This window comes from Lepidochelys kempii, chromosome 9 (assembly GCF_965140285.1).
Source record: "Lepidochelys kempii isolate rLepKem1 chromosome 9, rLepKem1.hap1, whole genome shotgun sequence".
In the NCBI taxonomy this organism is placed as follows: domain Eukaryota; kingdom Metazoa; phylum Chordata; order Testudines; family Cheloniidae; genus Lepidochelys; species Lepidochelys kempii.
Genome location: NC_136388.1, coordinates 8221310 through 8346760, shown reverse-complemented (window position 1 = coordinate 8346760; position 125451 = coordinate 8221310). Strand labels below are relative to the sequence as shown.

The window sequence follows — 125451 nt, the reverse complement described above, 5'->3', positions numbered from 1 at the left end:
TCCGCCACTCAGGAATGAGCACCGTAACTTTGTCCCCTACTCTATAGCACCGGGCACCACTCAGCGTGGCTATGCCAGACTTGCCTTCTCTCCTGGGCAAGCCCATGAACTCCACCGCCACTGAGGCCTTACCCTGCCCACTCAGCCCCCATTAGACCCCAGGGTCCCCGCACTTTCCTCCATGGATCAGGTTGAAATGGGCAAACCCTGGGGCTTCTTGGGGAACTCCCCTCCGGCCAAAGAGCAGGGAAGGTCCACACTTAGCCCAGTAGCTGGGCATTGCTCTGCCAGGGTTTTCAGAATCCTTTTCAGTGTCCCTTTAACCCTCTCCCCCGTGCCACTGGTCGATGAGCGACACGCAGCGGCCCAGAAGCAGCCGATCCCGCCTTTCTCCCACCAGCCCTGGGGAAGGGCGGACAGAAATATGGCTCGCTGGCCGACAAGGACCTTGGTAGGGTCGGCCCCCGTGCTCAAAATTGGCAAAAGGGCACCAGCCGCCGTGTCTGCCTCTGTGGAGGATGGAGCTACCTACCACCTCGGGGTAGCATAGGCCATCACCCCCAGGGTGTCGTTCGCTCCTCTCTGGGTTACCGACGATCCACGGCCACCTCTGAGACGGTCCCTCTATTATAGTATAGGCAGGGAAGCATGGCTGCAGTACCCTGATCTCAGGCGTTCCCCATCCTCTGGCCAGAATCACACGTTTTGCAGTGATTTGTAATTGGCTCCAAAGCGGTTCAAAACAGCTGAACGGGGTACTTCTGGGGCCTCCCCAGTGGCTCCTCCTGCTATCCCAAGTCTCACTCGCCCCTGTGGGAGCCTCATCCCCGCAAAGGAGTCCTGGCCCCACTATCTCCCTGCATCCCTGCTCTGCAAGCCCTCTCAGCGAGGAACCAGCCTCGAAGGAGAGATCCGGCCGGTGGCCCCATTTGGAACTCAGGGGCCGGGGCAGGAGATAGAGCCTGCTCTTCCCCACAGCCCCAGACCCTTTTCCCAACCACCTCTGGGGGGACAAATGCCTCGTGGTCACCCCCCCCGGGGCTGTAGTCACCCCATTAATCTGCTGCACAGGTGGGGCAGCATCCTGCCCCCTCCTCCATCTGGCCTGCCAGTGTTAGCATGCTCTGGCACAGCACTGTGGGGAGAGTGGGGGGGTAAATGAACAAGTAAAATACCTCAGAGCCCACAGGTAGCTCTTGGGGAGCTTGGCTTGGGGGCCCTGCTCCTCCCATTTCTGGGGAGCACCCCCATGAACCCCCCTTCTAGGACCCAGACATGGGCCATTCTTCCTTGGACATTTACTGAGAATTGGACCTACTGTCTCCACACTCATCAGCCGGCCTGAGGGCTCTTGGCTTCTTAGCCACTAACCCCATTTTCAGGTCAGCACGGCCCAAACCCCGACCGGCCCAACCCAACGACGTCCTGCCCTTCCTCGAGGGTGGGGACGCCTGGCCGCCAGCCAGCGCAGAGCTCCGTGGTCTGCACCGAAGCAGGCAGCAGCTGCCAGCCTGTTATCAGCACCAGTGACATTGTGCTGGTTCCTGGGCCACCTTTGTGCTGACGCCCAGAACGGGGAAGGCTGGGCCAGGCCATGGTGGGGGGTGATTGCTTCGGCCTGGGGCTAGTGCTCAGGAGCTCCTTTGGGTCAACGGTGAGCCACATGTGCGGAGAAACCCTGAATGCACAAGGGGGGCATAGGAACACCAGGCACACAGGATGCAGCTCCCAGCCCAGCTCAGCAGACAGCTGCTCTGGCAGTCCATTGGGGGAGGGAAGCTGGCAGAGGATGGGCAGGGTTTGAACTCAAGCCTGGAGCCTACCAGGAACTGGGGCAGTTGGCATGAAGTACCCTTGCAAGGGAGAGGTATGGGGGGCTGCGGGGAAAGTTCCATCCTTAATTTTTTGGGGGAGGGAGAGGGACAAAACCACCCCATTTGAAAAGATGACAGAGCTGTTCCCCCTTTCTATGAAACGCAAGGGGGCGGGGGGCTGGCTCACAGCCCCCACCGCTAAGAGAGACTGAAGGAGGTTTGCAGACACCATGTCCGCTATACCCTCGCCCAGGAGCCAAGGGGGCTCAGGTCACGTGACAGCCCAGCAGCCATGGCTCGTTAACACCCTGATTTCACACCCCCATAGTGGGATCTACAGCGGGAGGCATGCGGGGTTCCAGGGGGCTGGGCCAGCCGTTTAGACAATCGAAGGCGACAGCCCCAGCTTGCACGCTCCAGCCCTGGCTTTCCGGGCAGAGTCCTTCCACAACGCCTCACACCCCTTTCCCAGGCAGGGCACCGGCGTGGGCACTCCATGAGTCACGGACAGAGGAGGAAGCGGGAGCAGAGACGCTGCTGCCAGGGGTGACTTGTTCCCCTTACACCGCAGTGGCAGCACCCGGTTCTTGCAGATGCTCACTGGTTCGGGATTAAGACCAAGAGCCAGGATGGAGGCAAGTGGGGTCTGACTGGTTCCAAGGCTGAAGGGGGACAGAGACAGGTCAAGGACTGGGCCTGCCATGCTGCAGAGATGTTGAGGGCGGGTCTCACAAACCGGGACTAGGGGAGAGCAGACCCCGACAGCACGGGGGAGCAGGGCCAAGGAAGCCACTCTACTGCAGCTAGTCTGAGCAAGGCCTAAGGCTCCTGAGCCCACGCTTAGATCCTGCTCCGGCCACCGAAAGTCTGTGCCCTGGCTGCCTGGCATTGGCTCTGGGGCAGGCTTCCTGCCCACCTGGGGCTCATCAAAGCAGAGGTTGATGTGGACAAGGAGTCATTGCTTCTCCTCCCCACCAGGGCCCACTTGCAGCCAGACACCCCGTACTGGCAGGCCAGACTGCTTACCAGACACTGCCCGCATTCACCCTGCCCCAAGCTTGTCCCACCCGCCAGCCCTACACAGCTGCCCTGCTTTACCCCCACAAAAGGGAACGCTTCCTTCTCTCCCCACAACCCAGCATGGGGCTCACAGCCAGGTATCCCACAGCCCTGCCAGACTAGAGACAAAAGCCTTGAATCTAGGACAGGCAGATCCCTGAGCCCCCGCTGGGCCCAACTCACCAGGCTAAAGGCCGGCTGGAGGGTTGTGTGGTGTCCAAGAGGGGTTCAGAGCAGGCAGCTGGCGTGTGAGAGGCCTGCCCCCCCCCCACACACACACACATGCACTCCGGGCCATCACGCTGGAGGCCCAGCACATCGAGCAGCAAACTCTCACTGAGCCGAGTGACGGTGGGTGGGCAGGGCTGTGACAAGCAGCAAGTCACCCCACACTTGCCCCATACATGCCCATGTAACATGGATGTTCCAGGCCACAGTTAACCAGGGAGAGTTCCCTACCCCTGATAGGCACTGCGCACACAGCGGGACTTCCCTCAGGACCAGCCCCTGCCCGTCTCAGTCCCCCCGCTTCCCTTCAGACCAGCCCCTGCCCGTCCTCATTCCCTCCACCCTGCAGCCTGATAACAGTGAGGCCCGCCCAGGGCAGGCGCTGGGTGAAGGTCATAGGGACAGAGAGAGCTGCTCCAAGCCCCAGACTGCTGTGCCCACCAGCTGAGTTCAGACGGGTGTCAGGGGGCTACGTCCCCACTGGACGAGCAGGCGGGGGTACAGCCAGGGGAACATAACACCAGCACCACCCCAATGCACTAGCCTAGATGCACCCCACTGCACTAGGTCTGGCCCCGTCCCCAGGGGGCTGGAGGCCTCAACTGTGTGCCCAGCCCTGCTCTCTAGGCCTGGCACTGCTGCCTACCCTTGCTGGGAAGTGGGCCTGGGGAGAGCATCTCTGATCGCATTTCCCTGAAGGCACCAGACCATTACACCCAGGTGCCCCTCTTACCGCTCAAAATCCCCACCCCTCTGCAGACCAAGCCCATCACAGCCCAGGAGCACTGTCCTAGTACAGCGAGCAGCCCCCTGGGCCTGCTCCGACCCGCTCCAATACAGCCCTCAGGCACTCGCCAGCAGAACGAACCAGCTCTTCAAGGGTTGATACAAATCAATCCCAATTCAACAGCAGCATCTCAAAAAGCTGCCCCCCACAGGGTTGGGGAGATGGGGCAAGGCTCCGGCCCCTGCCCCACATGGTTCCCCTGGAAGCTGCAGGGCAGGCTCCGTAAGTGCCCCCTGCCTCCATGTCTCTCCCCTACCCCAGAGTGGGCAGTTGAGTCTCCACAGCCAACACAATGGGCAGACGTGCCATCAAACACCCGCCAGCCAGGGACCAGCCTCCAGCCAACAAAACCAAGTGACTTGTTCTCTCCCCAGCAGAGCCAGCTCGTGCTTCCAACCAGTCAATCTTCCCAGCCTGGGCCTGGCGTGGAGCTCGGTCCCAGCCCCCCCTGACCAGGGGGGAGGCCCCAGCTCATATTCCCTGCTCCCTGAGCCAGCCAGGGCTCCTGCCTGGGCCCACATGAGCACTGGTACCCCCTACAGGGAAACATCCCCCAGCCTGGATGTTCCCCCACACACACCCAGCAAGCCCCACTGGGGCAAGGCCCCATGTCTCACTCCCTAACCCCCACCCCAGGGCAATTCGCCTAGCGAGGGTAACAGCAGGAGAGGCTGGAAGAAGCTGCCCAGGGCAACTCTGCATGGCTCCCTGGGGCTGCCACAAAAGCCAGAGGAGGGGCCTTTGCTCAGCTAGCCCCTGGTTCAGCCTCCAGGCTCAGCCCCCCCCATACAATACACCACAGCAGCCTCTGCCCTCCCGCACCCAGGGCCCACAGGCCCAGTCTCACGCCCAGGGCTGCAAAGCCAGCCGTAGAGACAGAACCAGACCAGCGGCTGGAAGCCAGCCCCATTCAGATGAGGAATAAGGCTGACAGCGAGGGTGGTGAACAGCCAGAACCAGGCACCTCGAGCAGCAGGGGATTCTCCATCTGTTGCTGTCGCCCTGGGGGGCAGGTTAGCCAGCCAAGTCACTGGGCTCAATACAGAGGTTACAGGGTGACATTTAATGGTCTGTGTTACACCAGGTCAGACTAGATGCGCTAATGATCCCTTCAGGCTGTACACTATGAATCATCTATCATCAATCCATCCACCACCACCACCCCTGTGTTGGCTCTGCCCAGCCCTCAGACATTGGGGCCCCTGCAGCCTGGGGCAGGAGCTCAGAGGGTGTAGCCCCCTTCCCAGGGCTGGTGCAGGCAATGCTCCAAAACACCCTGGCCTTCTGGACTGTACTCACGCCCCTTCGTTCCTGCCACCTCCCCTTGCCCACAGTAAGAATGGGCACAGTCCTTAGGGGACCCAGGCTGCCCCCAGTTGGCACCTGCCCCACAGCTCCTGGTCTTCGCTGGACTTCTGGGCTGCGTTCAAGTTCCCGGATCTCCCTCCAGACCAGACCTGCGAGCGCTTCTCTTCGGACTCCCGCGTTGGTAATCCTTAGGCTGGAAGAGTGATGGCTACAGTGCCACATAGGAGCCTTCACCCCATCCAGGGCATCCCGCCAGCACCAGCTCCAGACGGGCTGTAACTGCTTAGCACCCATTTGCTAGCTGGCCCCGAGTCCCTGAGTCTGGAGCCGCTCTCTGCGCTGCGGGGGCGGCAGGTGAGCCCTTGCAGACACAGGCCCGGATCCGACAGCGGCACACGCGGCGGGATTTAGCAATGTTCTTTTATTTCCAGTTTAAGGTGAAAAGATGCCTTTAAATCTTCAATTAAATACTCCATAAAGAAAAGCAAAAAAAAAAAAAAAAAATATTTACAAATTCATGTGACCGGTAATTGAATCCTTGTTTTAATAATTACGCGTGCGGCTCGTTAACATCCGGCGCTCTATAAATACAGGGGATGCAGATGAAGCCACCGCTTGCTAGCTCGCACAATTGTGGCCTTAAACGTGTTGGGGGGGTGGGGTGGGGGAGAAGGAGACAGGAGTTGCCGAGCTGGCCCTGTGGGAGGCTCACCCAGCGCAGAGGGGGCTGGAAGTCCCACTCCCGCCCGGAACGGCCCCAGCAGCTCCCAAGCCGATCTCAGAGGTGGGAGATTGGGGGAAGGGGGCTGAAATGATTTTTTTGAAAATAAAAAACCATCCGGCGGGTTTGTGGTGCAGGCTGTGATCCGGGAACGGGGGAGCGGGAGAGCAAAGTCCTGTCCCCAAACCAAATTTAATAAGTTTATATATATATAATCTCTCTATATTTCAGCAATAAATGGGGGGAGGAGACGGCCCCCAACAGACACGAGTTTCTGGTGCTTTGCACCCTGCAGAGTTTGGCCCCGCTCACTGCGATCCATCCGGGTTTCTGCGCTGGGGCTGAGCAGAGCCCCACAGCGTGCCTGCCTCCTTCAGCATGAATTTATTATCATCAGACACAAACCAATACAGGCCTCGAAAACAAAACAAAAGGAAAGGAGGGAGTTCAGGGGGCAGGGCGGCTCCCCGCGGCCTCTGCGCAAGAAGAGTCCGGGCCTCGGGGCAGGCCGGTAGGGCCCTGGCCCCGCTCCTCAGTTGTTGTCTGATTCGTCCTCAGCTTCCCGCAGCCAGGTGAAGAAGGCCGTCACTGACTTGAGGGCCACCCCCTTGCCCTGCTGCTCGGCCGGGTCCTTGCTCGACTCCCACTTGTAGAAGGCTTCCTCCTTGATGACGTCCTCGTCGTACAAGGCATCGAAGAACATTCGGAGCAGGTCTGTGGGGAGGGCGAGGGGGTGTGTGTGTCAGGGGGACACGGGAATAGCCCCTGCTGAATACCCCCACCCCACCCCGAGCAGCCGGCACAGAAGCCATGTCCACCAACAGGTGTGGGCTGGGATTGAGTGACTGCAGCCCTCCCAACACCTCCTTTCCTCTCCCTGGACTCCCCAGCCCGCCATCCCCTGGCCCTCCCAGAACCAGCCGCCATCCCCCAGCCGGCTGGAGGCACTCACTCGGAGGCTGATCCAGCTTCACCACGAGGGCCTGTAAGGCATAGAGCGCCTGCAGCTCCTTCTGCTCCTCGCTCACGTACTTCTGCAGCAGCTTGGCCCGGCTTTTGATCACCACTGTGTCCACCCGGTAAGGGTTCTCGACTGCAGGGGGAGGGGAGCAAGTGAGAGAGGCAGGGAGCAGCCCTGGACCAGCTCCTCCCACCCTGCCCCAAGGGCCGGAACTCCTGCCCCACTCCCAGCAGATGGAAAACGCAGCACCGGGAAGGGTGGAGGAACGGGGTCCGCACTGCACTTGGCACCAGCCAGCTTCCCCTTCCCATCCCAGCTGCCAGGGCTCTGGCTAGTTCAGGCCACCCTCGTGGGCAGGTCTGGGCCCCAGCTGAGCCCACAGAGGCAGGGCAGCCTCCTCCCTACTTACAGACAATGGCCGAATGGCACACGGACGTCATCAGGGCCCTGACGAAGATGCTGGATGAGACCTGCTGCTCGCTCAGGTTGGCCTGGTCGGGGGGAGAACACTTCAGAGGGGCAGCCAGGCACAGCACTGGAGGAGGGAGACCCACCCCCACCCCAGGCCTGGCCTCCCCAGGGAAACTGCAGCGCAGCAGCAGTGACCCTGAGAGACAGCAAACGCCCCTACCCTGCTCCCCCGAGTGCCCACTGCTGGGAGAGACTGGGACTGGAGTAGCCAGGTGCACCCCCAGTCAGCACTGCTGCCCCGCTCCCTCCTGGAGTACCTGGGGGCTCCCCCCTGCCCAATCAGCACTGCTGCCCCGCTCCCTCCTGGAGTACCTGGGGGCTCCCCCCTGCCCAGTCAGCACTGCTGCCCCGCTCCCCCCTGGAGTACCTGGGGGCTTCCCCCATAGCCAGCGCCCCTTGCTGGGGAGGCCCTAGGGGCAGTGCACTCACCTCGATCCAGTCGTATATTCTTTGGTTGTTAGAGTTCTCTTTCAGCAGCTTCTCCATCTGCTTGCACAGCTCCTCGGCAGTCAGCTCCTTGCGGCTGGGCGTGTCCGAGCTGTCCCCCATGGTATACTCCACTTTCTGGGGACAGGAGAAGCCAGTGAGGGGAAGCCACGGCGCTGCAACAGGAGGGAGACGCGCCCCAAGAGATGGCACTGGGGGATCCTGCCTGCAGCGCTGGGCACCGGACTGCTCATCGTCAAGCTGCTCCCTGCTGGATCCTCCAGCACCCAAAGCTCCAAAGCCAGCCAGGGCCTCTCCTGCCAGCAGCTCCCCTCCCTCAGGCCTGGAGAGGGTCCAACCCCGCTCACCTGCTCCGTGACAAACTTGTTCACATCCTGGTCCTCGGGCAGGAACTCCTTCCAGCTCAGGCCACCCTCTCTCCACAGCGTCCCTGCCTTCTTGTGGCTCTGCAAAGGGGGACAGGGTGAGGAGAGCTCTCCTGTCGTCAGGCTTCCCAGGCAAGTTTAAACGACCCCTTTCCGAGGCCCGGGAAGGCAGAGTGAGCTGTGCCCAGCTGGAGGAAGGGGCTGGCTGGGGTGGGGGCAGACACTCAGCTCCTTCTGCAACTGCAGCAGGAAGTGTCTCCACGTGGCCCAGATCAGGGCTCCAGGGCGGGGTCAGAGCTGCAGGGCAAAGCTTGGAGCCTGCGTTCATTCATAGAACTGGAAGGGACCTCAAGAGGTCATCTAGTCCAATCCCCTGCACTAAAGGCAGGGCTGAGTATTATCTAGACCATCCCTGACAGGTGTTTATCTAACCTGCTCTTAAAAATCTCCAATAATGCAGATTCCACAACCCGCCCTACACAATTTATTCCAGCGCTTAACTACCCTGACAGTTAGGAAGTTTTTCCTAACCTCCAACCAAAATCGCCCTGGCTGCAATTTAAGCCCATTGCTTCTTGTCCTGTCCTCAGAGCTTAAGAAGAATTTTTCTCCCTCCTCCTTGTAACAACCTTTTATGTCCTTGAAAACTTATCACATCCTCTCAGTCTTCTTTTCTCCAGACTAAACAAACCCAATGTTTTCAATCTTCCCTCACAGGCCACGTTTTCTGGACCTTTAATCATTTTTGTTGCTCTTCTCTAGACTTTTTCCAACTTGTCCACATTTTTCCTTTCCAGAACTGGACACAACACTCCAGTTGAGGCCTAATCAGTGCGGAGTAGAGTGGAAAAATGACTTCTTGTGTCTTGCTTACAACACTCCTGCTAATACATCCCAGAATGATGTTTGACGTTTTTGCAAAAGCGTTACACTGCTGACTCATATTTAGCTTGTGATCCACTATGACCCCAGATCCCTTTCTGCAGCTTCCTTTCATCTAGCGGTGCTTCCTCCAACTCAAACATCCCTTTGGCAGCGGGGTCACAGGGAGCAGGGCCGAGCCAGATGGGAGGGATGAGGACTGCAGGGGGTCAGGGCCATGCCCCAGAGCCAGACAGGAGGGATGAGGACTGCAGGGCGTGGAGTGGGTGAGGGCCATGCCCCAGAAACAGACAGGAGAGGCGGGGTCCGAGGGCCCGGACCACGGCTCAGGTGTTACATGCAGACACCAGCCCTCCCTGCCACGGATGTGGCTCTCACTCCCCACTAGCAGGCTGAGGCGAGCAGATGGGCACGGGGGCATCACTTACCATCCCCTTGCACAGCAAACCCAGGATCTCCAGCAGAAGGGTGCTGGCCTTGCCAATGGGCACCAGGGGCTTGGCAATCTCTCTGCAGGGCATAAAGACACAGATCAGCTCCTCATTACGCAGCCAGCCATGCGCCTGGTTACGCTCCCCCCAGCCCCAGGAGCAGGGCCTGGAAGGGCAGCCATGCGGGGAGCTGCTCACCTGAAGAGCTCCTCCATGGGGATGCCCCCCTCCCGCAGGATGGGGGTGATCAGCTCGGCCAGGTAGAGCCAGATGTGCGGGATGTCGATCTCCATGTCCTCGGCGATCTCCAGGATGTCGTGCACCCTGCGAGGGAAGCAGAGGAGGGCCGGGTGGGTCAGCGGGGAGGGGCAGCTTCCAGGAGCCCACAGCTCAGGGCCGGCAGCATGGGTGCCGTGTTTCCCTGCCAGCCCAGGGGCATCTGCAGAGTGAGCCAGAGGGGCAGAGGACAGGTTGGAGCAGGAGAGCGAATCCCACCCCTGCCCATGGGACCGGCCAGGCCCCCAGCCCTGATTCAGCAGCCCTAGGAGGGATGGTGCTCCAAGCCCTTGACTAGACCCTTCCCTAGCAAGGTCACAGGGCATGGGGGTTCTCTTACCCTTTATAGTACTGCTCCTTAGTGAGGTTTCCAGCTTTCACTAGCTGGTACAGCAGCAGCCCCATGTGCTCGCGGGCGATCATGCTCCTCTCCAGCGTGGACTCAATGCCATTCCGCACAAAGACATAGAGCTGTGAGGGACAGGCCAGCTCCTGCACGCACTGCAGTGCCTCCTACAGGGGGAAAGACGACTCAGCATGGCCCACATCTAACCCCCACTGCAGCGCCTCCTGCAGGGGGAGAGAGGGCTCAGCACCGCCCTGGTCCCACCATCACACACACTGTAGCACCTGCTGCGGGGTAGACTGGCATGGCTCAGAATGGCCCTGTGCTTGCTCCTGGTCCCCAGCCAAGGGCTGGCAGCTCCCAGCCCTGCCCCCCAGCTGCCACCGGCCAGCCCAGACCCCTGCCCTGCCCCATCCACCCCTATTGTTAAAGGAAAGATCATTATCACTTGTAATTCTGCTGCCAGTTCCAGGGCTGCAGGCGTCTCAGGGCCCTGAGCGCAGATCCCAGCATGCAATGCTCCTCCCCAGGGGCTGCCCCTGCCTTCCAGTTCTCACCTTCATGTCGTTGATATGCAGGTACTCTTCAATGATGGCCTTGGATTTCTTCTCCAGCTCCTCCTCCGACAGCGCTGGCTTAGGGGGGGCCGCAGGGGGCGCAGGCTCTCGCTTAACTGTGGAGAGGGAGAGATCCCATCAGCACGACTGGGCTGTCAGGTGGATGCCCCAGCCCAGCGCAGGCAGCCAGGCCCTTGACAGGACTTGGGCGCAGGGCGGGTTAACATGGCACCGTGTCCCCCTCCCAGCATCATGCCAGCCCCACTCTTCACCTGGCTCCCTGCTCCTGTCCCGCTCCTCTGTCATGCTGGAAACCTTCCGGACAGCCTCCTGGGCTCCCTGCCTCTCGCGTTCCCGGCTCCTGTCCTCCATCTCCTTGCTGTAGCTCCGCTTGGTGATGGGGGGCCGGTTCCTGTCTGCCCGCTCCCCCCTGTCGGGGCGCTCCAAGCGGTCACCCCTCTCCAATCGCTCGCGCTCAAACCGCTCTCCTCGCTCTCCAGCCTTCTCTGACCGATCCCGGCTGGAGCTGCTCCTGGGGGGCGGGGAAGAGTAGGTGAAGCACCCCAGGACATAGCAACCCCCCCCCCCCCCAAGCAACATTCCGCTCTCCTGACTGCACATGCTGCTTCCCCACCTTCTTGAACCCAGGGCGAGACGACTCCGGCCCCCGGCCCCCGACCCCCCCCCTGGGGTTTTAAAGCCTTGCCTGGCTCCCTGTTGCATTTCTCCCTGTCCCCATCCCCTTCTCTGCAGGTGAGAGAGCCTCCTCCTCAGCAGCTCCTGCATCTCTAGCTCCTATGGGGTCTCAGCCGGAAGTGCCCCAGGCTTTGCAGTCTGATTTTTGTGGCACTGCCTAGCTGGGACTTGGTATCCCACACGGGCCTGGGGGGCTCTCCCACCTGCCCCACCCATGGCTGAATGAGCAGCAGCTGCAGGGGGCTGAGAGGAGCTCCTGTGTCCCAGAGGTGCAGCAGGGTCAGGGGACGTGCCAGCCAGCAGCGCCCCACTGGCTCTAGACCCCTCCAAAGCTTGGCTCCAGCAGCGTCTCCACACATGCCTGGGACTGCCAGGCACTCAGGAAACCTCCTTCCCCTTGCTGCGTGCTAGGGACTCTGTCCCCGGTCCGTGTGCAGCCCTGTGCTTGGGAATAATCACCCAGAACGCACTCACCACGCCCTGGCAGCAGCACAGCCAACAGCCAAACGGGCTGATGCGACTCATAGAATCATAGAATATCAGGGTTGGAAGGGACCCCAGAAGGTCATCTAGTCCAACCCCCTGCTCGAAGCAGGACCAATTCCCAGTTAAATCATCCCAGCCAGGGCTTTGTCAAGCCTGACCTTAAAAACCTCTAAGGAAGGAGATTCTACCACCTCCCTAGGTAACGCATTCCAGTGTTTCACCACCCTCTTAGTGAAAAAGTTTTTCCTAATATCCAATCTAAACCTCCCCCACTGCAACTTGAGACCATTACTCCTCGTTCTGTCATCTGCTACCATTGAGAACAGTCTAGAGCCATCCTCTTTGGAACCCCCTTTCAGGTAGTTGAAAGCAGCTATCAAATCCCCCCTCATTCTTCTCTTCTGCAGGCTAAACAATCCCAGCTCCCTCAGCCTCTCCTCATAAGTCATGTGTTCTAGACCCCTAATCATTTTTGTTGCCCTTCGCTGGACTCTCTCCAATTTACCCACATCCTTCTTGTAGTGTGGGGCCCAAAACTGGACACAGTACTGCAGATGAGGCCTCACCAATGTCGAATAGAGGGGAACGATCACGTCCCTCGATCTGCTCGCTATGCCCCTACTTATACATCCCAAAATGCCATTGGCCTTCTTGGCAACAAGGGCACACTGCTGACTCATATCCAGCTTCTCGTCCACTGTCACCCCTAGGTCCTTTTCCGCAGAACTGCTGCCTAGCCATTCGGTCCCTAGTCTGTAGCGGTGCATTGGGTTCTTCCGTCCTAAGTGCAGGACCCTGCACTTATCCTTATTGAACCTCATCAGATTTCTTTTGGCCCAATCCTCCAATTTGTCTAGGTCCTTCTGTATCCTATCCCTCCCCTCCAGCGTATCTACCACTCCTCCCAGTTTAGTATCATCCGCAAATTTGCTGAGAGTGCAATCCACACCATCCTCCAGATCATTTATGAAGATATTGAACAAAACCGGCCCCAGGACCGACCCTTGGGGAACTCCACTTGATACCGGCTGCCAACTAGACATGGAGCCATTGATCACTACCCGTTGAGCCCGACAATCTAGCCAGCTTTCTACCCACCTTATAGTGCATTCATCCAGCCCATACTTCCTTAACTTGCTGACAAGAATACTGTGGGAGACCGTGTCAAAAGCTTTGCTAAAGTCAAGAAACAATACATCCACTGCTTTCCCTTCATCCACAGAACCAGTAATCTCATCATAAAAGGCGATTAGATTAGTCAGGCATGACCTTCCCTTGGTGAATCCATGCTGGCTGTTCCTGATCACTTTCCTCTCATGCAAGTGCTTCAGGATTGATTCTTTGAGGACCTGCTCCATGATTTTTCCAGGGACTCACCTCTGTACCACGCGCCGGGAATCCAGGCTCTCCGCGGGGGTCGACTGCTGCAGGGCTGAGAAGCGATTCAAGGTGCTAGTGGCTGGCCGGTTGGCATCAGAAGCTGGGAACAGAGAACAGAGGAGTCAGAACCGGGTGCGAGCACAGCACCCCCCCCTTCCACTGCCCATCTGAGATAGACCACCCAGGCACCAGGCTCCCCCCGCCACAGAGCCGGCGAGCACTGCTCATGTACCTGAGTCAGCAGGCTTGGCACCAGATCCCCCGCTGCTGCCCTTCCCCCAGCTCAGACGCCCACCAGGTGCAAACAGCTGATTATTGGAGTCGATCGATCCAGGCTGCATAGAGAGAAACCAACACGGAGCTGGCTCGAGTCGTTCCTTGTCTAGCACTGCGCTCCCCCCCCCCCCGTCAAAAGGAGCTGGCAGACGCTGGGGGTGGCACGTGTCAGCATCCAGGACATCCAGGGCTCAAAGCCCAGCAGGGAAAGGCCATGACAGACACACAGCATCCACCCAGAGCTGGGCTCCCAGGCTCTTCGGGACCATGCTGCTTGCCCAGGAGCCCCCGCTGCCCCGAATCAGGCTTGCCCTAGATCCTGCAGCAAAGCCTCTGGATCTGGCACTGCTCTGGTCATTCCAGAGCAGCTTCACTTAGTGAGGTTGCTAGGAGGTGGAATAGCCCAGCCAATGCAGCAGCTGTTCAATATTTGTTATCAGTGGCACTACATGGGGAAGCAGCCTGGACCGAAGGGTAAGTAGGAACTGGACTTTTCTGTTGAGATGATCCCCAGCAAAACCATTAATGTTGGCATGCACTGTGCCATCTTTAGGTTTCAGAGTTAACACCCAATTGGGCTGAATAGGGCTGTTCATCCATCTCACAGCTGTTGATTCAGGCTATCTGCAGACATCTGCATTGGTTACATGTATGCACGTTTTCAAAGCTTTACAACCATAAGGACTAGGACCATGTAAAGGAAAAAACTGAGACTGTAGCCCAGTTCTGTCCTCCATCTGCAGAGAGCTCCCTTCCCGCAGACACCACCAATGCCCTCCCGCCCTGGCTCACCTTTGTGATCTTGGTTATCCGGCTGGTATCAATAGGCCGGTTGCCCTTGCTGATGGGGACGGTGTTCCAGCCATCATCTGCAACCTGGCTCCCTCGCCCACCTGCACGGCACAGGGACAGACCAGGCCAAGGTCACCAGCCACCCCCAGCACCACAGAGAGATACAGACCCTCCCCACATCACGCTCAAAGAGCAGAGCCAGGGCCCGAGGAGCAGGCAGCCCCAGGCCCAGCTTCACAGTTCTTCTGCCCACAGGAACATGGGACCCTGCCCAGCGGGTGTTCTGGATCTGCTGGGGCGAGGGCTATCAGGCATTCCCAAGAGTCCCAGGTGGGCATGTGGAGAGGAGGAACCATTCCAACTGGTCTGTAAATGTCACAGGCCTGAAATCCTGGGAGCAGCAGGGTCGAGAACCCCCAAATCCCAGCACTCAGCATGGTTTGCCTGTCCCCCCTGGCCAGGGCTGTGGGGACTCAGCAAGGTGCTCCACGAAGCTCACAGGCCTCTCACCTCCAGATGAGGAGCCAGGAGGCCCTCTCCTCTTGTCCTGCTTCGACATGAGCTGCTGCACTTTGATGTGCTCCCGATGCTCCTCCATCTCCGCCTCCTTGTGGATCTGGTCAATGGTTTTAGGGCCCTGGTCTCCTCGCCGTGGCACCCAGCTATTCTGCAAAGGGGGTGGGGGGAGCGGGGGTTACAGCAGCTGCGGGAGGAGGAAAGGATCCACCGGGCTGTCTACGCACTGCCTCACCCATCTGTGCAGGATTGGAATGGCCCGATGGGACATGCTGACTTGGGATTCTCCAGCATCCTGTGCCCCACCAGGAGCTCACTCCACACAGACATGGTCCACCCACACGCTTCCTCAGCTACCTGCCTTCGAATCCAGAGCCCATTGCCATCGCAGACAAGCACTGATTTCCCGGCCCCCTCTTGCAGGGGGGCTGCCTTCATTGACTCTCTCCAGCTCCACTCACCGGCCCAGGTAGCCTCCTGCTGTTTTTCCAGCCCAGTACCATGGGGTGTGTCACCCGCACATCTCCTGAGGAGTGGGGGCCAGATGGTCTGGCCTCAGGGAGGCCAGCCACTGCCGACCCGGGGGGAGAAGGGGGAAAATCTGTGGGCTTGATCGCCACAGCGCCGCTCTATGTCAGACCCCGCTGCACCCCCCTCTGCCTGGCTCTCGGGGTTTGCAGCAACCTTTGGTGCAGAGAGGTTCAGACTTTGGAGTCTCCCTGCATCAAACAGCTGCTGGTGGGATTCGACCCAGCTGCCTATGTTTGCCATGTGGGACCTCAGTAACAGTGGTCACTAGCTGGGAGCAGAGGTCACAGTACGGGTGTGGATCCCAAAATCTTTGAGCTGAAGCCCTCCTGCCAGGAAGCGGGTGGATCACGCACCTTACCCGCCACCGTCATGTCTGTCTATCCAAGAGGCAAGGCTGGCCCCATGGATCCAGGCATACGGGATGGGTGTGGGGTTGACACCCATCTGTCCCGAGGCTGAAGGAGGGATGTGTACTTTACCCAACCCAGCAGGATAATGCCCCATCTATCCTGAGGACGCGGGGGTGGGGCTGGCACCCATCTACCTGTGCGTACACGTCCCTTACCCAGGAGGGTCATGCCCACCTACCCAGGGGCAAGGCTGCCACCTTACCCGCCTGAGGTCAATCACATCCTGCAGCATGAAGCGAATTCGAGAGGACGTTTTCTTCTCCTTAATGATCTTATCCATCTGGTTGAAATACTGATCCATTCTGGGCTGCACGAGGGGAGACAGTGTTACCCCAGTCACCACCATGCCCTCCCCACACCTGGCATTGCAGTGTGCCAGGGGCCCATGTCTCCCTGCGCGAGGGCTGCGAGCGCAGCATCCCAGGGCGCCAATCGCCTGGGGGAGTCACTGACCCCTCCTGGGGAGCAGGAATGGAGGGAGTGAAAAGCGGATGGGAAGTAGGGAGCCATTCAGGCTGGGTAGGCCCCACCGCTCCTCCCTCCAGCCCCCCCCCCACTCTCCAGACCCCCCCATAGGCAGCATCAGCACCCCTCCCTGCAATGGGGTGCTGAGGCCAGCATGACACTGAAGGGCAACTCCTGGTGCCCTATAGTCCTAGGCCACGAGCAAGATGGAGCAGCCCTGTAGGGACAGCTGCTGCCCCTGCTTTCAGGGGCTCCCTGGTTCTCCAGGGTGCCCTGACTTACAGGCCCGGGGCAGGGAAGCTGAGGGGAGAGGGCAGCAGCTACCTTGGCTTTCTCAAAGTCCAGGTCCTTGCCAATGGTGGTGAGCAGACGGCACAGGCACTCGAGCGACTCCTCGTCGTGGTTCTTGAGCAGCTTGACCACACAGTCGTGCATGATGGCCTCCGTCAGCATCTTCAGCTTGAAGAGCTCCCCGATGAACTTGATGTTCCCCAGAGAGCGCCTCCTGGCCTTGTCCCGAGCATCGTCCAGCTCCTCCTTCAGGCGAGCCTTCTCCTCCGGCTGTGGGGAGGGGAGGGGAGTGGGGTTTACCCAGAAGAACCGCAGCCCACTGCTCCTGATCACACCTCACAATGGGGCAGTGCCCACGCCACGCCTCCCCTGCCCTCTGGGAACAGCCCCACTCACGGCAGCAGCATCATCCATTTCCTTCTGCTTCTTCTCAAAGATCTCGTCGTCGTCCTTGTCCTTCTCAAACTCTTTCTGGCAGCGGTTCAGCAGCAACTTGCGGAAGTTCACAGTCACCGCCGGCTTGTCAGTCGTGGGGACTTTCAACTGCAGGGAGGGACGGGACCAGAGGTGAGGTGGGGTAATACCGCCAGGCTGGACAACCAGCCCTGTACCCTCACCCCCCACAGCCAGTCCTGCTCCAGCCCAACACAGGGACAGCTGCCAGCTCCACCCCACGCAAGGTGCAGTGTCTGAGCCATTAGAGCTGGGAGCCAGGACTCATGGCTTCCATCCATCTCCAGCTCTGCCACCTCATATAAATCCCTCTGTTGCCCCCACGGTGCCTCAGTTTCCCCACCTGTAAGATGGGGGTCTTGGCTCCACAAAGTCTCTAGGAGTCTCTGATTTCTGTGGCAGGGCACACAGAGCTCGGAGGAGCTGAGCCCTCAGGGCACTCACCCCCATAAGGCAACGGCACATGTTGGCATAGGCAACGGAGAAGTTTGGCTCGGAGATGGCCTTCTCAAAGATGAGGTCAATGACGCCCTTGAGCCGCTCCTCAGTGTCGATGGACAGCTCCGTGACCTGCTTCATCAGCTGCTGGAACATCTGCGGCGTCAGCTTGTTCAGGATGCTGCGCACACGCCGGAACAGGTCCTGCAGGGACACCCCAGACACCGTCAGTGAGAGCCGGCATATCCCCCCAAGCCCCCTTGCTCCTCATAGCTCCTCCCTACCGACCTGCGTCTTGATGTTGTCAGGATCCTCCTCCTCGGCAGCCCGCTTGCTGCTGGGCTTCCAGGCCTTCTCAGCCTTGTTGAGCTTGATGTCCTCGTTCAGGGAGACCGTGGCAATGATTTTCCGGGGCTCTTTCCTCTGGCTCTGCTGCGAGCGGCGCGGGCCCAACCCTGCAGGCTGAGGAAGAGGAGACATCAGCACTTCCCTTCTCATCTCCCCACACGCCACTGTCAGGCAGACCTGAGGCCTTGCACCCCATGCAATGGGTCTGTATCCAGCCCCCATGCTGGGGAGCCCCCACTGTAAGATACAAGCCAAATGGGCCAATGGCACCAGCACAGGCTCCTGGGCCTGCTCAGATCCTCGGTTCCATCACGGAGCATCAGTGGCCCAGACACGATGGCACAAACAGGAGATCATCATGCAGGCGAGCAGGAGGCTGAGGCTGGTGACCCTTTGAAGCACTTACCGGTCCCCGGTTGCCCATGGATGGACGGCCCAGGTTGGCAAAGGAAGGGGTGAAGTCAGGGCCGCAGTTCATCCCGCTCAGGCGAATGGGGTCCAGCGGTCGCATCGGCGTTTTATTCACCTGCAAATGAGAAGGGGGGGAGGGAGGAGGCATGAAAACCACTGAGGATTCCCAACCTGCTGGGCTGAATGCACAGCCAGACTCCACTGGCAAGCTACATCCTCAGGATGCCCAGTGAAGAAAGGTCACTGCAGCAGAGCAGGCAATGCCAGGAAGGGAGCAGGGCACCCAGAAGGCACAGGCCAGACAGCTCTACCAGGACTCAGGGGGAGCCCAACAAGGGAAATGGCTGAATGACACTCAGGAACGGCCAGGCTGGGTCAGACCAAAGGTCCATCTAGCACAGTAGCCCACCTTCTGACAGTGGTCAGTGCCAGGTGCCCCAGAGGGAACGAACGGAACAGGTAATCATCAAGTGATCCATCCCCCATTGCCCAATCCCAGCTTCTGGCAAACAGAGGCTAGGGACACCATGCCTGCCCATCCTGACTAATAGCCATTGATGGACCTAGCCACAATGAATTTATCTAGTTTTTTTAACCCTGTTAGTGTCTTGGCCTTCAACATCCTCTGGCAAAGAGTTCCATAGGTTGACTGTGCACTGTGTGAAGAAACACTTCCTTTTGTTTGTTTAAACCTACTGCCTATTAATTCTATTTGGTGATCCCTAGTTCTTGTGTTATGAGTAGTAAATAACACTTCTCTATTCACTGTCTCCACACCAGTCATGATTTTATAGACCTCTATCATATCCCCTTAGTCCTCTCTTTTCCAAGCTGAAGAGTCCCAGCCTTGTTAATCTCTCCTCATACGGAAGCCGTTCCGTGCCCCTAATAATTTTTGTTGCCCTTTTCTGAACCTTTTCCAATTCCAATATATCTTTTTGGAGATGGGGCAACCACATCTGCATGCAGTATTCAAGATGTGGGCATACCACAGATACACGGGCAATATGATACTGTCTGTCTTATTATCCATCCCTTTCTTAATGATTCCCAACATTCTGTTCGCTTTTTTGACTGCCACTGCACACTGAGGGGATGTTTTCAGAGAACTATCCCACAATGACTCCAAGATCTCTCTCTTGAGTGGTAACAGCTAATTTAAACCCCATCATTTTGTATATACAGTTGGGACTATGTTTTCCAATCTACATTACATTGCATTGACCAACATCCTCTTCTCCCACAGCAAAGGGAGAGGACACGGATGGGACAACTCCTAGGGAAGGCACCTCGGGCATGGCTCAGCCAAGGAGCTGCTGTGGTTTGTACAGTGCCCCAGGCAAGGTCAGAAGCAGCAAGGGAGGCTCTGCCCATTCCAGACTAGGCACTTTTCTCAGCTGCCCAGCACCATGTGCCCAAGTGCAAGAAGTGCACCGGATAACTTCTGAACAGTTACTTGGCCAATGCTGGCTTGGTGGGTATCACCTCTATATTTCCACTGGGATCTGATCTGTGCCATGGCAATGCCCAACCCCCGTCCCCCCTGCCCCTGAACTACTTGGGTCTCCTGTTCTGGCCACAGAAGAGTCCACAGAGAGACCAAGCACGGAACTAAGAGTGGTTAGCAGCGTTTCCCCCATCTGATAACAAGCTTGCGCTGGTAGATCCAGGGTCCTCACCAGTCTGGTGGTGGCACTGACCTTGTCCAGCACCACATCGCTGATCTGGGGCAGCCCCTCAGGTTTCTGCATGCTGGCGAAGATGAACTGGAAGCCCAGCAGGAACTCCCGATCGTATCTCTTCTTCTCCTCTGGGTTCAGGGGCTTCCATTGTTCTGTGGCAGACGAAAGGCGACCACCCTGAAAAACCACATCCCTCCCAGCCACAGCCCACACCCGGGGGACGTCGCAAGGCAGGAAGAAGGGGCAGAGAAGCTGCAGGCAGGGCCAAGTGGTATAGCGGGGCAGGGAGAGAGGAGCACCCCACACAGCGGGCACTGAGCGGTACCAGCCCAAGCCCAGCCCCTGGAACTCCCCTGCAGTGGGAGGAAGGTCATGCCTGGCTCAGTGATGACACTGCCAGTCTCTGCCCACCACCCTGATGTAAGGGGATGTGGGGGGGATCAAGCCCACATCAACCCAACAGGGCAGATGCAGAACCTTGGGCCATGACGGCCTATCAGGAGGCTCCACAACAGGGCAGCCTCACATACAACAGAGGGACAGCCAGCGGGCAAAGCCTGCAGGCCACGGGGCATGCTGGGACCTGCAGCTCTTCCGATTCCTGGCAAGCTGCTCAAACAGCTCCCCGACATGCAGGGCTGGCATCACCCCTCGGGTTCCGGCATCTGCAGGACCCAACCTGCAGCCTAAGCCTGAAGCTACTGCCCTGCCCAAAGAACTGCTGTCCTCCAGTGCCCACTGGACAAGCAGGTTGTGAATGGATCTGCCCTCCCCCCAACAGTTCCAGTTTGCGCTAGGTGCTAGTGGGCCCTGCTGGGGTCGAGTCTCTGCAGAAGCCGGCGAGCCAGGACAGTGACCAAGGGGAAGTGAAAGTCAGGAGTGGTGAAACTCAGCGGGACGACCGGCACGTGCTCCCAGCACCCCACCAGTGCAACCCCCGCCTGCTCAGATCCTCAGTTCCATCACAGAGCGTCAGTGGCCCAGACACGATGGCTCATAGCGGATGTCATCACAGGAGGCCGGGCCAGTCCGAGCGCAAGAAGGAAGCAATGAGCAGGACACCTACTTTGGCTGAAGGAAGGCTCACCTTCCTTGTACTGGTACTTCTGATCTGCGGCCTTGACCTTCTCCGGATCCAGCTTGTCCTCTTTCTCTTCCCAGGTCTCCTCAGTCTCTTCCTGAGGGCAGGCTGGGGCGGCCTCCTTGGGCTCCGGGGCTGGGACAGAGGCTGGGGGCTTGTTCTCTGCCTCAGAGGCACCATCGCTGATCTGAGACTTCCAATGAAAGGAGCCAGCGAGACAAGAAATGAGCGAGGAACCCAGCCAGGCCCTCCCAAAACCCTGGAAACGCACTCAGGGCCCCAGGATACCCGGACCCATAGCAGCCCCCAGTGCAGAGAGCTCCCAGTTAGAGGGAGCGCTAGGCACACAACTACTCCATGCCCTCAAGCCCTGGCCCTGCTGGGGGGAACCCCGACTTCCTGCTGCAACTCAGATCCTCAGTTCCATCACGGTGCATCAGTGGCCCAGACACGATGGCACTAACAGGAGCTCATCACGAGAGGCAGCAGCTCTGGGAGGTGAGGGGGTGGGAACGTGGCACCCATACTGGCTCACAAGACCACACACCCACCTCTTTAAAGGCATCCAGCAGGTCGCCCACTGCTTCCTTCTTGTTGAGCTCCTTCATTTTCCGCTTTTTCTTTGGCACCGACACGGCGACTGGAGGGGAGAGGTAGGAAAGTGAGACCCCGGCCCCAAAAGGGGGAGAGACAGACATGCTGCGGCCACCCCTCCAATGGAAAAAAAAAAAAATCTTGAGCCCCTCCCCCTGCAGTGCAGGGGGAGATTCCCCTGCTACTCCGCAGCCCTTTCCCCACGCAGTGCCCACCCCATGCTGGCTGGCTCCCCAAGGCACAATAGGGCAGCATGTGGCCCAGCAGCCCCAGCGAGGGACCCCAGGCAATGCCAAGGCACAGCTTGACCACCAGCACAACCTGATCAGAAAGCTGCAAGACAGCCCTACACAAGACCTTGCTTCCTGCTCCAGGAGCCCCCATCCTTAGCACAGGGGTGCCCCCCTCCCAGCTCCCACACCTTGCGTGATCTCCTCGGAGCTCTGGGAAAGAGGTGCTTCCAACGGGGAATTCTGCTCTTGTGCTTCCAGGGGCTCCTCGCACTCCTCTTCTTCCTCCTGTTCCTCCTCCTCCTCCTCTGCAGGGGGGGAGGCTGGGATGGCCGGCTCCTCTCCCTTAACCTCCTCGGGTTCCGAGATGGGGCTGACATCTGACTCCGGCTGCTCCTCTGGCTCGTCGGCCTCCTGCTTGCCAGGTACCCCCAGCCCGTTGGGCAGCACCAGCTCCTCTGGCTGGGCAACAGGAGACTCCACAACCGGCTCTGGCTGGCACACAGGCGGCTCGGCCACTGGCTCAGGCGTTTCCTCCAAGACTCCGTTGGATTCAACAACAGCTTCGCTGGAGGCCTCTTCCTCAGGGGGCGAGGGGCTGGGGGGAGTGGCAGGCTTAGCTGGCAGCTCCTCCTCCAGGGGTGGCACCTCCGGGGGCAGCACCTCCGGGGGCAGCACCTCCTCTTGTGTTTCTACCAGCACTGGTTGGGCTGGGGGTTCCAGGGCTGGGGGTTCCAGGACAGGGGTGGCAGCTGCCTCCTCCTGGGGCTCTGTGTCCAAGGCAGAGGCTTCCTCGGGCTGCTCCATGCCCCCTGGCACTGTAGTGGTGGCTTTAAGAGGTTCGTGTGTCTCTGCAGGAGCCTCAGCCAGCTCCGCTTTAGTGTCCACGTCCACTGGGCTCTCCATCGGCACCAGCGTCACCGAGGCCAGCGGCACGGGCTCCACCTCAGCAATCAGGGGAGGCGGGGGAGACGGGGACGCTGATTTACTTGGCTCTAGGGAGACGGGTTTACTTACAACCGGGACAGGCTTTGGGCGGTCATCTGCAAAGAAGGGAGACAGGGCGTTAGCAGTGCCCAGGGAAAGCCTGCCTCCCCGGGCCAATTTGCGGAGCTGGGGGCACAGGTGGGCTTTTGGGTGCCAGCTGGCTGCCACAGAGGAAGGACAGGCTCAGGGTCAAGGGGGAAGCCAAGGAAGCAGGGTTGGGTGAAGCACCCGACAAAGGCCGAAGAACAAAGGAGCCAGTGAGAGGAGCAGGAAGAGACAGAAGTAAACGGCAGCCAGGAGGAGGGGTTGCAAGAACAGAGGGCAAATGTCTATGGAGCGAAGGAGGGTCCTGCCCCACAGGAGCAAGGAGTTTGCAGCAGACAGGGGAGATCAGGCATCAAGGGGCTGAGCTGCAGTCGGCTACTGTGCTGGAGCACAGCACGCACGAGACCGGGCTCGGAAGAGGCACCGGAGCGAAGTTGGGAATCACAAACAAGGCTGGCAGTGCCACGTCGGAACACAAGAGCTGCCACACTGGGTCAGACCGTGGGCATTTACACCGTGTCTCTGACAGTCGCCTGCACCACAGCTTCAGGGGAGTGTGTAGAACAGAGCAATTACAAAGTGATCCGCTCATCTTCCTCTCCTGCTTCTGATACTCCGAGGTTTCGGGTCACCCAGAGCATGGGGCTGCATCTCTGACTATCTTGGCTAATAGCCACTGATAGACCTTTCCTCCAGTTCTTTTTTTAACCCAGTTATACTTTTGGCCATAATATTCAGTGGCAATGAGTTCCACGGGTTAACTGCACATAGTGTGAAGGAGTCCCCCCTCTTGTTTGTATTAAACCCACTGCCTATCAATTGCATCGAGTGACCCCTCGTTTTTGTAGGGTATGAAATGGTAAATAACACTTCCCTAGTCACTTTCTCCGCTCCATTCATGATTTTAGAGCCTTCTGTCTTATCCCCCCTTGATCATCTTTTTTCTATGCTGCCTAATCCTTTTAGTCCCTCCTCATTCGGAAGTTGGTCCATACCTCTAATCACTGTTTGCTTCCCCTCCACTATATCCTCTGGACACAGTATTCAAGGGTTGAACACTCCATGGATTTACATAGAGGCATTTTGATATTTTCTGTCTTATTTTCTATGCCTTTCCTAATAGTTCCTAACTGTTCACCTTTCTGACCACTGCTGTGCATTGTGGAGTAGTTTTCAAAGAACTATCTACGGTGACTCCAAGATCAATTTGAGTGGTAACAAGAAAAGAACAGTGTAGTTCCCCTTCTTAAAGTGAAATGTTACTGTAGTGGGTGTATGTTTAGCGGGGATTATTTTTTTCAACGTGCATTACTTTGCACTTATCAATATTGAATTTCATCTGCCATTTTGTTGCCCGGTCACCCAGTTTTGTGAGAGCCTCTAACTCCTTGCAGGCAGCTTTGGACTCAAATGATTCTGTATCATCTGCAAACTTTGCCTCTTCACTGTTTTCTCCTTCTTCCAGATTGTTTATGAAAATTATGAACAGCACTGATCCCAGTGCAGATCTCTGGGGGACCCTGCTCTTTTCACTGTGAAAACCGACCGTTTATTTCTACCCTTTGTTTCCTATCTTTCAACCAGTTACTGACCCATGAGAGGATCAGCCCTCTTATCCCACAGCTACTTAGTTTCCTTAAGAGCCTTGGTGTGTGACCTTGTTAAAGGGTTTCTGAAAATCCATATACACTGTCAATTGTATCACCCTTATCCACATGCTTGGTGACTCCCACAAACAATTCTAATAGATGAGCAAGGCACAGCTTGTCCCTGCAGACTCTGGGCTGATTGTCCACATCATCACAGGATCCTATAAGTGTCTTATCCTTCTTTTATCTTTTCACCCCACTACTGTATCTCCAATAGTAACATTTAACTTTAAAAAGGGGAACAACACAGGAATGAGGATGGTAGTTAGAGGGAAATTAAAAAGAGAACAAGGGTAAAACGCCTGCAAGCAGCATGGAGACTACTTTCAAAACACCTTAATAGAGGCTCAGACTATTAAATGTATACCCCAAATAAAAAAAATCAAATCCCAATGAGAAAAACAGGAAGCAGCACAAACTCTGGAAAGTAAAATGTAAAAGTATAAGAAGTCTGGCCAGGAAAGAATTTGAGAAGCAACTTACTAAAGATGCAAAAACAAGTGCGTGAGAAGCAGGAAGCCTGCCAACCAGTCAGACACCAGATATGTTAAAGCAGCACTCAAGGAAGACAAGGTCATTGCAGAGATGCTAACTGAATTCTTTGCATCAGTCTTCACTACAGAGGATCTGGCGGAAGATCCCCACAACAGAGCTATCCTTTTGGTGCAACAAATCTAAAGCACTGTCCCAAATTGATGTGCCAGTAGGAGAGGTTTAAGAACAGATTACTGTTTAGTTTACCAATGAATCACCAGGACCAGATGGGATTCACCCAAGAGATCTGAAGGAACTCAAAGATGAAACTGCAGAACTACTGTCTGTAACATGCAACCTATCACTGAAATCAGCCTCTGTATCAGATGACGAAGTTAGCTAATATAGCGCAGATTTTTAAAACCAGGCTCCAGAGGAGAACCCAGCCGTTACAGAGCGGTGAGCCTAACTTCAGCACTGGACAAATTCCAGACTCTGCAGGGAAGTCCCACAAGTCTGACACCCCACCAGTCAGACCTCTAGTGAAGCACCACAACAGTCACTTAGACCAGTGGTTCACAACCCTTCTTGGCTCAGGACCCACTTGTAAATGCCTACGGCTTGTCACAATCCAGTAAATAGTCTGGGGGTGGAGGCCCTGGGCAGAGCCGTAACTAGGCATTTTAGCACCCAGGGCCAGCAAGCATATTTGTGCCCCCTACCAGAGGCAATGCCCCATTTTTTGGTTGCGCCACCCCAACTGAGACAGACTGGGTGACCCGCTGAGGCGAGTCATGGGCGGAGGTCCCCCCCCCCAAGCTCTGCCGCACGGGGCTGGCCCAAGCCACCTGGCGTCAGCCAGAGGTAGCTGACCTGCTTGCTCAACCCTGGTTACAGCCCCGCCCTGGGGTGGTTTTGGTCAGATCCTGCACCCGGGTGGAGTTGGGTCCTGCCCAGCACTCACACCACAGGGACGGCTCCTGTGCCGTGAGGCTGGCTGGGTTGGGCTGGGCTCTCCACTTCGGGCATTGCAACCTCCGGGTTTGCAGCAACTCTTGGGTTTGGCCCTGCCCCCTGACTGGACCAAATGTGTGCGAGTGGAGTTGTGACCTGGCTCATGCAGTTGCAGTGCCACTCACTCAAATTTGGCCTACCTAGGCTCCCGTCATCATGACGGCTGGGCTAAACCCGCGTGTCACTGGAACCTGAGAGATTCCAGTGCCTGGAGCAGGGAGGCGAGCCCAGTCAGCCCGATGGGACAGGGGCCACAAGAGCTGCCACACAACCCTTTGAAACACTCTGGTGACCCAATTTTGGGTCCCAACCCCCAGGCTGAGAAACCCTGACAGACAAATCACTAAGTATTCCTGGAGGTGGGCCAGGACAAGGGGCCCAACAGCAGGATGGGGGAGTGGAAACGAGGGAGAATTGTCTGGGGTGGATTTGGATCACGCAGTGAAATCAAGGCTTATTGGCTTCTCAGTACTGGAAGAGGCACCCTGAGCATGGAATGGTTCTAGCATCTAGGTATGAATGTCAGACTAATGGCAGCAGGAGCTACAAGCAGCCACAGGGTTCGTACAGACCTAGGCAGGCCCAGCCAGACAAGTGCTGGCTGTAGACCGACAAAGCAGGCTGCGAGCTGGGAACCCAGCAGAGGAATACCTGGGCTTTAGGGGAGCATTCAACACCATCTCAGCCAGTACGACTTGCAGAATTAGAGTTGCTTGGCTTGCACATTGCCTTGGGGATGGGACTGCCCCAAGACATTGGTCACGGTGACCCTGAACTAGGAGGCCCTGCCGTGATCACAAAGGGTCCAGAGTGATCAGAAACAGGCAGAAAGTGACAGAAAACCACAGCTGATCTCTTAGGGGGAATAACCTGAAATCCAGACCCACGGCGAGGGTGAAGGAGAAGCTGAGACACACCTGGTTTCCAACCAGACCAGTTTGCCATGGGACATGGGCACAAAGAAGACAGGTTGATGCCAGTTTGAACTGCTTACATTGAGCCCACTGTCCCGGAGCTGGGAGGGCCTGGTCCTCTCCACATCACTCGAGGGATACCCTGCCCTAGGGAAGGAGTTCGGAGAAGAGCTACCGAGCTGGAGAGGCTGAGCCTGGAGCAGAGATGGAGAGCGCTGGGTGTGCTGAGCTTGGATGAATCTAACCACCCAACAGGTAGAAACCCCAAGGAGGAGGGCTCTGGGCAAATGGAGTGACACTAAGAAAGGGGGGGATTCTAGGCTGAGTCTTAGGGAGAACAGCCTCCCAGGTAAGTCACGTAGGGCTGGAGCATCGACTGCCCAGAGAAGGGGCGGAAGCCACATTGCTTGGGACACTGACCTAGCCCGAGTGCAATGCTGCAGGGACCAATCCTGCCACGAGCTCGGGATGGGGGCCCCCAGATTCCACGAGAGGAAACCCCCCACCAGCCTCCAAGGACTTAAGGAGCTTCTCCCACCCTCACCCCAACAGCTCCATCTGCAGGGGGTCACAGCAGGAGAGAGCAACAGGCCGCAAGCTGGGGACAGTCACCCCAGCCCTTCAGCCGCTTGGCTGCTCTCCTGCTCCTACCCCAGGTCCCACACTGGCCGCAGGCAGCTGATTCTCTATAACTACTCCATGGGGGATGCCCCTACCCCACCCCAGACACCCACCTGGCCGGACAATAACCGCTACGTGGGGCGTCTCGCCATTGGCCTGTGGCTCCAAACCGCTTCCAGCCTGTGGAACAGAAGCACATGAAGGGTTAATGAGTGCCCTTCCCCCACACTAAGAACTTAAGTATAACGACCTCACGCACTGGTGTGGATTTTCCACGCCCCTGAGCAGGACAACTACCACCTATCGGGAAGGTGGGAGCGCCCACACCGAAGGGAGACGCTCTCCTGTCGGCCTAGGTAGCGTCTTCATTAAGTGCTACAGCAGCGCGGCTACAACCATGCAGTCCTGTAAGTGTAGACAAGCCCTTAAACTCACAGCCACATACCACCCCTCCCTAGAGAAGGAACATGCAGGGCCCATCACTTGTGTGTGTGTTGGGGGGGGGGCACCCAGTCAGTGGGGCAGCTAGGGAGGGGCCCCTTACCTGAGGAGGGGTGGGGGTGGAAGAGGTCCTTGCTCCAGACATGATTTCTTCGGTGATGTCTTTGCCGCCCTGGTTTGGATCTCGTATCCGGATCTGCCCATATAAGAGAGAGGCAGAGCATCCGTTAGCGGAGGGGGCCCACACTCCCCCTTCTCCCCCCCCCCACCACCACGTTGGCAGGGTGAAGGGAGGGGCACACACGTCCCAAAGCTAGGGACAAGCTGGCAGCAGAGCACAGCTAACCAGCTCATGCCACCCCAGGGCTGAGATCAACCCAGCCCCAACACCCCCTGCATGTACAGTGCAGCCAGACAGAGGCCTCTTGTCGATCTGCTCCAGGACAGAACTGCCTCCCAGGCAGCAAGCCCCCCGCACACCCCAGGGCCGGGACAGCCCCGTACCTGATCCCCGAGCAGCCGGGCGGGGAGCGGGTCAGGCCAGGCAGGAAGGGGAGGTTTGTTTAGCTTCCGGTGGGCTGCTGTAGCCACGTGGAGCGCAGCATTCACCCCGCTCCAACACGCGCTCGGCTGGGACCTCACACAGCCCATGGCAGGGGGCCAGCGACGCCGCAGCCAGCTGCCATTTCACTCCCGCTTGCTCGGCACATTCCCCAGCTCCCCCCTCCCACAGAGGCCAGGCCAGGAGGAAACGGCTCCTCCTGCCCCAGAGCAGCCAGGATGGGACTTTGGCTGCTGGAGGGGGAGTAGCCAGGCCAAGGGCAGGGGGAGGAAGGCACTTAGCAGCAGCCTGTGAGGTCACAGAGGCTCTGTCTGGCAGCCAATGGCAGAGCAGCCCTCTTGCTGTGCTGGGTACATCAGCACCAGTTGGGCCAGGCAGAAGCCACCCCACACCCCCGGGGAAGGAGAGACCAGCAGCCCCAGCCAAGACAGCAACCACCTACCCAATACAGCCTGGTATTGGGCAGTGGGACAGTCCAAGCATCTCCCCCCTCCACACCCTACCCCAGCAGGGCACTGAGAGAGTCCCATATTCCCCTCCCCAAACTGGGCAGTGGGACAGTCCTGTCATTCTGATTGTATGAGAAAAGGGGGTGTCACAATGCTCAGGGAATTGAGCGTCCCCATTGGCTGAACACTCCACTGCATCTGTCCTGGCGTCTCATGCCCCTGCCCTGGACAGGCTGTAACCCAGGGTGAGACCCCCTCGGGCAGCAGTGGGACCCCAGGCCCCCAGCCTGTAAGGAACAACCCTGCCCTGGAACTGGCAGGGGGGCGGGTGTGACAAAGTGGGACTGTTCTTAATGGTTCCTCTGAATAGTGTGGGGGTGCCTCAGTTTCTCCTATACAGTTCTTAAGTATCTAGGTGGTGGGGTAAGGGTGTATGATCATTGCAGAGCCCTAGAAGGCAGGTGTGTGCAGGGGCCTGGACACACAGAATGGCTAACACCCTGTTTCCTGGCAACTGATGGCCTGGGCCCGTCCCCCCTACAAGGTGAGAGCTAAAGGGTTGGAGAACAAAGGAATCCCGTGACCTCCTGGCCCAGGAAAGGGGAAAGCCCAGAGGAGGAGGGGTGGGAGGGAGTTTCAGTTTGGGGCTGGCTGGGACATGGAGTGCAGTGCAGACATGTTTGTCTGGCTCACTGGCCCCCAAAATGGACCCAGCTGAGGGGTCCTGTTCTCCGCACCTGCAAACTCTGTTTTAGACCATGTTCCTGTCGTCTAATAAACCTTCTGTTTTACTGGCTGGCTGAGAGTCACGTCTGACTGCGGAGTTGGGGTGCAGGACCCTCTGGCTTCCCCAAGACCCCGCCTGGGCGGACTCGCTATGGGAAGCGCACGGAGGGGCAGAGGATGCTGAATGCTCTGAGGTCAGACCCAGGAAGGTGGAAGCTGTGTGTGCTGAAGACAGGCTGCTCACAGAAAGGAGACTTCCCCAGAGTCCTGACTGGCTTCATGGGGAGCAGTTCCAGAGCATCGCCCAGGGACTCCGTGACAGCGGGCAAGACAAGCCGGGTTCTAGGAGTCTCCACCCTGCCTGCACATGGTGCAGCGACGCCCTGAGAACACCCCACCCCCAGCATAGCAGACATCCCCACTGCTGCCAGGGCAGTCACACTCCAAGCCACATGGCAGCTACCTACCGCAAGGGCCCCTCGACCCTTCCTGAGGATAGTGCTAGTCTCCTCCTCCTGGTCCTGCAATAGCCTCCCCCATCCCCCCGGCCAGTGCAGCCTGCACCACACTCTGAGCCGCCCCCTGCCTATCAGGCTCAGCCTTGCTGCAGAGGGGTGCCTGTGTGGAGAATGTAGGTGAACAAGTGGGGCACAGTAGGCTGGGATCCATTGTCTCTGCTGTGCCCCTCGGGGCAGGGCAGAATGTGGGTCACCTCTGCCCCAGCTGCATGGAGACCCCAACACTGCACCATGGTCCCTGGGAATGGCCCAGGCCCCACAACAGACCGGACATCCGCATACCACAGAGCCCCTGGCCTGCACCCCAACCCCCAGCATTGCAGTGGGAATTCTGCCTCCGATAACAGGCAGAGCAGACGGAGGGGCCCAAGCTGTCTGCTGCCCAGCTTGGCATGGAGGAGGCAACAGGCTGCCCCGGGCACAGACAGCTCTTCCCCGTCCAACGTGGGCTGACTCAGAGACAGCTCCAAGAGGCGCAGGTGCCTCTTCCCTGCCAGGTTGCCGAGGTGGCCTGCTGCTGCCACAGCATCAAGATGCATAGCCTGGGCAGATGGGCTCCCAGCAAAGCAGGGTCCCCGCATATCTCCGACTCAACAGCAGTGCAGGTGCTCAGCTGCCCAGGCAGCAAGGGCCAGGGGAAACGAGGTGGCAGAGGGTTTGAATTACAAGCCACGGAGAAACATGTCCCTACATGAGCCAGGGTGGAGCCCGGGGAGGATCTGCGCCCCCCCCCTCCCCCGGGGAAGGGGTCCTAGCAGACCCAAGCTGCAGCGCTCACCGAGGGCGGCTTAATGCTATAAACAGATCCTGTGCCAAGCCTCTGAGCAACAGCATTACTGCAGCTCCGGCAGGCACCGGCTGGCAACTGCAGCACCCACCCCCAGTCGCAGCAGCCGTGACTCAGCACATTCTCCCCACCAGGGAGGACAGGGAAGGTCGGGCCTGACTGTGCAGACACAACCGAGACCCAGCCACGGGCTCCCTCTCCTAACCACCACCGCCCCCTTCCCCTGCACAGCGCCACACACGGCCCCCCTCGCCCCCACCCACAGAGGGGACGACGCAGTCCCGCCCGCTCCCTGCTTAGTGCGCGTCAAGATGGGTGAGAGGGGCCTGGCCAGGCGGCCTCCCACGGAGCTGGGCTCTGGCCCCTCACTCCCCACAGGGGCAGCACTTTCAGCTTGGGGGGGGGGGCAGCGGCGGCCAACAAGCCGTGAGCCATTCTCAGGCACCCCACAAAAAGCTCCACCCCTTGGTGGGGAGTCACCAGCACAGGGCTCCCATGGGAGGCAGCAGAGAAACCCCCCCACCCCCCCTTACCGTCTTGCGCTCTCGCTTTGTCGGGATGGGCGGCTGCTGGTTCATCATGACCTGGGCAGCGGGGACCCCAGCTGGGAACTGCTGCACCCCCTGAGCAGGGTAATAGGCACCAGCTGGGACAGGAGAGAGAGAGAGAGAGAGAGAGAGAGAGTCAGGGCACCGGGCAGCAGCCGGGACTAACAGCCTTGAGACACCAGACACCATGCCAGAGGCAAATACCTGTGGGCCCTTGAGCAAGTGCAGTTCCCCCCAAGGAACCCCCACTGCTCGCGGGCCGGGAGTTTTGCCAGGCAGGCCCAGCAGAGCAGCTCCTCCCTCACAGCCCAGGCAGCTCTTGCTTGGCCTTCCCTGCCCAGAGCCACTCGGGGTTGCGGGGGGTCAGAGCCCTCTAGAGCACCAGAGCACTACCCAATGAGCTGCTGCGCCCATAAACACGGGAGGCCCATGGGCTGCTCAGTGGGGCGGGATCCTCTCCCGGCAGTCTCAGGAATGTCCCAAACCTGAACAACAGGACCAACCAGCACTTCCGAGCATTCCTTCCCCATGATGCAGAGCGTACCCGAGCTGCCCCCACGTCCAGCTGCCTGCTGCGGAGGGCTAGCCAGCCCCAAGCCCAGCCCTACCCAGTGGCAAGGCACAGGGAAGCCATCCCCCTGGCAGGTAGGAGTTAAACTTGCCACCAAGGTTGCCTCAGCTGGCAGAAGGCAGCTGGAAAGAAATCCCTACTCCAGGCCCAGCTACACTTCCCAGAATGCTACAGGACAGCTCAAGCTCCCACCCAGCCCCCTTCCAAGCCTATCAGCTGGGCAGAGAAGGAAGCCTGTGTGTGTGTGTGTGGAGTCCATGTCCCATCCCGAGAGACAGGAAGTCCCAGGCAAGCGCCGGGGTTCAGGTGTCAGCTCCCGCGGCTGCTTTCCTGGTGCCCCAGCTCTGCAGCAGCAGCTCCCCGGCCTTATCTTCCTCACACCAGGCTGCATCCGCCCCAGCTCCGAGGAGAAGTGAGTAAGAAACAGAGCAGTCAGTTCACTCTGCTCACACCCTAGAGCCCTTCACCCCGATGGCTGGAGAGCTGGGGCTCAGGACCTTCACCAGACCCATGGCTGTTAGGCCAGCCAGCATCCCCACACAGTTGGACTACAGCACCAGGTAGTAGCCTGACCCCTCCAGCATGAGCCAGGGTCACAACAAGGGCAACATGCCTGGGCTCCCCCAACTCCATGGCTGCTGCAAGGTCCCATGACTCCCAGCTGAAGATGCTGATCAGTCTCAGCCAAACCAGGACAGAACAGGGCAACCAAGAGCCCCAGGAACAGTGATGCGGGGCAAGGAGCAGCAGCACGGGCTGGCTGCTCAGATCCAGGGTGACTGATAGATGGACACAAGCAGTCAAGACAGCGCAAGTCAGAGCTGGTCTGTCTCAGAACCAGGATTGGGAATCAGCTCTCTGCAGAGACCCTGTCTCTGCCCAGATCACCAATGGAGAACCAGGCCCATAGGTAAGGTGTCCGGGGAACACAAGAGCATGACCCGGGCACAGGAGGGCGTCCAAGGAAGAAGAGTGTCAGCCCCTGGCCTGAGCTTTACAGCAGCCAGCCTTCCCTGAACGACGGGCCAGACAGATGCCCCCCACACTCCCTCAGCAGGGCAGCCGACCGTGAGATGGATGCCAGCACGGGGAGGGAGAGACAGTAACAGGTGGGAGCCTGGCCTCTTCCCAAATCCAGCACTTTCCTGGGCCCCTAACACCCTTAAATCATCAGCAGCAGCATTAGCGGGGACTAATGGAGGCTCCAAATCTCCACACCAGGGCTTGGGTCTGTCCCACACCACTGGCCACCTACACACCCCAGCAGCGCACTCGCTGCTCAGGCCAGGAAGCAGCCACAAGGCAAACCAAGCGTGGGGGAGTTCAGACAGGCTGGCCAGCAATGGTCCTGCTAGCTGGCGGGGGGTGGAGATGGTGAGGGAAGAGAGAATAACCCAGAAAAGTTACTCCATCCATAAGAACACGTGGTCCCCGAGGGCTCGAGGGCCTGTGTACAGAGGGGAAGTGACTTGCCCAAGGTCACCCGGTGAGTCAGTGGCAGTGCTGGGAACAGAGCCCAGATCTCCTGACTCTTGGTCCTGTGATGAGCCACCATCCCCAGGTACAGACAGAGCCCTCAGCAAGTGATTGCAGGGGCTCAGCAAAGGAACAAGAGCCCCTCCCATCTGAAGCACCCGACGCCAGCTCAAAGCTGCAGGTTCAAGCCAGCCCTGTTTCTTACAGGCCCCTTGGAGCTTTCCCCCAGCCTCACTGTCTGGGAGCCAGACTGCCCAGGAACCACACCTGACTACCCTTATCTTTGCCAGGGTTGGCTGCTGGTGGAGCCCAGGTATGCAACACCAGGAGGCTCAGAACAAGATGGAGGAAGAGGTACAATTGCCAACTAGAGAGGATGCTGGGAAGTGTAGTTTCCACACAGAGTTTAGCCAGCCACCCTCCCTCAGCTCAGCCTCCCACAGCATTTGTGGCCAGGCTCCTAGAAGCCAGGTCCTTAGAAGACCCTTCTGATGGCCGGTGACCACCAAGAGGAATACCTGCCGAGAGCGCCGAATGACGATGCTTTGACAGGGAGCTGGAAGCAGCAAGGGGCTGGGAAGCCGGCGTGTCAGGTCCCTCCTCTGACCCATGCAGCCAGCAGCATCCCAGGACAGACATTTACTAGTGATTTTGGAGGCCTTGTGCACTGGTGAGAAGCAGCCACGGGGCAGAGCAATGCAGCTCCCTACCACACAAGTCTGCCAATACCTGCAGCCCAACGCCCACAGCCCAGACCCCTTCCCTCCACAGCCCTGTTCACACCCCTCAACCCTGACCCACAACATCCTTTTGCACGTCATTCCCGGGCCTCCAGCAGGAAGCTGCCACTCCCACTGGCCTGCTGCTTTAGGGAGATGAGGCACGGATGAGTCACCTGCCCTGTATCTCCTTCGAGGGGCTCTGGCCAGCCGCAGCAGCCCAGCCAGCCTGCCATGACTCACACACAAGGCTGCAGATACCACTGCTGACTAGCTGCTGTTACACAAGAACATGTGGTCAAGAGATGCTGGGGCCTATCAGCTACCCCACCCCCAAGCTGAGGATGAGACACAGACAGGCCTAACCTGGAGGTTAGAGGAGCCCAGCCCAGCAAGCCTCAGCGTCCGGCTCTCTCCAAGATGCTGAATCCCAGCTGGGGAGCAGGGGCTGCACCTACCTGTCTCAGGGCCAGCCCATTTTGGTACCGTGTCCAGAGGCGGCCGCTGCTGGGGATGGGATGGGACGCAGGCCCCGGCAGCTCACATTGCTGTGTCTGCAGAGACGCCCGCCCGGGATGGATCCAGACTAAATATAGTCACAGCCCTGCTGGCCATGTGAGCGCAGCGTGGGGGAGGGGCGGGGCGGCTGGCTGCACAAACACACCGCTCCACTCCAAGGAAGGGCAACCTGGGGAAGGGGGGGGACTGAGAAGCCATGGCAAGTAGGGGGGGCACATGGGAGCCCCCTTCCATACTCCCCCTTGAGCCCTTGGCTTGGCCCCGTGTTTATTTAGGGAACAGCTGACTCTGGGGCTGCTGCCTGTTTCCTTCCACAGCGACCAAAGGGCAGGCTGGGGCTAAAGTCTGCCCGGCCTCTCTGCCAGGACAGTTAAACATTAAGCTGCCCTCACTGGGGGTAGGCGGGCAGGGGGCCCTAATGGGGTGGGCCAGCCTCAGTGTTCTGCCCACTCATTTCAGCCCCACGCTCACATCTCTCCTACCCTCTGGCAGTGCCCTCCTCCCGCAGAACAACACTCCCCACCCCTCTCCTTTGGCAGGGACCAGTTCGGGAATGAGGAAAGGGACGTTCCTAGGGAAAACTCTCACCCCCCAACTCCGGGGCGCTAAGGGAGGAGTGCAGGGGGTGAAATTCACACCCCCTTCCGATGGGACACGCATCCCACAAAACGAACATGGCAGGATCCACAGCCTTTATATAGGGAATAGCAAGGGGCTGCATGGAGGCCAGAGCTGGGGAGCAGGGCTAGCCGGGATTCAGGGGCATCAGGAGAGCTGAAAGTGTGGGAAGCCCAGGGCATCGGCAGAGCTGTGTGGGGCACAGTGGGGCCCAGGGCTGGAGTAGCAAGCAGCAAAGGGGGCTGCAGGTCAGGATTGAGGAGCATCAGCAGAGTTGCACAGGGCACAGTGGAGCCTCGATGGGAGTAATCGCACGCTGTCTGGTTGTCACCAGTGGCATCAGCCTCGTGGTTTCAGGCGCCCCAAACTCCCACACCAGACTGAATGGAAGAGAAACAGCGACTCCGGGGGCCCTTACCGTAGGTGCCGAATTCCGGGGGGTTGGCTCCAGGGTAAAAGCTGGGGGCGCCCGGCTGGACTGGGTACTGCTGAGTTGGAACAACATACGTGGAGCGACCCTGGGTGGGCAGAGAACACACTGATTACTGCCTGCCAGACCCTGGAGCACACATCTTCACGCCAGAGATCGGAGGAGACTCTCCCAGCAACGGTCACAGAGGGCAGGACCTAGGGAATGGGCGAGGCTGCAGAGCAGGAGGGCTCTGGCACCAGGCTGCCAGCCCCATGGGACATGGCTCAGCGGAGCAGGCAGTCAGTCCCTGCCAGTCCAGCAGCGAGCAGGGCCCGATACCACACTTGGCCCTCGAGGCTTCCTGGGGCAGAGGTGACACATGGTGTCACTCAGCACCAGCCTTTCCACCCCAACAGCAGCACGACGGGCTTGCAGAGGGCATGGGGCTGGGCCCCGTGCATGGGGCAGCAGAGAAAGAGGGTCAGGGTCCAAAGGACTTCACATGGGGGAGCCCCAGAGCCTTCCCTCCCACTCCGAATAAGATGATCTGGTGGCCAATTCTGTCCTGATGATACCACACCCCCATTTCAAAGCCAGTTTGAGCCTCATGCTGCAGGGAGCAGAAGCCCAAGGAACCCAGTGTCCGGATGCAGCCCTCACCTGTCCTGGGATGTAATAGGCTCCTTGCGACGCAGGGTAGGAAATCTGGGAGGGGATCATCATCACCTGGGAAGCAGCTGGATAGACATGAGCAGGTGGGCCGGGCCGGGCCGACGTGTTACTCTGCACCCGGGAAGCACTTGTCGGAGGCTGGGCCCTGCTCTGGTAGAAATGCTTTGGGAGAGAAGGACAGTGGCATTCAGTTAGTCCCAGCAGGGTGCCAGGACTCCCTAGCTCCACGCCCCACAAAGGCAGCTGCTTCCCATCTCTGCATCCCTTATCCAGAGGGCTGGACAGCAGCTATCACTACCCCCGGAGCTGGGACCACAAGCAGACAGCTAATGTTCCGCCCCCCAGCTGGGATAGGAAAGTCAGTCTAGGGCAGGAGGTGTGAGGAACCAACAGCAAGGCATGGCATGGCATGGCATGCCCACACAGCTTGTGGTGTATCTCTGGGACCCTTCTGACACATGGTGCCCAGACGCTAAGAGATGGTCACCTGGCAGCACACATGACCAGCTTCATGCAGTGGCAGGACCATTTCATAGCTGTCATTTGTGCCCATCACAAGATGGCTGCAATCCCCAGCTGGCTCCTCCCACCCCTGGGGCCATGGGTGTCTCACTGCAGGACCCAAGGTGTGCAGTGCCCCAGGTTGGCTCAGCTCCATTGACACTAGTGGGGATGGACTGGGCCCTACTCTCTTCCCCTAGCAAAAATTCCCATCATTCCTCGAACAGCCATGGAAAACTACAACTCACAGAAGGCACCTGTAGGGAACCACAGGAAGTGGGACAATCTATCTCCCCCTATTCCCCTTAAGCACAATGCTCAAACTCCATCCAGCCAAAGGCCGCAAGCCTAACAGAGCTGATCACAGCCACTCGCAGCACCCTCAATACAGATGCTGTGGCCTGTGGAGACTACAGGCCCGAGCCAGCCAGGCAGCTGGGACTGCAAGAGCACTGAATTCTGGGACATGTCATCTCCATGGGCTGCCCTACAGATGCAGCTGAGCAACCAGCTGGAGCTGGGTGGAATCGCTCTGCATACATAGGGAGCACAAGGAGGGACCATCTCATTAACCAGCTGCTGTGGGGGGTGCTGGGGTACACCAGGCAAGTCCAGTCCTGCATCTTTCTCCTTGGGGGTCTCCTTTTAAGTGGGAGCAGCCCTGAGCCTTTCCAGACCCCAGTGTAACATCAGAGGCCCCCTGGGCTTGGGAGGGAAATTACTGCATCCCAATCCTGAGCCCCAGAGCAGCAGTCCACCAACAGTCCCAGCGGAGTGAAGCATGGCAGATAGTAGCACCGTGTTCACACACACATACACACGCACCACGTGCCCTGTCTCCCACTCCCCAGCCGAGAGCACCACCTGAGCAGGGGTAATGAAAAAGCGTTACCTGAAGAGACCTGAATCCTCCCTGTTAGCGAGCACACACACAAGGGGAGAAGGAAGAGAAAAGAGACAGGAGTTACCCCACAGCCTCACAAGGTCCCAGGCCCCAGGACAGGCGAGCGCTGCTAGGCCAGAGGCGAACACTGCTGTCGGGGGAGCCGGAGCTCAAGCGGGCTTTTGGTACAAGAGCCGCCCGGCTGTAAGGGAAGGTCAGAGGGGAGGGCCAGGCGGGAGAGCAGTAAAGCAAGCGTGTCTCATGGGCACAGATGCTGCACCCCTAATGCACGAGAAGGCAGCCCTGGCACCAGGCGATACCTTCAGGGCCACGGCCCGCTGGGCTGGCAGGAGGCTCAGGGACCTAACCCCTCTCCACATGCAAGAGCTGGGCAAAAAGACCACAGCAGCCCCTCAACTTCCCTCCCCCAGGATGCCGTGAGCCAGGGCACTTTCTGCCATTCAGCCCCAGAACGTGCCTCCAGACACTGCGCGTGAGGGTGAGGGACTCATTTCACAGCCTGGACTGCCCATTTTCAGGGCCCACATCCTGAGTACAAAGGGGAGCTGCTGACACCTGCTGATCTGGGATGGGCCTCAGCTTCAGGACCCCAGCAGCACCAGGGCCCACCACCATGAGCTACAACTCCCCTCTCCTCCTCCCATCAGACCCTATGTCTTTCTCCATCTCCACGAGCCACCCTGGTCTTCAGCCAGACTCCGGGCAGCAAGGCCCCAAAGGGCAGGACAAGCAGAGACGATCTGCAGATTGCGGAGTGCCCCTCTGGCAAACTCCACTCACGCACCAAGAGGCAGGACTATGCAGGTGGTGAATGGGCCTCTCTGCCCTGCTAGGCCAGCCAGAGCCCAAGCCGGGTCTTAACAACAGACCTCGACCTGACCTAAGACAAAGCAGCAGCTACAGTGCTGGAATCCCCTCTCCGGCCCGCGTCTGATCAGTACAGACAGCCCAGAGCTGCCACCTCCAGGGCACAGCTGGTGTGAAGGAAATGCCAATGCGCAGCCCAGCCTCGGGAGCCAGTGCACCTCTTCCAGCAACCAACTCCAACCAACCGTCCAGAGGTGAATCGGACGCGTGTCCCCCACCAGCCACCGCAGCTCCTCCCCTCCACAGAAATGCTCGGCCCCACTGCAGGGTGTTTCCCAGCCCGTGAACCGCCATGTGACCCCACTGTGCCAGACAAGGTGTGGAGCCAACTTCACAGCTGGGGGGTGCAGAGGGAGGTGAAAAGTCAGGGGAGGGACCATAGTTACCAACAAGCTGCCCACCCCAGCTGCCCCCTCTGCTTTGGCAGCAGAGTAGGGACGGGGTCCACCTCGCCCTGCAGCCACTGCGTGAGATTGGAGCCATTTTAGTAAGGGACAGGCTGACTGCCATCTTGGGGTGCTGCCCTGGGCGCTGCCAGGGGACTAGTCCATCTGAGGAGCAAGGGCGAGACCACCCGTGGGTCAGTCAGAGGCAGAAGCAGCTTTGTGGGGCAGAGTGGGTTGTGGGGCTGGTAGCAGAGAAGCAGCCACATGCTCCAAGCTTCATGCAGGAATCACGTCAAGGTACAGACGCTGCAGTGAAACTCCTATGGCCTCCTACCCAAGGACACCTCTTTCCCCCTTCCCCCCCACCCCGAGACACCCACACGGCCAGCAGAGATCCCAGCGCACTGAGCTGTTTGTGTCAGCAGCCCACTGGGCCAGTCAAACCCCCCAGCTCCCCATTCCAGTTGTCTGTCCGGCCCTGCAGAGCCCCAGAGTCTGGCTCCTGGCTCATGTGCACTCGGAGTTTGGTGCAATTCAACCAGCGCTCGGGACCCACTGTCTTTGCGCATCCAGTCACCCGCTCTCCCCACGGTGGGACCACCACTGGCCTGAGAATGTGGCAGGGGTCCTGGGCCACAAGGAACCACGTGAGACTTTGCCAAGCCTTCCTGCTCCTTGCGTTAACCCAGACCAGTCATCCCTGGTGCCCAGTGCAGCAGCCCACACCCTCCCACTCCTCCAGCCCCGCCGTTTCCTTGCAGCATCCAGACAAACACCATGTGGCTGCACCCCCGGGGGTCCGTACGGCATGCGGGGAGCAGGGGCTGGTTAGTACCTGCTGGTGTAAAGTACGAGGCCCTGCTGGAAACTAAGACAGGAAAGAGCGAGGGGAGAGGAAAGAAGAAGCAAGGTCACTTCAGGTTCAGACAAGACTGTGAGGCCTGGGAGGGGGTGGGGGCAAACACCAGCAGCTCTGCGCTGTGGACGCAGGAAGGGGACGCAGGCCAGGAGGGAGGGCGGGCAGACAGACAGACCGACCGACATCCATCCCCTCACAGCTCCCCTGCAGTCACCCCTTCTCCCACTCCCGAGTGAATAGCACACGTTCATTCAGGCCCACCTCCTCCACACACACGGCTGCGCGCACCACAGGGCCAGAGCCCCGCTCAGGGGAGAGTCCGGGTAGCTCTGCCCTCCCTCTGCCTGGCACGCTGGAGCCCTCCAGCCTGACTTAGAGCTGGGGCCAGCTCAGCACCACAAAACCTGCTCGCCAGCGGATCAAAGGCCCCGAGGCGCAGCCACCCAGAGAACCACACAACTGGGAGGCAGCAACCACCCCTGGCCGTCAGAGAACCTGACAGCCATAAGGCAGCAGGAGTCCCAGTGGCCCCCAGGAAGCCGGCAGCGGCCCCGCCCCAGTGCCCCCTTACCTGTCGAGGCTGGGAAGGCGTATTCATTTGTGTAGCTTGCGACGGGTTAAAAACCACGGGTGCCGTCTGACCAGGTGGAAACGCCGACTGCAGGGAGACAAGGAAGGAGCAGGTTGGCACAGCAGCTACCAGGGCTCCCCAAAGCCACATCCCTGGGACCCTGTACACAGCGCCCCCTGCTGGGCAGCGCCCAGCACCCCTTGGGCTCCAGGCTCTGAGCACGCCTCCCTCACCTGGCGAGCCCAATCCTGACCCCAGGACTGGTCAGCAGGGAGCCGAATGCTAGACCAGGAGTCTCACCTCGTATCTCAGCGGAGGACAGTATGGCTGGGATCAGGCACACGCAGGGCTCTGAGGGGAGATGCTCCATCAGCCTCAGAAAAGGGCTGGGAGGGGGTGCAGAGGGGCCCTACCTGTGGAAGTCCAGGAGAAGGGGCAGGGTGTGGGGCTGTCGGGGCTCCTCCTGTGGGCTGTGGAGCTTTGTTCATTTCATGTGGTGCTGCATAAGGATCCCCTCGCTATCTGCGGACAGAGAAACAAAGGACACGCTCAGCGGAGGCGGCAAGGAGCCTGGGGTGAGCGGGGCAGAGAGAGGAGCTGGGCCGAGGGCAGGGAGTTCCCCAAAGGCTAAAACGAGGTCTCAGCCCAGGCGGCTCCGGCAAGGGCTGGCTGATGACTTTGCTGCCTGGGTCCGCGCAAGTCCGCAGCACAAGCAGGCTGGCCCCTGGGGCCCGAAGGTCTGCGTGCCAGGACAAACGAGCCTCAGACTGCAGCTAGCCAGTACAGTCCAACGCGGCAGCGGGGTTTCAGGCAGAGATTGGCCACCACAGTCCCAGGAGCAGCTCGAATAGCCAGAGCCAGGCACGGGCAGACACTGCACGAGCTCCTGCTACTGATCCCCGCAGAAGTGCTCAGTGGACGCCACTCAGCAGGGGCGCTGGTGGTCTAGAATCCAGGGGCCCCACCCCAATGATCATCCCTGGTCCCATTTATCTTCTCCCTCAAACATTCCTCGTTTCCTTGATGTTCTACTGTCTCCCCTTCCCCATGGCCACACCCCACCACCAACAGTAAGTCCTGGGTGCCCTCAATATCTGGAAAGGGCTCCTCACCCCTGTGCACTACTGAGGTAACACCAACAGTGGATGGGGGGATTATCTCAGAGCAGCCTGTACCCCCAGGTACGGGCTCACCTGCCACCCCCTCCCCAATACAAACAGACAAACATTTCAGGAGGTCGGAAGTGCCATAAAGTCAAGAGACCAAACAGGGCACAAGGCAGCAGGAACCCGGCCGTGCCCCGCACAGCCAAGAATGGACCCAGCCACAATCACTGATTAGAGGGAGGGGAAGCCGAGAACTCTCCCAGCTTTGAGATCGTTAGGAGCTGGGGGAGACATCTCTCCCACAGACCTGGAACCTCAGTGAATCCCCCCCTTATTAGTTCTCAGGAAATTACAGGGGGCAGTCCAAACACTGCAGGGGCCCCTCCATATCACACCCCAAGAGTAAGCCCGGGTCGGTTCCCCGCAGACATGCAGAGGGCGTGGGGGTGGCAGCTTCTCTTGGGAATGCAGCCTGCCAACCCCATCCCTCCCAGAGACCACTAGCCACAGACAGTCGGGAGCCCCATGGACCCAGGCCTCCCCAGCTCAGCAAGAGTGAAGAATCCACTGACCTAGGCTTGAACCCTGCTACAGGGACCTGCCTGGGCCCATCTACACAATAGGGGCAGGCCAGGCCCCCTGGCTCAGCTCCCCACTAGCTCATGACCCGCCCCATCGGCCTGCAGCTCCCACAGGCCAGACAAACGTGTTTCTAGAGAAAGGAGGCCACACTGGGAACTGGATCCCCACGGCACGGCAGCCTCACAGTCCCACAGGGATTCCTGCTGGGAACTGCCCCACAGCCACTGTTCCTGCCCTGCTCCCTGCTGTGCCAGGCTGGGACTGGCACCACGAGCAAGGGCTGTGCTCACCCACAGCCAGAGAGAGGACTGCTGGGGGGGATTCCCTGCCCCGTTCTCACTGGGTGCCGGATCCGGAGAGCAGCAGGGAGAGCCCAGACCCATCTCCGATGCTGACAGGCCTTGCCCCAGAGAGGACTCCCTGGCTGCTGCTGCTTCCCCTCCCCCTTGGTAACAGTGCAAAAGCCACAGTGACAGAGCATGGGGAGCCTGAGACCAAGCCGAGCCGCCTTCCCCGGGGGGTAGAGAGAAGACCATTGAACCCACTGAACCTCGCTGGAGCACAGAACCGCCGTATGGAAGCGCTAGCCAGAGGCAGCCCAGGCCAGGCCTGCCAGGGAACCCTCCCCAGCCATCCAAGCCAAACAAACAGAGCCCGGCTCCCACTGTAACCTGATGCTCAGAGTCAGCATTCCAGGCATGGGGAAGGCACAGCCAGTGCAGATCAGGGGGCGGCCATCTCGGTGCAGGGGAGCTTCACCACCGCCAGACCCTCTCTCCTAGCACCCCCGGGAATCACGGCCAGTCCCCCCAGAGGTTGCTGCCAGGGGCAGGATCCCACAGCAGTCTGGGTCACATAAGGGGGGAAAAGGAGCTGCGGGCCCAGTCCATGGGCCCTGCGTTTCCTGCATCCTCCCCACTGCCCTCAGCTCTGACCCCTGGGGTCCCACCGCATTTCAGGAGCCTTTCACCTGCTGCAGTCCAGGGGCTTTTAAAAGCAACCAGGTCCTTGCTGCCTGTGTCTGAGCAGAGGGGCTAGGAAGAGCCCAGCCTCCCCCAGGAGTCCGCACCAAAGCCCTGCAAAGCAGGGCCTGCACGGCCGGAAGCAGGCTGGTGAGCAGGCCCAAGCACCGTGCATGCCCATTGCCGTGCAGCATGGTAAACACTGGGCACCCCATATGACAGAACCCGCTGGAGATGTGCGTCTGCAGAGCGGGCTGGGGGTCGCCCCGGGGGGCCTGGGGTTGGGGATCTGCGAGGGGCAGAGGTGCCCACTGAGGTCACTGCCGTTCTCAGCCCCATAGTACGCAGCGCTGGGTCCAACGCCCCCAGTGCAGGCAGCACCCCTGCCCCCACCAAAGGCTGGCATTTCAGAGACTGCCTCCCGGCCATTGGAATACACCCTGACCCAGCACCCCACAGCGCTGACCAGCCCACTCCAGCCCAGGAGTGGCTTGGCTGCAGCCTTGGATGTGCCCAGAGCCCAGAACTCAGCAGCTGCCAACCCCAGCCTGGACAAAGCCCTGGAGAACATGACACAGCAACAATCCTACCCAAGACCTCAGGAAAGAGGGTGCTGGATGGGACTGACCAGCACTCACTAACTCCCCTCCTCCACCTATCCAGGGCAGAAGCCAAGGGCCCAGGGTGTGGCTCTCTGCCCTAGGCCCCTCCCCTGCAGCCTGGCAGGGTGCCTGGAGTGCATACCCAGGCTCTCAGCCCTTCCCGGGGGAACACCGAGCTTGGGGGAATTGTAATATTCTTTTGGGATAACACCAGCAAGTTACTCAAAAAAGTGGGGGAGGGAGGGGGAGACTTTGGAGTGCTGAGAAGTTCCTGACTGTGCAGTGACACCCCCAGGAATGGGGGAGCCCAGGTCTCGCAGGCCTCTCCCCAGCACAGCTCTGATCCACACTGCAGCCAGACCAAGCACCGAGCACTCCCCATGGAGAGTCGGAACACCCGGTCAGCCTGGCATACACACAGCAATCATTACAGTGCCATGTAGGGAACCCGCCTCACCCCCCGACACACACAGACAGGAGAGAGAAGGATACTCACCCCTGCCCCGGGAAAAAGCTAGGCAAGCTGAGCGGGTCTGTAGAGATCTTTCATCCAACTGACTTCAAGAGAGGAAAATCAGCCTGCAAACCTGCCCGCGTGCGGTGGGGAGGGCCAGGCGAGCCAAACATGGGCAAGGCAGGGGAGAGCCCCCCGCCCCCACCCCAGGGAGGACGGGAACATGCCTGCCAGGGTCAGATCGCAGAGTCTGCTGCAGTGCAGAGACACCGAGAGGGAGAGCCAGCCTGAGGAGCCAGGGAGCATCCGAAACCCCACCCACAGGCAGAGCCATGCGGCCTCAGCACTGCCCAAACCAGTCAGAGAAACCCGTCTCCATGCATGAGTCACTCGTGCTGCACACGCTCCACGGCAGGCAGGAGAGGAGCTGAGCCCCACGCCAGGCGCTCCCTGCCCTGCCTCTCCCCTCGCCATGCAAAGCAACCAGACACCCACCTGTGCCAATGGCACTCACGCAGGCTGGAGGCAGACAGACGCTGTGCGATTCCACCAGAGCTCCACCCAGGCTCCCCCCCACCAGCAGTCTGCTCTGGCAAACCAAGGACCCCCCACACACACACCTCTGCCCTCCGAGAAGAGGGAGGGGCAGCAGGGGGCAGCGCAGCAGCATCACCCTCCTCCCTTGGGAGCTGGAAGGCAGCCTGGTAATGAAATGTGCAGGTGCCACTAAATGGGGGAGCTGCAAACCGCAGCCAGGAGGGAGGATGGTGCAGAGGGGCAGGAAACTGCACCAGTGCCACCTGGGAGACAGGCAGCTGGGGAGCCGGAGTGGGGGGAAGGGCACAGCACACCAGGGAGGAGTTTGCCATGGGACACGGTTGCAAAAAGCCCACTGCAATTTAGGGGCTGTGTATGCCATGGCCTCCCGGTGGGCACCATCCCATTCCATATGGTTCCAGGGAGATTCCCACCCTCCCCCCCTCAGGCCCCTCCCCACAGATGCAGGGTCACTTAACCCTTCAGTAGCAAAGGCCTTGACATGCCTCTGGCCCTGCTCCCATTTCACAGGTGGGGAAACAGGACTAGACAGAGCCTGGACACCCCCTGCGACCACACACAGGCCTCTAGACCACACCCACCTCCCCTACAGACCAGGGTGCAAATTCCTTGGCCTTGCTAAACCCCAGCTTGGGTATTTACGGAACATGGGGCACTGTCACCTCACCTTCCCCGCAGCAGAGAGGCTCCTGGGACCCTGAAAGCCCATATTCAGTGGAGGACCATGTCCCTGAGGCCAGAAGCCACCTTGCAATCCTCAGCCACCCTCCTTCCCCAAGTGCAGCTCACTGCACCAGCCAGTGGCTGTTCCTGGCAGCTGGTGATGCTAGATTGTGTAATGCTGCTGCCCTGCTAATCCAGCCTGGCGGGCCCACTCCCAATGCCAAGTTGGAGCACTGGGAGGAGGATGCCCACTGCTCTGCACTTGGGGACCCCACCCGGTGCAGAACTGTGAGAGCTCCAAGCTGCGGGCCATAGCAGGCAGGCTCACGGAGCAGGGTAGGGGTCTCTAGGCAGCAGGCCCTGCCATATGCTAGGGAGACACCAGAATTGCGCTCAGGGGACTGGCATCCTGATCACTCGGGGGGGGGGGTGCTCCCCCCTCCTCCCTGTCAGGTGCTCATGCACACACGAAAGCTTTAGTCACTCAAGGTCTCTGTCAGCCCAACAGTGATTAGACCAGCCATCCACGTTAAACAAACACCTCAAAGGTTATGTCCAGATACCAGCCCACAAGAGCCAGGAGCCCAAGCCCTAACACTGCCAGCTTGTCCTCGCCTACCCCAAGATGGGCCAAGGGCCCAGAGCCATGAACCCCTGGGTCTAGCAGGTTAAAAGCCCATCCACAGGGGCAGATAAAGGGCACTGCAGAGACTGAACCAAGGTGGCATAGGGAATAGGCTGGCTCATTGGTCAGCTCAAGCAGCCAGGCCCCCTGGCTCCTCCATTGAGGAGCACAACCACCACCCTCTCATCAACATGGAGGTTCAAAATCTGCCCCAGGGTAAGCAGCAGCCTGGGGAACTGGTGTCCACCCGTGGAGCTCTCCTCCTCCATCCTGGGGTGTGGGACTGTTTGTCAGCCCTTGATTTTATTACAAGGCAAGCTTCTCTGGGCAAGGACAGCGTCCTCTTTGCCTGTGAAGTGCCGTGCACAATGGGCCACGCCAGCTTCAGGCTGACACAGCCCCAAGGACATGTTCCCTTTGACCCTGCCTGATCAGCATCCCAGCAACAGCTCATTAACAGCTGGACCTGGGTAGAACTTGCCCAAGCAGCAGGGCAGCATTAGGGTTCATTGTACTCTAGTGCCCCCCATGTTTCCAGCAGGATCGGGGCCCCATTGGGCAGAGCACTGGACAGTAGGGACGTAAATATCAGTTTAAAAAATTAACCCGTTAACCAAGTAAAATTATATTGTTTAACTGGTTAACCGAGGTCGCTCCGGCTGGCCTGGCCTGGCACGGCGGGGGCTGGGGTTGCGGCCCGGCCAGCACGTGGCCGCCAGGGTTAACGGTTAAGGTCGGTTGACAGCAAGTCTAGCGCTTACCGGTTAACCACTAAACCTTTTACATCCCTATTGGACAGACAGCAAAATATTTACAAACTAGCTAGATCCCAGGGCGTCCACATCTTCAGAGTCCTCCCAAATCTTTGCTGGTTAGGGGGCTCCCGGGTTCCGACTCACCCACTCAGGCAGAGCCGGGAGAAGTTCTCCCTTACTCAGGACCTTCCTGCCCTTTTGCAGGTTTGAGATTTAAGCCAGGTGCTAAAATACCTTTAAACCACCCCAGTGACTCTGCCTCAGATTGCAGAGAGGCAAGAGGAGAGCCAGGGTCATGAGGAATTACAAAGGGTTTCTATCTCATCCACAGACACCCCACACCGAAGTGTCACGGCATTCCCCTGCTTGCTCTGGAGTCACTAGGGGCGAGGAGCGAGGCATTCCTCCTCCTGGACCAGGGAATGCCTAGCACTAGCAGGTGCTCAGACCCACCCCACCGCTAGCTCCAACCTTGAGATGGCAGCACCCTCTGCTCCCCACTACATCAGGGCCACAGGGCGTACTCGGTCTCATTTAGCCTGGGAACTCCTGGAGGCCAGGCCTGAATTCCCTGCTTCGTACAGTGCCAAAGACACCAGCAGCTCTTACTAAGCCAGTCCCCTGCCCTAACCTGAGCCAGGTCAGCCAGACATTTCAGAAAGCAACCTCTTGTGTGGAATCAATAGCTGGAGCTCACTTAGCTTGACGTTCGCTTCCTAATGGGAGGCAGAAAAACATCCGGCTCCTTAGGTAGCTATTTTAATTGCCTGCTAGGTTCACCTGAAAATAGCCCTGCTGCAGCTTGGATGAGAGGGAAGGCGTTAACCTCCTTTGTAACAACCACCCAATATGCAATTAGTATGGAGGCAAACAGCTTGCTCTCCAGTTTACAGCCCAGCTATTTGAAGTGGCTAATATATGACCCCAGTGCCTGAAATATAAGGGAAGAGAGGCAGAGTATTAACCTAGTCAACAGGGGCTGGGGTTGCATCAGATCCCAAAGCAAGCGGAGTCAGGCCTGGCTGGAGACCTCCAAGGAAAAGCTGGGGCTGAGGAGGGCCGCACATTAGCATGGCACTGGGGCTGCTGGAGGTGCTGACTTTGAGCAGAAATAACTGAGGCCCACAGCACTTTTGTGGAGAGGCTGATCACACATTACCCACCACGAGCCCCCCCAGAGCTTTTGGGAATAATCCTTCCTGTGCTTATTCCGGGGGGGGGGGGGGAGAGAGGAGGATGGCAGCATCTGGGCCCCTCCAATTCCTAGAGCAGCAGAGCTAAACTAGCATGAACTCAGTGTCTCTCTGCTCCTCCACAAGCAGGATCCAGGCAGCAGAGCTGCTGTTGGTACTGGGGTGGGGAGGGAGGAGGAAGCAGTGTGCGTCTCCTCTCTCTGTTCCTGGCACAGAGGATGGTGCCTGGGCTGCTCCCGCAGGTAGCACATCCCTGGCATTGCTGTGCCCATTGGACCAGAGCGAAACGGAGGAGGAAGGGCACAGCCACCATCTTAGAGAAGAGGTTAAACAGGGATGGGGGGAGGTGTTCTGGATGAGAAGGGGTGTAGGCACCATTCACCCTGGTTCTTCCCTGCAGCCCCAAGCCAAGCAGAGCAAGTCAGGAATAGGCCTATGGAACAATGATCCTCCCTACTCTACAGCGCCATCCCCTGGGTGTAGCAGAGTCAGAGACGACCGCTTTAGGGGCCAATTTTATTCTGGTACTTTTGTCTCCTGTAAGCCCTGTAGGGCCAGTCCAGCTGCAGGAGAGGGAACTGGATTCCAGAACTGTTACTGAAATGCAAGAAGTGGCATGGGGCTCCACAAATGCTAATGGGGGGCAGAGCTCAGCCCGCAGGCGGTACACGCCAACCTTGTGCCCCAGTCCGAAGGATCTAGTTCCCTTCTCAGATGCCAGGAAGAAGCTGCAGGGCAGTGACTTTACTTGTAAACTGAGCCCTTTTGACCTGGAGTCACGGAGAGGGTAAACAAGGAGCCCTCAATGCCAGTTTCACATTAAGTCCCCTTCAAGGATGTTTGTAGCAGCCCCAAGACTGCTCTCACGAGAGGTCACAGAATAAGTGAGCTCCCGCTACCCCACAGACATAGCTGCGGAGATCAGATCAGAGGACACCCCCCACTCACAACTTCAGACACTGCCCCCTCCCTGGAAAACATGCACACCCCACCCTGCCAGAACCAACGGTTTGGAAAGCAAGGCAGCAAGAATCCCTGTTTTTTTCTCTCTGCTTTGATACAGGAGAGTGCGCGTGCCCAGGAAAACGTCTCAGACACAACCGGGTTTATGGAGCAAAACACAGACAGGAGAAGGGTAAACAGCCCCCTGGGTAGCCCGGCTTTGAACTCCCCCTGGCCACAGTCCAGAGGCTTACAGGGAGCAGCGCGCAGCAAATGGATCCCGAGCGCTCAGTGGGCGCGACATGCGGCACCCCGCAAAGAGGCAGCACAAGCACGTACGCCCCAGGGATATGAGCTGTGAGGCACCTCACCAGCCCCCACCACCACCAGGGCAGGGAGGCCCCAGAACCTGCATCGCCATATGTACCAGGCAGGTGGGGGACCCCCCCCCGGACAGGCTCCCCGGGGGGGCCCCCAGAGCCCGCTCCCCGGGGGGGCCCCCAGAGCCCGCTCCCCGGGGGGGCCCCCAGAGCCCGCTCCCCGGGGGGGCCCCCAGAGCCCGCTCCCCGGGGGGGCCCCCAGAGCCCGCTCCCCGGGGGGGCCCCCAGAGCCCGCTCCCCGGGGGGGCCCCCAGAGCCCGCTCCCCGGGGGGGCCCCCAGAGCCCGCTCCCCGGGGGGGCCCCCAGAGCCCGCTCCCCGGGGGGGCCCCCAGAGCCCGCTCCCCGGGGGGGCCCCCAGAGCCCGCTCCCCGGGGACCATCCAACAGGCGCCCCCTCCCACTGGCCCGCCCTTCCCGGCCGGGGCTGGTGCCGGCGGCGCACGGAGCCGAGGGAAGGGCCCGGCGGCGGCCTCTGCCAAGGACACGTGTCACTCCCGGCGGCGGCCATGGCTTCCCGGGAGAGGCCCGAGCGGGAGCCGGCGCCTCCGCGCCACGGCCGCCGGGGGGAGGCAGCCAGAGCCGGCGCCGCAGGCCGTGCCCGGGCCCGACGGAAGGAAGCCGGGCGGCAGCGGCGACACGTGGGGGCCGGGCCTAGACACCGGCTTGGGAGAGGCCGGGGCTGGGCCTACGGACGGGGGGGAGCCGAGAGCACGTGGGGGCTGCCGCTCGGTACTGGATAAAGGCCTTGGGGGGAGGGGCCAGGCATGGGGGAGGGGGCTAGAGAGGCCCATTCAGGCCCCTATAGACGCCGGATATTTAAGGGGAGGGGTCAGGTGGGGGGCGGAGGTGCGCTCAGGCCCCTATAGCATAGAGACGCCGGGCATTGTGTGTGTGGGAGGGGGCGCCGGGGGCTCAGGCCATTATACGCACCAGGCATTGGGGGGGTGGGGGGGCACAGACGTGGCAAACCATAAGGGCATATACGTACCAGAGGGAGGCAGGAGCTACCCTCGGGGCCTATAGACGGCAGGAATTCGGGAAGGAAATGGATGCGCTCAAGCCCTATAGGCAGCGGGGGTGGGAGGGGGAAACGCGGGCGAGGGGCGTTAAGACCCTATAGACACCATGGGGGGGGCGGTTCAGGCCCTATAGACAACGGGCCCTTGAAAAGGGCCGCTGGGATCAGGCGCTATAGACAGCGGGAGATCAGTCAGGCCGTGCAGAAACTTGGGGGGGGGCCCACTGGGGAATTTCGCCCCCCCCAGACGGCGGAGATGTGGGCTTGGCAGGCGAACCAGGGCCGAGGAATGTGTGTGTGGACGGTGGGGCGGGGGCCCGCAGGCCCCACGGAAACAGGGCGGGGGGAAGAGGTCAGGCCCCCCCCCATGTGGCGTACGGGGGGGGGGCGGAGGACATCCGGGCGGCGGGAGGGCGGATCAGGCCCTGCAGAGCCGGAGACAGCGGGCCCCGGGGGGCCGGGGCGGAAGGAGCGAGATCCCGGTCTCTGCCCACCTAGGCCGAGCCCGAGGCCCGCGCAGGGCCGCTCCCCCCGCCCGCCAGCCGCGCGCGGGCGCCGGGGGCTCCATGCGGCCGGGCCGGGCCGCGACCCCCCACCCCACGTGGTGGCCGGGCGGGCGCGGGGCCGGGGCGGGCGGCGCGGGGCCCGGGGCGGCGGGGCCAGGCTCCCCCGGGGGCGGATGGCGGCGGATTGCTCGGGCCCCGCTCCCGCCCCGGCATGGCCGAGGGAGGCGGCGCCGCCCGGCCAGCCCGCCCCGGCCCCCGTTACCTTCAGTCTCCTTCAGTCCGAGCGGCCCGACGCAGCCGCAGCGCAGCCCAGCACGACCATTTCCGGAGCCGCTCCGCGGGGAGGGGCGGGGCCAGGCCGGTCACGGGGCGGAGGAGGGGGCGGGGCCGGCTGAGGCCGAGCTGCGCCCCGCCCCGCCCGCGGCGGCGCCCGTGTCACGTGACCGACCGACCGCCCCCTTCCGGGGCGCCCAGCAGTGCGGTCAGGTGACTCGGACCGCGACGGAACCTTTATCATGTGACCTGCCGCCAGCCAGTGCGCTTGGTCATGAGCGGCGCTCACGTCATACGGCGCGCAGCCGGTTCCCACCTTCCCGCTCACATGTGACAAGCACGTGTCAGGTGTGGGGGGCGGGGTGCTCCAGGCAGGCTGCCCCGACCTGTCGGCCTCCCCCACAGGCGCCTCTCCGGGGTTTAGGATCCCCCCGCCTGGCACTTTACCACCCCCCCCACACCCCTCGTCCTAGGGCCCCCCCCACACACATACCCCTGCTAGGCTTGCCAGGGGTCCGGTTTTCTACCGTATGCCCGGTCAAAGAAGGACCCTGGCGGCTCCACTCAGCACCACTGACCAGGCCATTAAAGGTCGGGTCAGGGGGGCCAAGGCAGGCTCTGTGCCTGCCACGGCTCCACACAGCTCCCGGAAGCAGCGGCATGTGTAGGGGCAGCCAGGGGGGGCCACACGCTCCCCCGCCCCGACTGCCGGCTCTGCAGCTCTGATTGGCTGAAAACTGCAGCCAATGGGAGTTGTGGGGGCAGCGCCTGCCGCCAGGGCAGTGCGCAGAGTGGCCTGGCCGCGCCTCCGCGTAGGAGCCAGAGAGGGGACATGCTGCTGCTTCCAGGAGATGCTTGAGGTAAGCGTCGCCCGGAGCCTGCACCCCTGATGTGCCCGCCCCTGTGCGTGCTCCAACCCCCTGACCCAGCCTGGAGTCCTCTCCCATACTTCAAACCCCTCAGCTCCACCCCCAGCCTGGAGCCCCCTCCTGTACCCCAAATCTCTCATCCCTGGCCCAACCCCAGCCAGAGCCCTCATCCCATCCCGCACCCCAACCCCCTGAGCCAGCCCTCTGAGCAAGTGAGTGAGGGTGGGGAGAGCAAGCAACGGAGGGAGGGGAGATGGAGTGAGTGGGGGCAGTGGGTAAGAAGCGGGGCCTCAGAGGAGGGGTGGGGCAAGGGTGTTCAGTTTTGCGTGGCAACCCTAACACCTCCCCCTAGGCTTTGCACACACCCTCCCACACACACACACCTCCCCCTAGGTTTAACAGTTGCCCTCCCACACCTTCCCCCTAGGTTTAGCACCCCCCCCAGGCCTTGCACCTATTCCCTCCCACAGAAACACACACACCTCCCCCCACACTTTCCCCTAGGTTTAGCACTCCCCCCCAGGCCCTCCTAGGTTTTGCACACACCCCCCGGCCTTGCACCTATTCCCCCCCAGACACACACTCCCCCCTAGGCTTAGCATTCCCCAACCAGACCTGGCTCTCTGCCCCACACACACCCCAAGGCTTGGTACCTTGCCCACACTCTTGAGTCTGATGCCCTCTCCCCCACACATGCACATCCTAGGCCTGGCACTCTGATCTGCCCATGACCTGGCATCCTAGACACGACCACACACACATTCCCCAGCATGATGCTGCCTACCACCAACCCCCACAACACATACACCCATCCGTCCAAGTCTGGCACCCTGCCCTTTTACCACTCATACATCTATCTCACCCCCCCTTCTCCCTCTAAGCTGTGCGCTTGTGCGCACGCACACAGATCCTAAACCCCGTGCACATGGCGAAACACCGCGTGCGCATTTGTCCGCATCCCAACGGCACTTCAGTCGGGACGCCCTTTGTCCCGATATCGGGGACCGCTCACCGTCACCGCCCCCAACCTGACCCTAGGAGCCAGGCGGACCTGCTGGCTCTTAGGGTCTCTGCACGCTGCCAACGCCTGCAAGCCCTGCTCCGCAGCTCCCATTGGTGCTTTTCCCAGCCAATAGGAGTCGCGGAGCTCGCGCTTGTGGTGGGCGCAGCATGTGGAGAGTCTGGAGACCCCCCCTCCCTCGCCACTCTGATCCTAGGAGCCAGAGACCTCCCAGCAGGCCAGGGAAGGGGGCAGGACATGATGGAGTGAGTGTCTGGGAGGTCTGTGGTGGGGTGCTAGGCTGTGAGGGTGTGGAGGGCACTGGGCGAGGTTTGTGTGTTTTGGGGTGCTAGGCAGTGGGGGCCTGTTGGGGGGTGCTGGGCAGTGGGGGAGATCTGTGTGTGTCAGGGCAGTGGGGGTCTGTGTGGGGCATTGTTTAGTTGTGGTGGTGGGGCTGTGGGGAAAGGCACTGGGTAGGAGGGAGGAGAAATCTGTGTGTATTGGGAAACTAGCGAGTGGGGGGTTCTGTGTGGGGTGCTGGGCAGCTGTGGTGGGGCTGTGGGCGGCGGGCAGGGGTGGTGGTGTGCACAGCGCTGTGCATTTGTGGTGGAAATGTGGGGGGGTTGTGGGGAGGCTCTGGGCATAGTGGGTTCAGGGGGTGCAGGGCAGGGAAGCTGTGTGGCTCTCTTCCCCACCCCCCAACCCCCGATTCGCCCAATGTGTCCTGATATTTCACTCTTGCGATCTGGTCACCCTATTTATGGGCGACTTTTGACATTGTTCGCCCGCCATCTATCAACACAGCCAGATTCTACTAGCTGGCAAGGGGGGGCAAGGGAAAGGAGGGCAATGACTTGTACCCCTCCCCGCCAGCATTTTGAACGTGGAACGTTGATCACGTTGGAATGGTCAGGACTCACACATCTCCTTGTAGTCTGTTCATTTGGCTGTGTACAAACTCAAGTATGAGCAAATAAGTCAAAATGCCTGGCCGTAGTTGCTAAGGAACTGCAAAGATTTCCCAGAAATGAATAAAGGTAAATGTTGCTTTCGTGATTGAAATCTTTCAAAGGCATTGGACTTCATACATTTACTCATGATGTTTTACCATTTTCCCATGTTTTTTTGCCACAGATGCATGGACATGATCGGAGCTGTGCACAAACTTCCGGTATCCTGATCTGAATGATCTCCCATTTGCCCTTTTGTTGAGTCATGCTGTTAAGCGCATTGAAATAGTAGCCATATAATAAAAGTATTAATTTTAAATAAACCAATCTGGTAAAAAATCAATCCCAAAATGTCACTGTCTAGAGGTCTAAAGTGTAAAAGAACAACGACTTCATTTAACTCTGGATGGCTGGATGAGACTATAGAGACAGTTACACCAAAGTCACACAGCGTAATGCTTGTTAAACTTCGTGAAATATTCACATATCATGAGGACAACGGAGTGGTTTGTGTATATTGTCGAGATGCAAAAGCTTCGGGAGAATTTTCAACAGGAAGAATGTGGAATGGTGTATGGAAGTTGGATTTCTTAAAGCATCATGTGTCAAATCCCTATGCTCAAAATACAAAGAATTTCTTGCTGAAGAGATTGTTATAGTCAGTCAGTACAATGACTTCAAGTTTGCAGAAGCCGAAAGAATCAAAAGCCAATTGGTTTTAAGTTTCCCGAATATGGTGACATTTGCTCACCAGAACGAACAGTTTAAGGATCTTGCAAAGTTGTTAGATATTGGAGGAACATTCCTAGCCTCAAGTGCAGACTGTGAGCGTGGCTTTAGCTTAATGAACACTCTAAAAAATAAACTACGGAATTGTTTACAAGTAGATCATTTGGACATGCTGATGTGTATTAAAAGTTACCAGCTGGATGGAGGACTGATAGATCTGGACAGAGTTTATATTGAATGGGCAAATGAAAAAGATCTCAGGGAAAAACAGTAAGGTTAGTTTAGCAGTCTTTGATATTTCGACCAATAAGGAAATTAAAATTCATTTGTAATTGCATATCTTATTCTTGGCTGATAATCATTTATTGATTTTTTTCAGGAAAATTTTAAATTTAAAACACAAACTCTTGTTTTTCTTTTTTTACTTATGTCGTCTCTATCTGAAAACCCATATAAATTTGCTCCCATGGAAAAGTAACAGGAAACTACTTATGTAGCTTTAGCTTCTTCTAAGGGGATTCAGCATGTGGAAGTGAGGAGACAGGACCCACCTGGCCCACCACTGATCCCCCACCTTCCATCTGAGAACCATTGATCTCACAGACATGATGCAACAAGGAGGGAGAGAACAGCCATGATGGGTAGCCAGTAGGGCCTGACCGGTTTGGCGTCCATAATATTGGGCAGTGACTCACTTCATGCACATTCCTTAGCAAATGTGGTGGCTTGGAAAATAGGCTTTGGGACAGCATAAAGCGGGGGAGGGGGGGCAGAGAGCAAGAGAGGGGATGGAAAAGAAGAACAGGTCAAAGACGCAGCCAGATTCTAGCCTTAAGAAGGGGGCCAGAGCCTCTCACACACCTGAAGACACTATTATCAGCCCCATTTAACAGAGGAGGGACCGCAGAAAGCAGTGAAGATGTTCCTCAGAGTCACCAGTGAATAGAACCCAGGAGTCCTGACTCCCAATCTTCTGCTCTAGACACATCACCTCACAGGGCTGCTCAACAGCGCATGTCCAAACTTTTCTCATTGGGGGGCGGGGTGGGGGAGGAAGGGGCACCTACATTGGCAATTGGTCAATGCCTAATCTGCCTAAAATAAAGCAGATGGCAGCCACCATGCCTCTGTAACATGGAGGGGTAGACACAGAAACTACCAGTCCCAGCATGCAATGCAGAACCAACTTGTCCCAGCATACAAAGGCCCCCTTCAGGTCACAGTGGAGTATTGCATGCTTATATCTGGAGTCTGACCATGTGGGCAAACTCCATAGGGGTTTGTTTGGCCTGGGATTATTACTGTAGTGCCTAAAACCACCAGTCAGGCGCCAGGGCTCTGCTGTGCTCAGGGCTATACAAAGAGGTTACCTGCCTGGAGGAGTTTACAATCCGTATGTGCCCATGTTGAGCCAGCATCGCTCGGTGGGTCTGAGTCAGGAGTCCCCACTGGTGGAGGGCCAGTGATTTGTGAATTGACACCAATCCAGTCCAGAATAATCTCCCCTGTTCCTCCTTATGTGAACAGGCCTTCCTGGTGTACCTTGGTGGGGGAGGGGATACAGCTCCCAGTCGATTTGGCCAACTCTACCAGTCTCTTCGCTGTATAGCAACTGATAGCTGCTTTGCAGACCAGAGAAAAGACCCAAACCCCCAGCCCCAGGGTGCTCATAATCTGAGGTTAGAGGGAAAAGGTTCTGACAAATGATGGCATTGCTTGTTCCGTGGCTTCGGGGTGCGCGATGTTGATGCTCAGCACTCCTGCCATCAGCTGGATTTTCACATTTCTTTAACAGAAGGGTTGGCTGGGTTTGGGAACAAAGGAGAAGAGCTGGAGTAGCAAGCAGGGTGGGGACAGGGCTGAGATGAGAATGACTTGACTTGCCAGAGTTAAAGTAAGCAGTGATTCCACAGACAGAGCAGTGGCTGAGTTCAACAAGTGGCCATGCCCAGGACAGCTGGCACCGAGAGCAAGGAGATTGGCTGGCTGCACGTATCAGTACGACTGAGCAAAACTGTACCAAAGCATGGCACGAGCTGGGTGAGTTAACAAATGCCAATTGGGTTCCAGTAGCAGGGAACTGAGCCATGTGCAGGGGTGAAGCAGAGGGGCCGGGAGTGCCCTGAGCTGGATTGGAAGCTGCTGCTGCTCCTAAAGCAAGTGATAAACACATACCTTGGTACAGCTCTTGCTGTGTTGGTAGCTCCCCAGCCTGGGGGAGAGAGGGTGAAGCAATCAGCACATGATCTGGCACACGCCTAGCTAGTGAAGGGAGCTGAGCAGTCCAGAGAGGGCAGTAAATTTCCGAGTTTGTAGAAGGGGCTAAGGTGAGAACGCTTTACAAGGATCAGCCCATTAGCAAGGCAGCTGGGCCTGGGACGAGAGGGGAGCCCTGCAGAGGAAGGAAGTAGGGAACAGGACTATAGTGATTCCAACTAGGGAATGCCAGAGGTAGGCTACCAGACTTAGTGGCCCAAAGGCAGGGGTGTCTGATGTGGATGGGAGGGCAGGCAAGGGTTCAGGAGTAACCTTAGGACCACGCTGCTCTTGAGCAGAACTGGCACCGGTAAGAGGAAAACGCAGCCAGAGCTCAGGGTGGGTCGAGTTGATCTGGCCTGGCTCACCCTGCAGTGCCCTGCTCCAAGGCTGGTACCACACTAGGGAGACACTATCCGTCTGAGATGCCCGGTCGTCGGCTCAGCCCAAGTCACAGTGGCAAGTTGCTGGGAGCCCAAGGGCTGCACGTAGTTTGCACTTCACCCTGCCACAGAGCCCTGGCACAGAACCATGCCAGGAGAACTCCCTGGGCGTGGCACATGCCAGCAAGAGAACAGCCTTTGGCTTAACTCTCACACCGCCCAGGCAAGGGGCAGCTAAGGCCCTGCCAATCCCTGCTGAGCTTCACCCTCGCCCAGGCTCCCTGTGAAAATAAGGGGCATTCTTCTGCTGTAACAGCTGGGGATAGTGAGGCTGGGGTGGAGGTGGACAACTGAGCCAAGGCCACAGCAGCTGCACGGCAGAGCCAGGACTGCGCCCAGCAGAGACTGGACCACATGCTAGGGCATGGGACAGGGCCTCCATTGGCTACCCCACCATGACTGAGTAGGAGTGATACCGCTGCCAGCCCAGGTAACAGGACTGGGGGGGACGCTGTGTCCCAGGCCGGAAGGGGCAGCAAGGACACAAGGTGAGTGGGGTCTGAGCTCAGGGGCTTTGGCTGCTTCCCCGAGAACGTAACATCAGAAGGGCCATACTGGGTCAGACCAAAGGTCCATCCAGCCCAGGATCCTGTCTTCCAACAGTATGCCAGGTGCCCCAGAGGGAATAACAGACAGGTAATCATCAGGTGATCCAGGCCCTGTCACCGATTCCCAGCTTCTGGCAAACAGAGGCTAGGGACACCATTGATGGACCTATCCTCCATGAATTTATCTAGTTCTTTTTTGAACCCTCTTATAGTCTTGGCCTTCACAACATCCTCTGTCAAAGAGTTCCACAGACTGACTGCGCTGTGTGAAAAAATACTTCCGTTTGTTTTAAACCTGCTGCCTGTTAATTTCATTGGGTGACCCCTAGTTCTTGTGTTCTGAGAAGTAGTAAACAACACTTCCTTATCTACTTTCTCTACACCAGTCATGATTTTATAGACCTCTATCATATCTCCCCTTAGTCATCTCTTTTCCAAGCTGAAAAGTCCCAGTTTTATTAATCTCTCCTCATACAGCAGCCGTTCCATACCCCTGATAATTTTTGTTGCCCTTTCCTGAACCTTTTCCAATTCCAATATATCTTTTTGGAGATGGGGCGACCACATCTGCACACAGTATTCAAGATGTGGGCGGACCATGGATTTATACAGAGGCAATATGATATTTTCTGTCTTATTATCTATCCTTTTCGTAATGATTCCCAACATTCTGTTCTTTTTGACGGCCGCTGCACATTGAGTGGATGTTTTCAGAGAACTAACCACAATGACCCCAAGATCTCTCGAGTGGTAACAGCTACTTTAGACCCCATTACTTTATCTGTATATAGTTGGGATATGGTTCCCAGTGTGCACTACTTTGCATTTATCAAAGGAGCCGAGCACCTTTCCCTCCCGTTTTCGGAAGGGGACGATTGGCAGGAGGATGGAAATGGGCTAGTGGAGGCAGTTTGAAGAAAGCCTCGAGGGAAGCTGACCAGGGAGCCCCTGCATCTCCTCTCACTGTTCCTGCGTGGGGAAGCATTGTGAGCCCAGCCAGGGAAAAGTATTTCCCAGACCCCCCAAAGCAGGCACCCCTATTGCACCTCCCTCTGCCCCGGGGCTCTCACCAGTGGCAGACAAGCCCCCATTTCTGCCACCCTGAACCCCACCTTCATTCATCTCAGGCCATCTTTAGATTGAGATGCTCTTCGGGGTGCCTTGGGCTGGGATCAGCCAAGAGCGCAGCCCCGCTGTGTGCTCCAAAGGGAAGGTGGAGGGAAAAGCGCAAACTGGCCCTGTGCAGCCCCCACCCAGCACTGTCAGGCAGCACCAGCTCCATGGGGCCAAGGGCACCCACTGCCCCTCGCCATTCCTGGCCCCGCGACAAGCAGTGCCTGGGACATACATATCTTAGAGGTCCAGAAAGGGGATAAATGAGGAAACCTCTCCCGCTCCACCCAGTGTCAGCACCCTGCTCTCACCTACCCAACCCATGGCAGTTCAAAGCAACTGGGGTGTCGGTCTGTGTGCACCGGGGGAGTTCAGAGTCCTGAGTGCACATCATGGCTTAGAATTAACAAGGGGCCCTGGCACTCTCCTCCGTCCAAGTCTGACACCCCTGCACCGAAGCAAGGCAGAAAGGTACCAGGTCGCCCTGCAAAGACTCCAGGCAATGGAGAATCCACCCACCCCTCAGTGAGCTGGTCCAGTGGTTAATCCCCCTCCCAACCCCCTTTGAGTTTGTCTAGCTTGGAAAGGGGGAGAACCACTGGGCCTTGAGCCATCACATCCACTGCTCACTGCCCCTTACACGGAGCATAGCTAGAGATAGATACTACAGCCCCCTGGCAAGGCACCAGCCATTACTCAGCCACCTGTCTGTAGTCCAGGACAGAGGGGACCAGGCCCCCACCCGCACATGCTGCTTCCAGAGGAAACAATGAGCAGCACCAATCTCTCTCTCAAGTTTATTTTTTAAATCAGCAATTTCAGTAACAAAACCACTAAGTGGGGAGTTGGGCCCCTCTCCCCGAGTGTGATGCCCAGCGCCTGCCCCCTCCAGGCACTGCCCAATGCTGTCTCCCCCTGATCCCGCCCCATGTCAGCTCAGACATCATAGCTGGGGTTTTTGCGCAGGATGACGAAACCCTCAAGGATGGGGGTGACTGGCAGATGTTCCTCTGTGGCCAGCTCTGCCCGCTCACCGTGCGCCAGCAGCACCGGCGTTGTGTGCGTCTGGAAGCCAGTGATTGTCTTCGGTTTGCCCGCCTGGCCCACCACGTCTACAGCCTAGACAGGAGGCGAGAGGTTAGAGCTGAGGGCACAGAGGCAGCCCGGATACCATGTATCACCCGCCGAAGTCCGGGGCCCAGAAGCCAGGACAGGCGCTGGCGAGGCTTCATCACTGGCATGAGCCATCAAGGCCTCTGCACTGACCCAGCAGCTCCTGGGAGGAAACAGACCCACGTCCCCATCCAGCCCAGGGACCTCAGAATGGCCCCACTCAATCTGCTCAATAAACTCACCTGCCACGTCACCCTCTAGCCAGATCCCGCACTGATGAAGGGACCCCTCCCCAGCCATATTTCTGAGGGACCCTGCCTCCTTACCTGCCCCACCCTGACCGACACTGGCAGAGGCCGCAGCTCCTCGTCAAAAGTCACCAGCATGCGCGGCTGCATGGCAGCCACCAGCCCGTACAGAACGTAGTGGGATTTGCCCAGGATGACTAGGGGGAGAGAGAAGGCACGTTAGGGCCCCAAGGCTCAGTCCAAAGTGAGCTCTTGGTCGCCTGGCTGCTGCCACCTGCCATGGCAAGGCAGCCCAACAGGCCTCAGCAGCCTCAGTACCAAGATCGCAGGCATGGCCCTGCCCATCCACCTCCATGAGCGAAAGGCAAGTCAGCCTGCCTGTTAGGAGAGCCTGCCAGCAGCCAACACAGCAGGGGATTCCCTGGGGCTGGGAGCAGCCATCTGCCCCACCCGCACCCTGGAATAACCTCCCTTTGGTCCCAGGAGCCTGCCTGAGGGGCCGGCTGCCGTCTCCCTCCTCTCCAGGAGGATCAGACACACAGGTACTCACTGTTGCGCACATCCAGGAAGGACACTAGGACGGTCAGCAGCCCCGCGACAGCCACCTGGCTCATCAGCTGCCGGTCGCTGTGGTAGGGACACAGGGTGAGCGTCCCCTTCCCAAGGTGGGTCAGACCCTGCACAGCAAGCAAAGAGCACGTGAGCGGAGGGGGCTCAAGAGCAGAGGATGGCATGAGACCTGGCAGCGATGCCCCAGGCACACCTCTCACTGATCAGTCCAGCTGACCCCTGGGGCAGGACGCAGCTGGAAAGCGCTCAGAGCACCAGAACCCCCACCCACCCCAGAGAACCAGGGCCAGCCGCTCCGGTAGTCACCTGGGCCAGCCGCACCATGAAGAGGTTGTTTGGGTCTTTGGCATGGTACTGGGCCAGCTGCCTCAGCATGGCGGCCAGCCGGGCATTGTTGGTGCCTGCAAACAGGAGAAACGGGGTGAGCGGGAAGCCCTGGCAACAGGCACAAATCCTAGGCTGGGAACAAGCATCCAACTTCCCTCCCAGCCAACGCAGGACAGAGTCTCTCCCAGGGTGCTGGGCCACATGCAGCCCCCCAGCTGGCAGAACCCACACGCTGCATTTGACAGCTTCAGGGCACATGCGCCCATTAGCCACCCCCCAACCCCCAGAGATCCTGCCCTGCTGCTTCCAGCAGGCCCAGCTCCCCTGGGCCCTTCCCAACCTCACCCAGCAGAGGCTGGCAGTATCTGACCAGCGACCTAGTTGACAGTAAGGCTCTTGCCAGCCAGGAACAGGTGGCCAGGCGAGGGCAGCCAATTTCATGCAGCCGTTGGAAGAGGCACCGAAGCTATTCAGCCCTTCCCCGTCCCGCTGGCACCACGAGCCGAGACGCCAGCTGCTGTGCTCAGACAAGGAAGCCCTTGAAGGCAGCCTGGACGATGGGGGCGTGTCCCAAGAAGCAAACTCCATCACCGGCCCACCTCCCACTCGGCACCCCCGGGCCCACGCAGCCCTTACCACTGCCCACCATGCCCATGGCAAAGATGGAGTTGTAGGAGACCTCGGGGTCAGCATCGTGGGAGAACTTGCTGAGGGTGTCGAGGATGTTGAGGCGCGGATTGGAGACGGAGATGAGCGCCAGGGCGAGGGGCACGGCTCGGCGCAGGGTGGGCTCCCCATACCTCAGCTGCACAAAGAGGAGGAGGGAGACATTATTAGCCGCCAGGGCAAGGGACTATACCCAGTGCCAGTCACTCCCACACTGCCTGGCCCAGGCCATTCTCCCCATCCCTGAATCCACTCACGAGTCAGGGACTTACAGCCACTAACCGTTTCTGGAACTGCCCCAGGGCTGCAGCAAAGGAAAAGCCCATCGGGGCCCTCTGGTGCTGCAGCTTCCAGACCGGATCCAGGGGACCAGAGAAGCAATGGCCTCCCCCTGAGCGGACACGGCCCCAGCCTGCCGGGAGTGGGGCAGAGGGTTAAGCAGTTGGTTGGAGGGCAGCGCCCCAGCTTGGCGCTCCCCACACGGTCCCGTGCCTGCTCCCGTCTGCGTGTCCCCTTCACAGCCCGGATCGAGCTCCATCGCACCGAGCCCTTCGCTAGCATTCGGCTCAGCTCCGGGCACCTCCCTCACCCTGCCATGGGGCGCCGTGCCCCGCAGCCCCCAAGGCAGAGGCCTCCGCCCCGCAGCATCACTCACCAGGTGGCCGAACGTGCGCAGAGCCATCTCAGCGCCGATCTCCTCCCCCATGGCGATGAGCGCGATCCCCAGCACTGCTACGCCCTGCAGAAGAGGAGATGGAGAACTGGCCGGGGCGCTCCGTAACCCCCCTGCCACAGGCTCCCCAGGCCACATGGGACCAAACCAGAGCAGGGTTTGGTCCCCCTTCCCCCAGGAAGATGGTTCTCTCCCGAATCAACCTCCCAATATGAATGGCTCCACGTTGGGCCCTTCTAGTACAGCTCCCTTTGGGGAGCAGGCATCCATGCTACCGCGACCCCACCCTGCCCAGCCCACTCGACCCCTCTGGAAAGCTCTCATCTCCAGTCCAGGGAGCTGCCTTTGGCAACCGCCAGCACTGGCAGGTTCAGACAGTGGGCAGTTCTGCTGCAGGCCTGTCCCCCTCCCACAAATCCAGTAGGGCCAAGAGAGATCCCCAGTGGAGCCTGGGGTCTCCCCACCAGGAAAGGGTCCGAGCAATGGGGCTCGTCTGCCCAGGCCCGCCCCCGCTGGGCTCCCTCCTGCCCGTCCCACCTGGTGGGCGCCCATGTCAGCCGAGCTCTCCTTCTTGTCCTTTTCCTTCTTGTCCTTCTTCTCCTTGTCCTCCTCCTTCTCCTTGGTGTCAAAGTGCTCACTGCAGATGTGGAGCAGCTGCTGCACCTTCAACACGTTCCCCGAGCCTGAGGGACGGAGGGACTATGGTGACTCTGAGCACTGGCCCAGCCCACCCCCCAGCCAAGCTGGCCAGAGACTCACCCGCATAGGCGCAGATATCGACCAACGTGTTGGCAAAGCTGCGGAAGGGCTCCGACACCACCTCCAGCGCTGCCAGGATAGCCTCGATGGCCTCCCCCTTCCCTGCCGAGAGAGCACAGGGCAACCCGTTAAAACAGCACAGCCCCGGGTCCGCTGCTGACACACACAAGGCTCAAATCAGCAAGTCCCAAGCTCCTCAATGAGCGTCCCTAGCCAGCAGGGTCCTGAGCAGCACCGGTGTTTCTCCATCGGGGGGTGCAGTGCGCACATGGGGCATGGCTGGACCTGCTAAGAACATTCCAGATCCTGCAACAAATGGGACTTCCACCCCCCACCTCCCTCCAGCACCCATCTCTAACTGGTACACCAGCCCCAGCGCCCATAGCACCTCCCACTGCTGCCTCTCAGAACCCAATGCCAGTCCTTGGCAGCTGCAAAGGATTATGGGACACAATGGGCCACAGAGCAAAGATTTCATGAACCACCCTGTGGGCAAAAGGTGGAGTCCCTTATCTATAGCGCTACCCCCTCAGGTCAGCCAGGAGCCCCTGCCCAGCACTCTGAGCCCCGAGAACAGGCTCAGACAGTGACAGTGCCTTGGTGTGACGACGTGGCACTGTTCTTAAGGTTTCTTCTGAATACTGTAGGGGTGCCTCAGTTTCCCCTATGCATTTCTTAAGTCTCTAGGTGGTGGGCTAAGGGGGTGTAACTGTTGCAGAGCAAAGGGCCAGGTTACATAAATGGCCGACACTCTGTTTCCTGGCAACGGATGGCCTGGGCCCTTCCCCCCTGCAAGGTGAGAGCTGAAGGGTTGGAGAACAAAGGAATCTGGTGACCTCCTGGCCCGGGAAAGGGACAAAGCCCAGAGGAGGAGGGGGTGGAGGATAAGTCAGTTTAGGCTGGTTGGGTATGTGGAGTGAAGTGCAGACGTGGTTGTCTGGCTCACTGCCCCTCAAAATGGACCCAGCTGAGGGGTCCTGTTCTCTGCACCTACAAGCTCTGTGTTAGACCATGTTCCTGTCATCTAATAAACCTTCTGTTTTACTGGCTGGCTGAGAGTCACGTCTGACTGTGGCGTTGGGGAGCAGGACCCTCTGGCTTCCCCAGGACCCCGCCTGGGCGGACTCACTGTGGGAAGCGCAGAGGGGCAGAGGATGCTAAATGCTCCAAGGTCAGACCCAGGAAGGTGGAAACCGTGTGAGCTTCTTGCCCTGCAGACAGGCTGCTCCCAGAGAGGAGACTTCCCCAGAGTCCTGACTGGCTTCGTAGGGAGCAGATCCAGAGTATCGCCCGGGGCACTCCGTGACACCTGGTGAGGTGGGAAAGGCCACGCCCACCTTGCCACAGCCCCTAGGTCATCCCTGGCTCCACAAAAGCCCGCTCCACCCCTGCCACCATGCGCACATCTGCTGAGCCCTGAGCCCTTCCTTACCCAGGTGGTTAAGGCCCAGGCCGAGTGGCAGCCACCTGGCGTAGGTGTCCTTCAGCTCAGTCTCCGATTTCTCCATGATGGTCTGGAGGATGGTGGAGGTGACGTCCCCGTTGCACGAGCCCACAGCTATCATGCCGCAGGCCAGGGCCGTCACGCCGGCCACCTGGGGCGGGAAGGAGGGAGAGCTGAGCTCAGCAAGTAACCCCTGCCTGCACCCCAGAGCCTTTCGCAGACAGCTCAGAGAGGCTCACACTGGGAGCAGCCTCTGGGCTGGGGCAGGGGAGAGGAACCGGGGGCAGAAACAGCCAGAAGCAACTGGAGCTGAGTATGTGAAGCAACCTCAATGCCTGGGCAGCGGAGGGTCTGAGGACTCGCGTGGAGACCCAGAGGTCTCCGGAGACCATGCACTCCCACAGACTGGCGGGGAGACGCTGTCAGGTCCCATTTCGCAGGGTATCCCAAGGAGCTGCAGCTCAAGGACCCGTGGCCCCCACCTGCCCTTTATCACCGCTACCCTCCACCCATGCTGGAGAGCTGCTGAGAGGCGGGGCCAGAGCTCGGGTTGGAGCCAGTGTCCATACTCCCGCCTCCGCCCATGATGCCATTGACCCTCTCCCACGCCGAGATCAGCGCGCTGGCCTGGCCGGAGCCCTCACCTCCATGCTGGACTTGGAGTCTCCCATCACGGGGAGCAGCAGAGTCAAAACGTCTTCCCGGTTGGACCCAGCATAGGCCAGCCCCAGTCTGCAACAGAACCCCAAAGGAGCATTAGTCACAGGAGCCGCCCAGCAGAGGGAGTGGGGGCTGCTGGGCAGGCCCTTACCCAAAGATGGCGCCGATCCTCATGGTGTTGCTGTTGTGGAGGACGTAGTCAGACAGCAGCGCGAGGGCAGGGTCGCACTCGTTCCTCACCCCTGAGTTCACAATGCCACAAGCGAGCAGGGCTCCCGACTGCAGAATAAAGGCACCATCAGCCAGACCATCATGGGGCTGCCTTGGGGACAGCTGGCACATGCAGTTATTGCACCACACGCAACAAGGTCTACCCACAGGGCTACACCCAAATCACACGAAAGCAGGCAGGTTGCCTTGGTCATAACCCACACAGAGGTGCAGCCTGGGGGAACTACAAGCCCCATCATGCAATGCTCCATCGGGACCAGCTCAGGTGCATTGCCTGCTGGGACTTGTAGTCTCCAAAGGTCATGCCTCTGCATTAACAGGGGCATCAAGGGCCCCCTAGTGAATCTAGGCCCAAGGGGGCCCCGTAGTGAATCTCAATGAGCCAAGCTTCAGCCAGGGAGCACTGTGGCGCCGATCACCAGTCAGGACCCAGAGAGGAGGAGAACAATGTTGCAGTTCTCAGATGGGGTGAAGCACTCAGCTGGGCGGCCTGAGGTTGGTACTCTTGTCCCTGGCAGGTCTGGCCCATGCAGCTACGCCACCAGGCGTGCCAGCATGTGAGCCATGGCTCCATGGCCAGTGGGGTTGCACCTTAGCCCGGGCCCCGAGCAGCACCGCCCACCTTAATGTAGTCCTCGGAGGAGTACAGGTACTTGTCGATCTGCGTCAGCCCCCCATCCACGTCCCACAGCAGGATCATCCCCAGCGAGGCTGCAGCGCTCAGCATACCTGCAGCACAAGGAGAAGCCCCCACGTCAGACTTGGAATCACGACCTGGCCCCACGCCCCAAGACAGGAGCTGGGGTTCCCCTGTGGCTCCTTTCCCTTGCCCATCCCCTATTCCTAACATGCTGGGCACTTCCACTGGGGCATTCAGCTCTTTCTGCAGCCTTGGTTTCCCTCTGCTGCCTTTGGGGGGGCCCAATCAGGGATCAGCCCCGGGGACAGAGGGGCACAGAGCTCTGCAGCACGTTCAGTGGCAGCTCCATTCTCCCAGACAGTCAGTCTGGATACTCCATAAGGGCCAATTCCTCCATCACACGCTGCTGGAGCAGTTTGGCCTTGACTCCATGTGAAGGCGGCGTTTGAGACCTCCAGGCAGGGCCTGGGAAGAGATGTATGGGGGAAACAGGCAGGCGTGCTGGCCTGCAAAACAAGCTGCCTTCATCTATAACCAGAGAGGTGGCCTGCGAAGACTCCAGGCCCCAGCATGCAGTGCAGCCTGGCAAATCAGGGCCAACTGGAATGCTGCATGCGGGAGGATATGTAGTCCCCATGAGTTACAGCACACTCCCCAACTCCACCATTCTACATTCAAGTTCACACGTGGCTGACAGCTGGTGTGACCCCTGCAGGGCGCTCTCCCCATTAGGATCAGGGGGCCCTGGGAGTTGCAGGCACGAGCCAGCAGGATTGGTGATTTAACCCACAGAAGTGAGGACATAGGGGCAGAGAAGCTGGATCAGGAGTTCCAGGCATGGGGCTCAGGGAACATAAGGAGCATCCCTTGGAAAAGCTGCCGGACACTGCCAGACACAAGCTGCCATTTGGAAAACCTTCTGCAGGGCCCAGTCCCAGCGGCAGCGAGAGTCCAACCGCCCTGTCCTGCCCGGCTCACCGTGATCCTTGTTTTTGTACAGCCACTTATTGCCGTCATCCGTCAGCAGCTTGTCCTGCCCGAAAGCTGCATTCACAAAACCGTTCACGAAGGACGAGGCCAGGTTCATCCGCGCAGAGTCCACCTGGGAGCCGCTGCCGCCAAACCCTGAGGAAGCAGAAACCACGGAGTGGGCTGGGCAGAGCATCACAACGCGGCTTCGCCAGGCCCACAGAGCTCGGGAGCATCTCCCCATGCCCGGCCCTCCTCAGTAGGGCCCTGAACATCTGAGCGCCTGATCCTGGAGAATCCTTTACCCTCCCCACCCTGCTAAGCCTCCGGGAATGGCCAAGGAGTCCGAGCCAATTCAGCGCAACACAGCAGGGTGCTGCATAGACAGTGCACCCCTGGGGCTGCAACTGTAGATGGGCCTGTCCTGACACACGAAAGGCCAGATGCCCGCATGCTCTAGGACGGGGGCGGGTAAACTTTTTGGCCTGAGGGCCACATCGGGTTTCTGAAATTGTATAGAGGGCCGGTTAGGGGAGACTGTGCCTCCCCAAACAGCCATGCATGGCCCGGCCCCTGCCCCCTATCTTACCCCCCAGCTTCTCGCCTCTTGACTGCCCCCTCCCCGGAACCCTGCCCCATCCACCCACCCCTTCTCCTTGACCACCCCCGGACCCCTCGCCCCTAACTGCCCCCTTCCACCCCATTCAAAACCCCCCTTCCTGACTGCCCCCCACCAGGACCCCTGCCTCATCCACACCCCCTGCTCCCTGTCCCCTGACCACCCGCCACCCCATCCAACCCCTCCTCTCCTTCCTGACTGCCCTCACACGCAGGGCCCTGCCCCGTTCAAGCCCCGTTCCCCGCCCTCTGACCGTCCCGACCCTTATCCACGCCCCTGACCACCCCCTGAACTCCCCCGCCCTCTATCCAAACTCCCCCCCCCACCCCCCTCCCCACCCCCTTACTGCGCTGCCTGAAGCACCAGTGGCTGGCAGCACAGCTGCACAAGGAGAGGCAGCCGCATCACACAGAGCACCGGGTCAGGCCGGGCTCTGCAGCCCCGCCGCCCAGAGCATTGTGCCACGTGGTGGCATGGCTGCGGGGGAGTGGTGACAGCCTCCCAGATCAGGAGCTCAGGGGCTGGGCAGGACGGTCCCACGGGCCGGATGTGGCCTGTGGGCAGTAGTTTGCCTGCCCCTGCTCTAGGACAAGGCGGCCAACTTGGCTAAGGCTGCGCTCAGCAGCACCCCAGCCCCAAGCAGGAGGAAATGCAGCTTTCGCTTACGGTTATTTTCCAGGTGTGTTTTGTAAATGTCATCTGGCACTTTGGGCTCCATTATGTCCAGCTGCAAAGAGGGGGAGAGAGGAGGAAGTCACCTCCCCAGCCAAACCAGCCATGCTCACAGCCCCTCTGAAGGGACATTGCGAATGGCAGCAACAGCCCAAGCCCTCTGCAGCCTGCTCCTTGCCGTGCACAGGGTCAGTACACCGGGGCTCTTCCTGAGGTGACCAAGCACGGATTGGGAGTGGGGGGAGACCAGACGCACAAACACCCCCCATACGAGTCAGACCTGGATGAATCTGCTCCCCCGAAGAGCCCCAGTTTGAGGGCAGCCTGGCCTCTGTGCCAGCTCCCAGCGGTTGGGGACCTTGGTACAGCCCTGAGCCTTCTCCTCACCCCGCCCCAGCTTGCTGAAAGGCCGGGCACCTCACCTCTCTGGCCAAGGCCAGGAAGTTACTGTTGAGCTGGACGTTGGACATGATCTCGGTGAGGTCCTCGTACTCCTCCACGTCCTCATTTAGCTCCAGGAAGACGCCGTGGCGACCCAGCATGAAGGCCATCTGCTTCTGGATGACCCTGTGCCGGCGAGGGGGGGAGAGAGAGAGTCAATGCCGGGCAGTGAGGACCTGAGCTCCCCTCCCCTTGGCACAGACCTGCTGGAGTACTCTCAGTACAGCTCCTTTCTCCCCTCAAACAGACCCGACCCCACCTGAGGAAACCCAGCCGGTCAGGCTGCCCATGGCTCTCCCATCCTCCCAAATTCCCAAGAGCAGCTCCTAGATCACAAGTCAGAGGGAGATGTGATGGCATCAGGGGCTGGGTCAAGCTGTGACCCTGCAATGTGGTAGGATCTTGCTCTAGAGGTCAAAGGGAACTTCCCAGTCAGCTTTGTGTCAGGCCCGGAGACGGCGCCTACATCAGGAACTCCTGTCTGCTTCCTGCCCACTCGCCTGCGTGGCAGAGCCGTGGCTGCCACGCCGGCCTGGGAGGAGGTTCCCATTCCAGGGGCACGCAGGGACCAGCCAAGAGAGCAGCTGCTGTGCCCCCTCCCAGCAAAGCTGCTGAAGCTTAGCCCTTCAGAATCGGCCCAGCGGAGGCAGCAAACAGGGCCAGGGCAGAGTACCAGAAGGAGGACAGCACCACGGCGGGGGCGTCCCGCCATCCACTCTCCGTACCTGGAACCATGGTACAGCCAACCCACCAGGCCTGTCAACAGAGCTGGAGCATGGGAACGCCAAGACTAAAAGCTTACGTCTCTGCTGCTTGAGCTACAAGAGTAACTCCCTTTGTCAGCAGCTGTAGTAGATTCTTATCATCCGACTAGAGGGGGATGATGAGTCTCACTCTTCTAGTGTAGGTGACGCTAATCAAGCTCATTTCTTGCCCCATCCTCAGCGGTCAGGGAGAAGGCTCAAGTTTCAGTCCAACGCCCACAGGGGCAGGACAAGGGGGTTCCACCAGATCAGCAGCCTTAGAGGTCAATGCCCTGAACAAGTAAAGCCTGGGCAGCAGGCGGGCAAGCCTGCCCACCACAGGACTGCCAACAGAGGGGCCTTCTTGGGCAAGCTGCAGGGGAGCCAGTAACCCTGGCCCATTTGGTCCTTGGTCTCTCTGCTGACGCTGCCAGCAAGGGACCAGTTAGTGCCAGTTGTGATGGTTGTTTTAATGATGAAGCCACCTCTCATGCTACAAGATGAACCGAGACCCCAGACTCATCCACAGCACTCCAGTCCCCTCAGGCGGCGCTATCACCCAGTGGCTCCTGGCCTGGCCTAGGAGAGGGGACCTGGAGGCGGTAGGATTTGTACCCCATGACAAGGCAAAGGCTGGTCTACCGCAACTCCCACCCCGAGCAGGACCCCAGCTCTGAAAAGCCAATCTCCACCTACACGTCTTTGCAGGAGGTGAAGATGTCCTCCACCAGCTCCATGTCGTTCAGCATGAGGGCCAGGCGCAGGGCTTCCGGGTAGCGGCTAAACTTGCGGAAGATTCCCAGGGCACAGCGGAGGAGGGCTGAGTTCTCGGGTTCAGGGACGTAGCTCACACAGCTTCGGGAAGGAGACACAGGAGAAGGTAAGTCCAGCTGCTACTGAGACCAGCAACAGACAGGTCTTACTGCTCAGCCTTGGGCTAGATCTGGGCCAGTGTACAGAGCCCTGCATGCTCCAGCCAGCAGCTCACTCTCATAGCATAGCTGTATCAAACTCTCCCAGTCACCTGGAGCGGGAAGCATTCCAGCAATCATGGCACGCTCCCATCTACTCAGGGACTCCTGCACCCCATAAGGGTCGTTTTCAGCTTTCAATAGGACAGGCAGAGCTCAAACTGCAAAGGGCCAATCCCCATCACAGAGCAGCCCAACTCCCTCACCTGGTCAGGTAGAGGCAGACTTTGGAGTAGGCGTTGTCGTCAATATATTTCTCTAGCATGTCCATCTGCTCAATCTCCATCAGCAGGTCACAGGCTTCATGCTCTGCATTGTGGGCCATGTTGTAGGGCACAATCTCCTTCACCAGGGTCAGCAGCATTTCCCTCTGGGCCTTGTCAGCCTCATCAACCTCCTGCCATTCCTTAGCAACCTCGCCCGCCAGGTGTCTGTGGGGGCAAAGGGAAAGAGACCATCATAACACAAAGCAACAACCTGGGCTGAGGGCAAGACGGCTACAGCACCACTTCTCCTACAGGGCTGCGATCCCTGCAGTGCCCAACAGAAGCTGCGTGCCCTCGTCTGAACAGAGCAACAGCCCACAAGGGGCTAAATCCTGGGAAGGGGGGTGATCATGGCTGAGTTACGCCTGTTGCTGGATAGTTCACAGTCCTTCGAGGAGATGATTCCCAATCAGATCAGATAGGTCATTGAAGTCCAGCAGCCCTCTCTCACAAACATCCATGTCTGAACACCCAGCCCTCAGGCAGCACCCACGCAGTCCCACTGACTTTGTTAACACCAGTGAAAACAGACGCTCTTTGGGGCAGGCATCCAAATGGGCAGATTTTCCACCGTCTCTGGGATGTGAGGAAGCACAGGTTCCACACTCTAATGCTTGGGCGTTAGCCCCCAGCCTAGTCCAGAGATTTTCAGTAGACTTGGGGAACTTCAGTACACACCAGCTAGTGCACATCATAAACATCCTAAGGCAGTGCTCAAAAGAAGCACTCAACTTGTTCAGGGAGGGAGCTGGCCTGACAGGCTTTAGGTCAAAAAAAAAAGTGGCCAATCTTAGTGGTTGGAAATAACTTTCTAAACGTGAGCCAATGCAATGCCATCTACCTGAGCCTGCTGACGGACAGCTTTAGGGTCTCAGCAGCTGCTCAGCCCTTTACAAGGAAAAGAGTGAAATTTACAAGCTTTATTTCACAGCTGCCTCCATCCCCAGTCACCAAACTGACAAGAATCAGGTCAATTTCACTCTGCCCATGGTTTGGGGAATCTGATCTGCAGAACCAGACGTTCTTAAAAACTGGCTGAAAGGATGATATGCTAATATTTTGTGAAAAACAACAAGGAGTCCAGTGGCACCTTAAAGACTAACAGATTTATTTGGGCATAAGCTTTCGTGAGTAAAAAACCCACTTCTTCAGATGCAATATTTTGTGAAGTACAGATATTGTGCAGGGGGAATGTGTATGGGGAGGGGGACACAGGGCCAGTGTTAGGTCCAGCCTTCTTTATGAAAGAGAAGGGAGTAAAAAGTTCATTAAATTTGTAAACAAATACTCAATCAAAAGGAGCGGCAAACACCAGTGAGAACAGAGAAACGATACAAACAGACCAAGAGAGACTGGAGACATGGACAAAGAAGAAGTTCATCTTTAAAAAAAAAAAAAGAATGATTTTGAGATGCTTATGCATAGGCCAGAAGGGCATAGGCCCTCTTTCTACAGCTGCAAGAAGACTTCACTGGGAACTTGCACTCAGCTCTGGACCCCTCCATCCCAGAAGACTCAAGTCCTGGAGCAGGAAGGGGGCAGCCCCATTCTACACAGCCACGGGGGAGACTGTCTGGGGCATTGTGCCTCAGACTACCACACTGATACTGACAGGTTGGCGGGAGTTCAGAGAAAAGCCACAGAAACAGTCCAGGGGCTGGAGGTTGTGTGGGACACCTCTAGCCTGATATAACACGGGTTCGCATACAAGGCGGTAAAGCTCCGACACGCTGCTCTGAGTGGCGTGTAAAGGGTGCCAGGCTGGGGCTGAGGAGTTGGATAAGGGGCAGAGGGTCTTGGGGGAGGTCAGGAGCTCCCCCCCGCACCAGGTCTGGGAGGCAGGAGCTGTGGGACGGGGCACTTTTGGGAGCCCCGCAGTTCCAGAGTGACCCGGGGGATTAGCGGGGGGCCGGGAGCAGCTCGCTCCACTTCCCTCACCCCAGCCCCAGCCGTGTCACTCGGGGGAGGGGGTTTGGGGGAAGGGATCCCCCCCGCACTCACTGGCGGTGGGAAGCAGAGCAGCCCAGCCCGCTCTATTCCGCCAGCTCCCAGCCACGGCGCTCCGCTTCCCACCGCAGGTGAATACGGGGGCGTCCTTTCTCCAACCTCCCCGCACTCACCGGCAGCGGGAAGCGGAGCGCCGTGGCTGGGAGGAGGTGGACTGTAGCTGGCTGGGGCTGCGTTGCTCCGCTTCCCGCCATTGCCGATGAGTGCCTGTCAGGGGGCAGGGTGTGAGGATGGGGTCAGAGCAGTCAGGGTACAGGGGAGCTGGGTAGGGGGTGGGGTCCTGGGGGTGATTAGGGATGAGGGTCTGTGGAGGGAGCGGTCAGGGAACAAGGAACGGGGGGGCAAAGCAAGTTCAATATAACGCGGTCTCACCTATAATGCAGTGAGATTTTTTGTCTCCTGAGGACCGCGTTATATCGGGGTAGAGGTGTATCATTAAAAGTGATGAGTCTACCTAGCTTGGCAAGGCAACTGGGAAAGCAATGATCCCAGCATGGGCGTACCTGGGTGTAAGCAGAAAGGAGGGATATTATTCACATGGCTGGAGCTAGAAGGAACGAGATAAGAATGGGCACCGCCGACTATCAAGGTCTTCTTGTCAGAGAAATCTACCCACCTTGCTCATCACCCTGGACTCAGACCAAACAGCCTGAGGAACAGTTTCCCAAGGGAAATGGGGGACGAGCCCCATCATAGGGGACATTTAATCAGGACTGGATCACGCATTACATATACAGTAGGGATCGATCCGGGGGTGGACTATGGAGCCAAGTAGAGTTTTTTCCACATGACTTCTAGGAATCCTATTCCTGGCCCCATTTCTCACCTGACATATTCATGTCCCCATGATGCCAGCTCCTCCTGGGACCCCACTAGCCGGTATTTCAGACACTCTCGCTCCCCACTCATGGTCATCGCCAGAACGGAAATTATGTCAGCTGCAAAACGCTGTGGGAGAAAGTTCTGAGACAGTCACCCACATGCCAGCCACAGAGCCTCCCGAGGGCCCACAGGTGCTGCACCTACAGCACAGAGCGCGAAGTAGCACCACGCCCCTTCCTGCACCCTCAGTGTGGAAGAGTGGCACGTGGACACTGCAGCACGTGGACACGGCCAGCACCCAGCATGCAGTTTGATTCAAAACACGTTAGCGGCATGACAAGCTGTACACGTGCTGCCAAATCACTGCAAAGAGTTACACTTAGCAATGCACTCAGCATGTGCAGGGTTCGATCCCCCCAGCATGGGCAGAGCTCAAGCCCCTGATCACCTTGTTACTGTCCGGTGCTCGTTTCAGTGGCAGGTGCTGTGTAGTCTGATGCTATCTCAAAATCTTTCCTCCGTTTGCACACAGATAGCAAGAGTCAACTTGTATGCTACACAACCAGACTGCTGCACTGCCATCCCCACCTGCCCTGTGATTCCAGCCCCACACCGAGCAGCTGCGAACCACCCACCTTGTTCTCTCCAGGAGCCATGTTCTCATAGATCTCCTTCAGCTTGCCATAGTGAGGCCGTAAGAACTTTAGGGGCTTCGGAACAGAGGTCATGGAGGTTGTGGAAGAACGGATCTGCCTACGCAACTCCTCCAGGGCGGGGCGATACAGCGACGTGTCCTTCTCCTGCAAGGATAAACTGTCAGGAAGTGGCAGCTGCCTGTTCCTTCTAAGCACAGGCAGCCAGGCTCAGCAGTCAAACACCTGCCCAGCCAGCCAGCTCATGTGGAAATGTACAGGACTCCGGCTTCTACCAGCTTTGGCACCGTGCTGCGGAACTCAGCCAAACGTGAATCACTGGGGGGCTCCTTGGCCACATGCTTGGTGGACAGACTGGCCACATACTGGGCTCAAACAACGCATCAAACACTGCAATAAACTGCAACAAAGACCAGCTCCACAGAGCAGCCTGAAAGTCTCTGCACCGTCTCATTTCACACAAATATCCGGGGAAGTACGTGAGCTTTGCCCATACATCTGAGGCTGGCAAACTATGGCTCTGTCAGGCTCATGGAAAGAACTACTTCTACAGTCAGGGGTTTGATAGCGAAGCCCCTTCTCCCCCCAGCAGGGGCACTTTAGCCAAACTCAATTGCTGTAATGGTACGAAGGGAAAGCCTGGGTCCCTAAAGTAAGGACTAGAAAGGAGACATTTAATAGAAGATGCAGTTGTCTTGCACTAAACGTGCTTCTCCTGGGAGGGTCGGGGACTGTAACAGGCCAGCAATTGCATTGGAAGTGAAGTCACTACTGAGTGAATGTTGTACGCAGGGGAGAAAAATCTCTTAGGTAAGCAGCAACCTGTGAAGCATGGGGTTTGTCATCTCCAAACCCAAGGCACAAAACCCAGAGACCAGCCACTGGCTTACACTGCTTCCAGGCCATCAGAGGGTGGGAAGGGGAGACTGTACTCTTACAGACAGCTTCACATCCAGCACCCACTTCCCCCATTCAAACAGGGGAGCTCCAATATTGAGGGGATCCTGATACTGCCCCTCCAGAATGGACCCAAAGGCTGGGGGTGCTGCCTAACACAGAGACGCGACTTGAGGGGAGAAAGGTACAGGCCCACAGGGGGGAAGGGAACTTACCCCCAAGCGCTCCACAAGCATCTCCAATTCATCCTGCAGTTGTTTGTCTTCCTCAGACTGCAACAAAGGAGCAGAGAAATGGGCATCAGCCCTAGAGGAAAGCTTCCCACAGCCCCACAAAATACCAGCAGCCAGGGGAGGGACCAACACACGAGCTTCAGGTTACACGCTGTGCGTCCAAGAGGCTCCTCAGCTGACAGAACCAATGACTGTAGGAGCACACGCCTTTACCTCATTTGCAACCCCACTTTGTGCTTCTGACTGCAGCAAGACACCTGGCTCTCAGGCAGCCCCAGCCATCACAGCACAACAGGAGCCAACACTCTGCTCCCGGCCACAGGCTTGGAGAGTTCCTGCCCCTTCTAACTATTATTCAGCCCATTACAACCAATGCAACTGCTCAGCTGTGCACAAAGGGAGCCTGGCTCTGCAGCTCTCATCCTTCCTTAGCCCTCCTCTGTGCTCCTTGTGGGCAGGGACCATGGCTTTCACCAGTTCAGTGCAGCACCTAGTGGCCTCCAAGGAACCTTATAAATAGGGCCCTACCAAATTCATGGCCATGAAAAACACGTCACAGACAGTGAAATCTGTGCCACAATGCCACCATTACTTCTGCGTTGCTGCCTTCAGAGCCAGGTGGCCGGAGAGCGGCGGCTGTTGACTGAGGGCCCAGCTCTGCAGGCAGCAGATCAGAAGAAAGGGTGGCAATACCATACCAGGCCACCCTTTCTTCTGCGCTGCTGCTGGCCGCGACTCTGCCTTCAGAGCTGGGCTCCCGGCCAGCAGCCACCGCTCTCCAGCTGCCCAGCTCTGAAGGCAGCACCACTGCCAGGAGTCATGCAGAAGTAAGGGCAGTAGTACTGTAAACAGCCCCCTACAATAACCTTGCAACATGCCCCCCCCCCACTCCTTTTTGGGTCAGGACCCCTACAATTACAACACCAAGAAATTTCAGATTTAAATCCCTGAAATCACAAAATTTACTATTGTCATAAAAATAAAGGGAAGGGTAACCACCTTTCTGTACACAGTGCTATAAAATCCCTCCTGGTCAGAGGTAAAACCCTTTCACCTGTAAAGGGTTAAGAAGCTAAGAGAACCTCGCTGGCACCTGACCAAAATGACCAATGAGGAGACAAGATACTTTCAAATGGGTGGGGGAGGGGCGGGGGGGGACAAAGAGTCTGTCTGTCTGGATGATGCTTTTGCCGGGAACAGGTGAGGAAGGCAGTCTCAGAACTCCTGTTAGTTAGTAAGTAATCTAGCTAGAAATGAGTTAGATTTCCCTTTGTTTAATGGCTGGTAAAATAAACTGTGCTGGATGGAATGTATATTCCTGTTTGTATGTCTTTTTGTAACTTTAGGTTTTGCCCAGAGGGATTCTCTATGTTTTGAATCTGATTACCCTGTAAGGTATTTACCATCCTGATTTTACAAAGGTGATTCTTTTACCTTTTCTTTAATTAAAATTCTTCTTTTAAGAACCTGATTGACTTTTCATTATTCTTAAGATCCAAGGGTTTGGATCTGTGTTCACCTGTACAAATTAGTGAGGATTTTTATCAAGCCTTCCCAAGGAAAGGGGGTGTAGGGCTTGGGGGGATATTTTGGGGGAAGACGTCTCCAAGTGGGCTCTTCCCCTGTTTTTTGTTTTAACACGCTTGGTGGTGGCAGCATACAGTTCAAGGACAAGGCAAACTTGGTACCTTGAGGAAGTTTTTAATCTAAGCTGGTAAGAATAAGCTTAGGGGGTCTTTCATGCAGGTCCCCACATCTGTACCCAAGAGTTCAGAGTGGGGAAGGAACCTTGACAACTATTTTTAAAATCCTATGGCTGAAATTGACCAAAATGGACCATGAATTTCGTAGGGCCGTAGTTATAAATAGCCAGCTCTGCGCCTAGAGCCTCTTGCTCCCTACCCACAGATGGGTATGGCGGGGGGGTCTGTGCCTTTAGAGCGGGGGTAGCGGTGGGCTAGGGACAGTGTAAGATATCGGGGGGTGATGCCGGAGGAGGAATCGCCAGGGGGGTATCAGCAGGCCGGGGACAAGGGGAGGTATCGGCGGCCTGGGGAGGTGGCAGGGAGGCATCGGCGACCCGGGGACGGCGGGGGGTGTTGCGCGGGGAGGAGGGCGGTAGCAGGGGGGGTACCGGCGGGCTGGGGGGACCGGCGGGCCGGGGCCGGAGGGGGTATCGCCGGGCCGGGGGGGACCGGCGGGCCGGGGCCGGAGGGGGTATCGCCGGGCCGGGGGGGACCGGCGGACCGGCGGGCCGGGGGGGACCGGCGGGCCGGGGGGGACCGGCGGGCCGGGGCCGGGGGGGGGTATCGCCGGGCCGGGGCCGGGGGGGGGTATCGCCGGGCCGGGGCCGGGGGGGGGTATCGCCGGGCCGGGGCCGGGGGGGGGTATCGCCGGGCCGGGGCCGGGGGGGGGTATCGCCGGGCCGGGGCCGGGGGGGGGTATCGCCGGGCCGGGGCCGGGGGGGGGTATCGCCGGGCCGGGGGGGACCGGCGGGCCGGGGCCGGAGGGGGTATCGCCGGGCCGGGGGGGACCGGCGGGCCGGGGCCGGAGGGGGTATCGCCGGGCCGGGGGGGACCGGCGGGCCGGGGCCGGAGGGGGTATCGCCGGGCCGGGGCCGACCGGCGGGCCGGGGCCGGAGGGGGTATCGCCGGGCCGGGGCCGACCGGCGGGCCGGGGCCGGGGGGGACCGGCGGGCCGGGGCCGGGGGGGACCGGCGGGCCGGGGCCGGGGGGGACCGGCGGGCCGGGGCCGGGGGGGACCGGCGGGCCGGGGCCGGGGGGGGTATCGCCGGGGGGGGGACCGGCGGGCCGGGGCCGGGTATCACCGGGGGGGGGTATCGCCGGGGGGGGGACCGGCGGGCCGGGGCCGGGGGGGGGTATCGCCGGGGGGGGGACCGGCGGGCCGGGGCCGGGGGGGGGTATCGCCGGGGGGGGACCGGCGGGCCGGGGCCGGGGCGGGGTATCGCCGGGGGGGGACCGGCGGGCCGGGGCCGGGGCGGGGTATCGCCGGGGGGGGACCGGCGGGCCGGGGCCGGGGCGGGGTATTGCCGGGGGGGGACCGGCGGACCGGGGCCGGGGTATCGCCGGGGGGGGACCGGCGGGCCGGGGCCGGGGGGGGGTATCGCCGGGGGGGGGGACCGGCGGGCCGGGGCCGGGGGGGGGTATCGCCGGGGGGGGGACCGGCGGGCCGGGGCCGGGGGGGGGGTATCGCCGGGGGGGGACCGGCGGGCCGGGGCCGGGGGGGGGTATCGCCGGGCCGGGGGGGACCGGCGGGCCGGGGCCGGAGGGGGTATCGCCGGGGGGGGGGACCGGCGGGCCGGGGCCGGGGGGGGGGTATCGCCGGGGGGGGGGACCGGCGGGCCGGGGCCGGGCCCGGCGTGACTCAGCTCCGCGCCCGAGCCCGGGCGGAGCCGCGTCCCGCTCTCACCAGCTCCTCCTCCTTGTCGGCCGGCGCTGCCGGGTCCTTCCGGTCCTTGGTCCAGGGCCCCCCCGGCTTCTCGTCGCCGCCCCCCGCCGAGGTCCCCGACTGCTGCCGGCTCTGGCCCCCGCCGCCGTCCTCCATCGCGACGCCGCGCCCCGAACTGCGCCGGCGCCGGGTGGCTCGCGGGGCGGGGCCGAAAGGGACCAATCGCGGGGAGTCACTCCACACCGCGTGACCGCGTCCTGCCGAGGGGCGGGGATCGCGGCGGTGGGCGGGGCCCTATTCGAGGGGCGGGGCCCGCGGGGAAGGCGGAGTTAGGCGGGGTCGAAGCCCGAGGCGGGCCCGGGCTCGCGGCACGTGGCTGTGGCGGCACGTGGGGCCCTGCCCGGCAGCGAGTCCTCCTGCCTGGCCATGCTGCGGGCACAGGCTGGGGGGGCCCTTGGCTGAGGGGAGCTGTGGGGGGGCTGCTGGACGTTCTCCTCCCCTGGGGCTTTTACCCCGTTGGGCCACCTGGGAATTGTTGGGAAAGTACCAAGAGTCCTGGGGCACGAGCCCCCAGCCCGCTGCGCCCGCCCGTCTGTCCAACCGTCCGTCCGCCCTCCTGCCCAGCCCGCTGCGCCCGTCCGTCTGTCCAACCGTCCGTCCGCCCTCCTGCCCAGCCCGCTGCGCCCGTCCGTCTGTCCAACCGTCCGTCCACCCTCCTGCCCAGCCCGCTGCGCCCGTCCGTCTGTCCAACCGTCCGTCCACCCTCCTGCCCAGCCCGCTGCGCCCGTCCGTCTGTCCAACCGTCCGTCCGCCCTCCTGCCCAGCCCGCTGCGCCCGTCCGTCTGTCCAACCGTCCGTCCGCCCTCCTGCCCAGCCCGCTGCGCCCGTCCGTCTGTCCAACCGTCCGTCCGCCCTCCTGCCCAGCCCGCTGCGCCCGTCCGTCTGTCCAACCGTCCGTCCGCCCTCCTGCCCAGCCCGCTGCGCCCGTCCGTCTGTCCAACCGTCCGTCCGCCCTCCTGCCCAGCCCGCTGCGCCCGTCCGTCTGTCCAACCGTCCGTCCGCCCTCCTGCCCAGCCCGCTGCGCCCGTCCGTCTGTCCAACCGTCCGTCCGCCCTCCTGCCCAGCCCGCTGCGCCCGTCCGTCTGTCCAACCGTCCGTCCGCCCTCCTGCCCAGCCCGCTGCACCAGCTGCGCCCGTCCGTCTGTCCAACCGTCCGTCCACCCTCCTGCCCAGCCCGCTGCGCCCGTCCGTCTGTCCAACCGTCCGTCCACCTTCCTGCCCAACCCGCTGCGCCCGTCCGTCTGTCCAACCGTCCGTCCACCCTCCTGCCCAGCCCGCTGCGCCCGTCCGTCTGTCCAACCGTCCGTCCACCCTCCTCCCCAACCCGCTGCGCCAGCTGCGCCCGTCCGTCTGTCCAACCGTCCGTCCACCCTCCTCCCCAGCCCACTGCGCCAGCTGCGCCCGTCCGTCTGTCCAACCGTCCGTCCACCCTCCTCCCCAACCCGCTGCGCCAGCTGCGCCCGTCCGTCTGTCCAACCGTCCGTCCACCCTCCTGCCCAACCCACTGTGCCAGCTGCGCCCGTCCGTCTGTCCAACCGTCCGTCCACCCTCCTCCCCAGCCCACTGCGCCAGCTGCGCCCGTCCGTCTGTCCAACCGTCCGTCCACCCTCCTCCCCAACCCGCTGCGCCCGTCCGTCTGTCCAACCGTCCGTCCACCCTCCTGCCCAGCCCGCTGCGCCCGTCCGTCTGTCCAACCGTCCGTCCACCCTCCTGCCCAGCCCACTGCGCCCATCCGTCTGTCCAACCGTCCGTCCACCCTCCTGCCCAGCCCGCTGCACCCGTCCGTCTGTCCAACCGTCCGTCCACCCTCCTGCCCAGCCCACTGCGCCAGCTGCGCCCGTCCGTCTGTCCAACCGTCCGTCCACCCTCCTGCCCAGCCCACTGCGCCCGTCCGTCTGTCCAACCGTCCGTCCACCCTCCTGCCCAGCCCACTGCGCCCGTCCGTCTGTCCAACCGTCCGTCCACCCTCCTGCCCAGCCCACTGCGCCCGTCCGTCTGTCCAACCGTCCGTCCACCCTCCTGCCCAGCCCACTGCGCCCGTCCGTCTGTCCAACCGTCCGTCCACCCTCCTCCCCAGCCCACTGCGCCAGCTGCGCCCGTCCGTCTGTCCAACCGTCCGTCCACCCTCCTCCCCAACCCGCTGCACCAGCTCCAGCCATCCACCCATCTGTCCATCCATCTCCAGTCCAGCAAACTGCAATAGCTGCACCCATCCAACTGTCCAACCATCATCTCTCCATCCATCCATCATCCTGTACAATACACTACAGTAGCTCCTTCCATCCCCCTGTCTGTCCATCCACCTGTCTGGCAGTGACTAAAGAAATGGAGCAATCTGCCTTGGAAACAGTCAGCACTCCTATAAATTAGCTTAGTCCCCCACCCCCATCCTGCCAATGTGATTTATGCAGCAGCATTGGGTGGGACAGGGTGACCCCAGGTGCCTTTCCCAGGCCTGTCACCAAAGGCCACGTGAAAGACTCACTTAACCCTAACCTGAATCTGAATCTCCATCAAATCTGCATGGGGGCGACACACAGCCCATGGCAGGGAGGAGGGGGCATCAGGACACAAAGAGACTTCAGAGTCTGGTGTGGGAGGAGGCAGCGAACCCTGCTCTTTACGGGGCTGCAATGGGCAGCAGATCCCTTCGAGAAGCTTGTGGGATAGTCCTTAGTGTGTTTGTGGGTGAATCCTCATTGCCAGGGTACCCCACAGGCTGACCTTGGTGACCTTCTTTGGGGCCCCCCACTGGCCCATTTCTTTGCTCAGTCTTTCCCTGAAGGGGTGAGTCATACGGGGTAGGGCCTTTTGCTGGCTGCAGTTACTTAGATAGTGGGGTGCTGGGTAACTGCTCACGGGGCTTGTTCACCTCCCAGAGAGGCCCGTTATATAAATCTACACGTCTAGTAACTAATGTAACCAAGAGAACTAACCCCCTTTTTGTGGCCCAGTCACGAGGGTCTCCCGAAAAGCTGCACCCTACCCCCATGCACACGGCACCCTAACACTGGCTTTCCATTCCCTGCAGCTCCACCAGGTGGCGCCCACCTAACTTCCTAGCCAAGAGGTCCCAATGCAGCCATCTCCCTGTCTCTGTCCCTACCTACATCAAAAGAGATGTTCAGAGACACCTCCATAGCAGAGGCACGCTGGCCCCGTGTGTGGACACGTGCACAGTTACACTAACTCCTTGTATGCCCATGCACACTCCCTACACGCAGCCACTCTTCCATGGCCACTCCCAGCCATTCCCCGCACCTCACACTGGTCTGCACGCTCACTCTTCCATGGGTACGCTCACATTTACTCTTTGCCCACGTACAGGCACGCTCATTCCTGACATGTATACACTCAGTTTGCACGTGCACACTCACCCTCTCTTACGTGCATTCACTTGGGGCCAGCTCTCTATTGCCTTGCAGCTGGTGCAGTTGGTTACGTCAGCGCAAGATGGGTGCAAAATGCTCTTAACTCAGAATGGTGACACTTCATGCCCATTGACTAGTATAAATCACTGCGCAAGGAGCGAGTCAGTGGAGAGCCTAGCACCTGGTCTTTATACATGTCCCCATACTCAGACCTTCTCATCCCCCTTACAGCTGTACACACACGCTCCTCAGACACGTCCATTCATATTCTCCCTTGCATTGTCACTCACGCCGTGCACACTCCCAGTCACGCCTTCCCTTTGCATGCTCATACTCCTTGCTTGTGAACAACCGCCCTCCTGCCATACACACACTCTCTCTTCCACACACATGGAGGATATGATGCAGCCCAGCATAGCTGCCGGGTGTAACCGTGCAAGGTAAGAAGTGCTGAGCAGGATGGGGTGCACAGGGAATGAGACGTTTCTGCACGGCTGCCAAGCAATTCCCACCCCGTAGCAGCAGTGAGATCCAAAAGGGATGGGGGCGCATGGTGCTAAGTCCCTCATCAGCAAAGGGAAGATTCTGCTAGCAAACACCCAGGTTGCCTCAGATACCACCATTCTCTACCCACACCCAGCACATTTGCACCCGGTGCTGCTCTCAGGAGTCAGGGAGCAGGCTCCCAAGGGGAAGCCCTGCTGCTCAGTGCAAAGGGTGATCCCCTAACACTTGCACTCATTTTGCAACAGCCTTGGACTCCCTGCTTGGTAATGCCCAAGGCCTCACAATCACTTTTACACACTGTTACATGGCCTCATCTTACAGATACACACTCCTGCACATGCATATGCGCCTTTAACACGCTCACCATCACTTGCCATCCACGCACTGTCCCACTGGCTCCTTGGCTTTGCACACGCTTTTCCGCAAGCACACACAGCCTCCTCCCACATCAACATCCCCGGAGTTTTTTCAAGAGGGCGCTGCAGGGGGGCTCTTGAACTGCAGCCCTTCCCTGTGCATTTACACTCCTAGCAAATACTGACTCACACCCCTGACACGTGTGTACTTACACGGCTACACTCGCTGTTTTCACATGTACACTCATGCATTTGCACACTCACTCTTGCACATGCATCCTCACTGCTCACACACGCACGCTCACGCTGTCCCTGCGGGAGAAAATCCAGCCGGCGTTTGTAGCCCCCAGGAGGTATGAGCAACTTTTCAGTTCAGACACCAGCATCCAGAACATGTCTGGCCCTAAAGCAGAGCCTAAGGAGGCAGGTCCCACCAGCCTCTCAGTGCACGGCAGCTGGCTCCCTGTTCCACGTTGGTCCTAATGGACACGGACCGGGCCTCTCCCAGCCCTTAGGCTGTACGAATGTGTGTGTGTGTGTGTATTGTGTCGTGACTGGGAGGGGGGAGGGTGCCTGAGGACGTGTTAGGATGTCAGTGTGCCTGTGAGTGAGAATGGGGTGGGGGGTGAGTGTGGGGCAATGAGTGCACCAGGGCAAGTGAGTGTGTCGAGGAGCACAGTGTATGCAGCCCCTGTGACAGAGGAGAGATCAAACGTAAGGTCACCTCTATTCCCATCACATGAGACAGATTTCCCCAGACAACTGGAAACTCTCAGGGCAGGTCTAGGCTGCAATTAAAAACCCACGGCTGGCCCATGCCAGCTGGCTCGGGCCCGCAGGGCTAGCGCTGCGGGGCTGTTTCATTGCAGTGTAGACATTTGGCGGTGGGACCCTCCCCCCTTGCAGAGAGCCCCTGACACACAGTGAGCTCTATCCCAGGGAGGTAACCCCATCCTGGGGACCGCCCGCGGTACAGCATTGAATTGTGAGCGTGTGTGTTTGTGGGGACAGTGCGCCTGGAAGCATGTGTACATGTTGCTGAGGAAGGCTGTGTGCACACGTGTGCATTGGGGGAAGTTGCCTGGAAGTAGCCTGTGTGTCTCTGTGCGTGCCCCGGAAGGGCTCAGGATCTCAGACCAGCACCAACAAAGGAGTCACGGGCTGCACAAGGACACTTTCCTGGGACTGCGTACAGAGATCGCTCCAGTGCGGGGACACCAGAACGAGAGCTGCACTGACAGTGTAGCAACGAGTGGTGATCACACTGACTGTGGAGACCTGCAAGGCCGGATTGCTACCGGTCAGTGGGAAATCACTTTGGAGTTGGAAAATCCACAATGGGACCCACTGTCATGCAAGCGTGCAGGGCCATTAATTGTCTTCTGCTACGCAGGACCGTGACTCTCGGCGATGTGCAGGATGTAATGGAAGGATTTGCAGCAATGGAGTTTCCAGACAGCGGTGAAGGAATAGACAGCGCAATATCCCGATTTGGGCACCAAAGCACCTTGCTACAGAGTCCATCAACAGAAAGGACTACTTTTCTGTGGTTGCATAAGAGTTGGTGGATCTCTGGGGATGCTTCTCCAACATCAGTGTTGGCTGCTCAGGGAAGGGGAATGATGCTGGCATCTTTAAGAACTTAGAACTGTTCAGAACGCTACAAGCAGGGACTTTCTTTCCTGACCAGCAGATTACCATTAGCAATGCTGAAATGTCAGTAGTGATTCTGGGGGACCCAGCCTACCGCTGGTCCTCTGGCTCATTAAGCCATACACCAGACACCCTGGCAGCACCAAGGAAATATTCAGGTACTGGCTTAGCAGGTGCAGAACAATGTGCTTTTGGTAGATTGAAGAGATGCTGGCGCTATTTACTCAGAAGATTGGATCTCAGTGAAAAAAACAGCTCAATGGTTATAACTGCCTGCTGTGTCCTGCATAATATCTGTGAAGCAAAGTGGGGGAAGAGTTGCCACCGGGGTGGAGGTGGAATGGCTGTCTGCTGAGTTTGACCAGCCAGATACAAGGGCTATATGACGGGCTGCTCCTCTCACTGCTAGGATGGCGCCTTCTGATGGTCATTCTGAGGAATAGCTTGCAACCCTTCCCACAATTGCACACTCTCTGGGTCTGCAACACCTTTCTCACTCCATGAGCTGCTGCTGCCTCTTTGTGTCTCAGCCCTCAGGTCAGGTCACTCTACACGTTTCCCTTTTCCAGGGTACCAAAGCCTTCTTTCAAAGCTCTGGGCAGTCTTCCTTGTGGTGCCACTCCCTCAGTGGCTGGCAGAGGCACCTGGGCCCATCCTCTGTTCTGGGGCCAGCTCAGGGACCCTCTGGCCAGCAGTCATGATCTGTTGCCTTCTAGACCCTACTGCCTTTCCCTGAGCCCCCCCCCTCTGGGGTTGCCAGCCCAAACGCACCTCCCTTCTCCCAGGGAGTGACTGCAGACTGCCTCCCTGCAGCCCCCTTTCTGCTGCCAGTTTCCTGCCTTAATAGGCCCAACCCAGCTGGTTCCTCCTCAACTGGCCTTCCTCTCTCAGTCAGGTGATTGCTTAGCTGCCTGATTCCTCTCCCTTGGCCAATTCAGTTAATTAGCCCCCTTCTCAGTCTGCATTAACCCTTTCAGGGCACATGTGGGGCGAACACCCAATCACATGCTATTAGAAGAGCTCTACTTGGAGCAATACAGCTCAGGGAAGCTTTGAAAGAGCACTTTAATAGTCAGCCACAGTAATGTATTGTGGTGGCCCGGGAGTTTGGGGGCTTGTTGGGAATTGTGTGGGGCCTGGCGCCCATCTGTGAGCATAACACTGACAACACACCTGTTCGTTTTGTGATATGTGCTGTACATCAGTGGCTCTCAACCTTTCCAGATGACTGTACCCCTTTCAGGAGGATGATTTATCTTGTGTACCCCAAGTTTCACCTCACTTAAAAACTACTTGCTTACCAAATCACACATAAAAATACAAGTGTCACAGCACGCTACTGCTGAAAAACTGCTGACTTTCTCATTTTTACCATATAAGTATAAAATAAATCAACTGGAATATAAATATTGTACTTCCATTTCAGTGTAGAGTATATAGAGCAGTATAAACAAGTCATTGTTTGTAGGAAATTTTCGTTTGTTCTGACTTCGCTGGTGCTTTTTATGGAGCCTGTTGTAAAACTAGTCAAATCTGTAGATGAGTTGATGTACCCCCTGGAAGACCCTTGCGTAACTCCAGGGATACATGTAACCCCGGTTGAGAACCACTGCTGTACATTGTGATTATTACACTGCGTTTGCCACTGATCCTATGGGTTGTGCCACACTGTACAAGAGCAAGTAAGTGGGTGCTTTCACTGTCACTAGGCATTCTGCACCATATGTCGGGAACTAATACAGATGAATGATTTTCCGAACAATGGAGGGCTTATTAAGCAACAAAAGCGCTTCAGGAACTGTGGTGCAATTTAAAGGCAAATACAATAAAAATGAATAACTTTCTGGAGCATGGCTTCAGAAGGGGAGAGACCCTTTCCCCCTTTCACCGACACATACATTACCCGTGCCTCTCCAAGGTCAATGTCGGGGGGGCTGGGGTTGTCCCCCCCGCCCCGTGTGGAGCGGTAGGGGGTAGGGATGCGGGCCCACTGATGCCATGTGGAATGTTGGGATGGGGTAGGGAGGTGCTATAATGGAGTTCTCCATGGACTGCAAAGGGAGACAACCCTGTGACGGTGGAACCCGTAGGTCCCCAAGAGTCTGCAGCATCTGTGTACGCTGCCAGAGAAGCCCCATTATGTCCCAGTGCATCTCCCTCTCCTTTTCTTGGATCTTCCTCCTGTGTGCTCTGTTCTTTTTCATTCAGTTTGCAATATTCCCCCTCCAGGCCCTGTGCTCATGGGCCGATGCAGCCCTGGCTTGTAGGATCTCACTGAACATGTCATCCTGAGGTCTCTTCTTCCTCCTCTGTACCTGGCTCAGGTATTCAGTGGGTGCGGAGGGGAAACCCCTCAAGGCTGCAGTGGCAGCAGCTGCAGATGAAACACACAGAGGTACCATCGTCCATATAGTCATGATGGAAAGTGAAAGTTCAGGTTCAGAACTCCCTTCCCTTGCTCCCCTAAAGTTTACCACAAGACATGCTTGTAGACACTTCTGCTTTGGAGAACTTGTGCACGCGCACACTCACAGCACCAGCCATGGTGAGTCTAGTCCGCCAGGCGCGAGGGAAATGAAGGGGGAATTGCTCAGTTGAATGAAACTATGAGTATAGGGCAATGATGGTACTGAACACCGGCACCATTTCCCAGAGGCTGCTAGTTCACATCTCACTCCTGAGGGTAACAGGCACAGAGAGCACAGCTGCTGCTGGTATCCTGAAGCTGCCCAGGCCCATCTGCTGCTAGCCTGTGGACTGCAATGGTACCTGCCAAAGTTATCGCCGACTGGTGTAGGAAAGTGTCCTGCCCCGGAGGAAGAAATCAAGGCCATCCCTAGAAACCTTCAGGAGAGGATTGCAGAGTACCTGCATGTAAGTGTTATCGAGATCTCTCAGGAGGATTCAAGGGACATCTGTGGGTACATAAACAAAGAGCTCTGCATCCACTTACCTGAGGTTCCTTCCCCTGCATGCGGATCACCCGTCCTCAGCTGCTGGACCTGGCTGGACTGTGGTGGAGTCTCAAACAGGTCCTGGCTTGCGGCATAACTGGACCAGGTCCCCTATCCTCCTTCTCTTTCTCCTCATCCTCGCGGTTCATGTCAGGGGCCTATGAATTGGGCTCCTCGCAGGTATTCACGGTGGTGTGTGGGACAGCGGTGGGGTCTCCGCCAAGTATGACGTCCAGCTCTGGTAAAAGCTGCAGGTCAGCAGCTCGGCACTGCATCGATCGTCGGCCTCCCTGGCTTTCTGATATGCCTTCTGCTGTTCCTAAGCTTTCATGCAGCACTGCTGCTGGTCCCTGTCGTACCCTTTCTCCTGCATCCCCTGTCCAATCTGCTCAGAGGTGTCCATATTCCTACCACGGGTTCATAGCTGGGCTTGCATCTCATCTCATCTCTCCACTGGCCCAGATCCAATAACTCCTGTCTACTCCAAGCCGGAGCGCATCTGGAATGTGTAGCTGGCATGGCCGGCTGGGAAGTTGCACACAACAATGGAGAGCTGCTAGGTGCTTGCCAAGCTGGACAATCAGGAAAAGGCATTTCAAAAATGGGTGAGGTTTTAAAGTGAGGGTGGGTCTTCCAGTCTCCGTGACCTGTAGGCAGTGGAGTTCACAATTGTGACCAGAGCAATCTGTGTGGCATTGTGGGACATCTGCTGGAGGACTGTTAGAGTTGATATAAGTAACGCAGTGTCTGCACTCATGCTGCATTGACCTCAGTACATCGACCATGGCTCAACACCGGTCAGGGAGGTGGTGTTACTATGTCAACATAATAGAGCACGTACATTAATTTACGTGAAGACACATGCACAAGTAGGTTGATGCAAGGCAACTTATATTGACCAAACTTTGAAGTGGAGATCAGGCCAGAGACCTGCCCTGAGCCAGAAGCCCCTGCACACTTGTGTCCCAAATACAAGGGGGCAGAGTGGAGTGATTTAACTGAAAGCAATTTAAATCACCAATTTTAATTATGTTTTAAATCAGCAAACAGGAAACTGTGATTTAAATAATCAGTTTTAATCTTGTTTTGCATTTGTACTGTTTAGTTAGTTTCCTAAAGAAAGATTGATTCTTGTGGTTGGTAACCATTAAAATATGTTGACCCTCAACTAAATGTAGCCTTTTACACTAAATCTGGTGCTAAGCATGATGATACACTATATCTAAATACATTTATTTAAACAGTGGTAACGCTTAACATACATTTCTTTAGATTCTTAATATTTACAGTTTCTATTGTTAGAAAATAGGGACTGACATATTTCTTATTTATTAGCTGATAACTAACTGTTTACTTCTGATTTGTAGATGGAAATTGTAAGTCAGTACAGGAAAACAGTGCTTTACATTTCTTTTGTGATTAGCTGAACAAAACGACCTCAAATGTTCTGTATACATTTTTTTCATATCAAAATGTGTTTTGCACTTAAAACTAACCAATTTATTATTAACTGTAGTTAATGGACTGAACGGATAGTTTCTGATCCCTGTGTCCTTCAAGATTTTAGAACTAGTAGATCTCATTCTCTCACACTTAACTTTTATTCATAGAGTGGAAAAGGGAAACAAGCTTTCCTGCTTTTTCAACTCCCAATCGATTTCTTAACGTTGAATGAACTAGATATCCCAAGCTCGTTAAATCACCTGAAATGCAGAAGATATTTTCTCTGCACTTGCAAAAGTGGCTACTTTGCACTCTGCACTTGCAAAAGTGGCTAACCCTTTCCAAAGCTGGGTTAGCGCTTCAACAAACTCTGGTTCCAGGTAGTCAGTGACTTCTACCAGTTCAGTGGCTTGACTTTCTTTGAAACTTCAGCAGCCATGTACAGCTTGGATAGTATTTATTTCATTTAAATGACTTTAATAGATTATACTATATGTATGCTTTAATTGATGTCAGAATTTCATATTTAATTTGACCATGGTTTATTTTTAAATAGAAAAATGTATTTAAATGAAATAACTGGATTTAAATTTAAATCTGATTTTTTAAATGACTTTTTATTCACCCTGCAAAGGAGGAGAAGGGGGAGGGGGAGAGATCCCCTCAAAGGATCAGCAGTGGCAACAGCCCTCCTCCCCCCACCCCATGCCTGGCCCTGGGAGCAAGAGAGAGACAGCTCAGGCTACAGAGTGACCTGCCCGGGCTCCGCTGAGGCAGATGACAGAGGTAGAGGGGAACAAACTCCACACATGTTGTAGAAGCCCTGGCCCGGGCAGGTTGCTCCTGTGCCTGGCAGAGCCCTGTCCCTGCAACACTGCCACTTCTCACCCCAATATGCTAGCATGGGATTGAACCGAGTGTCTGGGCTTGTGCATGCGGTTGTATGTCTGTGAGACTGTGTCAGTGTGATTCTGTGTTTGTGGGTGGGTGGGTCTGTGCGATTCTGGGTCTGTGCTATTCATGTGATTGTGTGTGATTGTGTGTGTGTTATTGTGTATCTATGTGGGTGCAATTCTCTGTGTTTGTGAGACTGTGCAAATCTGTGTGTGCAGTTGTGTGTCTGTGCAACTTTGTGTGTGTGATTGTGCAATTGCATGTGTGAGACTGGTCTGTGTGATTCTGTGTGTGCGTATGTGATTGTGTAGTGATTATGTGTCTGTGCAATTCTCTGTGTAATTGTATGTCTGATATTCTGTGTTTGACTGTGCGTGGCAGATTTCGGTCAGTGTGCTCAGGTGTCTGTGTGTTTGATATTCTGCGTGTGTGTGTGACTCTGTGTGTGTGTGAGACTTTGTGACAGGTTGCAGTCGGTGTGCCCATGTAACGTGAGTGTGATTGTGCTATTCTGTGTGTGTGTGTAAGAGAGAGAGAAACTGGTCTGTGTGATTCTGTATGTGTGTATGTGATGACTGTGTGTCAGTGCGATTCTCTGTATGATTGTGTGTCTGGCATTCTCTATGTGCAAGTGACTGTGTGTGATAGATTTCAATCAGTGTGCCTGTGTGTCTGTGATTGTGTGTCTGGCATTCTATGTGTGTGTGACTCTGTGACTCTGTGTGACAGATTGCAGTCTGTGTGCCCATGTGTCTGTGTAATTGTGTGTCTGGCATTCTCTCTGTGTGTGTGACAGATTGCGGTCTGTGTGCCATGTGTGTGTGATTGTGTGTGTGTCTCTGTGTGTGACTCCGTGTGTGTGACAGATTGCAGTCTGTGTGTGTGTAACTGTGTGTGACTCTGTGTGTGTGACAGACTGTGTGTGTGACAGATTGTGGGGAGTGTATGTGTGTGATTGCGTGTGACTCTGTGTGGGTGACAGATTGTAGTATGTGTGTGTGACAAATTGCAGTGTGTGTGTGAGAGAGATTGTGGTGTGTGTATGTGACAAATTACGGGGTGTGTGTATGACAGATTGTGGTGTGTGAGATTGCGGGGTGTTTGTGTGTGTCAAATTGCGGTGTGTGTCAAATTGTGGTGTCTGTGTGTGTGAGATTGCAGGGTGTGTGTGTGTGTCAAATTGCAGGGTGGGTGTGTGTGTCAGATTGTGGGGGGTGTGTGTGACAGATTGCAGTCTGTGTGATTGTATGTCTGTGTGATATTGTGTGTGTGTCACTGTGTGTGTGCGCCAGATTACGGTCCGTGTGCCATGTGTGTGTGATTGTGTGTGTGTCTGTGTGTGTGACTCTGTGTGTGTGCCAGATTGCGGGGGGGGGGGTGTATGCGTATGATTGCGTGTGACTCTGTGTGTGTGACAGATTGTGGTGTGTGTGTGTATGTGACAAATTGCAGTGTGTGTGTGTGAGAGAGATTGTGGTGTGTGTGTGTGTGTGACAAATTGCGGTGTGTGTGTGTGACAGATTGTGGTGTGTGTGAGAGATTGTGGGGGTGTGTGTGACAAATTGCAGTGTGTGTGTGTGTTTGTGGGGTGTGTGTGTGTCAAATTGTGGTGTGTGTGTGACAGATTGTGGGGGGTGGGTGGGTGTGTCAAATCGCGGGGTGTGTGTGACAGACTGTGGTGTGTGTGAGAGATTGCTCTGTGTGTGTGAGAGAGTGTATGTGTGTGTCAGATTGCGGGGTGTGAGAGAGATTGCTGGGGGGTTGTCAAATTGTGGGGTGTGTGTGTGTCAGTTTGCGGGGTGTGAGAGAGATTGCTGGGGGATGTCAAATTGTGGTGTGTGTGTGTGTGTGTGTGTCAGTTTGCGGGGTGTGAGAGAGATTGGTGGGGGGTGTCAGATTGCGGTGTGTGTGTGTGAGATTGCGGGGTGTGTGTGTCAGATTGCGGGGTGTGTGTGTGTGTCAGATCGTGGTGTGTCTGTGTCTGTGTCAGATTGCAGGGTGTGTGTGTCAGATTGCGGGGGGGGGTGTCAGATTGAGGTGTGTGTGTGTGTGTGTGTGTGTGTGAGATTGTGGGGTATGTGTGTGTGTGTCAGATTGCAAGGTGTGTGTGTGTGTCAGATTGCGGGGTGTGTCTGTGTGTGTGTGTGTCAGATTGCGGGGGGGGGTGTCAGATTGCGGGGTGTGTGTGTGTGTGTCAGATTGCGAGGTGTGTCTGTGTGTGTGTGTGTGTGTCAGATTGCGGTGTGTGTGTCAGATTGCGGAGTGTGTGTGTGTGTGTGTCAGATTGCGGGGTGTGTGTGTGTCAGATTGCAGGGTGTGTGTGTGTCTGTGTGTGTGTCAGATTGCGGTGTGTGTGCGTCAGATTGCGGGGTGTGTGTGTGTATCAGATTGTGGGGTGTGTGTCTGTGTGTGTGTGTCAGATTGCGGGGTGTGTGTGTGTGTGTGTGTCAGATTGCAGGGGGGGTGTCAGATTGCGGGGTGTGTGTGTGTCAGATTGCGAGGTGTTTGTGTGTGTGTGTCAGATTGCGGGGGGGTGTCAGATTGCGGGGTGTGTCTGTGTGTGTGTGTGTGTGTGTGTCAGATTGCGGGCTGTGTGTGTGTGTGTGTCAGATTGTGGTGTGTGTGTGTCAGATTGCGGTGTGTGTGTGTGTCAGATTGCGGGGGTGTGTGTCAGATTGCGGTGTGTGTGTGTGTCAGATTGCGGGGGGGGTGTCAGATTGTGGGGTGTGTGTGTGTCAGATTGCGAGGTGTGTCTGTGTGTGTGTGTGTGTCAGATTGCGGAGTGTGTGTGTGTGTGTGTCAGATTGCGGGGTGTGTGTGTGTCAGATTGCAGGGTGTGCGTGTGTGTGTGTCAGATTGCGGGGTGTGTCTGTGTGTGTGTCAGATTGTGGGGTGTGTGTCTGTGTGTGTGTGTCAGATTGCGGGGTGTGTGTGTGTGTGTGTGTCAGATTGCGGGGGGTGTGTCAGATTGCGGGGTGTGTGTGTGTCAGATTGCGAGGTGTGTGTGTGTGTGTGTCAGATTGCGGGGGGGTGTCAGATTGCGGGGTGTGTCTGTGTGTGTGTGTGTGTCAGATTGTGGTGTGTGTGTGTCAGATTGCGGTGTGTGTGTGTGTCAGATTGTGGGGGTGTGTGTCAGATTGTGGTGTGTGTGTGTCAGATTGCGGGGTGTGTGTGTGTCAGATTGCGGGGGTGTGTGTCAGATTGCGGTGTGTGTGTGTCAGATTGTGGGGGGGTGTGTGTCAGATTGCGGGGGGTGTCAGATTGCGGGGTGTGTGTGTGTGTGTGTGTGAGATTGCGGGGGGGTGTCAGATTGCGGTGTGTGTGTGTGTCAGATTGCGAGGTGTGTGTGTGTGTGTGTCAGATTGCGGGGTGGGTGTGTGTGTCAGATTGCGGGGGGGTTGTGTCAGATTGTGGTGTGTGTGTGTGTGTCAGATTGCGGGGGGGTGTCAGATTGCGGGGTGTGTGTGTGTGTCAGATTGCGGGGTGTTTCTGTGTGTGTGTCAGATTGCGGGCTGTGTGTGTGTGTGTGTGTCAGATTGCGGGGTGTGTGTGTATCATATTGCGGTGTGTGTGGGTGTGTGTCAGATTGCGGAGGTATGTGTGTCAGATTGCAGGGAGTGTGTCAGATTGCGGTGTGTGTGTGTGTGTGTGTGTCAGATTGCGGTGTGGGTGTGTGTCAGATTGCGGGGTGTGTCTGTGTGTGTGTGTGTGTCAGATTGTGGGGTGTGTGTGTCAGATTGCGGGGTGTGGGTGTGTGTGTGTCAGATTGCGGGGTGTGTGTGTCAGATTGCGGGGGGTGTGTGTGTGTGTGTCAGATTGCGGGGGGGGTGTGTCAGATTGCGGGGGGGGGGGTGTGTGTCAGATTGCGGGGGGTGTCTGTGTGTCAGATTGCGGGCTGTGTGTGTGTGTCAGATTGCGGGCTGTGTGTGTCAGATTGCGGGGTGTGTCTGTGTGTGTTTGTGTGTCAGATTGCGGTGTGTGTGTGTGTCAGATTGCGGTGTGTGTGTGTGTGTTTGTGTGTCAGATTGCGGGCTGTGTGTGTCAGATTGCGGGGTGTGTCTGTGTGTGTGTGTGTGTCAGATTGCGGTGTGTGTGTGTGTGTCAGATTGCGGGGTGTGTCTGTGTGTGTGTGTGTGTCAGATTGCGGGGTGTGTGTGTCAGATTGCGGGGTGTGTGTGTGTGTGTGTCAGATTGCGGGGGGTGTGTGTCAGATTGCGGGGTGTGTGTGTGTGTGTGTCAGATTGCGGGGGGTGTCTGTGTGTCAGATTGCGGGGTGTGTGTGTGTGTCAGATTGCGGGGTGTGTCTGTGTGTGTTTGTGTGTCAGATTGCGGGGGGTGTGTGTCAGATTGCGGGGTGTGTGTGTGTGTGTGTCAGATTGCGGGGTGTGTCTGTGTGTCAGATTGCGGGGTGTGTCTGTGTGTGTTTGTGTGTCAGATTGCGGGCTGTGTGTGTCAGATTGCGGGCTGTGCGCCTTGTGTCTGTGCGCGCCTGAGTCACGGTGCCCGCGTGTGCCAGTGTCGCGCAGCGCGGCCGCGCCCCTGCGCGCTGTGCCCGCGGCTGGGCTGTTTGTGAGTCCCGCGGAGCCGGCGGCGCCTCCATCCCCGCTGACCTTCGCCATCGGGCTCCGGGGCCCCCGGGCGTCCTGCCGCCGCAGCCCCCCGGCAGCAGCCGATGCCGCCCGCCCGCCCTGATGGACACACCCGCTCTTTCGCCCCAGTGACGGTCCCAGCTCGGAGCGCGGGGAGGCGCCTGCCCCTCGCCCCGCCGGCCCCCGCAGCCGGGGCCTCCGCTGCGCCCTTGTGCCTGCAGCGGCTCCGGGAGCTGCCCTGAGCCGCGCAGCTCCCGCCGGGCCCGAGCCCCCGAGCACCATGACCAGCCCCGGGGCCGGCGCGGCGGCTGCAGCCCCGCTCGCCCCAGGCTGGGAGCGGAGCTAGGCGGTGGCGGCCGTGCTGGGAGCCCCATGATGTCCAGGATGAACGTAGCTCTCCAGGATCTCAGCAACAACGTGAGTAGCTGGGCTGGGGGGCTGGGCCGGGGGCTGCAGCCCGCGGGGAGCCTGGGGCTGGAGCAAGGCGGGGCTGGGCGGCCAGCGGCAGGGCGACCCCAGAGCCATGCTCAGGCCAAGCCCCTGGCTCCCTCCACATCCAGGCGACCCCCAGGCCAGGCAAGACTATGGCAGCTGAGGGGCTCCAGAGGGACCCTTAAAACTCGCTGTCATTTGCTCCTCCACCCCAGAGCACGGGGGGGAGGCAGTGCCGGGGGCCTGGGGAGCGCTGGGTGCTGTGTGCAGGGGTGCCAGGCGTCCCTGAAGCTCTGGGAGGGAGGCTGGTGCTGGGCTGGCCTTGGTACCATGGTAGGGGGTTAGTCCATTGGGGGGTATAACCCTTCCCAGAGACTGAGCCCATGGGGCTGGAGAGGATGAATGGGAGCCATTGAATGGTCTGGGCCCCACTCTGCAGCCCCCCCCCCCAGAGTCCCTGCACAAGGTGGGCTCTCTAGAGAAGGAATTCAGCCCACCCATGGCTCTAGGGAGGAGGCTGGAGTTCATTTCTCCTGTTCAATGAGGGGTTTTAGAGTAAAACCCTGGAGGTGACCTCCAATGGCTGGGGGCACTAGGGGGGAAAGGGCACCTCGTGACCACAGAGGTCAGGGCCACCCCCATCCCCTAACAGGAGGTTAGGTCAGGGGCCGGCCAACCCCTTTTCAGGGTGCTGCGGGGTTGGCAGAGAACCTAGGGCCTCCAGCGCCGCTTGGCCCCGCCCTGCTGCCTGGGTGCCTAGATCCTGTGGCTCGGCCCCGCCTGACACCCTGAGAGCCCTGAGCCTGCAGCTCAGCCACCCTACAGGCCTGTGGCTGAGCCCCACCCACACGCCCGAGGAACTGGGGTCCTGCAGCTTGGCTCTGCTGCCCCCTCTCCAAATGCCTGAATCCTGCAGCTTGGCCCCACCCCACTCACCCTGGTCTGGTGACCCAGCCCAGCCCCACTCCCTGAGTAGCCTGGGGCTCTGCCTTGCCTGCTGTCCTGGCCTCATCCTGCCGTGCTCTGGTCTTTGGGACCGTCACTTGCTCATCACTGCTGAGGGCTCAAGCTTCTCCGTGGTGATGCTCAGCGATATCAGAAGTCCCAGGACCTGGGACTGTGGCACATCTTAGCACCCAGTCCCACGGGGGGCAGTTCACAGTCAGGCCCAGTGACCTGGGTGGATACAGGGAGGGGGTTGGTGTTTCTTGCTTCAAAGGCCACTTACCAGGGAACCTCTCTTGGACTCTGAGCGCCAGAGACCCAGCTGCAGCATGGTCCCCTGTAGCCCAGAACGGGCGCCTCTACTCATGGCATGACCTCCCTCCTCTCCTCCGACATTGCGTGGGTCTCTAGAGGCATGGGAGATGTCCCTGGGGTCCAGTGTAGGGGATGCCAGGGCCAAGGGCAATGCAACTGGAGGCTGGGCGGGTTCCTGGAGTCTGTATTGCCATGACAGCGCACCCCTGGAGGGTCTCACTGCATCAGGAGAGAGCCTTGGAAAGGACAATGCCTATGATGGGGTGTGTGGGGCCAGGTGGCTACCAGAGCCAGTCGCACCACGTTGTGGGCAGGAGGCTGAAGGAGCAGTGTTACAGGCACAGCGGAGCTGCCCGTCCTCTTGCTGGGCAGGTTGTTGGGGTTTTCTGTTTGGGAGAGTGGGGCAGGTCTCCATCGTAGGGAGCTGTGCTTTCCCAGGCGCAGGGCCTCCCTGAGCTGGAGCGGTGGGTGGGGGGAATCCCTGGCTCAGACTAGGCTGCCAGCAGGATGCTGAGACATTTTCACAGATGCCAGCGGCTCCCAGGAATCCTTCCCCAACCAGGGAGTTTCTGCCAAATGTTTTTTCTGAACAGACTCGTGCCCGTTTCCTGAGCTGGCAGCTTCTTTTGTGCAAACCCCAGCACTTGGTGGCTAGCGGAGTGCGCTGCCTCTTGAGTCTTTTTGACCCAGGCCTTGGCGCTCATGCTCTGGCCACTGCCCGAGCCACCCCTCACTGTGAAACTGGGCTCCCCGGTCTTACCTTTGATTTTTCCAAAACTCCCTTTCTCACCCTCGCCGCTGGGAAGGAAACCTTGAAAATGGGAGCCAAGTATAAGCGACATGGCAGTGTTGGCCCGAGTCTACAGACAGCCTCAAACAGGAGCTGAGAGAGGTGAACTGTCCCCATTCAGCTCAACGACATTAACCCTGAAACCTAATGGCAATTTTAACGTAACTGTCATTAACTATTTCACTGTTGGTCAATTAGCAAAATCAGCCATCTTGTGTGCTTATCACACAATCCTAAACCCCCTCCCCAAGGGGCAAATCCCCAGCTGCTCAAACCTGCAGGTTTCCCCCTCATCTACGAGGCCATCTAGCATGGGCAATGCCAAAGAAGTCCCAATGAAATGTCCAGCTAACCATGATTGAGGCCTTGTCTAGACTAGGCTCAAAGCTGCTTTAGCACTTTCTGACTAAGGCCTGATCTACGCTTGGAATTTGGCTTGCCGCCCTCTGCCCCAGTGTAGACGTGGCTAGCTCGACTTAGCTACCATTGCTTGGGGAAGTGGTGTTTGGGCAGTGATGGAAAACCCCTTCTGCCGCTGTAGGATGCATCTACACTATGGGGTTATGCTGGCATAGCTAAGGCTGCACCGTAGCGATGGCACTATAGCCCCCCGCAGTGTAGACAAACCCTAACACCGTTGAAAGTCTCGTGTAGACAAGGCCAGGGTGATTGAAAGGACAGGCTACCTTCCTTGAGGAAGCAACCTAGTGTAAAGACTGAACGTTTGTAGCCTGGAACAAAAGTGTGGTGAGTGTCCACACCAGCCTTTGCAAGCATGCTAGGCAACTCAAGGGGCAGGGACACCTGGAAGGCAAGGTGTCCTGTCTACACTAGAACAGGTTAGCTAACACCGCTGTCATCACAGCCTTGTATCCCAGTCCAGACACAAGCCTTGCTTCCTACTACCATCTTTAGTAACCTGGTCCCCATCTCTCTGCAGCACAGAGTAGCTTTAGGGCAGGGGTTCTCAAATTGGGGGTTCTGACCCCCCAGGGGGTCACAAGTTGGTTACATGGGGGTCACAAGCTGTCAGCTCTGTGGGGCTGACAGCCCTGAGTCCCCATTAAATTAAATTACCCCCCCTTTTTAATTTTAAGGGAGGGTCATGCTCAGAGGCTTGCGGTGTGAAAGGGGTCACCCATACAAAAAGTTTGAAAACCACTGCTTTAGGGGCTGCAGGGCTACTGCCCTCCATGTTTTGGCCGTGCCCCATCTCCCACTACCCTCACTTGGCTTTAGGGGGCACGGTGCTGCCTTCCTTGGCTATCCCTCATCTCCCACCACCTCAGCCTGGCGTTAGGGGGAGCTGCCCTGGGTATGCTCCTTGCCCCACCAGAGAGGAAAGCTCAGGATCGAGACTGATGTCTGGGTTATGGGGCACTGAGAGTAACAGGAAGGCTGCGTTGAAGAGGGGGAGGGAGCAGGGCGGGTGGAGGCAGCTGGATGTGAGGGTGCTGGGCTGGATGGGAAGGGGGAAGGAGCTGGACTGGGGGAGGCTCCTCTCACCCAAGAGAAGGTCTCTCTGAGGTCAGTGGAAGCCCATTGGGCTGGGCAGATATGACTGCTACAATTGAAGTGAATTCCCCTCCTGAACTCCATCCAGGCTGCTGGCGCCAGCCTGCCAAGGCAGCCCATTCCAGATGTTTCTTGGACTGACCACATCTGCATGGCAGCCGTGCAGAGGGAGGAGGCAGTGGCATTGCTAGGAAATGAAGCTGCAGGTTGCCTGGGAACCGAGGACTGTCTCCATGAGGCAATCTGACACCTGTCAGGAATGCTGATGTCAGAGCGGCTTCTGCAGAGGCAGCCATGGCAACCCACAGAGGGCGAACGGACGTACGTTGCTCAGGGGCAACTGCTGGTGCCCGGTGGGGGCAAGAGCTTCCTCTTCTCCACAGCACAAGCCTGGCAGCGCCACCTGGTCCTGCATTTGAGTCGCTCAGGGGCCAGGCAGGGAAGGAGCGTGACCCTCTAAAGTTGCAGGCAGAGGGAAATGCATTTGCCCACTCTTGGTTGGCATCACCAGGACCTGCACCCTGTCTGCAAGGTGCCCCTTGGTGCTCCAGGAGATGATTCAGGCTCCCTGATTCTCAGAGTGCAGGATCACAGTTTTATGTAAAGGGAAGGTAGGCAAGTCCCACTGTGGTGCACCAGCCAGGAGAGGCCACAGAAATGGAGCGCTCCAACCTGAGGGAGACGAAATTGTCCTGCTGTAGACAGCTCCGTGGCCCCTCAGCTCTGCCTTGGTGTCACTGGGCCCCAGCGCCCCCTGCAGGATCCTGGCTCTGGGTCAGCTGGGCCCCGTGCCCCCCTGCAGGATCCTGGCTCTGGGTCAGCTGGGACCAGCGTCCCCTGCGGATCTTGGCACAGCCCTCTGCGATGTCATTCCTAGCCTGTTTTTTCTCTCTGCAGATGTCTGATTACAAACGAGCTACTTTCCAGGATGACGAGGGGGTGGATGCAGCTGGGGATGGAAGCGCCTCTCCTGATAGCGTGGAGGTAGGATCATGCTCCTGGAACGTGCACCAATGTGGGGCCTCTTTTAGACCAGGACAGGGCGCGGCTTCTTAGTGGCCAGGGCCCGTGCACTGCGAGGGAGGACACGGCTCGGCTTCTGGGCCTTTCTGGATTCCCATGGGAGCCCCACCAGCTCCTGTTCAGCAGCAGAGCTATTAATAAAAGCTGTCTCCGGAATCTCTGGGGCAAAATAATTTGATTGCCCAGGCTAGTTACCGAGCGTCTGATACCACCAGCAGGGACTGGAGAGGGAAAGAGGAGGAAAAGGGGCTGTTTCCCATGGGAACTAAAGCTGATTTTGCCTCCTTTTCCCAAAGGCCACACACCCATGGCTCTGCCAATGCCTCTCGGTCCTGCTCTGCATCCTCTCTTCCCCACACTGTTCCAGTCCTGGGCTCCCCACACACAGCTCTGCCACTGCCCCTTAGTCCTCCCCCACAGCCCCCCTGTCTCTCCTGGGACGCGACTGCCTATCACATCGACTTGTATGGACCTGGGTGGCAGTTTTTAGAGGTGATTAACCTCCCCGCAAGCCCTTTGGGAGCCAAGGCTTCTCTTTCCACATGAATGGGCCCCGGTGCCAGGCCCTGGCTCCCAGGAACGTAGCTGTAAGGGTGGGCAGTCCTTGTGGGATCTCCAGGGGGGCAGATCCAGTTTTTCCCACTGGTTCTTCCTCTCCCAGCCAGATCATATGGATTGTAGGCAGATAGGGGAGCTCGGACAATGCCTGACCCCTGCTCTTCCCTCCCACCCTCCAGCAGGTGCCATCCAAGTCCAGCCACGGGCAGGATCTGTTTGCAGCACTGGATGGGTCCTGCTCCCAGCAGAATTGCTGTACCCTGACGCTCAGTGCTGGGGAGAGGCCACTCCCACAGGCAGTAGGGCCACCCAGGAGAAGCAGGGTGGCACTGCCATGGCGGGGTGGGTCTAAGCAGGGCTACCATGAGGGAAGGGTGGAGTGGCACTGCCAAGGGGAGGGCCTCAGGGTCCGCGTGCAAGGCTTATTTGTGGCTATTTCTGATTATGTGTTTGGGTTTAATCCATCAGATGCCCCTCCCTTCCCCCCCCCACACACTCCCTCTCTCTTTCCCTCCCAGGTGGGGTTCAGGAAAGGGGTCCCCCCCTTGCTGAGCCGCCCAGGTTCACGGACCCAGCTGGAGCTGGCTCTCTGTGCCATCTGCCTCATCACGGCTCTGCTGCTGCTGGGCTCTATGATTGCTCTGGGCGTCCAGTACAGCAAAGGTAGGAGGGGGTGGGGCTCACACACCTTCGCTGCAGCCCCCCCAGCCCATCTCCCGGCAGCTCCCGCTGCTCATCAGGCAGATGCTGAAACGGCTGGGGCTACTCACTAGAGGAAAGATCCTGGGCCTGTCCCAGGGAGTTGCTGTGTGGGGAGGCTCCCCTGGGCTGGAATTACCCTGGGGAACAGCAGTTGCTACCAGAGAGTGGGGGACATACGGGGACAAGATTCTCCTGGGACTGTCCGGCAGGAAGTAAAGAGTAAATATTCTAAGGGACCACGTGGCCCCAGCCCAGGGCCTCACCGTGCAGCTGAAGAAGGGTGCTGCTGCAGGACTCGGTCTCCCCTCTCCTGAGGACCGTGGGGGCCACCTCCCGCGCCCCTGTGTTGGCAATCATACTCCCATTGCCCCCTCTCACGGGCATCCAGGCACCGACACAGGAATGGTCAATTGCAGGGTTGGGAGGCAGGGCTCCTGGGCTCTGTTCCTAGCTCTACCACCGACTTGCTGCAAGGCCCTGCCGCTCTGTGCCTCTGTTTCCCCACTTGTTGGCCCTGGGACCTAATGACTGTGTCTCTCCCCCACAGACCCTTCGCACAGCACGTGCCTAACAGAAGCCTGCATCACAGTGGCCAGTAAGATCTTGGAGGCCCTGGACCGGGAGACTAATCCCTGCGAGGACTTCTACCAGTACTCCTGCGGGGGGTGGATAAAGCGGAACCCATTGCCCGATGGGCGCTCCAAGTGGAGCACTTTCAACAGCATCTGGGACCAGAACCAGGCCATCATGAAACACCTCTTAGGTGGGTGTAGCCCTGTGCTGGGGTGCCCCCTTGCGCACAGCCACAGAGAACCGGGGAGGGCGGCACTGCAGGAGGGCCCTGGTGGGCTGTATGGACAAAATGCAGCCCAGGCTGGGCCAGGGAGAGACCCTGGGTCATCAGGGATCAGCTTCCCAGGGCCTGCCCTGGAAGGGGAGAATGCCCATACGGTCAGGGATTGCAGGGGCTCCCCCTCCCCCCCACACACGCTGGGTGCGGGTAGGAGATATTCCAGACATGGCCAGACAGGCCCTTCAGCCCAGAGGCTGATGAGTCTCCTGGATTGGCCCCATTTGGCCAGTGGGCCCAGCCCAGCTGGTGCTGGTGACAGGGATGGGGCGATAACCTATGTGGGCATTCAGCTGCTGGCATATATTGCTAGGTTACAGCTTCTTGGAAACAGTACAGGGCAGACTGAGATCTATATCCTGCATCAGCTTCCACGCTCTCTCTGCCTCAGTGAGGGCACACTGGCCGGCAGTCAGTCCCACATCAGCACTGGCTAGGGGCAACCAATGGCACACCAGCCGGCAGTCTGTCCCGCACCGGCACTGGCCGGGGCACACCAGATGCACCCAGGCAGACCCTTGGGCAGCTGCACGGGACAGTTCCCTGGTGCCATCACTGGTGGGGATCATGCTGTATAATCTGCGGGAACCTAACCCTCATGAGACTACATGGTGATACAGGGAGCTCCAGATATAGCAGGAGGGTGAGATGGGACCCAGGCCTAAGGCATGGTCACAGGTCGTGGTCACAGGCACGAAGTTTCAGGAGACCAGGGCCAGTCTCCAAGGTCCCTCCATATGCCAGAGCCCTCCAGTAAGGGAGGAAGTGACGGAGTCCCTCTGGTTATCCACTCCTCAGAGAATGCCACCTTCAACTCCAGCAGCGAGGCAGAAAGGAAGACCCAGCGCTACTACCTGTCCTGTCTGAAGGAGCAGAAAATCAGGGAGCTGGGCTCCCAGCCACTGATGGACCTGATTGAGAAGGTGGGTGCGGGGGGGGGGAACCAGACCACCATGAGGTCTGGGCAGGAGCCCAGCTCAGGGAGGGAGGCTGCTCAGCGCACTCGTCTCTCTGCAGGTGAAAAGTCTCTCCATTGGGAGACCATCCTGGAGAAGGGCTGAGCCCTGGGAACCTTTGCCTGGCCGAACGCCATTCCCACGTGGGCATGGCTCAGGGGCCCAGGTGAGACGAAGTGCCGGGTCTCAGCCCAGTCTGCCATACATGGAGCGTTCACGTTCCTGTTACAACTGAAGAGCGTCAGCAGAGGAGCCATGCGCCGAGCTGCTCTCTTCCCTGGCAGGGGTCCCTCCAGGCAGGATTGAGGCCCACTAGTAGGGGTGGGAGTTTGCACTGGACGGGCTGAGCCCTATTTCCAGGGCTGTGATTCCTGCCTCCCCCTCACCCCATTTGTTATATTTCCCATCGTGTAAGTGATGTGAGAATCACCCCTCTCCGAAGGGGGCGCTTCTGTGCCTGGAGTCACACTGCAGCTTCACAGTCAAAGCACAGCACCCCCTTCTGCTAGGCAGGGGCAGTGCGCGTGGCGCACAGGCCAGGCGGAGTGGGTAGCACAGTGCCCCCTACTGCTGGGCTGGGAGCACAGGCAGGGTGTACAGGGGCAGCTCCCCCAAGCACAGTAATGGCTGGTGCGCATGGGGCACAGGCAGAGCTTGGAAGGAAGCACCCCCAGCAGCACCCCCTAGTGCTGGGCTGGGGACACATGGGAGAACACCAGCAGCACCCCCTAGTGCTGGGGTATAGTGCATGGAGCACAGGCAGGGTATAGAGGGTCTCTTGTGCTGGGTGTGAAGGTGGAAGATTAAAGCCAGAGGAATTTGGCGACCCAGAGAGGCACAAGCCCAAATCCCTGCATTCCTGTTTCCTGCAGATTGGCGGGTGGAATATCACCGGGCCCTGGAACCAGAGCAACTTCATAGAGGTTCTGAAGATGGTGTCGGGGACCTACCGGGCCGCCCCCTTTTTCACTGTCTACGTGGGCGCCGACTCCAAGAGTTCCAACAGCAACGTCATTCAGGTAGCCCTGCGACCATGCCCCTCTGAGAGCTGGGGAGGGGGCACAGTGCCAGAACCTCACACTGAGCTCCCAGGTGCAACGGACCCAGAGCAAACCCCTCCCATTGCCCCTAGCTCGGAAACATCGTCACCACAAAACGGGGCTGGAGGAGCCAGCCAGGCAGCGGGGAGAAGGGCCCATAAAGGAACCTAGCCAAGGACAGAGGGAGCACGGGGGGCCAGAGGGCGCACAGGGCTATCATGGCTGGGCATTTCTGACTCTGGCCTTAAGTGGCCCAGTTCAGACACCCAGCCCTCTGCCTGCCCCCTCCTGCCTGGGGACACACTGGGAGGGGTTCAGTGCAGACGGTAACTGTTTTGGGGCCACATCACATACCTGGGCATAAAACGGTGCCAACGCCCGAGGGCCCCAGGAAGGCGCCTCAGCCTCTCGCTGCTGGGGATGTGAACGCCACTTGAGGATTCCCCACAGGTCAGATTTGATGGCCCTGGTCTACTGCCGAGGGCTGGGGTTGCCACAGGTCCTCCACCCCCACTGGTTCCCGGGAATAGCCATGACTGGATGTGGAGGCAGGGCAGGGGGCTTTGTGCTACAGAGCGGTGGCTGTGGGTATGCGGTCCAGGCTCATTTGTTCTCCGTCTCCAGGTGGATCAGTCAGGCCTTTTCCTCCCCTCCCGGGATTACTACCTGAACAAGACAGCCAATGAGAAGGTAAGGGGCTGGGTGGGGGCAGCCCATATACACCAGCCCTTCCACAGAGCCGGCCTCATGAGCAGGCCCAAATTCACGCCTGACTTCTGGTCTGTATTGGTCTAGCTTCAGCTCCCAGCCACTGGCCTGTCTCTGCCAGCCTGACGAGCCCATCACCAAATTTTGGGGATTGGTCCTGCTTTGAGCAGGGGGTAGGACTAGATGACCTCCTGAGGTCCCTTCCAACCCTGATATTCTATGATTCTATGAAATATTTAGTCCTCATCTAGGTACTTTCAGCCTGATCACGTCACCCTTAGCCTTCTCTTTGTTAAGGTAAATAGGATGGAGCTCCTTGTGTCTCTCACTATCAGGCAGGTTTTCTCATCTTCTAATCAGTCTCGTGGCTCTTTTCGGAACCCTCCCCAATGTGTGCCCCATCTTGGAGATGACCCAAGAGGCCTTTGCTCTCTGAAATGCGCATTCCCACCCCAACACCCTGGGTAGGACCCACACCTTCCTGTGCTCCTGATGCAGATCCAGCCCAGTGGGTAGAACGTGCCCCACCCCAAATCACAAGGGGCCAAAGGAAAGGGACCCCCGAGTGCTAGGACCCTGGATTGGAGCCTGTGCTGGGACCTAGTTGGCAGGACATTTTGGGGGGGAGGTTTGGGAACTTAAGAGCACAGGATCTGAGGGAGCTGAACTCCCCGACGGCCCATGACTGATTGTGTGGGGTTGTCCCTGCCTACGTGACTAACCCCGCTGCCTCTTGCTTGAGTGACAGGTGCTGGCTGCTTACCTGGACTATATGGTGGAGCTGGGGATGCTGCTGGGTGGGGAGACAGTCTCCACCCAGGAGCAGATGGAGCAGGTGCTAGAGTTCGAGACCCTGCTGGCCAATATCACCGTCCCCCAGGATGAGAGGCGGGATGATGAGAAAATCTATCACAAGATGAGCATCGCAGAGCTGCAGGTGGGTCCTGGGGAAGGGAGCCAGCCTGGTGCTGCTCGGGGAGAGGACTAGCATGGTGCTGCTGGAGGTGGGTGAAGAGCTGCGGGGAGGAGGGGAGGAATCAGCCTGGTGCTGCTGCGAGCAGCGGCTGGGCTCTGTCCGCTGGCAGGCGTTGGGGATCAGTAGTGGGAGGCTCCCATTTGCTGGGCGGGTCCCACCGTGGCCTGGAGCAGCTGGGAGAAAAATTCAGAATGAAAACTGAGAGACGAATTCAATTGGTCTGAGTCCTTCGTTACATTTCGGAGCTGCCTGGGCAGAGCGTGAGGGCCCAGCCCAGAGTACATGGGGAGAGGACAGCCGCACCATGGTAGCCCCTTTCTGTGCCCCTTCTGCTTCCCCTGGGAGCCCCTGGCTGCTTTTCCCACACACTCCAGGCCTCTGTGTTGCCCATCCCCACACCCGGATTTCATTAGGATTCCAGCGAGGTGGAGTGTCATTAATGCTGGAGGCCTGGCTGAGCAGCATCCCAAGCAGCCGGGAGCCACTGCTGAGCTGCCTCCACCATCCCGCAGGCTCAGCACAATCAGACCCATATCCCAGGGTGACCAGGTGTCCCAATTTTATAGGGACAGTCCTGATTTGTGGGTATTTTTCTTATATGGACTCCTAAGACCCCCCCCCCATCCTGATTTTTCCATGTTTGCTGTCGGGTCACCCTACCATATGCAGAAACATGGGGGCCCCCTCCCAGCCATCGCTCACTCCCCAGGGCCAGCGGGTCAAGGGGGCATCAGCATCCCCAAAGTCAGACAGAACGAGCAGCTTCTGGGTGAGATCCCCCCTCAGTCCCACTGCACTATGCCCTGTTACCCCACTGGGGTCCCCAACCGCCGCTCTGTCACTGCCCCTTAGTCCCTTTGCACCGTGCTCTGTTACCCCACTGGGATCTCCCTCCAGCTCTGTCACTGCCCCTCAGTCCTGCTGCACTGTGCCCTGTTACCCCACTGGGGTCCCCAACCCCCGCTCTGTCACTGCCCCTTAGTCCCGTTGCACCATGCTCTATTACCCCACTGGGATCTCCCTCCCGCTCTGCCACTGCCCCTCAGTCCCGCTGCACCATGCCCTGTTACCCATCTCTGGGTTCCCCCCAGCTCTGTCACTGCCCCTCAGTCCCGCTGCACCATGCCCTGTTACCCATCTCTGGGTTCCCCCCAGCTCTGTCACTGCCCCTCAGTCCTGCTGCACCATGCCCTGCTACCCCACTGGGGTCCCCGATCCCCACTCTCTCACTGCCCCTCAGTCCCACTGCACCGTGTCCTGCTATCCCAGCTCTGAACTCCCCACACCCAGCTCTGCGGCTGTCCCTCAGTATTGATGGCACCCTGCTATCCCAGCTCTGGGGTCCCCACACACCCAGGCCCAATCCGCAGTGCCCTGCTGTCCCACCGCTGGGCTCCACACACACAGCTCCGTGAATGCCCCTCAATCCCAACCCGCAGCCCCCTGCTATCTCAGCCCTGAATTCTGTTGTGCTGGGGAAGGGGATGCCAGGACCCTCACCCCAGGGTTTAAGTTCCTGGCAATACAGAAAATCCAGCCTTCGTCATCAAGCAATGGTCACCAAGCAACCAGTCACCATAGCAACAGGGAGAGATGCAATCCTGTCTAGTGGGAAGGGAGGTCTCTTAGGAGGCTGAGCCAGAGATCGGAGTGAGGTGGAGGGGCAGGGCAGGGATGGGAGAGGATCAGGGGGCTGGGAGTGAGGCAGAGATTCAGGCAGTCAGTCTAAATGATGGGGGGCTGGAGTGAACCTGAGGGACCTGAAGTGTTTCTCCAGGGACATGCATCCTCCCCTTGCCCCAGTGAAACCCACCCACCGGCCCTGGCTGCCTTGTGGGATGGGGTTCCCTCGCAGGGAGGTGGCCCTGCCTGGAGCCCCAGGTACCCGGAGGTGGGGACCCACCCTCGGAGCCAGGGGGGAGCAGTGCTCCCCTTCACAGCCCCGTGTCTCGGCAGGCTCTGGCCCCCGCCATCGACTGGCTGGATTACATGGCCTATGCCCTGACCCCGCTGGAGCTGAGTGAGGCGGAGCCCGTGGTGGTGTACGGCCGTGAGTACCTGCAGCAGGTCTCCGAGCTCATCAACAGCACGGAGAGAAGGTAAGAGCCCCGGCTGGAGGGAGGGGCTGGCGGACACCAGCGAAGTGACATCAGGGGTCTCCTTGCAGCACCCATTGGGAAGCAGGGGCCATGTCCATTGAGGATCAGGGAGTATCTGTTCAGGGCAGTGCCTGTTGGGGCATGGGGATGTGTCTCAGGGCCATGCCCATTGTGGGGGTAGGGTGGGGGCATTGGTCAGGGCCATGCCCATGCGGGGGGTGAGTAGGTGGGGATGTCTCAGGGTGGTGCCCATCAGGGGCAGGGTTGGGGTCTTGGGGAGTCAATGTGGCTCTGTCGTTTGCAGCATTTTGAACAATTACATGATCTGGAACCTGGTTCAGAAAACTGCCTCAAGCCTGGACCAGCGATTCGAGACGGCCCAGGAGAAGCTGCTGGAGACCCTCTATGGCACCAAGAAGGTGAGGGGCTGCTGCATGGGGCACATGGGACCAGGCCACGGGCATCAGCCCAGAGGCCCCTTTCTCTATGCACATGGGGGAACCCTGTGCCATGTGGGTGTTGACACCTTATATGCCCCTGGGAGACCCCAGGGGATCCTCAGCCAGGCAGCCACAGCCTGGCCTGTCTGGGGCATGGGGTAATGAGGCACCGATGTGAGTGGCGAGGCTGCTAAGGGGAAGATGCCTGTGCACCACTCAGCCTCCAGCCCTGGGTCGGAGTCAGAGAGCTGTGAGCAGGGGATGCTGGGTGATGGGGCTGAGCTGGGACAGCCGGGGGGGTGACGGCAGGGTTAGCGAAGCGCGTGGGGGCTCTGCGGCCGGGGAGGGAAGTGCAGCACAGCAGGAGGGGTGGAACTCGGGGCAGCATGAGGCAATGCAACTGGCATCCCCTAGAGATGCAGACAGGCCTCAGCTTAGGGGATCCTTGTGGGGGGGAGAAGCTCAGCCCCTGAATATGTGTCCCCAACACCCCAGGATGGCCTGGCAGACCCTGAGAGGGGGCAGGCAGATATCAGGAGGGGTTCCCAATCCAGATGAAGGCCCATCTGCCTTGGAAGGAGACAAGGCGAAGGGACATACCTGAGCTCCAGGGGTCCCTCAACGACATGACGGGCAGGCCATACAGAGCAGAGAGGAGGGAGTCCTCTCCCTCTGCCGCAGTGCTTGGGGCCTTGGGAGGCCAGAAATTGTGTCCTCCTGTGTCAGGGCGTGAGCTCGGTCCAGGCCCCTGCCCCACAGACAGCAAGGACTCAGGGACATGGCGCCAACCCTCCTCAGGTCTCACCCTGTGTCTCACTCTCTCTCTGGAGTCCTGCACCCCTCGCTGGCAAACCTGCATCTCCAACACCGACGACACACTGGGCTTCGCCCTGGGCTCCTTGTTTGTGAAAGCCACCTTCGACAGAGACAGCAAGGAAATTGTGAGTTGCCCTGCCCTGCTCTGAGCCCTCTGGCCTCCCTCACGCCAGCGCTCCTGAAGCCCCTTATCCCCCTCTCACCCTGATCCCCCCACCGCCCCCTGAAACTTCCATACACCAGTTCACTTGCAGCCCACCCTCCGATTCCTCTGCAGATCCCTATTTGTCTTATCTTCCCCTATTTCCTACCCCTCCCCAATTCCTTTGCAGCCCTTCAATTCGCCAGTGGTGAGCTCCCCAGCTCGAGGTGCCTCTGTGCAGCAAAGGGCAGGGGTACGCAGAACAGAAAGAAGGGAATTCCCTGCCCTACCAGTCACCCAGGCGAGGGGAGTTCAACCTGGCTGCACACGCCCTCCTGTTCTCACCCACTGCAGGAGCAGGGCAGTCCCCACAGAGGGAGTAGGCCTAGGAGGCAGGTCTAGTGCTGCGTGACAGTCTCCAGGGGACGGGGGGTGCAGGCTGGCCGTGGGGGAGGAACTGACTCTCCCACTTACCCATAGGCAGAGGAGATGATCAGCGAGATCCGGGCGGCCTTTGAGGAATCCCTGGAGCAGCTTGACTGGATGGACAAGACGACGAGACAGGCTGCTAAGGAGAAGGTGACCGCCGTTCCGCTGGCCTCCCAGACCCCAGCGGGAGGGGAGCCAGCCCAACTCCTGCCCTGAGTTAGAGGGGAGACGATGTCAGAGCTGACTCCAAATAGTCCCTCCCCAGGCAATGCCCCCTGCAACTACTGCTACTGTGCATTCCCCCCGCATGAGACACGAGGCAGGAACATCCCCGGTCTCTGGGACACGGGCGTCTCCCAGCCACGTAGTCCCACTGGCTCCCTGGGAGGGAACCCCAGCCCTGTGCTCCCTGGAGTAGCAGCACTTGCTCCTGTGTGACCCGCGCACACTTCCTCTGGAGGAGCCAGGGCTGTACACGGGGAGCTCCCAGGTCTCTCCCCACTATGATCTCAGCCACTGGCCTCGCCCCGTCTCCACAGGCAGATGCCATTTATGACATGATCGGCTTCCCGGACTTCATCCTCGACAACAAGGAGCTGGACGACGTCTATGATGGGGTAGGTGGCCCTGGAGCATAGGGACCTGGGCCAAGAGTGGCCCTGGAATTGCAAGGCCAGTGGGGAGCAAGTGGCTCCCAGCTGCTTGTGCCAGGCACATGGCAGGGATCCAGTGAACCAAAGGTCCAATTGAGGTGAGATTTTGCCTGGCACCCATCCTGATTGTCCCACCCAGGGTATCTGGGCTCACTGGTGGGGCTGTGCAGTGGGGATGGGATCCAGGCCCTCATTGCTATAGTAACTGAGTGCCTAAAATGATTTATCTACCCCCATCTCAACCCTTCACTGCGTGTGGGGTTGGCAGGGTGTGTCCTAGCCCATCTCAGACCCCCACCCACCCTGTACCCAGCCTGCAGGGTGGAGGGGTGCAGCCCTAGCCCATCTCAGCCCCTTGTGTTTCTTTCTCAGTATGACAGGTTTCAGAGTAGCAGCCGTGTTAGTCTGTATCCGCAAAAAGAAAAGGAGGACTCGTGGCACCTTAGAGACTAACAAATTTATTTGAGCATAAGCTTTCGTGAGCTACAGCTCACTTCATCGGATGCATTCAGTGGACATGCAAGTCCTCCTTTTCTTTTTTCTCAGTATGAAGTCTCTGAAGACTCCTTTTTCCAGAACATGCTGAACTTCTACAATTTCTCTGCCAAGGTCATGGCCGACCAGCTGCGGAAACCCCCCAACCGGGACCAGTAAGGAGCTGCTGCAGCCTGGGCACCTTCCCACCCATGGCGGCAGGAAGCAGGGTGGAGGGTCAAGGCAGGGCATGACCGGGAGGCCCGGGGGCTAATTTTGGGGCATGGCTGGTGCTGTCAGTCTCCTGCTAGAGAAGGTAAAGGGAGATCCTGCCCCATTCTGCTGCCACCCTCACTTCCAGGGTGGAGCTGCAGCCTGTGGACACTACCAGTCCCAGCATGCAATGCTCTACCTGGAACCTATTGGCTGGCTACACTGCATGCTGGGAGATGTAGTCTCCACAGACTGCACCTTCCAGAAAGTGAAGAAGGCAGCTGCAACTTGCTCCTTCCATCCAAGGTGGGGACTTGAGAAGCATTTGACCCATTGGAAGACTCTCCCGCAGGCAACCCCACTCTTGGCACAGACGCAGCCGTGCATCCTTTCACAAGCACACGCGCACTTGTCCATGCCCCACAACACAGTCACACGCCAGGGCCCGCCTGGCTCTGACTGTATCAGAGACACACCAGCAGCCGCCTGCCCCCTCTGTAATAGAAAAAGATCAGCCACGACCCCAGAGAAGGGGGCCGATGTCCTGCTGTGTTCCTGGCCAGCCTTTGACTCATTCCCCCCGGCCCCAGTCCCTGGGACAGACCTCAGCTCCCAGGCAGCTGAGAGACTGCTACAATGGTGCAAGGCTCAACCAGCCCCCAGCACTTGAGCCAAGTGTTTCTGGCCAGACCAAAAGGATCATGATGAGGCTGGCTCTGGGGCCCTTAACACTGGGTGCGGAGAGGAGCTTCCCCCTGTGTGGCTGGCTGCTCCTCCTGCTGGGGCCTGTCCTGGTCCTTTGCTAGCAGGGTGCCAGGTGCAGGGGGAGATGCTGCCTAACATGTCTGACCCTCCCTAGGTGGAGCATGACCCCGCAGACCGTCAACGCCTATTACCTTCCCACCAAGAACGGGATCGTCTTCCCAGCTGGGATCCTCCAGGCTCCTTTCTATGCCCGCAACCACCCCAAGTGCGTCTGGCGCTCTGGGCTCTCGCCGGGTCATGCCTGTGTGGGTGGCAGGAAGCGGCTGGGGAAGGAAATGAGGCCCACTGGCAGCTGTAGGTTCCTGGGTGTACTCAGATCTGGGCAAGCCCCTCTCTCACACAGGGGCAGCACCTGGTCCCAGGAGCAAGGAGTGGAGCTTCCAAGGCAGAGACGCTGGGTCTGAGCTGCTGCTGTCCAAGCGCTAATGGAAGATTTCACAATCCCTGCCTTCCCAAACCCGCCCCTGATCAGAGAGGAGCTTCCTGCCCTGGGATCCCAGTGGGGTGGGCACTCGCTAATGCCCTCAGCTATTCCCTCGGTCCCTTAGGAAGCAGCCTTGCCCATGGCGGCTGTGGGCTCGGGGTGGGGCGAGCAGTCACAGGAAGACAGTGGGCCCAGCGTAAGACGCTGGCCCCACTCTGCCTGCTCACTGCCCTTCTCACCCTCACGAGAGGGCAGGACCTGCATCGGTCCTTTCCCCGGGGAAGTCAGAAGGGGGCAGCCTTTGCTCCAGTGCTGTGGAAGAGGCCGGGCAGGTGTCGCCATCCCAGCAGGGGTGGCCAATGGTTGCCCCATGGTGTTTCACAGGCTGCACTGCTCTATCCGCAGGGCCAGGTCCATTGCTAGGACTGGCAGCCTTCCCCCCGGGCCAGTACTGACACTAAGTGACTCTAGGCAAGGATCTACTCCAAGCCTGGCCTGCTAGTGCAGCGCATTGTTACGGGCAGCCATCCTGAGCAGGTTTCCTAGCTGGACATGTGCTTCGGTCAGTGGAGTCTCACCTCCATTGGGCACCCAGGCTCCCGGCACTCTGCATTCACTGCTCCTCAAAAGGGAGCACCGGGAACGCAGCATGGGGCTGACTCACTTTGCTGCATGAGCAGCAATCAGGGAGGCTCCAATACCACCGGGATACGGGCCATGTGAAGAGCTTAGACAGTAAACTAGGGTTTCTTCTTGGCTTCATCCAGGGCCCTCAACTTTGGCGGCATCGGAGTAGTGATGGGGCACGAGCTCACACACGCGTTCGATGACCAAGGTAGGATCCAGCTGGCCTGTCAGGCTCCCCTCTCAGCTCCCCGGTCTCTTGCGCACACCCTGCCATTCCAAGAATGCACGTGGGCCACTATTGGAAAGGACACTTCGTACAGGGACACCTTAACCAAACAATCCTTATATTGGATAGAGAGGTGACGCTATCCTGCCCCCCCGGCACAGTGCTCCCAGCTCCTCTTCATTGCAGCCTCATCCTGTCCTTTGCATCATGGAGCTGCCCAGCACCTCTGTCCTGTACACGTCCTGCAAAGGTTTCCAACATTGCTCTCCTCTGGGCTACCAGTGGCCTTGCCATCCATTCCATCCTGTGCTTCCCCACATCATCTTCTTCCTCATGGCCAACATTAGCTTCTTTACAGCCCTCAAGATGTCCTCTCTCTTTGGCTGGCTCTCCTCCCCATTTTGTTTGTCCTCCTGTCTCCCCAGGTGACACCTGCAGGCATCTCCCCAGGCTTCTCTGTGCAGCTTTCGCTTCTGCTCGGTGAGGACTCATGTCTCTGCATCTTGAGCCATGGCTTGTGGCTGGCAATTCCCAATCCCCCCACTCCACACTGCTCCTTGTGGCTGTTGGAGATCTTCCCCTTTTCCAGCTGGACACATGTTTGTTTTGTTTACATCCTCTCTCTGCATGCTGTGTAGTGTTGCTAGGCCATGGCCAATGGTGGAACGCAAAAGGCAGCTTTGGGGTGATTGGAGCCTCCATGCCAAGACTCACTCCCTGGGGGTCTGGTTGAGAAGTGGGTTGAGATCCCATAGTTACAGGGGTACAGAGAACGCCACCATCAGGATAGGGGGCCTGCGGGCTCAGAGCATTGAGAATGGGCATGGAGACTTTCACCTCTAGGCTGCTGGTTCATAGCTAGCCCTGGGTGGCAGGGAAAGAGCAAGTCATCCGGGACTCTTTGGTGGCTGAGGTGAAGCGAGCTGGGATCCTGGCCAGTTCCTGGCAGACAGAAAAACCACCAGCACAACCAGCGCCAACTGACCCCATTGTTAGCAACTGAAGAAGCCGAGGACCGAGCAGGCCATGCAGTGTGATCTCCTCTTCTAGAGGGGTCCCGGCAGGTCGAAGAAAACTCATACAGCTGCTGCCCAGGCAGCTCCTGCTGGAAAGATGAAGCCGTCAGTCTCCAAGGCTGCACAGCCACCATCCTGGCCGCAGAAGATCCTGGGAGATGATCTTGTCCTTTCCCTGTTGCTCATTCACAGAGGCACCATGGGTAGGGAGGAATCCTGAAGCCCATAGAGCAGGTGCTCCATCCCCATCCTGAGCTTGACTGGCCTGTGCCTCTGATTTTTCCCTTTTCACGTCCCTCTCCATTTCAGCAGCCCCTCCCCTGCCAGATGCCCCCAGTCATGGGCAGCAGGCTTAAGATCCCATGTCAAGCCGTCACATGGACCCTTGTAACTTACCTTACCCTTTGGGCTGCTTGCAACATGCGTCATGCTGGGGGCCACTCGGGATGGAACTGAGACTGTGCTGGGGGTCGTGGCTCAGTTCTCTAGCGGGCCGCTTGAGGAGAAGGCTCCAGAGACAGGTGATAGAACTGTCGCTGCCGGCAGCGCCTCCTCCGGCCATTTATCACGCACCGGGTTGTCTTCCAGGTCGAGAATACGACAAGGAGGGGAATCTGCGTCCCTGGTGGCAGAACTCCTCCCTGGAGGCCTTTAAGAACCGGACTGAGTGCATGATGGAACAGTACAGCAAGTACATGGTGAACGGAGAGCATGTCAACGGCAAGCAGACCCTGGGCGAGAACATTGCAGACAACGGGGGCCTGAAGACAGCATACAATGTGAGTAACCCAGCGAGCCCGCCCCGTATGCAGGTGATGGACAGCAGGTCCTAAGGCCAAGGTTCAATTCCCACTGCCCCCCGATTCTGAGGGGAGCATCACTCTGTTTGCTGCTGTTTCACGGCATGCCTTCTTGGTTCCCTCCAGGCCTACAAAGCCTGGCTGCAGAAGAATGGAGAGGAGAAGCACCTGCCTGCCGTGGGGCTCACCAACAACCAGCTCTTCTTTGTAGGATTTGCACAGGTACGACTCTGGGATGGCACAGATGCCCCTCAATCTCAACCTGCAGCCCCCCTGCTACTCCAGTCCTGGGCTTCCCCACACACAGCCCTGCTGATGTCCCTCACTGCTGTTGACCTGCAGTCCCCTGCTATTCCAGTTGTGGAGTCCCCCCAGACACCTCTGCCAGTGCCCCTCAGTGCTAACCTACAGCTCCCTGCTATTCCATTTTGGGAACAATGGGCCATGGTTTTTAAAGGCCTGAGTCTACAGTATTGAGACCCAAGAGAAGAGAACCAAATGAGCTCCTCAGTGAGGCCAGATGGGACTATCCTAGCCCTCCATAGCTATACCAAGGGTCAGGCCCCCTCCCAGCTAGCACTCCATCTTCCCCTAGCTCCATTCACCACCTCCCCAACGGGGCAGTCTTGGGGCTGCTGCTGCATTGGGAAGTACACTCCCTGTCCCAGTGCAGGGCAGCCTTGGCCCAGGGTGCCCAAGGCAGGAAACTAGTTGAGAAGAGGGTGCTGCTCAGCAGTTGTCTGGCTAGGCGTTGGGCTGAGGCTAAGGCCAGGTCTGTGCCTCCCTAATCCTGGTCCTTGTTGTGTCCCTCGCACAGGTGTGGTGCTCCGTGCGCACTCCGGAGAGCTCACACGAGGGGCTGGTCACCGATCCACACAGTCCAGACAAGTTCCGGGTCATCGGCACCCTCAGCAACTCCAGGGATTTTGCTGAGCACTTTAAGTGCCCGGTGGGCTCGCCCATGAACCCCGGCAAGCACTGCGAGGTGTGGTAGAGAGGGGCTGGCAGGGCAAGAAGGCGTGTAGCCAGGGAGGGGGACAGAGACTCTGTACATACACAACCAAGCAACTTCCCCAGGACATAGGCAGGCAGGAGCACCCAGGTAGAGTCCCAGAGCCATGCCCCCCCCGCCCCCAAGCCTCTTGGATGGGGACACGTGGGGGACATCTCCAGGAATAGCCAGTGGCCTCAGCTTCTCAGCTCTGGCTTGTCCTGTGCAGGCTGCAGGCTCCTCCCATCTCAGACAGGGCTCCAGGAGGGAGTGTAGGAGCCGCAGCGTCCTGTGGTGGAACCCAGCCCACCTGCCTTGGTCATACTCCACCCCTGCGCCATTGACCCCATCCCCACTATCAGCACCGGCCCCCACTGCACATTGCCAGGAGTGTCAGCCCAGGGTCTCCTGCTTGAGCCCCACTCCAGCCAGTCCGCCAGCCCCACCTCCCCGGCTCCCCAGCGCAGGGTCAGCGGGACCTGCCCACCCAAGCAGGGCATGGGTGGAGAGAGCCTTCAATGGCTCACTTTGGGCAACGCCAGCCTTTTCCTTACAGCCCCGCCCTGTGGGTCTAGTCTGGGTGCAGCTCCTCCAACGGGAGTGCTGGCACCGTGTAACCGCCGCGCAATCGGACGCAGCTAGGGCAGGCTGAGATGCCCCCGACGATTAGAATGGCAGTGCCCGTGCTCCCAGCAGTCGACCTGCACCAGGGGGCAGCACGGGCGCTGCAGCAAGGAAGGGGGCAGGCTCTGAAGAAAAAGGCCAGAGTAGACAAGGCCAGTTATGGGAACACTGGGTGGGATGGGGCAGAGAGCCTCCGCAGCCTGGTGTCATCCCAGGGATGGGCATAGCCAGGGTAGGAAGGACAGCACCAACAGCAACACGGTGCCCCTGTTGCCAGTCTGGGATGCAGGGAGAGGAGACCCCTCCAGGGCACAAAGGGCAGGAGTGCAGCTCCCCTACCGCCACTCTGGGCACGGGGAGGTGAGGCATAATTCAGGTCTGAAGGGCAGCAGCCCAGCACCCTCTCGTGCCAGGCTGGCAGGGTGGAGAACATCCACAGACATTTATCTTTTTAAACCAAATGGAACGGCAGCAGTTAACCCCGGGAGGATCCCTTCTGACTACAGGATCTTCCCCGGGATTTGCCCTGAAACAAGCTGCCTGTTCTAAACCAACTCCGATCCCCTGCCAGCTTCCCTCCCACTAACCCAACTGTGTGCCAGGGCAGGCTTTTTCTGGATTGTTTGAGGGGGATCAGACAAGGCGTCTGAAAGCTGGGAGCTTCGGACTGTGAGCTGCTCTCGCTTCTGGGGCATTTTCTTAACCTTCTTAGGCTCATTGTAATCCAAAACCAGCTTGGCTTAGAAACTCCCCATTTGCTTTAATAGGTTGGTCATGGTGGGGACTGGTGCCTTGGACTAGCTTTGGGTGGTTCTTGATGGATTTATTTAACGATTAAAAGCAGTTTCCACTTTCACACTGGGCTCTGTCCTTAACTCCGCACAGTCCCAGGGTAGATGGGGATAAGCCCCCAGGCAGGGTACGACTCAAGGGGAAGGGGTGGATTCTGTGGGGAGTGGGAACACACAGACTGGCGGTGGGGCAGAGTCTGGGGAGCACAGTGTGTGCGGTGCTTGGGAAATCCTGACACGGAACACTTCTTACATTTTAAAAAACCTAAGGAAATTCCCAGGGGACCAGGCTGGGGGGTGGGCTTTGTTAAACTGGAATTAAGACTGGAAAAATCTAGCAGTGACTTTCGTGAATGTTCTCCAAAAACACCAATCTTGAACAGCCTGGAAATTAGGTTACACGTACATAAAATAAAAAAAAAGAAATGAGCAAGTCTGCAAATGTACAAGTGAGGTCATTCAACCAACCCTAACCCCGCCCCAGAATGGGGCACCATCAGCCCCCCAGCTTCTTATGTTCACCCACCGTCTAACTAGGGGAGTGACATAGGAAGGGCTGAATCTTGGAGTGACAGAGCAATTCCTATCCCCCACGAGGGGAAGCTGCTCCCTAAGGGAGATGAGGTGGCACTAACCCCAGTTGGAGTCACGCTGATTTGCTAGGGAGATGGGCCCCATTTCCCTAGCAGATCTGTACCCCTTCCCCTGACCCATAATAAAGCAATGGGAGGCCCTCAGCCTCTGTTGATAGAGTCAGTTCTCCCAAAAGCACAAGCACAGATAAGGGCCAGGCACCCCCTGCACCGCAGGGCCCGCACCATCCCCAGCACAGAGCCCGCATGCACCTGAGCACATGGTAGCATAGGGACACGCATCCCCCAAACCAGCAAGTCTCCCACAACGGCCACCGAGAGTTGGGTTCCATTTCATGCTGTTTTATGTAAAATTTTCAAGGGCATTTAGCAGGGGTGCAAAGGGCCAGAGCAACAATCCTGAAGACCAAAGCAGCGTGTATCTACAAAGCAGGTCCCGCTTGGGCAGCAGCAGGATAGGCCTCACACTGCCAATGCAGCTCCCACTGCCCCGCAGGGACCGTCCCCCCCAAGGGGAGAGCAGTCTCCACTGTCCACTCACTCACTGGCCAACAAGGGAGCCAATTACTGTCCACTGCAACATGGTCCCTTATCCACTGTAACTGGACCCTCTACTCATTTCACACGGGGCTGCTGGACGGTAACATCTCTGGCACTACTGAGCCGGGACAGACTGGAGCCCTGACCGCTCGTAAAGGGCTCCGTGCCCCACCCAGGCCATCCCACAGAGTAAGGGCTGCAGGATTAAGGCCCTGAGGAAACTGGGGGATGAAATAGGATCCCAGGAGCTGCAGCAAAGAGAAGCCCCTTCCCCGTCCCGTTGCACGCCTTGGTCTGCTGGAAGGAAGGCTGAAACGGTGGGATCACCAGCTGGAGTTGGGCAGGCTGCATAGCCACTGTGGGAGCAACCTCTCCACCAGCCCTGAATCCCCTGGCCCAGCTGCCAAACCTCCGCAAAACACGTGCTCCGCAGCAATGCCCCAGGCGAAGCGGTTTCCCGTGGGCCCATTGCATTGCAACCCATGGAACCCGAGAGACCTGGCTTGGGGGTGCGGGTCAGAGAGGTTATTTTTACATGTAGAACGAGCTAGTGAGTGGCCGGCGAACTTCTCCGATGCTAGAAGGAAATGAAAGGAAAGCTCTGAAAACTCCATCCCAGCCTCTGGCTTTCATCCTCTCCTCCTGCTCACTGCCTCCCCAGCTCCCTGACAGGCTCAGAAGTGCTGAGGGCGGGCTTCCTGCAGAAGGGAGGGGCAGAGGCCTCCCCATATGCCGGCTTCTTTGGGTATGAACACACCCAGACCTGCGATCCAACCCCCACCTTCCTCTCCCCAGGTGCCACTTCTATAGGAACAACCTCAGTGCGTCTCCTCGGAACACACACCACAGTTCTGCCTAGGCCAGGAGTGTGCGGGTGGGATTAACTGGTGACCAGATTGCTTTTCTCTCCTCCACCCCAGCCCATCTCTCCATTCTGTGGGTATTTGCTGCGGTTAACTCGACTGATTGGCACCTGGGTATACACACCTGGGCTAGCCTATTCAAGTGCGAGCTTCCCCACTGCAAAGCCCTACCCAAGCTACCGGTACTGCTGCACTCCTCCATGTGTTGCTAGGACTGCTGGGAGCACATGCCATGGCGCTAAGCCCGGCAGTGAGCTGAGCCCCCCTGTGATTCCTTCCCAGGGAATTGCGGGAGAACTTGTCTGTTCTGGGCAGACCAGCTGAACTGTGGGAAGGCACTGGAGGACTATCAGCACTCCAGCGGGTTAGCCTGCACCCACGCTGGGCTTCAGCCAATACCCAGAATAGGCCAGCTAGCCCGGGTGCATAGCACTCCTATGCTCAGATGAGAGGGTTGTGCGTGTGGACAGGAGCAAGCTTGGGGCAACCCCTCAGGAAGAGCCTGAGTTCACTCTGCAGGGGAGACAAGCCCTGTGCTTCTGTTACTCCCCTGCTGCTCCCAGCCAGGGGTCACTTGCTCAAGAGCAGGGGGTCATGGGCAGGTTTCACCCACACCAAAGCCTACTGAGAAATGCCAGTCTCCAGAGAGCAGCTTGGTTCCTTCACGTAAAATCCCCAGATTTGCCACGTCGGCCACCAACTCAGTTTCTCCTTGGCCTTTTGGCCAAGATCAGACACACTTTCACACGAAGGTGTGATACGCTGCCTATTGAGGCCTAGAGCCTGCCCCAGCCCCCTTTCAAGAGACACCTTCATCTCTGATCTTTACAATGTGCTGTTCCTAAGAGAAATATCAGCCCAGCTGCTAGGGGGAAGAGACAGACATGTCCTTGTTCCACCAGGACATGGACAAGAAATCAGCCAGTGCTGAGCAGCTGGGAAAACAATATTTAGAGCAACATTTTCAGAAGTGGTGGCTGATTTTGGCTGCCAAGCCGAGTTCCCATCTCTTGCAATTTTACAAAATTTGCAACATTTGGTGATTTCCTTAAAGCCCCAGCCCCTGGAGTCATGGGATTATGTTGGGATCTCAATTTGAATTTCAAAAATAATTTCTAGCCCTTCCTGGTTGCGGAGAAAAGCTGGAAAATGTGACCCCCAAAGGCTAAAACCAAAACCTCCCCTCATTTATTTGTTTATTAAAATCTCATGATTTGGGGAGCCTGATTCTTGATTTTTGAACGACTTGGCCGAGCTATGCTGCAGCGTGACATCCCCTGGGCCTGAATTTCAAAGATGGTGAGCATCCACGTTCCCACTGACTCCATTGTGGAATCTGGGCCTCGGGTGCGTGAGGCTGGGCACCCAAACACAGGGGCCACTTCTGAAAACACTGGCCTAATTTGTGTAATTAGGAACCAAAATGTACCTATTTCGAGCTAATGCAGCTATGTCTGTTTAAATACAGGATCTCTGACCGTCTCTCTCCCCCTTCCCATGTTGCTCATGTTAAACTGTAAATGCTTTGGCTGTGTGTTCATGCAGCATTGAGACCTGGATACAGGCACCTTTTGGTGCTAGCACAATATAACAATGATAAAAGGTATGCTCCGGGCCCATTCAGCAAGAGCCCTGACTGCATTGGCATTCGATGCCAGCCAGGCACTACTCTAATAAGTGGCATTCCTCCTCTCAGACCTCCCGCTCCTTCCGCATTGAACCGGTTCTCTAGCGGGCATTGGAATAAAACCATCCCGTGGTCTGCATAAGCCGCTCGAGACCAGTGCATGTGAGCTGCCCTTCTGACAAGCCAGTATGCCCAGGTTTCCTGAGCAACCCTACCTCAACACACCACCACGGGCGGGCAGGTACAACCCAACAGTCGCCAGCCTGTATACACTGTACAGCTCCGAGCACGCCCTGCGAGAACACTCATACAATCGCAACACCAGTACTTCTCAGCACACTGACCCCACCAAACCAGTCTGGGGGGCTCAGAGCAACCCTACAGTAACACACCAGCGTGAGTGCAAGGGGAGATCAGCGTGCAGCAGGGGGGAAGTCTGGATGTCAGGGACACTTAGGGTGACCAGACAGCAAATGTGAAAAATCGGGACGGGGGGGATGCGGGGGGGTAATAGGAGCCTACATAAGAAAGAGACCCCAAAATCGGGGCTGTCCCTATGCAAACGGGACATCTGGTCGCCCTAGGGATAGGAGTTCCCAGAAGTTACCTACTACAGGACAGGCTCAACAAAGAAAATAACAGAACGCCACTAGCCGTCACCTTCAGCCCCCAACTAAAACCCCTCCAACGTATTATTAAGGATCTACAACCTATCCTAAAGGATGACCCAACACTCTCATAAACCTTGGGAGACAGGCCAGTCCTTGCCTACAGACAGCCCCCCAACCTGAAGCAAATACTCACCAACAACCACATACCACACAACAGAACCACTAACCCAGGAACTTATCCTTGCAACAAAGCCCGTTGCCAACTGTGTCCACATATCTATTCGGGGACACCATCACAGGGCCTAATAACATCAGCCACACTATCAGAGGCTCGTTCACCTGCACATCCACCAATCTGATATATGCCATCATGTGCCAGCAATGCCCCTCTGCCATGTACATTGGTCAAACTGGACAGTCTCTACGTAAAAGAATAAATGGACACAAATCAGATGTCAAGAATTATAACATTCATGAACCAGTCAGAGAACACTTCAATCTCTCTGGTCACGCAATCACAGACATGAAGGTCGCTATCTTACAACAAAAAAACTTCAAATCCAGACTCCAGCGAGAAACTGCTGAATTGGAATTCATTTGCAAATTGGATACTATTAATTCAGGCTTAAATAGAGACTGGGAGTGGCTAAGTCATTATGCAAGGTAGCCTATTTCCCCTTGTTTTTTCTTACCCCCCCCAAGACGTTCTGGTTAAACTTGGATTTGTGCTGGAAATGGCCCACCTTGATGATCACACACATTGTAAGGAGGGTGGTCACTTTAGATAAGCTATTACCAGCAGGAGAGTGGGGTGGGAGGAGGTATTTTTTCATGGTCTCTGTGTGTATATAAAGTCTGCTGCAGTTTCCACGGCATGCATCCGATGAAGTGAGCTGTAGCTCAGGAAAGCTCATGCTCAAATAAATGGGTTAGTCTCTAAGGCGCCAGAACTCCTCCTTTTCTTTTTGCGGATACAGACTAACAGGGGGTTACTCTGAAACACAGCTCGGCTCTTGGGCGGTGAGAAGCGGCCAACTCTGAACCTCCCCCGCCCATGCCGCTGCATTGAGAACGAGGCTGCAGCAGCCCCACGTGCGCCTCCCCATCCGATGCTATAGGGCCCTAGCCGGCGCTTTCGCCGCAGTGCCTCACGGGAGTCGTAGTCCCTGGAGCGGCGCCGCAGGCCCTCGGCCCGACGTTCCTTGACCCCTCACACAACGCTCCTTTGAGGTCTGCCCGGCGCAAGGCTCGACGGGAGTCGTAGTTCCGAGCACCCCTGGGGCGCGGCGCGGTGCACGCTGGGAACTGTAGTTCCACGGGCTCTCGGCGCCGCGGCGGCCCCCAGGAGCCGAGCGCGGCCGGACTCCATCTCCCAGGGGGCAGCGCGGCGGGGCTGTGGCTCCCCGGCCGGTCCTGGACTCTTGTCCCTTGGAGCCCTCCTGGGCGTCGGGAGCGGGGCGGTTCCTCCCAGGCCCGGGTGAGTCTCCCAGCAAGGGGCCCCGGTCCGCCCCCGCCCAGCCCCACGTGGGAGCCGGGCCCCCCGCCCCGGGCTAACGGGCAGCCCCCCCCCGTGCTCTCCTTGCAGTCGCGGCGCCCCTGCCCGGCACCATGGACGCCCTGCCCGTCACCTCCGGGGAGCTGCTCTGCCTGGCCTCCAGCCTGGCCGTCTCCGGCCTCTTCTATTACCTGCACCGGAAGAAGGCCAAAGCGCTGGCTCGGATCCAGGTACCTGGGGCTCCCCGGCCCTGCCCCCGGCGCGCCCCCCAATCGCTGCCCACTTTAGCAGCTCCAGGTGCCCGGACAGGGCAAGGGGGGGGGGACCCTGCTGCCCGCCCCGCAGGGCTCAGCCACGGGGCCCACAGATCCCAGCCAGCAGCGCGCCGCCCCCGGGGTCACCGTCCAGCGCAGCCCCGGCTCTGGCCGCCCTGTTTGCACCCCCGTGCCAGGAATCCGGCCAGGTGCGCTGCGTCGCCGTCTCCTGCCCCCCTCGGGGGCCCTGGCCTGGCCTGGCCTGGCGCACTTGTATCTTTCTAGAACTTGGTTTTGAGTTGAGCTGGCCTGGCTGGCCACTGCGCGCTGGGACCCGTCGTCTCCAAAATGCATGCGGCTGCTGGGTGCGACAGTCCCCGTGGGCCGGGTCTCCCTGTTAAAAGAGAAGGATGGACAGACCGTATGGTGGGATTTGGCAGGTCACGTCTGCCCCGACCTCTCAGTCTAGACCCCTCTGCAGTTCTGCTGGCAGGATTCCTCACTCCCCACCTGCACATCTGGGAAAGGAGTCTGTGCCACCCTATGCTTCACCAGCTACGCCTGGCACAGGGCCCGCTGCACAGGGTGGGTCTGATGTGCCCACTCCTGCGTGAATCGTACGGGCAGAGACGCGGCCAGTGGCTAAATGTAGCAGAGCCACACAAGCGCTAGAATTGGATGGTGGCAGTCAGCTTCGCAGAAAGATGAGACTCCAGGAAGGGACCCTTTTCCCCTGCAACATGCCTTAATCCTCTTGTCCCCAGGGCCTGCTCTAGTGCTACCTTTCCACAGCCTGCAGAGTAACGTGGTTCAAGTGAACCGATGTCCCAGTGCAAAGCCTGGGGGCCAAAGACATTCCAGGGACGAGGGAGGTACCCACTAGTCTCTGGAGGTGGGGCACAACCAGGCATGGGCAGAGTGGGTGTTTCCCCCCAACAGGAGCTGAGTAGCAGCTCACTGAGATTGAAAGTGGCCAAGGCTCACTCATGTCTGGTTTCTCCTTCTGCAGGACGCCCCGAAGCTTCAGGTAGATGATGGTCTGCCTGACCTGCTATCTGCCACCAGTGGCCAGTGCCTGCATTATGTTGCCTTAGAAGGTAAGATCCCTGCACGTTTATCCAGCTTGGTGCACCGGGGCCCATCTCTCAGCTACTTTCGCAGCAGCAGCATGCCATCTCCTGGTGGGTTTGGAATCCCCATTCTAGTAACTGGGGAATTACAGTCACTGATAGGGCCTGTCTGCAGAGCAACATGTGGGTGGCCATTCAGAAACCCCTCCTGGGATGTCCTACTTGGGCCCCAGAGGGGAGACCCGCCCCTTGCTGAATCAGCTGAATTTTTGGAGGGGGAGGGGGACTCCTAGTTAAGCAGCTATAGCTCTCCCAACCCACTAGTCAAACCTAGTCTCCTACAGGGCTGTGCTGGATTATAGCACCAGGGACCCCATGGGAATTTTTGACAGCTCTGGGAGCTGGAGATGCTCCATGAACCAGCGTGAGCCTCGCAGGGATCACACCCCCACCACATTATCCATCTCTTTTCCACAGGGCTTGTCCTGCCAGCAAAAGCAGCTCTGTCCAGCCAGCATCATGAGAAGCTGCAGGGAGTGATCCAGAAACTAGTTCTGAAGGAGCATCGACTGATCTGGAACAGCCTGGCCCGGAGTTGGTGAGTGGTCGCTGTGGCAGACCCAGGAGGGAGGGATGGGCTAACAGTTGGGAAGAGAGGGGCACCAGCTGCAGGCAGTGTGGGGGAGCACAGGGGGCCAGCAGATCTGCGGTGCCTGGCAGAGCTGCCCTATGGGAGGTTCCCTTCTTGCAGTGGAGACAGTGTCCTCTGCAGGCCTGGGTTGGTTTGGATTCATTCTACCAGGGCTGGGGACTCAGCTACATCAGAGGCCCACGGACTGTGCCCCAGGGCCACTCACTAGTGGGGTAAGGTAGGAGAGCAAGGTTAGCCTGTGGGGTGAGGGCAGACAGGGATCTAGGGCCGTTGGAGGCCCGTTGGAGTGTCACCGGCTCAGCTGTTGTGCTCTTGATTGGTTGCAGGAATGAAAGTGAGCGGGTGGTTTCGGAGCAGGTGTACACAGTGCCCTTTGCCCTGGCATCCCCCAGTGCTGAGGCAGTGACGCAGGTGAGCGTAGAGAGCCCCTTACGGGCTGCCCGGCTGCCCCTGGAGACTGTATATGAGCACTTCCAGC

The 125451-nt window shown here is 58.4% G+C and overlaps 4 protein-coding genes and 3 non-coding genes across 18 annotated transcripts in view; 2 read left to right on the top strand and 5 right to left on the bottom strand.

The window, feature by feature from the left end:
- Positions 1–4932: 4932 nt before the first annotated feature.
- Positions 4933–51255, bottom strand: EIF4G1 (eukaryotic translation initiation factor 4 gamma 1). 10 transcript variants are annotated; one of them, XM_073359209.2, is made up of 34 exons: positions 51151–51255; positions 40957–41065; positions 40544–40630; positions 39949–39981; positions 37849–37869; positions 36444–36617; positions 35790–35889; positions 31454–31566; positions 27982–28074; positions 27551–27617; positions 21925–22776; positions 21461–21549; positions 20895–21102; positions 19826–19980; positions 18142–18261; positions 17676–17849; positions 17394–17591; positions 16893–17039; positions 16530–16766; positions 15943–16047; positions 14794–14950; positions 14284–14384; positions 13448–13550; positions 13213–13315; positions 10926–11185; positions 10654–10769; positions 10091–10263; positions 9673–9798; positions 9472–9553; positions 8144–8242; positions 7779–7913; positions 7288–7369; positions 6870–7010; positions 4933–6631 (listed from the first exon to the last, which is right to left on the bottom strand). In XM_073359209.2, the coding sequence occupies exons 2-34, from the start codon at positions 41029–41031 to the stop codon at positions 6450–6452; spliced, it is 4908 nt and encodes a 1635-aa protein (XP_073215310.1). In that variant the 5' UTR covers positions 41032–41065; positions 51151–51255; the 3' UTR covers positions 4933–6449. The 10 variants fall into 10 exon arrangements, with proteins under 10 accessions (XP_073215310.1, XP_073215315.1, XP_073215313.1 ...); XM_073359214.2 differs by having other exon boundaries at positions 19847–19980; XM_073359212.2 differs by having other exon boundaries at positions 20916–21102.
- LOC140917825 (small nucleolar RNA SNORD66) lies at positions 18024–18099 on the bottom strand. The gene has a single exon (XR_012161015.1). It is a non-coding gene; the product is annotated as a small nucleolar RNA SNORD66 (small nucleolar RNA).
- Positions 20770–20846, bottom strand: LOC140917826 (small nucleolar RNA SNORD66). The gene has a single exon (XR_012161016.1). It is a non-coding gene; the product is annotated as a small nucleolar RNA SNORD66 (small nucleolar RNA).
- LOC140917827 (small nucleolar RNA SNORD66) lies at positions 21315–21391 on the bottom strand. The gene has a single exon (XR_012161017.1). It is a non-coding gene; the product is annotated as a small nucleolar RNA SNORD66 (small nucleolar RNA).
- Positions 51256–59852: 8597 nt separating the features above from the next.
- PSMD2 (proteasome 26S subunit ubiquitin receptor, non-ATPase 2) lies at positions 59853–79276 on the bottom strand. Its single transcript, XM_073359208.2, has 21 exons — positions 79123–79276; positions 75676–75732; positions 74546–74710; positions 73915–74036; positions 71022–71246; positions 70541–70699; positions 69083–69227; positions 68655–68715; positions 67379–67525; positions 66383–66489; positions 65681–65808; positions 65514–65601; positions 64858–65020; positions 63426–63527; positions 63204–63349; positions 62649–62732; positions 61964–62132; positions 61307–61401; positions 60981–61107; positions 60509–60627; positions 59853–60188 (listed from the first exon to the last, which is right to left on the bottom strand). Exons 1-21 carry the CDS (start codon positions 79255–79257, stop codon positions 60006–60008), a joined length of 2727 nt encoding a protein of 908 aa, XP_073215309.1. The 5' UTR covers positions 79258–79276; the 3' UTR covers positions 59853–60005.
- Positions 79277–94875: 15599 nt separating this feature from the next.
- Positions 94876–117333, top strand: ECE2 (endothelin converting enzyme 2). 2 transcript variants are annotated; one of them, XM_073359206.2, is made up of 19 exons: positions 94879–95345; positions 99823–99909; positions 101025–101169; positions 101756–101971; positions 102857–102981; positions 103887–104033; positions 104679–104744; positions 105511–105699; positions 107695–107837; positions 108142–108256; positions 109108–109218; positions 109716–109814; positions 110204–110281; positions 110864–110967; positions 111864–111974; positions 112961–113028; positions 114651–114841; positions 114989–115084; positions 115680–117333. In XM_073359206.2, exons 1-19 carry the CDS (start codon positions 95301–95303, stop codon positions 115854–115856), a joined length of 2313 nt encoding a protein of 770 aa, XP_073215307.1. In that variant the 5' UTR covers positions 94879–95300; the 3' UTR covers positions 115857–117333. The 2 variants fall into 2 exon arrangements, with proteins under 2 accessions (XP_073215308.1, XP_073215307.1); XM_073359207.2 differs by lacking the exons at positions 114651–114841; positions 114989–115084; positions 115680–117333 and adding an exon at positions 113472–113593 and having other exon boundaries at positions 94876–95345.
- Positions 117334–122898: 5565 nt separating this feature from the next.
- Positions 122899–125451, top strand: part of LOC140917110 (mitochondrial ubiquitin ligase activator of nfkb 1-A) — a 4532-nt gene continuing 1979 nt past the window's right edge. The window contains exons 1-5 of one of the 2 annotated variants that reach the window (XM_073359205.2): positions 122899–122979; positions 123088–123227; positions 124261–124348; positions 124799–124919; positions 125300–125451. The exon at positions 125300–125451 is cut by the window's right edge and continues 1979 nt beyond it. In XM_073359205.2, the coding sequence (XP_073215306.2) occupies positions 123111–123227; positions 124261–124348; positions 124799–124919; positions 125300–125451 (478 nt within the window). In that variant the 5' untranslated portion in view covers positions 122899–122979; positions 123088–123110. Of the gene's footprint in view, positions 122980–123087; positions 123228–123551; positions 123837–124260; positions 124349–124798; positions 124920–125299 lie in introns of those variants that run through there. The other variant, XM_073359204.2, reaches the window with a different exon arrangement.

Coding starts and splice junctions, on each gene's coding strand:
- EIF4G1 (XM_073359209.2), bottom strand. CDS start 41,031: ATGAACAAAGCTCCACAGCCCACAGGAGGAGCCCCGACAGCCCCACAC. Junction 40,631..40,956: donor CTTCTCCTGGACTTCCACAG/GTAGGGCCCCTC, acceptor GTCTCCCTGCAG/TCGGCGTTTCCACCTGGTCA. Junction 13,316..13,447: donor TGCCAAGCCTGCTGACTCAG/GTACATGAGCAG, acceptor CTCTGTTCCCAG/CTTCTGATGCCAACCGGCCA.
- PSMD2 (XM_073359208.2), bottom strand. CDS start 79,257: ATGGAGGACGGCGGCGGGGGCCAGAGCCGGCAGCAGTCGGGGACCTCG. Junction 71,247..73,914: donor TGGGGACATGAATATGTCAG/GTGAGAAATGGG, acceptor TTGCCCCCACAG/ACACCTGGCGGGCGAGGTTG. Junction 60,189..60,508: donor TGTCGGTCAGGGTGGGGCAG/GTAAGGAGGCAG, acceptor CCTCCTGTCTAG/GCTGTAGACGTGGTGGGCCA.
- ECE2 (XM_073359206.2), top strand. CDS start 95,301: ATGATGTCCAGGATGAACGTAGCTCTCCAGGATCTCAGCAACAAC. Junction 104,745..105,510: donor ACAAGACAGCCAATGAGAAG/GTAAGGGGCTGG, acceptor CTTGAGTGACAG/GTGCTGGCTGCTTACCTGGA. Junction 110,282..110,863: donor TGGACGACGTCTATGATGGG/GTAGGTGGCCCT, acceptor CTTTTTTCTCAG/TATGAAGTCTCTGAAGACTC.